At 39.5% G+C, this 117,678-nt stretch overlaps 1 protein-coding gene across 4 annotated transcripts; it reads left to right on the top strand.

Annotated features, from left to right (window-relative positions):
- The first annotated feature begins 47,339 nt into the window (after nt 1-47,339).
- On the top strand, nt 47,340-112,033 carry AFTPH (aftiphilin). Of its 4 annotated transcripts, none has more exons than XM_032873783.1 (10): nt 47,340-47,495; nt 74,015-75,978; nt 86,159-86,310; nt 88,590-88,716; nt 89,130-89,186; nt 92,409-92,531; nt 98,677-98,737; nt 100,281-100,364; nt 104,243-104,366; nt 110,900-112,033. In XM_032873783.1, exons 2-10 carry the CDS (start codon nt 74,047-74,049, stop codon nt 111,042-111,044), a joined length of 2,805 nt encoding a protein of 934 aa, XP_032729674.1. In that variant the 5' UTR covers nt 47,340-47,495; nt 74,015-74,046; the 3' UTR covers nt 111,045-112,033. The 4 variants fall into 4 exon arrangements, 3 of the variants coding, with proteins under 3 accessions (XP_032729674.1, XP_032729673.1, XP_032729675.1); XM_032873782.1 differs by lacking the exon at nt 47,340-47,495 and adding an exon at nt 47,650-47,903; XM_032873784.1 differs by lacking the exons at nt 47,340-47,495; nt 100,281-100,364 and adding an exon at nt 47,652-47,903.
- The last annotated feature ends 5,645 nt before the right edge of the window (nt 112,034-117,678 follow it).

The raw sequence follows: 117,678 nt of genomic DNA, 5'->3' as shown, positions 1-117,678 counted from the left end.
ACAGAATTGTTCCCTCACCCCCAAAAATGCCCTCGTGCTCTCCTTTTGTAGTTAAACTTAGCCCCTTCCTCACCCTAATCAGGCAACCATTGTTCCCTGCCACCTCCCTATAGTTTTGCCTTTTCCTGAGTGTCCCATAAAGAATATCTAGTCTTTTGAGGTTAGTGTTTTTCCATTTGCAAAGTGCATTTGAAATTCATGTGGTGTATGTATCAATAGTTTTTTTATTGCTGAGTAGTGTTCTATTGTATAGATGTACAAATTTCTTTATCCATCTACCTGCTAAGGATGCAGTGGTTTCTTAATAAATCATTAAATATAGTCTTAGCACGTTGTATATACAAAAGCAAGATTGCATTTCCCCCATCTTCTCTTTCCTGTGGTTTGAATGATTAGGAAGGAAACTTGATTTCTTGGCTCTTCTGCCTGCAAATAAAACCATGGCTTACAGAAGTTTGCCCCATCTTCACTTATGGGAGATGAGTAGAGAGGTATTTACTCACAGGCTGGGTCTGGTGTCCTACTTATGTCGTTTTTATTCCCCCTTTTTTCCCCATTTTTATTTTTTAAGGATGCAAAGCTATGAGGCTGGTCTCTGTCATGGCTTTTGCAGTTAAGTACAGGCAGAATGGCATCTACATGGGCACCCGTTAAAATAGGGACAATTTGCTGAGCTGTTAGAGATGGGAGAGCCTCCCCTGCCCCTCAGCCTCTCTAGGAGGATCCCTTGTGGAATATGACATTACACTCACTGTGCGACAGCAGTGTGGATTAGGCGGTGTGGAAGATAACCATAATTGGAGCCTCCAAGTGCCTCAAACGCTTGAGGGCCTCATTCATTCAACAGGTGTTTATGGAGCTGTGTTAATTGCTGTTCTAGGCACCAGGATACATCAATGAATAAAACTGACAGAGGTCTCTGGCGGCTTTAAACTTCAGTGTGCTTAAGAATCACCCAGAAATGGCTTAAGGTTAAGTGTCCAACTCTTTGATTTTGGCTCAGGTCATGATCTCAGGGTTGTGACATCAAGCGGTGTTGGTCTCTGCACTGGGCATGGAACCTACTTAGGACTGACTCTCCCTCTCCCTCTTCTCCCAAACCCCCACCTGGCTCGTGCACTCTCTCTCTCCTGGAAGATTGTTTTGATAGGTCTGCAGTTGGTCCCAGGACTTTGTATTTTTAAGAAATATCCTGATATTACTCAGCCGTCAAAAAGAATGAAATCTTATCATTTACATCGACGTGGAAGGAACTGGAGGGTATTATCCCAAGCAAAACAAGTCAATCAGAGAAAGACAATTGTCATCTGGTTTCACTCATATGGGGAACATAACAAATAGTGTGGAGGATCATAGGGAAAGGGAGGGAAAACTGAAAGGGAAGAAATCAGAGAGGAAGACAAGCCATGAGAGACTCTTAGCTGTAGGAAATAAACTGGGGGCTGCTGGAGGAGAGGTGGGTGGGGGGACAGGGTAGCTGGATACTGGACATTAAGGGGGGCACGTGATGTAACAAGCACTGGGTGTTATATACAGCTGATGAATAACTGAGCTCCACATCTGAAACTAATGAGGTACTATATGTTGGCTAATTGAATTTAAATTAAAAAAGAAAGAAAGAGAGAGAAAGAAAGAAAGAAAGAAAGAAAGAAAGAAAGAAAGAAAGAAAGAGAAAGGAAGGAAGAAAAAACCTCCTGGATGTCATCAGTGGTCCTGGATCCTAAATTAAGCAGCTCTCCCTTGGTGAATTCCATTCACCAAATCAAACTCTTGGATTGTATGGGGTTGTTATATTCCGATCTGTGGACCTCTTCCTGTGAAAACTGCATTTCAACACGAGGGGGTCCTGCCGCCCAAAATCATGCAACTGTCATTATAGCTCTACAGCTGTGTGTCATTATCCCCAGTTTAACCTCCTCCTCTCTTCATTCTGCCCCCACCTCCAATATAAGACCCTGTAGTAAAAGAAAGTGACTTTCAACCAAGTTTTATGAAAATCTCCCTCATTTGGGTTGTCTTAGGACCTCAGGAACACCCTGACACCTATTTTAAACAGTGCATGCTCTGAGAAAGATCCAGGTTCTGGAGGAAGCCTGCCTTCCTTACTGGTAAGCATTTCAATTAGTTATTCATTGGAGAAACGCCAGGGTGGTGCCTAATTGTTCTCTGAGGCAAATACACAAAGTGGCTTATAACTTGGAAAGAGGGCAGAGGGCAAGTGGTAATGGCCCCAATGAGCTGTTCATGGCATTTTGAAAATGAATTTAGAGTCTTCCTTTCACAAGAAAATGCTGGTGAGTTGGTACATGACCCTGCATGCTTGCCTTGCTTACTAATCACCATGTTCATTTCACAATGATTTTCCCCTTTAAAAAAAAAAAAAAAAAAAAAAAGTCTGCACAAGGCAAAGAACTGCCTTGCAAGACATATACTTAATAATTAACTAATATGGGTGTATACAAGATGCCAAAACAACACTCAACCAAGAGGGAAGGGGAGAAAAGAGGCACAGACTCTTTCTCTTGCTTTGATACACCCTTCCATCTCCCAGGGAAGATTGACTAGGTGAGCAAACACAGAAGGTTAGGAGACATCATTGTTTCATAAGGCAACATAGACAGTCCCTAAATAATAGGCCCTGGGAAGCAACAGGCCGGCCACAGGCCTCGGGGATGATGTCAGGTTTTGGGGGCCTTCCAAGCTTTCATGAGTAAGAATGATAACAAACATTTTCTAATGACCCCAGCACCTCCCTTTCTGGCAGTATTCTGTCATTAATTCTAAAGTGATAGATGCAAATAATCAAACTTGCTTAAACAGCTGGTCTGGGAACAGGAGGAAGAGAAGTGGTAAGGTCATGGTGAGACGTGGGAATAGGGCACCCTGGCCTCCTCAGGGATTCCTTCTGTAAGCCCAGGTGGGCATTCTTGTTAAAAGATAAAAATGTTTTGGTTGTTGAAATACATTGGTAAATTGAATAATCAACATTGCAATACTAAGTGGCTATACATGGTCATCACCAAATTAAGAACTTTCCAGGGGTGCCTCCTGCCCAACTCCTAGTTTGGCTTAGGTCAGATCTTAGAGTTGTGAGATTGAGCCCTCCCTCAGCACGGAGTCTGCTTGAGACTCTCTCTCCCTCTACCCTTCCTCCCCGAGTGCACGCACGCTCTCTCTCTCTTCCTCTCTCTCTCAAGTAATTAATTTTAAAAAAGAAGAACTTTCCGAATACCCCATAACCATCAATCACAAGTTTAGGTGAGCACTTAAAACTTCCAGCTTTACTTTGCCTCCCATGAGAAATGGAAATAAGGATACCTGTGTCACCATGTTTGTACAGCTAGAGTTAACAATAGTTTTTGTGGGAGTTAAACATTCATCACAACTGAAAAAAGCCAGAGTTAAAATAATTATAATGCCGGGGCGCCTGGGTGGCTCAGTCAGTTAAGCGATAGACTTGATTTTGGCTCAGGTCATGATCTCAGGGTCGTGAGACTGAGCCCTGCATCGGGCCCCACGCTGGGTGTGGAGACTGCTTGGGATTCTTTCTTCATCTCCCTCTGGCCTGCCCCCCCCCAAAAAAATAATAAGAAGAAGAATCATGATAATAATTTCTATAATAATCCTCCACAGCATTGTAAAACAGTATTAAAAGTGCTAGTCTTTGAGGCTATATCTAATCCCTTGGAATATGCTTTTAATATTGTTTCACTGAAGTCTATTTTATTTAAAATCTAGCCAAAATTAGCAGCGTATTAGGCAATATTTAGAATGATGTTTGTAAAATATAATTAGGGATATTTTTTTACCCTAAATTATTACAGCTCTTCCAAAATTAGAAACATGGGTTTCTTCTAATACAGTAAAAGTAATCTTCAGTTCAACATAAAATGATTTTTCATGTTACATTAAAAAGTGAACAAGAAAGATATAGGCACAAAATGATAAGGAACTACTGAAAACATTCTCTTTTAATGAGAATCTTCATGGAGTAATGTGGTCTGTTACTCTAAGATTCTAATTCTAATTCACATTCATTTACCCTACATTTTTTAAATCCTCAAAATAAAAACAAAACAAACAAACAAAAACCTCATATTCTAGAACATAAGACCAATCTCTTTATTTGAGGAGGTTGGAAAAAGACCTGCTTAAAAAAGACTCTGATTAAAGTTGAATATTGGGGTTACCTCACAGTTTGGGGCTTTTTTTTTTTTTTAAGGCAACTAACATTATCTCTGCTTTTGTAAGCAGTGAAAATTCCTGACTTGGGATTCCCCTTGTAGTCCTCAATAACTTTGAAATTACGTAAATGATTTTTAGAATTTCAGCTTGCCAAATTGAAAGGGCAAATACGTTTATACAGTGTGTGCTCTTAAAGCTTGTCTGCATAGCTATTCAGGTCCACAGCTCCTCTCTCCTGTCAGATAATCACTCATAACTGATGCTAATGAAGTGAAGCCAGATATTAATGGAGCACTTTTATACAAAAGCACCCTATTAGGCACTGTGGGTTACAGAGATAAAAGAAAAATGTCACTTTACCCTTGAAGAATTGATGATCTAACTGGAAAGACAGGTCATGTACTTATAAAGTATACATAAAGATGAATGTCAGTAAATAGGGCCAGACTGAGTGGGCAGAACATTGCATGTTCTAGAGGGCAGAGCTTGCTGGGGAGATGCAGGACAGTGTCTGGGTCCAGAAGACTTCAGCTGGGCTTCCAAGCACCTGAACGCCCTTGGCACCTCCGTGCTACCCCAAAACTCAGCAACCTCTGCACAGCTGCCCGCAGTACCACTGATGCCACCGACTCGAGTCAGGAGCACAGCTGTCCATTGCAGATGGCAGGGATGATCAGAAGCCTTCATTTATTTGTAGGACTAACACGATTGTGTTCATGTGTTTGTCTAACCCATACATGGCTGGTCTCCTGTGAAGAGTCTTGGGTTCACTTGAAGCCAGTCTTGGAGGAGGATGCAGCGCTTTTTCATAGCCTCAAAAAGCCAGACTACTCCAGAAAGTGTTAGGCAGCAAGAGATTTTATTGGCCATTTTGTGGGAAGAAGAGCATTTTATCACATACCACTCAATGAACAGAGGAATAAAAATCCTTACTAGACATTTCTTTCTTCCCAAGTCCCTCTTGAACTTCTAGCCCTCCCCAACCCTCTCCTAGGCAGCTTCTGCCTCTCCCCAATTCCCTTTATCATGCAGAGCTATTTGGCCTGTACCAGCTTTCCAAGAGTGCTTTTAAAAAGGCCATTTTCTCTATGGGGAAGATTCAGGCCCAAAGAAAACTAAGAATTCTCTATTATTTCATTTGCTAGTATCTTTAATACCTTGCCTCCTTTCCAAAACAACTCAAGGCAGCAAAGAAGGAGGACGTCAAGACAGATGGGGAGGAAAATGCCAGAACCTCCTGGTTCTTTCTATCCTCAAGACTCAGGTTTAATATTTCTCCTTCAACTTTCCCAGTAAGTTAATTTTAAAGAAGGTATTTCCTTCTTGGTGTTCTCTTATTTGCTTGTTTGTTTAATATCCCTCTCTCCCGAGAGATGATCATTTCCATCAGGACAGATACCATATTAGTCTTGTTCACTACTTCATTTCAATCATTTAGCAGGGTGCCGGTCACAATTAATAGTAAATAAATGTTTATTGGGTGAATCCATGGTAGCCAAGATGATGTATGTTATCTATTGCTTTGCAACAAATTATCCCAAAATTTAGAGGCTTAAAACGACAGTAAACATTTATTATCTCACACAGTTTTTATTGTTCAGGAATTTGGAACAGCTTAGCTGGGTAGTTCTGACTCAGAGTCTCTCATGATATTATCATTAAGGGGTCAACTAGGGCTACAGTCATCCGAAGGCTTGCCTAGGACTCTGTAATTGGGGTGCCTTCTTTGTATTTGACAAAATCTTGGAGAGGAATCACTTTCTCTCCACTTAGAAATACTGTGTAAAGCACATAGATCAATGGAATAGTATAGAAAGCCTAGAAATAAATGCACATTTACATGGCCTATTAATCTTTGACAAAGGAGGAAAGAACATGCAATAGGAAAAAAAAACAGTCTCCTCAACAAATGGTGTTGGGAAAATTGGACAGTTACATGAAAAACAATGAAACTGGACCACTTTCTTATACCATCCACAAAAATAAACTCAAAATGGATTAAAGACCTAAATGTGAGACCCGAAACTATATGAAAACTATAAAAAACTATATAAAAGTCCTAGAAGAGATCACAGGCAGTAATATCTCTGACATTGACCATAGCAACTTTTTTCTAAATATGTCTCCCGAGGCAAGGGAAACAGAAGCAAAAATAAACTATTGAGACTACATAAAAGTAAAAAAGCTTCTGCACAGGGAAGGAAACCATCAACAAAACTAAAACACAACCTACTGAATAGGGGAAGATACTTGCAAATGACATCCCCAATAAAGGATTAGTATCCAAAATATATAAAGAACTGGTATATAACTCAACACCAAAAAAACAAAGAATCCAATTATAGAATGGGCAGAAGACATGAGCAGACATTTCTCCAAAGAAGAAATACAGATGGACACATGAAAAGATGCTCAGCATCCCTCATCATCAGGGAAATGCAAATCAAAACTACAATGAGATACCACCTCACACCTGTCAGAATGGCTAAGATCAACCACACAAGAAATAAGTGTTGGTGAGGACGTGGAGTTATAGGAACCCTCGTGCACTGTTAGTGGGAATGCAAACTGGTACAGCTGCTGTGGAAAATGGCACAGAGTTTCTTCAAAAGTTAAAAATGGATGGGGCGCCTGGGTGGCTCAGTGGGTTAAAGCCTCTGCCTTCGGCTCAGGTCATGATCCCAGGGTCCTGGGATTGAGCCCCACATCCAGCTCTCTGCTCAGCAGGGAGCCTGCTTCCTCCTCTCTCTCTCTCTCTCTCTCTCTCTGTCTGCCTCTCTGCCTACTTGTTATCTTTATCTGTCAAATAAATAAATAAAATCTTAAAAAAAAAAAAGTTAAAAATGGAACTACCCTACAATCCAGTAATCACACCACTGGGCACTTGGCCCCAAAATACAAAAACACTGATTTGAAGGGATACATGCACCTCATGTCTATTGCTGCATTATTTACAATAAGCCAAATTATGGAAACGGCCTAAGTGTCCGTCAATACACACACACACACACACACACACAACGCACTCACACACACACAATGGGATATAAATCAGCCATAAAAAAAAGAATGAAATCCTGCCATTTGCAACAACATGGATGGATCTAGAAGGTGCAATGCTATGTGAAGTGAGCCAATCAGAGAAAAACAAATGCCATATGATTTCATTCATATGCAGAATTTAAGAAACAAAACAAATAGGGAAAGGATAAGACAGAGAAAAAGAGACAAACCAAGCAACACACTCTTCACTCTAGGGAACAAACTGATCATTACCATGGGGTAGGTGGGGGTTGCGGGGCAGGGTGAAATAGGTGAAGGAGATGAAGTATACCCTTGTCTTGATGAGCACTGAGTAAGGTATAGAATTGTTGAATCGCCATATTCGACATCTGATACCAATATAACACTGTGTGTTAACTACACTGGAATTTTTTTTTCAAGTTAATTAAAAAAAAGAAAGAAAGAAAGAAATACTGTGCAAAGGAAGAGCCTTAGGACAGAAAGATTGAGGTTCACATCTTGCTGCTTGCAGCTCCGTGATCTCCCTGTGTAAGTTTTGACCAATCTGAACCTCATTTTTCTCTTTTGTAATATGGAGCCGCAAAAATCTTCACACAATTCTTGTAAGGATTAAGGAAAAGAAGATCCCTAGGGCAGTTAGCATGGTGCCTGGCATGTAATGAGAGCTCAGCAAATGGTGGCTGTTAGAATACACCAGAAGGATGACTCCCTCACCTGATACTTAATATTCTAGACCTCAGCTTAGCATTTCTGAAGCTACCTAAATAGCAGAGCGTGCTAGGTTCTCAAATGGCAGGTGAGAAAAACCAAGTCCAAAGAACTCAAGTGACTTGTCCATGGTCACTTGGGAGGAGGAGTCCTGGGCAGGGCTTTCTGCGGAGACACGGTGAGAACCAGGTGAGGAAGGGTGATGAGTGGCCTGAGACAGCAGTGTCCTGCCCGGGCTCCTTGGGGTCATTCTGGGGTGAGTGGGACACTGGTTACTATCTTGGTTGATTCTTCAGGGGAGGCTTATGTCTCTGACCCAGCTCCCAGTGACAGTTTGAGGGGATTATTTAGTGGCTGGTAAAACAGCAGAGACAGGGCATCCTTATTCCAATAAGCCACCCGAGTGCATCCGGCAGCTAGAACCAGATGGAAAACAACCACTTAGGCCTTAACGAGCTTGCTCAACTGTAATTCTAGGGAGTCCTAAGAGCCTTACTAATTATCTCTTCTTGTTGTTGGTGTTGTTTGGTGTTTTGGGGTCTTGTTTTGCTTTTTATTTGTTATGGGGTTTGGGGGCTTTTGTTTTGTTTTGTTTTGTTTTAAAGTTCCCTCACTGGGAAGATTTCTGCTTTGATTAGTCATCCACACTTTCCTGGCAAATTTTAAGTCATTTGCAAATGTGAGCTTATGAGACTGTGTTTGTATTTGTCTGGGTCTCAGGCTCTCTTCAAGTCACCTGAATGGTTTCCCTCTTCACTCCAAAGACCACACACTTCTTCTTTTAATCCATTCTAGAGAACCACCACAACCTATCCAGGGCTCTAGAGCAGAAAAGGATCAGCTTTTCTCTTTTCCACAAAAAGTAACTCCCTTGTTAAGCGATGAAAAAAGCACCCAACCTTTTTAGGTCAGGAGGACGGGAGGTCATGCCCTGCACAGGCTTTTATGAAAAACTCTGTATATGAAGCATCACCATGAAAGTTAAATGGGAAGTCGATCCATGTTCTCACTACAGTAAATTAAAAGGAACCCCCTAGCCCACCCATGGCCTAGGAGAGAGAGAAAACTCCTACTTACGTGTGAAGTTTGCTACAAGTAAATTGTCTGGGCACAGAGTAAAGAACCCCTTAGACAGGCAAGTTCTGGGTGGCTGACCGTTTGCAATGAGTGGTAGACACCACAAAATCAGGCTCCGGAATTCCACTCACACACCTGATGCAGGCTGTGGCATTCCCACCAGCAGAGTCAAGCCCTGGAGATGAGGGCTGCCTCTAGAAGTCACCCGGGGAAGAATTCAAAGAAATGATCTGGAAAGACAGATATAAGACTTGGGACTTGGAGCACTGGGACTTGGAAGGCTGGGTCTCAATCAAGCGAGGGAACTGACAGAAGGCATAGAACTCATTTTTGAGGTGATCTAATATTGCCATTTTACAGATGTGAAAACTGAGGTCCAGGGAGATGACGTCAATGGCTTAAAACCGCAGTGTGTCAGAGGTAAATGTGGAGATGGAATGCAAATCTTCTTCTTCCTAGACCCAGAGTCTTTGCGGAGGCAAAGCCAGGGGCAGGAGGAGGGGGTGTGAAAAGTAGAGGTGAAATGGAGTTCTAGATCACTGGAGAGGCCCCGGGAAGACAAGGAGTTGGATACCCCAAATACATCACACGTTTTTCCAGGATTATCCCAGCTTAGAGAGTAATGAGGGTGGCCCTCCAAGAAATTGAGCTTTGCTACAAGGTTAAGGAAAACAGATACAGAAAGAGAGAAGGGCCTCATCCACTTACTCAGATGCCCTACAGAAAAGAAGGGCTGAGATGAAGCATTGTCAGGTGACCTTGGAAAGCTGTCTGCAAACACCATAGTCTGCTGGAAGCATTGTAGATGGTTCAGATCTACAGAGATGCTTCCAGCAGAAAGTCTGTTGAAAGAGAACAGAGATAAATTTATCATCTGTGGTACCCAAGAATAACATTGTTATCTAAAGACAGGTGCCAAGCGCCACTTTTGCCAGACATGCCCATTGCCCACACTCCGAACAGGCATTAGTTCACCAGGATGGCTCACTCATGGCTCCTGGGATTCTCCACTTTGTGGAGACCTGTTCATCCCTATAAAATGGGGAGGGCGAGGATTCCTGAGAAGCCCTCCAAACTGGAAATAAGAGTATGAGTGCCGAGAGGACATGACGTGGGGACAATAAGAAGGATGGCTAGACCTTAAGTTCCCTAAGTGTACTGAGGCCCCCACTCATATCCGTAAACAGAGTCCTGAGTAGTCCGTGTGGGTGAGGAACAGGGCATGCATTGGGCTCCCTGGTGGGCAGTTCTGTGGAAGACAGTGTAACCCAGAATGGAAGGGTGAGAATATTCATCACAGGAGAGAGGAAAGGCCAAACCATAAAGACCTGGGAAACTGAGTCTCAAATTTTAAACTGCCTGTTACTAGCTGTGGGACCTAGAGCAATTCATGTATGTTATGAACAGTTTCTGTGGCCTCGATGTTGGTCATTGTGATAAGGAAATTATCTTCATGTGAATATGCTTTACGATGTGGGTTTTATCATCATGCGTGATACATCTTGGTTCTCAGGGCATTGATAATGAGCCTAGCCATCTAGGGCTCTGGACCATCTCCATTTCCGCATGGGAAAGAGCCAAGCAGCAGCCTTGTGTGGTCCTCAGACTCACACTCCTCTTCGTAGACGTCACGTCCCCACAGCTTTCTTATCCTGTGGCCCCTGGTCTCAAAAGGGCTCTGTTTCTGGGGAATGCATCGTAGAAAGAAGTCTCTTCGCTTGTCATACAACACTTAATGGACTGCAGAGAGTGTGAGCAGAGTGTGTGAGACTTTCTTTTTTCTGCTCCTCATTTGAATTGCTAAGGGCAGCTTATGGGCCAAGAGGCCCATCTACCCCCACCCCCCGTGCAGCCAGCATGCCACCTCCCGGAGTACTAGAAGGCCTAGGCCCAATGTTTCCTGTCTCTCAGGAGTCTCACCTGGAAGTCTCACCAGGAAGAACCAACAGCCCTTCTAAAAACATTTGCTAAAGCCAAAGGAGGCTTTTTAAAAATCAGACCTTTGAAAATAGACACTCTCAAAACACAGGTAGAAGCACACATTGGAGCAGCCTGTTGGCCAACCAGTCAGCAAAAAGCATCCCAAGTGCGTCCACCATTCGAGCCAGGAATTCCACTTCTAGGAACATACCTCGTGGAAATAGTCTAAGATAGACCTGGAGATTGAGATGCCAGGGGATCCATTACAGCCTGCTGTGTGTAGGGAAAATCTGGAAACAACCTAAAAGGGAGAACATCTTCAACAAATAAATGGGATCATGGGATGAAATCCTAGACAGTCACTACAAATGAGGTTGCAAAATACTGTAAAGTGAAAAGAAGAAAAAAGAAAGGGTGAGAGGAAGAGAGGGAGGGAAGAAGAAGATAAAATAGTATGTAGAGTAAAATCCAATTTTTTTTTAAAGATTTTATTTATTTGACAGAGAGAGAGACAGTGAGAGAGGGAACACAAGCACGGGGAGTGAGAGAAGGAGAAGCAGGCCTCCCACCGAGCAGGGAGCCCAATGTGGGGCTCGATCCCAGAACCCTGAGATCATGACCTGAGCTGAAGGCAGTGGCTTAACACACTGAGCCACCCAGGCGCCCCTAAAATCCTATTTTTATAAAAATGTATGAAGGTCACATTTCAAGAGGTAGTGGTGGAATTCTGTGTGAATCTTATTTCTTCCTTAGGCTGCTCGGTATGTCCCAGCTTCTCTGCAGGCAACAAGGACGATCAGTCTTTCAACAAATATGTATTGAGCGCCTACCAGGTATCAAGGGCAGTGCTAGGTTGGTACTGAGTGATACGATTCCAATCCACCGGAATTTCTTGGTCAGATGCTACTTACACAATTACTGATTATGTGGGACACAGAGGGACACCTGTGGTAAGAGATGAGCGGCTGGAGGAAGAGCCGGGCTGGCTGTGGGAGCAGCCCTGCTGAAGCATCTAGGTGGCCTGCAGAAACTCATGAACCTCTGTGGGCCACACTTTTCCTTGTGGGAAAAATGAGAACAGTGACATCTGTTCTGCCTGTGTTGCCACCTGTACGAAATGAGGGAAAAAACACCAGCCCTACCTACCTACCTGCATGGGGAGGTTGGTTCAGTTCCCACTGACCCTCTGCAGAGCCAACCTCACCCCAGGCTGGGCCTCAGCAGCCCCTGGCCCGTGGCCACCGCTGACTGGCCTCATGCAGTGCCAACCAGACTCGCTGTCCTGCTATCTCAGAGTGGGTGCCAGAACTGAGACTCGGGTTCCATCTGGGCGGTGTTTTTTGAGAGGGAGAAATAAAAACCTCCGTTTCTGAGCTTGGCCACCCTTGATAGAGGAAGCTGGGTTACAGAAGAACCAGTAGCTGGCTGACAGTCCTGATGGATTTCCAGTTCTGGAACCCTGACCTGACCTCAGGCTGGCCTTTATGCCAATCCTTAAATCTGTGGAAATGCCCCAATAGGTTTATCTTAAATTCCCCAATTTTGCTTCAGCTAGCTTAAATGGTCTCTGTTTCTCATAACTAATGGGTTCTAACAAAGCCTCTGTTAGAATCAAACAGACTCACTTTAGGTGAAGGATTTGAAAACTCCTCTGAAAAGGCTGTCTACTGACTTTGCAGAGTTAAGGTGGGATCTCAGGGTCTGGGTGTTTTTTTAATCTGAAAATGCAAACAATTCTAATTCAAATCCCACCCTTACCCCACATTCAAAAGTATCTGTTGCTGGGCGCCTGGGTGGCTCAGTCAGTCAAGTGTCCGATTCTTGGTTTGGGCTCAGGTCATGATCTTGGGGTCGTGACATTGAACCCCCATTGGTACATTGTTTCCACATTTATCACAGAGTCTGCTTGAGATTCTCTCCCTCTCCTGCTGCCCCTCCACCCCTCTCTCACTGTCTTGCATACTGTCTCTCTGAAATAAATAAATAAAATCATAAAAAAAAAAAAAAGGTTATATTGCCTCCAATTCCTGGACTTTCTGGGCATCTGTGGCACAAAGTAACATGATTCTTGGGTTCTGCACTGGTTCAAAGAAGTAACCTTGGTTGCTATAACAAACCAACCCCCAATTCTCAGCCAATGAGCAAAATGAAAAGTCAATAGCCAAAAAAAAAAAAAAAAAAAGTCAATGGCTACTTCCTGTCTAAGTCTGACAAGTGTTGGCTGGGAAGCTCTGCCAAACCCTGCTATCTGGGAATGTAAGTTCCTTCAACCACATGACTGCAATTTCTGGGGCCTCAGATTTCTCCCCGGGCTCCTGCCATACCAGCCAGCAGATAAAGAAAGACCAACCAAGAACACAAAGGTCAGGTCTGAAAGAAGGCATGCCTTATTTCTGCCCATATTTTGCTCTTCAGACTCAGCCACATGGTCCCACCTAACTCTGAGGGGTGCTGGAAAAACACAAATTCATACGTCTATACAAAAATGGGGTTTGGTGAACACATAGCCATCCTTGACTCCATTTTCTAGCCCCATTTTCTCCCCCTTCTATTTGTACTTGTCTCCAGTCTGTTGTTATTTAACCAATAACAGAGGACTGGCCGAAAATGAATGGCCTGTGGCCCGTATCCAACCCATGGCTGTTTTTGTAAATAAAGTTTTATTGGGACACAGCCATACCAATTTGTTTACTTACCATCTACAGCTATTTTCATGCTATCACGAAAGGATTAAATAATTTTGACACAGACCACATAACCCCCAAAACCTAAACTGTTTGCTACCTGGACTTTTACAGAAAAAATTTTGACAACTCGTGCAAAAATACAGCAGCTTTCCAAACTCCAAGAGAGTGTTGACCTCTCTTGACTGTGTCTTTTCTTCTGCTTCTTTCTCCCTTGTGGGTCAGCATGGTGCACTGGAAAAACCACATGAAGACACAATCTCTAGAGAAGAGTTCTGATATGTTGGAGAAGAACGTGGTGCTTGTTTGCTTTCAGGCTTCAGTGGAGGCATTTTGGTCATTTTGTAACATAAATGAAGTTTTTTTTATATTGTTGAGGCTTAAGGAAATTCTTCCTGAACTTAATTTATTTCTCTTATGCACCCTCTAAAAGAAAGTTCCCATACCACCTGGAAGTTTTGTGTGTATTTTCAACTAATGGAACAGAAAGCAAACCATCTGAGTATGATCAACTAGAGGACCAAAAAAAAAAAAAAAAAAATGGGTTCTAGAAGAAATAAAAATTGGGAAGAGATGAGGGATGTTACAAGTATCACAGACCGCTACACCAACTCTACTCTTCTAGTATCTTCTTGCTGTTTCTGAGGAAGACCAAGTGCAGAATATGCTGTATGGTGTAAGTTGTGCTCTCTTTGTAAATTCAGAAATTATATGGCACTTCCATCATTTTAGTTAAGCAGGACCATATATTGCTTTGTTGTCCTTTATCATAGACTAAGTCATTAAACTGTGCTGTATGATCAAGGCTTCCTGGATCCTTTATTTAATAAAGATTCTGGTACTTCAAAAGAAGTTGCCTCTTGCTCAGATGGCCTCTTCTCGCCCGGATCTCCTGTGAGTCACAGCAGTGCCCTCCCACTCCCAGGGGCTCTGCCAAGCCCTTCTGCGGTGTTTCTAAGGACATAGGTTTGATTTCAGAAAGCACCGACACCTCCCTGCCTCTCCCAGCACTCAGAAAATAAGTTTCCAGCCTCCTGGTTTGCTGGCTTTGGCCAGAGCCCACGCCCTGTTCCCCTGTTTGCAGAAGGGAGCCTCGGCCCTCTGGCGGAGGCACTGTCCTCTCATCCCACGGAGTCGCTGGTGGGGAGGGGGTGTGGGTGCCGCCCTCCCAAGCTGCAGGGAGACTCTGGGTGGGGTTGGGACTGGAAGATTTGAAGGCTCTCTCTGGGCCCCACTCCCAAAGGGCTGTTGTTGCCTACAAATCATCTAAGGAACTTTGGCTTTCTGCCTCCTGGGCCTTTTTCACTAATCCCCCCTTTTTTGGGGTCACCGAGGCCATCTCAATGACCTGACATCTGCCCCCCCCCCCCCCTGCTGAAATCTCCTGTTCCTTCACTCCCTGGAGGGTCCTACTGGAATGTAAGCTCTGTAAACACAGCACTCTTTGTCTCTTCCCTAATGGATCCTGGAACAGCCCAGTACATGTTAGGTGCTCGGTAAATATTTGTTGAGTGAATGGTTCTCACATGATTTACCTATATGATACTTGGGAATGACTCTGGGTCTACTTACTAGTGTTCCTGTAGAACCAGGCCTTTTTTATTTCTTACACCAAAGAACTTTTATTTAGGTAAAGTTTACACACAGAGAAATGTCAAGTTTTCCATGCACAAGAGGTTTGAAAAATATATTCCTTGTGCAACCAAAACTACAACCAAGATTTATAATATTTCCATCACCCCATAAAAGAAATAATGCCTTTTAGTAATACACTTGGGGCCCTACCTCACTTTACATCCTCCCCTTTAGGGTTCTTTTTTCATTTTACACTTTAGAGGGGCTTGTGTCTGCCTTCACCTACCAAAGTATAACCTCAGTGAGGTTGGGGATACCATGACCCACTGTGGCCTCTCCAGAGCCAGGCAAGTGAACAAATGTTGGAGGGCCCTCCTGGATAAGCAAATGGCAAAACTTCCAGTACAGATGCCCAGATGTACGGCGCCTGGGTGGCTCAGTCGGTTAAGCCTCTGCCTTCGGCTCAGGTTATGATCCCAAGGTCCTGGGATCCAGCACCTCATTGGGCTCTTTGCTAAGCAGGGAGCCTGCTTCTCCCTCTGCCTGCCATTCCTCCTGCTTGTGCTCTCTCTTTCTATTAAATAAATAAAAGCTTAAAAAAAAAAAAAGATGCACGGATGTGCCTATGACCCTATTTCTGAGTACAATGCTGGGTGCAAAGATACAGAAAGGAGATCCTGCTGGATATGGAGAAGCTTCCGAAGTTGAAGAAAGAACAGAACAGGCTGGGCATCTGGGTGGCTCAGTGGGTTAAGCCTCTGCCTTCCGCTCAGGTCATGATCTCAGGGTCCTGGGATTGAGCCCCGCATGGGGCTCTCTGCTCAGCAGGGAGCCTGCTTCCCCCCGCCCCCCGCCTGCCTCTCTGCCTACTTGTGATCTCTCTCTGTCAAATAAATAAATAAAATCGTAAAAAAACAAAAACCAGAACAGGCTTCAAGAAGTGCCCCACGATGGGACACAGAAACCTGCCGGTTTTGCCTCAAGACGGATCCACTCTTCTTCCAAGCAGAAGGATTCCCTTTTCAATCATTCAGTGAAAGATTAGCATGGTTCATCTCTGCACCGAAACCTAGATCCTGGGTTTACAAGTTAGGGCTTTGCACCCAACAGATATTCAACACATGATTCTTGAATAAAATTTCATGAACACCTGTCTTGTCTCATGATAGAGCCGCACCTGGTCGGCCAACCACAAGGGCCTCAAGGACCCTGCAGGAAACCGGCTAAGATCTGGCTCCAGCCAGTAAGAGCGGTGAACAACACCAGCTCTGAGCCAGGCTGACCGAGTTCAAGCTCCGAGACCAACACTAGTCAGGTGACGCCGTGAGTGTCACTTAGCCTTTCTGTTAGTCGGTGTCCTCATTTGTAAAGCAGGATGATGAGGAGAACAAGCTTCTTGTGAGGATTAATGGGAACAACACACGTGAAGAGCTCAGCACGGGTCTTGCTTATACTAAGCGCTCAGCAAGGGTGTTCATTATTAACAATCCTCAGAGAAGGGCGAGCCTTCCAACAACAGCCCCCGGCTGCAGGAAGTAGGTAAAAAGTAGCCAGTCCATTCCACAGCCAGCCACAGCCTGGGGAAGACGTGGCCGCAGCAGGTAAGAGTCCGGGAGAGAGGGAGCCTCGGAGAATCTGAGAGGAGGGAGCAGAACAGCCAAAGGAGCGGGGAAGAAAAGCTTGGAATTGGGGGGTGGGCAGTGGGGATTGAAGACGAGGTACAGGGAAATCCTGACCAGAGGATGGAAACTGGAAATGAATGACTCGTCCCAGAAATGGGAGGAAGTCAGTTCAGCCTTCAAACCTCAGACATCCAATTCCTTCCCCATTTTTTAAATTGGGCTACGGGCCCACACCAGGTATGTGCTGAATATTGGCGTGTGTACAAATATAGCACAGGTCTGTCATGAAGAAATGATTGCGGCAATAAACATAGGCCCTTGAAAATATAAATGGGGGGGAAAGAAGATGTGACACATTTCTGTGGGAGCAGTCTCTGCTGGAATGTGATTGTCGGCTCTATAAATGAGCTAATACCACAACGCAACTGCACGTCAGTAAGGCCCGTGAGGGCTTTGCTCTGGAAAGCAGACCTGAGTTTCGCTCATCCCTCAATGAGAGCAATGCAGGGAGGGGGAGGCACGAATCAGATGCAGAACGGCTTCCCAGTGATGTTTTTCCTGTTCCAGGCTACTCTCCCAGTATCACAGTGATTAATTATCCATCTCTGTAGTCCCTATTAGAAACATCCTCCCAGGGAGAAAGCAACTAACCTTTAAAAAATGTAGCCCCTTCAGGGGCGCCCAGGTGTCTCAGTCAGTCAAGCAGCTACCTTAGGCTCAGGTCATGATCCCAGGGTCCTGGGATCAAGCCCTTCATGGGGCTTCTGGCTGAGCAAGGAGCCTGCTTCTCCCCTGCATCCTTTGAAGGTTTAGACCTATGACTGTCCCCTCGGTGATGTTCTAAAAATGCTTCCTTGGGCAGTTTGGCCATGACTCATCCGGCATAGAATAGCATTTCAGGGAAGTTATTTTCTGTCTCCGAAACCAGACTAATGGTCTAGTCGCTGTTGTAGGTTTCTCTTGCTGGGCTGATGGGACTTCATGTGGCCATCTTGGTGATGGAATCAGAGTTACGTCTGTGCACAGAACCTCTCCACTCTGTCGCCTGTCTCCATGTGGTGTGGCAGGAGAAGCTAAGGCAGAGGTTTCCCACTTGGTGCTGTGGAGGCCTGGGACATCCTCTCTGGGCCCTGAAATTTCTGGTTCCCTTTCCTGCTGGAATGGGCAGCTGTCCTCAATAAACAAGGGCTGTCGCTGGCACCTGTGGGAGCAGGTGGCCCTGCGTCCTCCCTGGCACGCTCAGTCTTTGATTGAACACAGAAACAATTTGACTTGGAACGTGAAGAAGGGATTCCTTCCCAGGGGATTTGTTCACCTGGCAGCAAGTCTGGTTAGAAATTTACCTGCTGGCACAGAAAGAAAAGGACAGAGGAATTCTGTGGAAGCCATACAGTCAAACTGGGCAGCCCTCTCTGAGTGAGGGCCTGATGTTGAAGTCCACGCCCCATGAGCAGGAACAAGTAGGCCTATTATTGGATAAAAACAATTACCTGCATGCCAGGAGGCAGCAGGCTGCTGGGGAATGGCCAGGGTTTTCTTGTGTCCCAGCCTTGTCCCTTCCCTGATAAGTGATCTTGAGCAAGTCACATCAACTCTCCAGGCTTCAGTTTTCTTACCTGTAGAAGAGAACTAATAAACACAAAAATAGTGTGTGGGGGAACGACTAAATTAGATCAGCCACGGAAAGTGCTCTGCAAAGTGTTTGACACATAGGAGGCTCCCTATTTTTGTGAGTTTCCTAAATCATTTCTCCTTTCCCTTTCCTGCTCGCTCTTAGAAAAGCACGGAGAATGGGAAAATAAATAAAAAGTATGAAGAAAAAAAGGATAATCCAGGCAGAAAGGAACACGGAACTGGAAGGAAAAGTCTCAAAAGGAAAGTTTAGGATGTTCAGAAACGAAAACAGTGGTGGTATTTTGTGTCCTAGTACGTTCTATGGTGGATAGCTATCTGTTTTTCCTATCTGCGCAGGGTCATTACTTCTTGTGTTGGTTTCCTATTGCTGTGTAACAAATTACCTCCAAACCCAGCAGCCTAAAGCAATGCATATTCATTATCTCTCAGTGTCTATGGGTGAGGAATGTGAGTGTGGGTGAGGAATGTGAGTGTGGCTTCGCTAGACCATCCAGCTCAAAATCTCTCACAACTACAATCAAGCAGTTGGCCTGGGCTGCCCTCTACTCCAGTCTCAGGTGGGAAAGCATCCAGTCCCAAGTCCACTTGGTGATTGCCAGCAGGACTCAGTCCCTTGTAGGCTCTTTGTCAGAGGGAACCCTCAGTTCCTTGCCACATGAGTCTTTCCACAGGGCAACTTACCTCATGGGAGCTGGCTACACCAGAGTGAGTAAGAAAAAAGGAAGGGGCAGGGGTCCCAGACTTTGGTTATGCAATATCAGAAGGGATAGCCCATCACTTTTGCCATATTCTGTTCATTCTAGGTCAAACTCACAGTCCAGGGAAGGGAAGGGGATTATAGGCCTGGATACAGGAGGTGGTAGGGATCATCTAGGACTGTCTTAGATGGCTTATTACCTCACTGCTCTTCTGATAACAGCAACCCTCCTTCCTCTATAATACCACAGATGATTCTGGTGGGGCTGTTCTCCATAATACCTGCCATCCCCTCCCCAACCCCACATGGGGATAGCATGAGACCCAGGTCTGGTCAGTCATCCTAACACATCCAGATGGCCACAGTGCTTGGGCCAAGAAGTATCCATGTGACCCAAGTTTGGCCAGTCTTTCTCTGGGATTGATGTACACTGAAACAAGGAGACAGAAGTTCTCTTTTATCTAAAAATCACTAGCATGAAATGATATAGCCTGGGGTTTCCTGTGGCCATATCTTCTACTAGCCATATAAAGGATTTCTAACTATAATAAGAACAACTGAAGCTAGGACATTTTGAAGTAGAGACAAAAGATTTGAGGTTAAAAAGAGAGCTCAAATCAACCAGTGACATTTAAAAAAAAAAAAAAAATCCCTGAAGCTAGCCCCACACCTGAAAGCTAATATAGTTCTCTTTTTTACTTGAGATAGCTTAAATTATGTTGTTTCATGAAGCAAAAAGAATCTTGGTTAACTCAACCCCAGTTTTTGCATCTGTAAATCAAGAAGCTAAACTAAATGATCTCCCCATTTTTTCTCCTGTATTTTGAGTTCTAAGATTCAAACTTAAATGACCTGATCCTTTACTAAGAAATAGATTGTTTGAAAGTGGATAGGGAGCAGGAGGAGCAGCCTGGAGTAAGAAGAGCACATAAGAGGGGACCAGGGACATTCCTGTGACCAATGGGAGCCACAGACCAAGTCTGCCTTCTTCACAATGTGGGCAAGGCTCCAAGTTTTAACGCAGAGCTTTAAGAATGCCACTGAAAAGGACTCATGCCTCTAGTGATCCAGGGTGAGACCCAGACATATGCCTCTTTCACATGCTTCTGGAGCCGTGATAACATGGTGTAAGGGGCATGGACTTTATTAACTAATTTACAGAGTGCTGACTATATAATGTCTCACATCCCAGCTCCTTGACTTACTAGGTTTGTAACCTTAGGCAAGTGACTTAACTTTCCATAACACTCTGTTTCCTCATCTGAAAAATGGGCATAATTTAAACAAGAAAGAAATTTAAACAATTTCTTTCTCACAGGGATGTTGTGAGCATTCCATATCCATCAATGCCAGTAAAGCACCAAGCACAGTATTTAGCATGGCTGTTCTTAAAAAACTTCTGCCTTGCCTTTTACATCCAGCTCAAATGTCAACTCTTCCACAAATCTTCCCCAACTGCCCTCCACCTCCTCAGTACTCCCACAGCACTTCACCACTCCCTGTCTTTCTAGCCCTAAACACCACATTACGTTTCCCTGCTCACACACTGATCACTCCTGGCACACCATACCTTAGTTATCTTTGGGTTCCTGAAGGCTAGATCAATGCCAAGCACATAGTGGGAACTCAACAAATCCAAGTGGGTTGATCAACATCCACTCAATCCAGGATTGAGTCTCTCAAGAAGAGGAACAGACAGGCTGATTAGTATATGACCACACCTTTTGGTTTCACCGCCTCATTGGGCATGAAGGGTTTTTGTCAAGCGAAACTCTGATGTGTGTTTGTAAAAGCGCTTCTCAAATGAAACCACCAATTGCTCAAGTTAAAAGTAACAATTCCTTACAACTAAGAGGCCAGCCCATCAGTCCCTGGTGTGGAGCCCAGTGTTAACGGGTGCGGTACTGCTGGTTTGGAAGCTGACCAAAGAGACAGTGAGTAAACACGACGGTTGCCTGGGTGCATAAGCAAAAAACCAGTGTCTCAGCGCCTCATCCCGGAGACACTCCAGCTACCGCATAGGTGACACCCACAAGTGGTTACTTGTCAGCTCCTGTCAAGTGCAGCAGCAAGGGCCAGCTATCCCCAAGATGCAGATATTAAGGACAAAACCAGAGTAACAGCAATTTTTATCGTGTGTGTGTTTGGGAGTGTTCAGAAAAAGAGATTTTTTTTTTTTTTTTAAGATTTTATTTATTTATTTGACAGAGACACCATGAGAGAGGGAACACAAGTGGGGGAGTGGGAGAGGGAGAAACAGGCTTCCCTCCAAACAGGGAGCCCAATGCGGTTCAAGACACTGGGATCGTGACCAGAGCTGAAGGCAGACACTTAACAACTGAGCCACACAGGCACCCCAGAAAATTATTTTTCGGAGAGTAGAGTAGAGGACAAGGGTCCGTGTTGAAGGAAGAAGGATTGCTCTACTTTTGACACTATATTCTTTTGTCCACCTAGAGGCTGGGGGGACTAGAAGGGACATTTTGTTGGAAGCACCCACCCACCCGAGCACAGAAAGGCCCTCTAGAGAACAGTCTGCTATGCTACATGGGCCTGACTGTGTGGCACCTGATTTCTCATTAGCACAAATACCAGGGAAGCAGTCCAAAGTACTTTTGGAACTATAAGGAAAGTAGGGGAGGAAATGAGAAACCTGCCTGGCTGGGGTGGTATAAATAATGGGATAAACCATTTTAAATACAATTTCTATTCCCCTATGTTGACTGGAATTCAATTTGAGGGCTTACAGGATTGTGGGGGAGGGGGTGGCGTGGGTCTCCTATCACAGGTCGGGAGTGCAGTAAAACTCATTCCCAATTCCTCTCCCCCATCTGTTTGTTTCTGTTCATTCCCTCATTCATCTATTCATACCCTGCCTGGTTCCTGAAAGCAAGGCAGTCTCACCCTCTATAAGCACTGAGGAGCTATCAGTGGTTTTTAAACAGGGGAACTCCATAATCACATATGACTTTTAGATCATCTGGAATCAGTGTTGAGAATGGAATTTGAAGAGACAGAGTCTAAGAGTCATCCACGTGAGTCTTCACTAGTAGCTGTGGAGGGGAGAGGACAGAGATTATTTAAGAGATAGAATCATCAGGATCCTTTGTTGGCCCAATATAGATGGCAGAGAGAGTAGAAAATAGAAAGTTTCTTGTTTAGATGACTTTGTGACCACCGACAGTAAAAAAGCAGATTGACAATACGGGAGGGGGACCAGCTTTGGAGATGGGGAGATAGAGAGCTCAAGGAACTGCCCTAGTGCCAAGTACCACCAAATGATGTGTCCATTACCAGTGTAGGGGACAGATAACTTCGTTCCTGAGGGCCAGTCATGACTCCGGCAGTCCGTTGATCATTTAGTATTGCTCTGTCCTCCATCCACAGCTTGTCTTACATGTTCTACTGGCATGGTCACTATGGGCACTAGAGAAACTTTGAGAGAGTGAAGGACTAGAAAAGTACTTCAAGCCTAGATCCACGTTCAAAGACCCAACCAGAAGGCCTCTCTTACTGAGAGTACGCCACATGGGGTACCACTTTCACATAGAAATATCTGGAGACTGGACAGAAATCAGCACATCGTGGAAAAGTGAGTACAGGAGGGTAGATAATGTGACTGTTGTGATTTTTCTCATAGTGCCTTCTTTAGTCTCTACCCAAATCTGACCTCCTAGACTGAAGGATGGACAGGAGAGAGAAGTCCTTTCAAATTAGCCTAGTTATCTCTCTTTTGCCCAAAACGCCCTCTTCCCATCTCAGAGCCTCTGCTGTTTCTTGCATGTCCCCATTTGTCCTTTCCACAATGGACAAATCTATAGGCTGGCCAGCTTCCTGAGCAGACGGATTGCTATCTCTTAGAGCAGTAATACCTCTGGATTTGGTAGGCTGGCTGTTTGTAGTACAAAAAGAATACTGTTGTTCAGGTTGGGAATTTTTTGTGTATTGCTTATTTATTCTCATCTTGTTTTTAAATACACCTTTAAGGCATTTTGCAGTATAACTCCCCCCGCCCCCAAATAAGTACAGAAGGACTGGGGGATGTTTCGCTTGGCCTAGAGAACCTACAGAGCAAATGTAGAGGCTCCCCCTGCTGGCTGGTTTTGCTCCTGCAGCCCTGTGTCCGCTAGCCTTGTAGAAGTCGTGTGTCTCTAGCCTTGGGGAAGTCCTGTGTCTCCTCAAATGGGAGAAGGAATCACCTAGCTTCAGAGGACACCCTTGTCTTCACAAACAAGGCTTGGTGTCCCTAGTAGACTGACTGTGTTTAAAAATCTTTCCATCCCGGGGTACATGGGTGGCTTAGTTGGTTGGATGTCGGCCTTCGGCTGGAGTTGTGGTCTCTGGGCCTCCTGGAATGGGACCCTGTGATGGGGATCCCTGCTTGCCCCTCTGCCCCTCCTCCCACTTGTGCACTCTCTTGTGCTCCCTCACTCTCTCTCAAATACATAAAAATAAAATTTTAAAAAATTCTTTCCATCCCTTTCTGCCCTTCTCTTTCACTGGCTCTTGCACAAATATTCAATCCAGGGTCTTATAGTTCCTTTGTGGAACATATATTGGGTCCTGAGTCTGAGCCAGCCCTTTGCTAGCAACGGGAACACTAAGGTGAATGCGACCCACTCCCTCCGTGCCTTTAGGAGTCCCCCATTAGCAGAACTGCCCTCTTTCCATACTAAAGACCCAGCCACCCCACGTTGGGAACACTCAGATGGAAGGGGCTCCCCACCCAAGGGCCCAGATAGATTACATCTGTCTAGGATGTTCAGGAAATAGGAGTATTTTATCAGCAGTTAACTTCGAGGTTATGGGGGGTAGGGGTGTGCTCTGCTTCACCCAGTGGGAACCTCTTCTTTGAGGGCTTCCCTGCCTGGGTGAAGGGGAGGGCTGGAGCAGTGGTCCTCAACCTGTGATTCCCACACTAGGGGCAGCAGCATCACCTGGGAACTTGTTAGAAATGTAAATTCTCAGGCCCCACCCCAGTCCTACTGAAAGGCAACTGGCAGAATGAGACCCGCAGTCCCATCCAGGAGATTCCATTGAGCCCTCAAGTTTGAGACTCTCAAGTTTGACATGGCCACATCTGGCAGCTCTGCCTGCTAGCTTGGCTTCATGAGATACGGCCCCCTCCTGCCTCCTCTCAGCCTCAGAACCACACTTCAGAGGTCCCTGCTGCATACCCTTTCCCTCACAAATGAGAACAGTGAGGCAGGCGGATGTGTGGTTTGCCAGAGGCCATCTTGTCAGGGAATCTTCCCCCAGGCCTCCCAAATTACCAGAAAGGAAAAGGGAGGCCAGCAAAAATGACTATCCGGTGTCCCTCAGACCCAGCTGCTCATGGTGGTCTTCCTCTCCCAGGCCTAGCCGGGTACCTAGGAGCCCTGGGCCCAGGCACAGGCTATGTGGCACCCCACCTTGTCCCCCTCTTCTCTCCTCTGGGGTGACATTGCAGTCAGCTTTTTCCTCTTTGATCACACTGGTCCTGCCTGCCACTCACTCAGAGATGAACACAAAGGGCCCAGCTGTGAGAAGATCACAACAGGATTTGGTTTTGTTTTTATCAATCCCCAGCAGCTAAAACCCCATGCCAATCATAGAGAGATGGGAAGTCACTAGAAAGACAGGAAATGTTTGAGGATGGAAACGCATCCCCCTTAGCCTGTTCATATGGCACAGATGTCTTTTCAGATAAGTGCCAGGGTCCTTTGGGCAGACTGGCATGAACAGACTGCTCTGCCCTCCTCGCCCCACAATAGTCACAGGTGTTGATTTTTCTAGAAGGGAAGTGGTCGGGGGGAGAGAAGAATGCATCTTTGTTAATATTAGTATCTTTGTTGGTATCGTCAGAAGCATAAGGTCACTAAGGGGAGGTTGAGCTTTTAAGACGCAACTTTCTCTCCAGGAACAGAAAGATTATCAGCCCCCTTTTCTGAGCACTGTCTGCGTGGGGCTGCGCTCAGCCCTAGACAGTCTTCCTGTTCCTCCCCACCTGTTATGGCCTCTGCAACAGGTCCCTTGTTCCTTTGTTTCAAAACAACACCACATACACACTTCCATCGCTTGACCGGTGGGCTGGGCAGGGAGTGGAAAGAACTGTAGACAAAGGAAAAGTTATTGTTTCTCACCAAGTGTGGAGAAGTCATTTTCACAGGGTGCTCTAATTGGACATTGCAGGATTGAGGAAGCGCTGGGGAAATCATCAGTTAATAGGACAACCCTTTCTCACACTTGCAATGGGAGCTCCTCTTCCTCCAGCCCTCTTGGTAGGTGGGCTTTACAGAAAACTCTGCTCTGTTCAGAGGGGTTTTGGAAGGTATTTGTAGCCTAGCTGGACTTTGGGACTAGAATTAAGAGGAATTTGTAGCTATATGGTAAGGGGAGCTCAGGGAATATAAGTCTTGTGAATCACACACACACACACACACACACACACACACACTTACACACCTACAGCTGATTCTGTTTTGTTTTCTGGATATCCCACTTCATTCCAAGATAGTGGCCCATCTTATTTCTTAACCTCGGGAGCACTTGCTAGGTGGAAAGCTGACGTTTCTAGAAGATGAACTCTTTCCCAGGCTTAAATGAAAGTTTATTCTCATTGAGGATATTATTCTGGAAGTGGGCAGTGTCTGGGCAAGGGACATGGGTTGAGCTGAAGGAGGAGGAAGATTCATGGGTTCATTCATGGATTGGGACCGACTGTCTGTGCCCTGTTCATGCCCCAGGGATACAGCAGAGCCTCTAGGAGGAATGAGCCATCCAGGGAGGCTAGAGCTAGGTCTGGGGACTACCCAGTCCACACAAAGAGAATGTCATGGTTAACAGAAATAAGATGGCCTGGATTTGAACCCAGGCTCTGCCACTTGCTGGACATGAGATGTGGGATAGCTACTTCCCTTTGTGTGTCTCAGTTTTCTCACCTGTAAAAAGCATTTATTGAGCTATATGCCATCTACTATCCTAGGGGCTTGAAAGACAGGAGTAAACAAAATAAAGAACCTTATGTATGGTGTAAGAGAAAGGTCAAGTTTCATTCTTCTATACATAGCTGTCCAATTTTCCCAGCACCATTTATTGAAGAGATTGTCTTTTTTCCACTGTACATTTTTTCCTGCTTTGTCAAAGATTAGTTGACCATAGAGTTGCAGGTCGATTTCTGGAGTCTCCATTCTGTTCCACTGGTCTATGTGTCTGTTTTTGTGCCAGTACCATGCTGTCTTGGTGATCACAGCTTTGTAGTAAGGCTTGAAATCAGGCAATGTGATGCCCCCAGTTTTGTTTTTCTTTTTCAACATTTCCTTAGCAATTTGGGGTCTCTCCTGGTCCACACAGATTTTAGGATTGTTTGTTCCAGCATTTTGAAAAATGCTGGTAGAGTTTTGATCAGGATTGCATTGAAAATATAGATTGCTCTAGGCAGTAGAGCATTTTACAATGTTTATTCTTCCATTCCATGAGCATGGACTACTTTTCCATCTGTGTCTTCTTCAATTTCTTTCATGAGTATTCTGTAGTTCTTCGAGTACAGATCCTTTACCTCTTTGGTTAGGTTTATTCCCAGCTATCTTATGGTTCTTGGTGCTATAGTAAATGGAATTGATTCTCTAATTTCCCTTTCTATATTTTCATTGTTAGTGTATAAGAAAGCAACTGATTTCTGCACATCGATTTTGTATCCTGCCACATCACTGAATTGCTGTATGAGTTCTAATAGTTTGGGGGTGGAGTTGTTTGGGTCTTCCATGTAAAGTTTCGTGTCATCTAGGAAGAGAGAGGGTTTGACTTCTTCATTGCCAATTTGAATATCTTTTATTTCTTTTTGTTGTCTGATTGCTGTTGCTAGGACTTCTAGTACTATGTTGAACAAGAGTGGTGAGAGTGGGCATCCTTGTTGTGCTCCTGATTTCAACGGGAAGGTTGTCAGCTTTTCCCCATTGAGGATGATATTCGCTGTGGGTTTTTCATAGATAGATTTTATGAAGTTCAGGAATATTCCTTCTATCCCTAGACTTTGAAGCGTTTTAATCAGGAACGGATGCTATATCTTGTCAAATGCTTTTTCTGCATCAATTGAGAGGACCATGTGGTTCTTCTCTCTTCTCTTATTGATTTGTGCTATCACACCGATTGATTTGCAAATGTTGAACCCATCCTTGTGGAGCTTACCTTCCGGTAGGGGAGGCAGACAGTATATATATTAATATATACATCATACAGCATAGTATATTAGAAGAAAGTGATCTGGGAACAAAAGTACCACAAAGGAACAAGATGGGTAGCTGTAGGGGGTGAAGCCCAGATACAGGCAGTCAGACTAGGCCTCACAGGGAAGGCAACAATTGAGCAAAGACTTGGAAGAGACAAGGGAGAACCGTGAGTCATCTGGGAAAAGAATATTCTAGACCGAAGAGTAGCTGCATATGAAATTATTCATGTGAAGCACTACTGAGTCCCTGGCACTTGAGTAACATTCCATAAACACGAGCTGTTACTATTATTTTGATGCCCAAGTGTGGCCCAGCAGCTCCCTGACACCAGGGCACCATGTGGGCGCGGAAAAGGAGCATCTCCACAGTTACCAGCACGCCCTGAACTGGGACAAGCAACGGCTGGGTCCAAAAGAACAAAATGTGCCAGCAAGGATCCTGCTGTATCCAGTGTCTGGAGATACTCGAAGTTGCATAGGTAGGAGGGGCTCTGCCAGCAGGGGCGGGGGGATAGCCTTAGGCAGAGGGGTCGGTGGTGTCGAGGTAAGGAACAAAGGCAAAAGATACAATTAAATTTCCTTCTAACCTGCAGCCCATGGACAAATACTGGAGGCAGGCAAAGTAGGCTATTCCTCCAGGAAACTCCTATCTGTCTTAATGTCAATGGTTTGCTAGGGGGGAAACTTAGCTTGGCAATAGCCAGGTCTCCAGGATCCTGTGAGTCTTAACCATATGCAAGCTCTTTTGGAAATGGCCCTTATCCTTACTTCCCTGAACTCCACAGTATATAATCGGTTGCTCCTCACAATCCAGGGGCAGCCTTTTCTGCCCAAGGGTCCTGTCCCTGTGCATTAACAAAACCACCTTTTTGCACTGAAGACGTCTCAAGAATTCTTTCTGGGGCTCCAAATCCCAACATTTCCTACATCAGTGACAAGGCAGAGCGGCATGTGACTCTGGGGAAACAAGTTCACCTACAGTCAAAAATGTTTGGGCTCCATAGACTGAGGGCCTTAATTGTGTTAGAATTCTATAAAGTGTTGAAATCCTGGAAAAGGCTTTAGTGCTTTTCTAACCTGACCCACTCCTTTTTTTTTTTTTTAAGATTTTATTTATTTATTTGACAGAGATCACACGTAGGCAGAGAGGCAGGCAGATAGAGAAAGAGAGAAGGAAGCAGGCTCCCTGCTGAGCAGAAAGCCCGATGTGGGGCTCGATCCCAGGACCCTGGGATCATGACGCGAGCCAAAGGCAGAGACTTTAACCCACTGAGCCATCCAGGTGCCCCCTGACCCACTCCTTTTAATAAGCAAAGGAACTGAGACTTGGAATCATGAAACAACTTACCCAAAGTTACATTCAACTTGTCAGGACTCTTTCATTCACAGTGACAGAAACCCAACTCAAACCCAACTCAAACCCAGCTCAAACCCAGCTCAAACCAAAAGGGAAGAAGACACTGACTCCTATAACTGGAAAGACCAGGACGGGTCCACACGCCAGAATCTAGACAGAGATTTAGGAATGAAATCCGGGATTTATAATAGAGACAAGATGAAAAGCAGACTGCTGTCCCAGTATTCAGGGAAGACAAAGGCACCCATGAGGCTCACTGAAATATACAAGACTTTTCTTAAAACGCATTGTGGTCTATTTCCCAGAACAAAATAAAACAAACATCTACTCTGGGAGGCAGAGGATTGCTTGCAACCCTAAATGGCACTTTTCTCCAAGGATAGCTCCATAAGAGTCTAAAAGGGAGGTTATGAATTTGTGGCCCTTGACAGGAATCAAATCTCCAGATGTGCTTGGTCTGATTCACATAGTTAGGATGTTTTGTTTTGTTTTTTTCCTTTTTTTTTTTTTTAATTTATTTTCAGCGTAGCAGTATTCATTGTTTTTGCACCACACCCAGTGCTCTATGCAATCCGTGCCCTCTCCAATACCCACCACCTGGTTCCCCCAACCTCCCACCCCCCCGCCCCTACAAAACCCTCAGATTGTTTTTCAGAGTGTTAGGGTGTTTTTTAAAAAACATTTACTTAACACATAACTTTGACCACTATTTGCCAGGTATTATTCTAGGCACTTGGCATACAAAAGCCAGCAAATTAAGGCAAACAATTCTTGCCCTCATATACCTTGAGTATGGTGGTAGGAAATGGGCAGAACAATCAGTAAGTTTTTTAAATTATTATTTATTTAGAAGGTGATAAATAGTATGGAGGAGGAGAAAAAAAAAAACAGGAAAAGGGGAGAGAGCACGAGTGTGAGGAAGAGGGTGTTGCAATTTTAAGGAGGGTAGTCAGAAAAGGCTTTGATAAGATGATGACATTTGGACAAAGACCTGAAGAGAAGAGGGACCCGGTCTTGCAGTTGTCTAAGAGGAAGATCATTCCAGAAGGACCAGCCATTGCAGAGAACTTGAGGCAGAGACATATCTATGACGTTTAGGAAATATCAAGGATGTCTGTTTTTGGTTTTGACTTCATTTTGTTTTGAATCCATATGAGCTGCCAACATTTAAATTTTGAGGGAGTTCACATTAATCCAGATTTCCAACTTCTCTCAAAAAAAGAAAAATTCAGTTAAGACCTAGCAATGCTGGTCCCAAAATATTTCCTAAGAGAACGAGCTAGATCTGAGCCCTGCTTTTCTATAACGGCATAAGCACCTCCAGTTCAACACAGTACCCCTCCCACTCCCAGGTCACGGACAGCTACTTTATTCATTTTAATTGTATGCTAGTCAGGCCCCTTGCAAGGATTTAAACCCCTGTAGTCTGCATATTAGGTTAGGCTAGGCTGTGATCATAAATAAACCCTGACTTCTCGGTGGCTTAATTTCACAGATTTGTTTGTTTGTTTGTTTGTTCAGACAAAATTCAGCAGGGTGGGGTTATTCTTCTAGGCTTCTGTCCTCCATGTACTGACTCCAGGATCCAGAACATTTCCATCTTGTGGCTCTACCATTTCAACGTATCAGTTTCCCAGTCACCACGGACAGGAAAGAGAGAGCATGGAGGGGACACACTTGCCCTTAAATACTTCCCACTGGAAATGAGACACATCACTCCTGCTCATACTTTATTGGCTAGAACTAGTCACATGGCCTTGCTACGAGCCAGGGAAGCTGAGAAGTGTAGCCTTCAGTGTCCAGGGAAGGCGAAAGAACTGGATAGAGGTAAGAAGTATCAGTCTCTTCCCTACCACTGTTTAAAACTGTCTAAAGGGGCGCCTGGGTGGCTCAATTGGTTAAGCGTCTGACTCTTGGTTTCAGCTCAGGTTGTGGCCACGGGGTCATGGGATCCCACCCTACATCAGGCTCTCTGTTGGTCAGAAAGTCTGCTTGAGATTCTCTTCCTCTGCCCTTCCCCCCACTCATACACACACATGCTCTATTTCTCTCTAAAAGAAATAGATAAATCTTAAAAAAAAAAAAAAAGAAGAAGAAAAGAAAAACACACTGTGTTTTAAAACTGAATATAGTCCCAGTCAAAACCACCTGGTTATATCTACATGATGTGATGTCACTGAGAATTTTCTGGAGAGCTGAGCTAGCCAGCCAGATGGCTGATTAATTTAAGTAATCTTTGGTAAATTATACATGACACAGAGGTGAAGTGCATGAGCTCTGGAATCAGAGAGCCTCTCGAAATTATGGCTCAAATATTTCCAACAGTGTGTCTTTTAACCTCGCTACACCTGTTTCCTCATCTTTAACTTGCAGATGGTCAGAGAACCTGCCACATAAGGTTAATGTGAAGATTAAAAGGTATTACACATACAAAGTGCTTTGAAGAGTATTTAGTAAGTATTCATCAAGTCTTCAATAAAAGTTGGTATTATTATTATGAGATTTTTGGAGATACTTTTCAATTTTATGTTGTGAAGTATTCGAGACTGGTAAGTTACAAAAGTAGTACAAAGAATTTCCATATACTTTTCTCAATTTCCCCAAGTGTTAATATATTATCACACTTTGTTGTTTTCAACCTCTCTCTACACACATGCAGTTCTTTCTGAAATATATGAGAGGATATCACAAACAGGATACCCAAAGATCTCTAAATATCTCATTGTGTATTTTCTAAAACAAAACAAGGAATTTTCATACATAACCATGGTGTAATTGCCAAAATCAAAAAAACTGGCATTGAAACAATAATATGTAATCTAGGAGCCTTATTCAGATTTTGCCAGTTGACCCACTAAAGCCCTTTCTCTGGTCCAGGATTAGACTCCCAACCATATGTCGTGTTTAGTTGTCATGTTTCTTTAATCACTTCTAATCTGAGACTGTTCTTTCATGACCTTGACATGTTTTAATAATACAGGCTAGCTCTTTTGCAGAATATGCCTCAGTTTGGGTTTGTCTAATGTTTCTTCATGATTAGATCTGAGGTTATGCATTTGTGTCGGGAATATTCCAGATGCCATGGAATAGTCTTCTCAGAGCCTCATGTCAAGAGGCACATGATGCCTTTTTGTCCCATTCATGATGGTGATTCCTTTGATCCCTTGGTTAAAGTGGTATCTGCCAGGTTTCTCCATTGTAAAATGACTAATTTTAGCTTTGTAGTAAGTATTTTATGGGGGGATACTTTGAGACTGTATTCATATCTTGTTTCTCATCCTACTTTTGCCCATTAATTCTTAGCTTTTCTTGGGGCACCTGGCTAGCTCGGTGGGAAAGAGCATTTGACTCTTGATCTCAGGGTTGTGAGTTTGAGCCCCACGTTGGGGGTAGAGATTACTAAACTAAATAAATAAACTTAAAACAAATTTTTTTAGCTGTCCTTGATGAATCTTGCCTGAAGCAGTTACTACTGTGATGGTGGGCAAATAGTAATTTTCTAATGCTGGCTTTCCTTCTACATTCCTCATATCATTATACATCAGTGCGTCTCAAGCCTCTCAAAGAACTGGGCCCTCTGGTATAAGACTACAAAATGAGCCATTAAATTAAAGATCGTGAACAATGAAGGAATGTGGCAATATCCAGGGAATTGTGGAACGTGCACTGTTGTTTCTATAGGAACTTGTAATCTCCAGTATGAATGACTGTGGCCACCATCACCACCAACAGACTTCCAAACTGGTGAATTAGGGTGGGGTAGCTTGGTGCATGTTTGCACATCTTTCAGATTATCCATGATAAACTGTGCCTCCTAGGACCTAGTATCCTCTTGGTCACATCAGAGGAGGAAGGTGCTTCACCAGGCTTTCGGAGAGCATGGGAATGAAAGAGAAATCAAGGGTGGATGTACTGAGAGAATCAGTATGAAGGGGAACTTGGGGTGTTTTGACTATTACAGGTCATGCGACAGATGAACCAGTAAGAGAGGAAGACCAGAGAGGGAGGAATAGCACGGTGTTATGGAAACCATGGTAAGAATCCAAAGAAAGAGAAAGTATCCAAGGTTGTCTTCCACTTCTGAGTATAGTGTTGGATTTGGAGTGACGTGGGTGCTTTTGATTAGAAACACTCGTGTTGAACATTGTCAATATGCCTGACTTCATAAAGTAAGAAAGATTGAAAGATTTAACATTTGATATTTATTATGTATTATATATTATTATATATTGTATATTATATATTCTATATTATTTATTATATATTATATAGATATTTGATGTGAGCCCTGGGGTGTCTGTCCAACTCCTTTCCCTAAAACAAAAGTCATATGGCCAGTCCTCTGTCCAAACAACCCCATGCCCAAGTCCACCAGGATGTACAGGGCCTGCCATTAGGGCTCTGACAACAGGGTCTGGGAGGCAACTCTGCTCCCTCCAGCCTCCATGAAAAGGAACCAAGCCCAAGGTCCTGGTATCTCTGACTCAGCTTTACCTCAGTAATGGCAGCTTGCAAAAACTGCACCTCCCCTCTGCAATCTCATTTACCTTCTTCTCCCTCTCTAACCCCCACTGCCTCCCTTTCCTACGCATGACCCACAGTCAGGAGTATCAAGGGTTACAGAAATCAGCAGCATGAGGTCATAGGGTGTGGTGTTTAAGCAGTACATTGATGACCTTTGAGAGACCAGTTTTAATAAAAATTACGATCATTCCAGATAAATCAGCTATAGCCTACACTTTCCAGAAAGACAGGTTAGCTAGCAATCTGACAGGAAAGCATAACTGTGGTGTAGGTTTTGCAGTCAAGACAACAGGACCTGCTTTGAGAAGCTAGAGGAGAACAAGAACTTGAAGATGCCAGCAAGAGGATGATAATGAACATTGGGGATTAAGTGAAGAATCACTGGTAAAAGACCCCCAGGAAAGTCTAGCTTTGGGGTGAAAAATAGGATGTGGCTTCTCTGGAAATAGAAAGAATGAAGGGTGTGAGACAAAGGATGGATGGTGATGCAGACAAAACTGAAAAGAGTACAGAGAAGAGCTGAGGCCTTGAACTTCTCAGTAAATTAGGGGTAGAGTTCATCTGTGGCAGTAGAGGGAGGTCAGAAGTTTTTTTAAGGAGAATGAGAAGAATATGGAACAGCTGCCTCGAAGAATACAATAGAAAGTTAAGAGGACTAAAAGCTGTTCTGACAACAAAATGACTCATGAATCTGAAAAACAAACATACCTGGATAATGCGTTGGGTAGAGATTGACTTTCTCCAGAAAAGTCTTTACAGGTCTCTGCTGATTGTAGTGCTTGTGGGATCATCTATCTGAATGTCTAAGTCTGATAGGAATCCCTGACAGACTAACCAGTGGCTGAAATAACTATTAGCATGTACTTCTCAATACTTAGAGAAATGAAATTTTCCACTCACTGTAAGCTCTTAAAATCCTAATTATCCTCTTGGAGGCTAGCCCTCTGAATTTCAGAAGCTAGCTCCTTTACAAAGGAAGGAAATCCCACATAAATGTGCGTGCGTGTGCACACGCACACGCACACACACACACACACACGAGTACCCATTCATATACACCATGAATAAAATAAATCGATCTTCATTTCCTCTTCCAGTAAGATACTCTAAGTCACTTCTTGACACATTGACTTTCTGGTAATCTCATCATTGATCATTCCAAACACAGTAAGCTTTCTACCCACTCCAGTGACAGCCAGCAGCTGGTTTTGGTTAGAAGATGCATTTATGTTAACTCTGGAGAACACTTACTCCTACTCCCACTGCATCCCATACCAAACAGTGGCCAATGATGGATGAAAGGCCAGTTTCTTTCCTCCTGAGCTTTTGTGGAGAGACTAAGAAAATCATTTCCTAGAGAAATGAAGGCTGAGAGCCCTGGCAGGGAAGGAGACAGCTCTCCAGAGAGGGATAGGGAAAGTTGGCAGGGAGAAAGATGTAAGAGACTGAAACAAGGTATTGAATGTTGACAGCACTTTCTTCCGAGCCCTAAAGGGGTTCTTTGTGGGCTCTAGCTTTCAGATAAAGGCAGCTTGCAGGAAGTGGTGAGAAGAGTTGTCCTCACTTGGTCCCGAGCAAAAAGAGTGAGTAATGCCACCTAGGAAACCCCAGGTCAAACAGAAGCCCCATGGCACTTTGCCCAAAGCAGAACCCAAGAACAGAGTGGACATAGGAGGAGGTTTGGGAAGCAGAGCCAAGCTTCAGCCAAAGGTGATCAGTGACAGAAGGAAAGAGAATAAGTCTCCTGTGCAGTTATGCCTGCAGAGAAAATTGAATTAAGAGTTAAAATAATAATAATAAATAGCATCAAGAGACTCAAATATACTCTACAAAATTGAGAATTTGCGACATTTTCTTACTTGAGGGCTTGTGTTAGATTGTAGTTAGATGAGTAGTTTAGCATATAGATCATATAATATATAGTTTAGCATATGCAGATCATATCATTTTATATATCACTATAATTATTGGAGTTCCTTTGCTCTTTGCAAAATATGCCTTCTAGGAAATTACCATCTCCCCAAATAAATGATGACTGAAAAAGTGATTGTGTTGCAAGGGAAAGTAACTGTAAAGTCAAATGCTTTAGAAAAGTCAGGCTTGGGTGAGGGGGTGGGCGAGTGTATTTACCTTTAGAAGTTATGCTAGAAAATGCTGCAAGTGTGCATTATGAACCAATGAGTAGTCAAAAAGAGAAGAAACCAACAGGGCTATGTGGATGAGGGACACCATAGGAACATAGTTCTATACAGTAAGAGAGTACAAATAATATGAAGTTAAAGGAGTAGAATGGAGTTATCCCTGGAGATAAAAGTAAACAATTGAGTTGAAAAACAACCAGACAGGTGATGTATTGTGTTCTTTCCCACAGATGGCTGTTCTTCAATTGTGCTGTTTATCTCCTAAGAACGCTTGAGTGGTCGCAAAGCAAACTTCTGAGTTGAGAACTGAGGTCTCAACTCAAGCACAATCCATTACCAGCTTCCCTACGGTGGTAACTCCTTGGTGCAGAATTTAAAACCCTCCATAAATTGGTCTCAGCCCATCTTCCCAAACTAAGATATAGAAGAGCCAGTCATTAGAACGTTAGGTTGAGAAGAGATGCATTAACACAGGGCTAACACCATGTTGGTAATTGAATGAACTCACTGTTTGCCTAAAAAGGACTGGGATACTAGGAAGAACAAGACCTGCTCACTGGTCCAGGCATTGTCCCAGCTCCTTGCCTCCCTCTCCAATTCCTCCTTCCTTCACTCTCACCCCATTTCCAAGGCATCCAGGTGCATTCTAGAGGTGACTTCAAACTTTCTGTAGCCATCATCCTATCCAAAACCAAATTTGCAGCCTGTCCTTTGACATGGTCCAAACTTACTTCCACTTTCTGCGTACTCCCTTGATGAAGAAATCATGGCATTATCTGTCACAGTAAAACACAGTAGAGAATGTGGAATTCATTTGTTTCTTGTTTGTTTTTTAATGCATAGTTGGCCACATTGTGGAGTACTATGCAGCCATTAAAAGGAGAGAAAAGTACTATATGAACTGATGGGGGAAATGTCCATAATATACCACTGAGTGTTTTTTTTTTAAGTAATTAGCCCAAAACTGTATTTGGAATCAGATGATTCCATCTTTGGAAAATAAATGAAACCAAACAAAACTACATTGATATCTTGAGATCCCCAGGGTAGGATTGAGGAACAACTGGTGATCTGCTTGGTTAAGGCCAAAGACTCTTGCCTTGCCAGGTTGGATTGAAGGTACACATACCAAGCACATCTAGAGGTGACGGTGGAGAACGAGAGCCAGTTCTCATACAGGGAAGCTGGGAGGCGGCAGCTTTGGGAGAAGCGTGGGCAGGAGAAAAGAAAAGAAAAGAAAGGGCGAGAGAGATCCCAGAGAAAGTGTAGACACTTTCTACCTAGAAAGTGTCCTGCCAGCTACTCTGCAAGTCACCTGGGGTTATTGTGTGATGGCCACTGCCAGAGCCAATTGCCTAGCTCAGAATTTTTTTTAAAGCATGCTGCAGAAGAAATAAAACTCTTCATTGAGTTTTAGGTTTATAAACTGTCAGAACTTTATTTTTAAACCACTGCAAAAGGAAGATAATGGAGCTGGTTCTTGCTGCCTCAAACACCAGAAATCACACTGTCTGGTCTTAAGAAAACCCAGAGACAAGTGAGAAAGGAGAAGGAAAAAAAAAATGCTTTGAGTTTAATGGGATTTCATATATGTATCTCCCTGTGATTAACACTAAGGTAATTTGTGAATGGTCATCATTTCCTATCATTGTTTTACTACCTTCCACAACTGTGTGATCCTTTATCACAAGCCTTCCTGTCCATTTAGATGTCCTAGGTTTATATTTGACATGGACAAGGCTCTGTAGAAAAACCATTTGACAATAATGGTGATTTTATCCTCCTATAATCAAGGACAACAGAGAAAGCTGTACTTTGAAGGATATCAGTGCACAAATTTATGCTAATCTGCGACCTTCATCACTATCCCAGGCGCCAGCTAACAAAGGCTTTTTGTTTAGTTCATTAGGTCCTGATTTCAGCTCCTTCATCAGCTGAATTTTCAACACAACATTGAATAAATGAAATATTTTAGATCCAAGTGATTTGTTTCATAGAGTCCATTGAATAAAACTTATTCTCTTCTCCTTTTTCTTTAAATTTCTTTATTTTAGAGAGAGTGAGCATGCATGTGCATGAGTAGGGGGAGGGGCAGAGGAAGAGAGAACCTCACACAGCCTCACCCAGCTGAGTTGAACTTGGAGCCCCACATGGGGTTTAATCTCACTACCCTGAGATCATGACCTGAGCCAAAATCAAGAGCTGGACTGAGCCACCCAGGCACCCCCAAACTGATTCTCTTCTTAAGGAAAACTATACTTCTGGTTTTTTTGTTTCAAATTTAAATACAGTCGTGGATGTTAACTAGACTTATTGTAGTGATCATTTCTCACTATACACAAATCATTTACATTCTATACCTGAAACTACTAGTATCATGTTATATTGTGTCAATTATATCTCAATTAAAAAGAAATTCTGGAGAAAAACTCGCTGCTTGGGATTTTGATTAGGATTGTGTTGAATCTATAGGTTACATTGAGAGAAAGTGCCACCTTAACAATGTCAAGTTTTCTGCTGAATGAACATTATATATTTCCATTCACTGAAGTCTTTGCTAAAGTTTCTTGCAATGCTTTATTGTTAGCAGAATAAATGTCTTGCAGATTTTTATCAAGTTCACTTCCAAATATTTTGGTTTTGAATGCTATTATAAGTGGTATTTTTTTTTAAAGATTTTATTTATTTGACAGAGATCACAAGTAGGCAGAGAAGCAGGCAGAGAGAGGAGGAAGCAGGCTCCCCGCTGAGCAGAGAGCCCGATGCGAGGCTTGATTCCAGGACCCTGGGATCATGACCTGAGCCGAAAGCAGAGGCTTTAACCCACTGAGCCACCCAGGCGCCCCTATAAGTGGTATTTTTAAAGACCACTTTTTTGATTGTTGATAGCATACATACAGAGTTGATTTTTTTTTTTAAGAATTTATTGATTTGACAGAGCGTAAGAGAAGGAGAGACAGCAAAAGCAGGGGGAGCAACAGAAGGAGAGGGGGAAGCAGGCTCCCCACTCAGCAGGGAACCGGATGTGGGACTCAATCCCAGGACCCTGAGATCATGACCTGAGCCAAAGGCAGAGGCTTAACCCACTGACCTACCTGGGTGACCCTGGAGTTGATTTTTGTATACCAGCCTTGTAATATGCTATGTTCTTAAATTGACTTTTCAGTTTTAGGATTTTTTTTTCATAGATTTTAAGAGTTTTCAATGTAAACAACCATGTTGTCTATAGTAACAGGAGTCTTGAGAAATACCCCACCAGAAAGTGGTTGCCATACATGGCCAAAAGATTTAGAATTTCCGTATTTACAGATCTAGATTGCTAATCTGTGATGAAGCTGGCAAGAGTGAACTTCAATAACATTCCTCCAGGTTGGGTATTACAAAAGATGGGTAACTTGGATTCTCTTGGCAGGAGCAGATCAATGCTCCAGGATTCAGGGTGGACACATTTCTAAAGAAGGTAACACAGACTTAACACTGATGCATTCTCAACATTTGTGCTCATTCATTCAATAAACATTTGAGTATCATATGTGCATAATACTGATAGAAGGATAAAAGCACCCTCATAAGCTCATAAAAGCTCCCAGGGGCTAGGAACCACCAACCATTCCCTTAGTGCAGGTTTCTTTTCAGTTCTCTTTTATCCCTTAGTACAACCCAAGATTCAGCCTTGCTTTTTCCCAGTCCAGGAACTGCTTTGAGAACATCATGGAAGGAATGGTCTTGGAACACTGATCCTGAAACACTGATCCACTTGAACCCATGTTCGGGAGTCCTCGGGGGTCTATCCACGCTCCAGGCACCTGATACAGTAGGAAGAGATCAGTTCTATCTCCCAGTTGGTAGGAATACAACACTCACGGAATAACCACATCAGTGATAGCTAATATTTGCTGGTACTTAGTATGTTCCAAGCCCTGTGTTCCGTGCCATATTTACAGCATCTCATCTAAACCTCGGATAGGTCCATGAGGTAGAAACTGTTAACGACTCTTTTACTGAAGTATGAAACATACAGAAAAGTGCACAAAACATGTAAAATTTTTGCATGTACCTGATGCCAGGCTGCAGATTGCTGAAGGCTAAGAAGTATCTTGTTCATATTTGTCTTCACAGCACCTGGGACAGTGCCTTAACACAGTGGTTAATGTTGTTACATGGTTAAATAATAAGCTCATGGCCGAAAGTAGATAAATAGTCCCTTGTCTTGGGGGCCCCTGGGTGGCTCAGTGGGTTAAAGCCTCTTCCTTCAGCTGAGGTCATGATCTCAGGTCCTGAGATCAAGTCCCACATCGGGTTCCCTGCTAAGCGGGAAGCCTGCTTCCTCCTCTCTCTCTGCCTGCCTCTCTGCCTACTGATGATCTCTGTCTGTCAAATAAATAAATAAAATCTTTAAAAAAAAATAGTGCCTTGTCTTGTTATCAACTTTTTGGCACATCATTATCATCTGTGGAAATTTAAAGATTTTTTTAAAATTTATTTATTTGACAAAGAGACAGTGAGAGAGGGAACACAAGCAGGGGGAATGGGAGAGGGAGAAGCAGACAGGGAGCCCAATGCAGGGCTTGATCCCAGGACCCTGGGATCATGACCTGAGCTGAAGGCAGACGCTTAACTGACTGAGCCACCCAGGCACCCCATCATCTGTGGAACTTTGAAAGACACGGCTGACTATGCTCCAAGCCTGGGGATCCTGATACAGTGGGAGACTTTTGATTCAGTAGCTGGATTTTTGGCCATATAAATATTTTCATTAACCTTTAACCTGATGCTGTTCTCAAATGAGAACACTTTGCTGTGACTCCACTAAATCACATGGCTAGAAGCTTCATAATATGTACCTGTCATCGCTTTACTTCTAAAATTACTTTTTTACACAACTCTATCTCAAGTGCCTAAATTAAAGTACTCTAGGGGATACCACTAAAAGGGTTTCTTAAACCCACACTTTCAACATTTTTACATCAAAAAAAGAATAGTAATCATTGGAATAACAATGAAAATGTCTCTGGCAGTGCACAAAAGGGAAATAGTTACTAGATTAAGAAGGAATCCATTAATATTATGGGTATCGGTAGTATTCAAAGAATTTACAGTGGTATTTTATAAAAGCAATACTACAAAATTTGCTCTATATTTCTTGTCAAAAGAACCTTATCGATGTTCTATTATGACAAGAATGTAAATGGTAAAAAAAAAAAAAACCTTAGAAATGGTAACAATTTATGTCCAGAGCTTTATAAACATACTAAATTTCATACCATCAATTTCATGCACTCAATTACTCATTCATCCAACAAATATTAGATAAACATCATACTAGGCACTAGAGATACAGAGATGAAGAACACAGTTCTTTCCTTTAAAGTTATGCGTTTAGTGAGAGAGACAGTTCAGGAAATTAGAAATTACAATGGATGTGATAAGAACAATATTATAGATACACACAAAGAATGACAAGGACTTAGAAGAGAAGAAACAAATTTGAGGGGGGCAGGGAGTACAGGGAAGAGGTCAGTGAAGGTTTCCAGAAGGAGTAATTCTTGTGGTTTGAATTTTATCTTAAGGAACAAATAGAAGCCACAGAGGTTAAAGGATTATCTGTCAGAGTTCTTAGTCTCCAGCAACATAAATGGACATTAACTGTTTAAAATATTAGGTAGCTCACAGAATTTCCTATATGATTCCAGAACCAGACTCAGAGTCCAAACAGCCAGAAACATCTCCCCCAAATCATGCCATAGATCTGGTCCAGTGAGGAGGCTGCAGAAACTGGTCTTGACCGCGCCACTGACCCTGGATATGAGGCAGTCCCCAGACCCTGCTGCCTCAGAAGCTCAGTGTCACCAAGAGAGCGGCCATCACCATCAGAGAAAGTTCTCTGTGGTTCTTGCTTCTATTTGTTAATTAGCTTCTAATTCCAAGTCTGGGGAGGGGCATCTGTTCAGCAAAGCCTGGGTCACATGCTCCACCTTTGCACCAGCAAAGGAAGCTGAGAAAGGAAGTTTCTTCCTGTTTTCATTGCCAGTTGCTGAGTAACAAACCACCACAGAACATAGTGGCTTAAAACAGCCGAGATGACCATTATATCTCAAGAGTCTATGGAATGACTGGACTCAGCTGTTTGTTCTTCGGCTCTAAGCTGTACCTGATGGGTCTAAAAATCATCTGAACGCTCGTCTGCCTGGAAGGTCCCAGACGGCTCACTTACATAGCTGGCTGGCTGTTGGCTAGGAGTTTAGCATAGGTCACTTCTCCCATCCTCATGGAGATTGGGCTTCTCACAGCATGCTGCAGTCAGGGGAGTTGTACGTTTTATGTGATGTCTCTCTTCCAGGATGGTCGTGCCAAGCAGCAAAGTGAGAAGCTTCAGCTCTCTTAATACTCAGCCTGAGAACTTACTCAGCAACCCGTCCATCCATTCTGTGGGTCAAATTAAGCCACAGGCTACCTACCACACATTCAAGAAGAGTGATAAACTCCATCACAGAATTGCAGAGTGGCAAAAATCTGCAGGGGTCCTTAATTCCCCACATTGGCCCTTTCAGCCTTTAAACTGGGAGAAAGGCATTGCCTCCCACCTGGACTCATATATTGGTAATTTTCCCAAACATAGGAAAGGGATTCAGATTCTGAGCTCTTCAAAAAGAGAAAGAAAAAAGAGATAATCGTCCACTGTAAGAATCAGGAAGAAAGGCATTTCAAGCAGAAGGAACAGTCTTGGAAAGTCAGAGAGGGCTCGGCAGAGACTGCCACTTAAATAGTACTCTACTCTTGATAATTCCTGCTGTGCCCTTGCTAACACTGCATTAGAACTGCTCCTTGTTGAGCAGAGCTGTAATTCTACTGTATTTGTGCGTATTAGAGGATTTAAACTAATTACAATTGATTTGGAAGTTGCAGTCCTTGCTTGTTTTCTCCTTTCTACATCTTTAAAACCCCTTACAAGACCACAGTTTACAAGGTCTGCTCCAGAACCAGAAATCTGTATTTGACAGTGATTGCCTAGGGAATGCAATCATTTGGAAATAAATGTAAGGGAAACCCAGACCTCATCGGTATACTTGGTATTGTTTAATAGCCTTTTCTTTTACTTCTTATCACGAAATACTCAAAATAGCAGAAAAGTAAAAAGAACAGCATAATAAACACTAGGACATCCACCACCTAGATTCAGTTTAATAATCTCTAGCATTTTGCCATATTTGTTTTATCTCTACATATTTGGGGTTTTTTTCCTGAATCATCTTGTTTTTATTTCTTTATTTATAAAGATTTATTTATTTATTTGAGAGAGACAGAGAGAGCAAGCAGGGGGAGGGGCAGAGGGAGAGGGAGACAAGAAGACTGACCTGAGTAGGGAGGTCAACAATGGGGCTAATCCCAGGACCCTGAGATCATGACCTGAGCCAAAACCAAGAGTCAGACGCTTAACAAACTGAGCCACCCAGACATCCCTTCCTGAACCATTTTAAAATAAATTATATATATACACACACACACACACACACACACACACACACACACACACATATATATATATATATCATTACATGTCAGGCATCTCCAAAAAGTAAGGACATTCTCATGCATATCCATAATTCCATTAATCTATCTTAAAAATTAATAATTACTTAGAACACTTAATGCCGGTACATACTCAGATTTCCTCTCTCCCCAAAATGTCTTTTATAACTGGTTTATTCAAATAACGATTCTATCAAGAATGACAAATTGCATTAGGTTGTAATTTCTCTTAAGTCTCTTTTAACTTAGACTATCCCTTTTGAAGAGAATGAGTTATTTGTTTGTAGAATAATCCATGTACTGGACTGGTACAGTTGTTTCTCAGCAGTCCTGCTTAACTCGTTCCTCCAGTATTTCCTATAAACTGGAAGGTCGTTTTAAAGGCTTAATGAGATTCAGATTAAATGTATTTGGCGAGAATACTATGTACTTCTGCCATCTCCATACTTCCTGTGATCTGTGTATTTTAGCTAAGATCTGCATCACATTGGGGGCTCATTGTGTCCGATTGCCTTTGTCTTTCAGTTGGGGGAGGGACAAACAGAAATAATGCACACAGGCTGGGTGAGACAAAATAGTCTAAGACAGGATTACAGCAGGACTAAAGGTGTGGAGAGAAGTGACAGCCAGCCCCATGGGCTTGCTCTCTGCTTCTGAGCTTTAGGCTGACTCCATTACCTGAGAGGAGAGACGCTCCTCTTGATGGTATTAATGACGGGAGGCAAAGATCCCGCCTGGAGTCTGAGAACAAGTCCTCCTCTACCCTAGAGAAGAGTTAAGTTCCCAGCATAGCCCCTGCTCAAGTGCCTCTTGCCTTGTTCTGGGAGATTCTGGCCTGATTTCCTGTTAGGAAAGTACTACACCAACATTTACCTCAGGGGTCCACAGTACTGTAAGAATTTAGGGTATGGCATACTTAATATGAAACCAGAGGTCAGAATTACTGTCTCTGTCAGTTCTAATATACCAGTAGAGGCCCAAAATGCCAGTAGGAAGCTCTCCAGAAAACCAGTGTGGCAGTTTGGCTCCTGGAATGATTTTTAAGTTTGGGGGAGCATAGCAGATGCTTGAGGGAGGGACCCTTAGAGGCTCTACAGGGACTGTGTGAGAATCAGGAGAGACAGTAGAGTGAAAAGCTTTGAAAAGTTGTACAAATCTCAGATACTAGCATTAGCACAATACATCAGGAACTCTCTAGAATGCTGTACACAATTCATGGTTTTAAACTAGCTCTGGAAAAGCTATTCATGTAAAAATGAATACAGAGCATGTCAGAGCATTATATAACACCCATCCATGTACCCTCCACCTAGAATTAAATGTATATGGCTTTTTCACAACATCAATTATACATCTTAAGTAAATACAATTTTTGTCAGTTAAAGCTAGAAAAAGAAACTGTAAATGGCTTGTCACATTTGCTTCAGATTTTCTTAAAGATATAAAACATTGCAATTACAGATAGTCTTCTTTAGTGTTCTCTGACCCATTCCATACTTGCTCCTAGTGAGTTTTGTGTATATCATTCCAGTCCATATTTTTATACTTTATTATATAAAATTTATATCCATAAAGTACTTGTTCCTTTTTAAAACTCACAGACACTATAAAATTCATATCACATTTTACCCATTCTGAAGCTTCATTCACTCTTGTTTTTATAATCTAACCATATTGATACCTATAGCCCTAGTTTATTTAAGTGCTGAAAAGTAATCCATCTATGAATGTATTATCATATATTTGTCCACTAAAAAGTATTACTTAGCCAGAAAGTGTTTACTGGATCATAAAATGAAATCCTAGGAAAATATGCAGATGCAAAGGACCTTGGAAGGCATCTGATGCAGGGTTTCTGAAGCTGAGGTTCACAGACCCTCTTCCGTGAATGAGCTTTAGGAGGTCTAAGAAATCTGAACCTCTGTGGGATGAGCATTTTCTGCAGAAAGGACTGAAGCTTTGACCATATCCTCAAAGAGATACATGTGCCATTTACTTGTCCTAAAGGTGTAGAGAGCCTGTGATCTAGTTTCACCCTCTCATTTGACATATAAGAAGACTGAAGTCCAGAGAGGTTAAGTAATTTATACAGAATCATAGTGATGATAGACCTATTTGTAAATCCAAGTCTATATTATTGCTTTTCCAGAATATCACAGTGCTGGGGTTTTGTGCTTGTTGATTTCTTATACAATATGAGTTAAGTTCCTTTCAACTTTTAGTCTATAAAGTAGAATTCCATCTTTTTTTTGTTTTAATTATTATCCACTACTGGTAAGAAGGTGGTAAAATTGGTACATTCCTATATTATTGGTGGTATTGTAAATTGGTATATTCCTTTGGAAAATAATATGAAAAAGTGCCAATAAAACATTAATAGCTTTTTGGCTTAATCATTTTTATATTGAGAAAAAAAGTCCTACAATTAGACAAAGCCGCATGCACACTATGTTCACTAGAGTATTATTTGTAATAATGGAAAATATCTACTAATAGGATAATAGATAAATCACAGTATGTCCACTCCATTGAATACCATGTAGACAATTAAAGTTAAGGTTTTATAAAATGTTAAGCAATAGAAGGAAACCCTTAGAGCATAATATTAAGAGGAAAGTTATGTTTACATAACTTTATTAAGTTATGATTACAACTTTGTAAAAATAATCTGCACAGGAGGAAAAACTAGAAGTAAATACAACACAACGATAAATAATCATTTACTTTTTCTTTTCTTGATGCAAATTCTTAGATAATGAAATTATGGTCATAATTTTAAAAAATAAACAAAAATAATACCATCATTAGATCCAAATGCAATTTTTTCAAATGCAATGAATTTTGATAATTGTTTCCTACAGGTTCATCATCTTAAAAACAGAAGCAAAAACTGTCATTTTGTACTACATTTTTGTAGACTTTGGAATGCTGTCATCAGAATCCTGTGTAAGATTACCAATTACAAGTTGGTTGATTGCACTCGTGTCATCTGACCAAATAGCTACTCAATTTCCATATTCAAAATTGGACACTGATTCTTAAATTATTGTCCTTAAGTGAATAGAATTGGCTTCTACATTTATCTGACAAAAATCATCACATTATAAATCGTGTTATGTATGGATCAGGGAGATATTTTTCCTAAAGTAGGGTTTTCTTTTTAACGTTTTGATGTTTAAATTCATTATTTCAATTTAAACATTTTCTTGGTGTAGGATCTGCTTTAGGATTTTATCATATGTTCTTCTTACTCCAGTATTTCTGTTTAGTAGAACTATCAAATTAAAACAAGCATGTGTTCACCTAAAGTCAATTCATTTCCAGTTCTCTACACATATATTTTTTCCCTTGGTCAATAAACATTTATAGTGACACACATACTTTGTTTCACCCTTGCACGCAAACTACACCAGCAGGGGGCGAAATACAATACGAATTTGACAAGCTATATAGATTTTTCTTTAGTGACTGAGCAATAACAAAAAAATCCAGTACCACCACAAAGCAATTGGTACTCCAACTTAAACTGATGCAGTCTCCGTATTTCTTGCAGCGATTAAGTTGTAAAAAGACAAATGCGGGTCTATTTTAGCGCTCCAAGTTAATTTGTCTAGAACATTGCAGAGGCGGGATAAACCGTGATGAACTGCTTTTGTCCTTATCGTTCCCCTGATTTGTATAATTTCTCCACTCAAGGGGGTGGACACTTCTCTGTGGCTGAGGGGGTGTTTTCCGTCCTTGTTTCTTTGCGTAGCTGTTGAGCTTTGCTGTCTTGGAACTATTTTAAATTATTCAAATTATTGGTGCAGGTTTGGCAAAAGTGAGCAGAATGAGCGCTCAGCAGGGCTCATCACCCCGAACGATATCAATAATCTCTGAAACCTTTGTAGATTGATTTTTACAGTGGTCGGTGTTCTAACACATATTTGATTTAAAAAAAAAAAAAGGGAAAGGTTATAAAAACCCAAATGATTAACTGCTCAAGATTGATGATAGAAAAAGAATCCTTTATGACCCCTGCTAGAGAAATGCATGTTGATTTAATATCTTTAGCTTCACTGGATATTCTCCCGCAGCATCTATGAAAAATTACCACCGTCTCCATGGGTTAGCAAAATTCCCAATTTTTTTTTTTTTCCCTGTTGGTCTCAAAGCCGATTTGTCAGTCTTCGGCGGGTGCTTTCCCTCTTAGGGTTGATTTATAACAATCTCTTTGTTATGTATCAACCACCAGCTTCCTCTTTTGTCAGTTTTAATTACAAAGAGGAAGGGACTCGGACTGAAGGAAAAGTCGTCTTTCGGGGCGAAAAGGGCAAGGTGATAAGGCTCTCCGGTAGGTTTTTGGTGGAGAAGATATGGTTCTCTATTTCAAAATCTTGGCAATTTTATTCGGAGAGAAAGAGACTTAACTAGGTCCTAACTGAACGATATCGTTAATTGGCTGAAAAGCACCTGTCCCTCGCCCGGAGCCAGCTTCAGCGGGAGGCGGAATGCGGAAAGACGTCTTTCCCCGCAACAGCTCGATGACTCGCAAGGAAGTAAAAGAAAAGGGCAACTTACCCACACCCAAAATGGCGACCGGCACGCTACACCACCGCGCCTGCGCAGGGGTAAGCGTTCTGTGACACTAATTCCCCTGGAGTGTCCTCCCCCCCACCCCCCTGCACCCACCAGCGCCCGGCCCCGACCTAGCCACCTGCGCCCGGAAGTGACGTGTCGGCGGCAGCGGTTCCCCCGCTGCATGATGGGAGAGTGTGTGGAGTGGGCGGGGGGTCTCGGCGGAGGAGGAGGTGGAGGCGGCGGCGGCGGAAGAGGGCGGAGGGTAATGGGATGGGGGTCCCGCGACAGCGCTGAAACTCCGGGTGGGCGTCCATGGCGCTGCTTCGCTGACAGGGCTGTGAGCAGCCTGCCTTCCGCTCTCACCAGCTCCGCGTCGGACTAGCTGGTTCTTCCCCGGGGAGCCAGTTACTCCCCGGGGCCCTGAGCCATGCCCATCGCGGCCGCCCCGAACGAGCCAGGTAAGCGCCACCGCTCCGCTTCCCCGGCCGTGCGGGGTAACAGGGTGCTGGGACCCGGCCCGGCCCACTGGCCGGACCCTTGCCCGGGCCGGGAGCACCTGCCTGCCGCGGAGCCTGGGACTGCGGAGACGGGAACGGTGCCGGCTCTGCTGGCCTGCGGGCTCCGGACTTGGGCTCTGCCCTCTTCCGCGGCGGGTGCGGGGACGCCGGCGGCAGCGGCCAAAGCGCACAGATCCCTCCCTGCCTTCCCGGGCACCGGCCGGGGAAGTGTAAACCGTTCCCACATCCCCGGGGCCGCCGTTGGCTCGCCCTGCCTCTCCGCTTCCACCTGCCAAAGCTCCGGGCCGCCGCTCCCTCCCGAGAGCTGTAGAGAAGTTTGGGGCTTTGCTCCGGCTTCCTCTTTTTTCCCTCCCCCATCCTCGTGACAGGTGTAAACATTCTGCTTTTCCCAGGCCTGAGGCCGGCTGCGACCGGAGTGTAGCTGCTTCCAAGGGTCTCTGAAGCAAGCAGATTTTGAGTCCTCCAACAGGCAGAGGAGAGCCCCAGAGCTCATGCATCCCTTCCTGAAAGGATCTTTTTTGCTCCTTTCTTGCACTCCTCAAGAAATAATCTGTCTCCTCCCCAGATTGCGTTCGCAAAGTTGGACCATTATTCTTTACTCTTCCAGTTTGTCAGGTGCAGTGTATCTTGCTTAGGCAAAGGACAAGAGTATAGGGTGAACAGTGGTGGGGGTCTTTTTTCTCCATTAGGAAAGTACTGAAAGTGGCTAGGTTTTTTCTCTTAGTGATTAATGCAAGTTTTAGCTTGGTTTCCCATTGAATCTTCTCTTTGGGGGCCGAGGAAAAGACTAACTCATACTTGTAAATACTGTAGTGGGGACGTGGGAAGGGGGCAAATTAAACAAAAGCAGTGGTTCCGTATCAGAGTTCTCACTTTAGGAGAAGAAAAGTAACACTTTACTTTTGAACTTTAATCTTCCCTCTTCACTGGCTTCCACGGAGTACATTCTCATACTCCGAATTGGGGTTTTTTGGTTTTTGTTTGTTTTTTCTTTTGATGGTGGGAGGGGTAGACTGTTAGAGCCTTGATGTTATATTTGTTACTCTCAGTTAACCTTTTAGGCATTGAAAAATATGCCAAACTCTCTAGGGAAACAAATGTTTCAGCATTACTCCATTGATATAATTTGCAGTTTATTTACATTTTTGTATGCTTTGCTGGCTTAAATGTTGGCTTTGGTAGTTAAGTCATTAAGTCATTTTTAACTCTTTGCGGGAGTGTGTTTCTATACAAGAGTACCTATGGTAGCCTTGTACATTTTGTCCATGAAGATATTGCACATAGATTTAAAGATCTTGTATAAAATATTTAGCTCTGTAAATGACACCTAGTATATGCTCATCAAACTGAATTCCTTTGTGTATCAATTAGATCTATTAATTGATCTTCAAAGTATAGATATATTTTAAAACCTTTAAAAAGCTCTTGTAAGAAATTCATTAGAATTCACATAAGATATAGGGCATTTGTTTTTCTGTTTTCTGATTTTTGACCTAGAGACTATTATAAAAATAATCCTGTATCAGATGTGGCCATAATTATTTATTGAGTCCATAATTGCATTAATAAATTTTGCAGAATCCAGTTGTCTTAATGAAAATTTTGTAATTTTCATGTAATAGGTAAATCCTATTAAAAAACATCGTTTAAAATTTTAATTTGTTTTACTTGCAGTTAAAACTTCAGAAAACAAGTGAAATTTGAGTACCAAATGTTTTATTTTTGTGTGAGACCTAAAGTACTTCCCTTAACAGTTTAAAAAGTCTTTGAATAGCTTCTCATTGAGGAATTACTCCTTCTCTCCTAACCCTATCCCCCAAAATTCATAAAAGGAGGCCATTAAGTATTTAGGTATTTTTAAACTGTCATAAATTATTTAAATAAATGTTTATATTGTAATTTAATGTTACCTAAAATTTGTAAGTTAAAAAATAAGGACTTTGTTCTCTCTTAGCAGTTTCAGTTCCTCTTTAATTAGGCTAGTGAATCTTTCCAGCCTGAACTTCATAAGTATTTATAGTTTTTACACACTTTGAAAAATGTCTGTCATTATATGGGTTATATGTATCTATCAATTCGATAATTAGTCTTTTCTCTGAGTGTGTGTATAATAAAGTCACAGGTGCTTTTACAACTTTATGATAATTAGTAACATTGATATACAGTACTTACTATGAGTGAGATACTTACCTAAGTGATTTATATAGGGTATGTTAACTCATTTACTCCTCATAACAACCCTATAAACTCATAGGTGGTATCCCATTTTTCAGAAAAGAAACTGAGGCAGAGATGTTGAGCAACTTGCCTAAGGTCAAACAGCTGGTAATAGAGCCAGGATATAATAGAAAGTTTTGCTTATCATATTTAAGTAGTTTTAATATAGTTTTTAAAACATGCAGAACTATACAATATATTTCCTGGGAATCATGGAATATGTAGCAAAAGTACAAAAGCATTCATGGGAATGATAAATACAAACTGAGAATAAAAATTACTTCTGAAAAACTGAAGAGGGATAAAGGATCTAGGAAGGACCTGTGTTTTTCAACCGTAGCTTTTCTCTTTAGTATACATTTGAAGCAATTTGGTAAAAGATTAAGATTTAATACAGCTACGTGGTGGGTACTCGATCATTCATTATATTTTTTTCTAAACTTGGGTGCTTGAAATCATAATAAAAGGTCAGGTTTTTCATTTTAAAGTAAAGTATCACTTTGTCTTTTAGTATTGTGTATTTAAAAAGAGGATAGGGAAGTAGTTAAGTGTTACTTTGTATTGACTTCCCTTTAAAATATAAGGAGGTTCTAACTTGAAAATATTTAAAGAATTGTTCCCCTTCCGAGGTTCCTCTGCCGGAATCTCCCTTGCCTTGGGCTCTCCTCTTATTTCTGTCAACCATCCATAGCCCTGTATCACACTCCTGGTTTCTATTTCTGGCCTTACCCTGGGGTTGGGACACATAGGTCTGGGTTAGACCTATTCCCTGGGAAAAGGAAAAAGTGAGAAACTATATGCTGGGGAGGAAGCAGAGAGGTAGGGAATCATTGCTCATTAGTTTGGGAGAAATGAAAAATGAAGGAAAATGGGTTCAATGCTCTCCCCTTTCTTCCTCAGTCACCACCATCCCTATTTCTAATAACTAAAGTAAACCTTGCAGAGATAAATTGCTAGTAAATTAAAGGTTGTCTGTATGCTCAAAGCTTAATTTATAAGCACTGTTTTGGTGAATAGTTCCCAGAGGAAAATAAAGTAGTAAATTAGAATATATTCACTGTAGGTTCTATTTATGTAAATACTTTAAAAATGCCATAAACCATTTCAACTAAATATCTAACACCATGGTATTCTCTTCCTTTCATTCTTGCTGCAATATATGAGGCCCTGTTGTAGATGCTGGGGGTACTGAAATGAACAAATAAGGAAAAAATTGCCCTTACTGAGCTTCATTTTCTTGCATTTGTGTGTGTGCATGTGTGTGTATGTGTATGGGGATTAAAAAAATAAAATATAGAGCTGGCAGATGATGTTAAGTATCACAGAGGAAAGCAGTCCCATTTGAAGGGGTATGGGATTACAAACTTTTTGTCTTAGAGACAGGAGTGGGAGGTGGTGGTTGTTGGGGCTTGCTGTTTTATGTATGATGGGCTCAGAGGAAGCCTAAGACCTGAAGTTGGTGAGGAGAATACGGGGGAAGAGTGGTAGAAGCAGAAGTATGCCTGGAATATTCAAAGAATTGCAAGGGGGCAAGTAGTATATGTGATCACAGAGTTAGAGGGTAAGAGGGCAGTGTTGCAGGGCTTTGTAGAAATTTTAATGACTTTGGCTTTTTACTGTGTGAAATGGGAGGCCATTGCAGGGCTTTTGAGTAGAGATGTGACATAATCTATGTTATAAAAGGATCTGGCTGGGGGAAAAAAAGGATCTGTCTGGCTGCTGTACAAAAAATAGACTACAGGAGTGCAGGAGTGGAAGCCGGAGGATTCTATTAGGAGGTGGTTCCAGTGATATGGACAGTTTCTTGAATTGGAACCTCTGGTAATTTCCTCATTGCTAAATTCAAAAAATTTACAGAGGTACTCCCTTCTGAAAATTCAAGGCCTTCACGGCCAGCTTTTCCAGCATACTGCCTACTTCCTTCATTTATCCTACATTCTGACCGAACTATTATGTGACTTATTGTTCTTTGACACTTGTCCCATAGTTTATTTTTAGTGCCTGCCATTATCTCTATCAGTTAAAATCCTTTTCATTTCAAATTCTGTCTCCACGAAACTTTCTCATTTTCACCATTCCTCCTCTTCCCAATCAAGTAAGATCTTTTTCTTAGAATCTTTGTAACTATATTTTCCTTCATTTGATATTTATATTCTGGCTTGTGTTAATTACTTTTTTATTTTTCTCTTATGTTGTTTCTCCTAACTAGTTGCAGTTTTCTTTAAGATTGTGACTTCTTTTATTCATTTCTACCTCTTATGGAACCTAGCAGTTTTGTATGTAATAGATGCTCAGAAATAATGGGTGTATATATATTTTAATTTTTTTAATTTTTTTATAAACATATAATGTATTTTTTGCCCCAGGGGTACAGGTCTGTGAATTGCCAGGTTTACACACTTCACAGCACTCATACATATTTTAATCTTTGAAAGTCTTTAATTACAAGGGCATTGTAGAAAATTTGCAAGCAAAAAAAAAAAAAGAAAAAATCACATTCCTGCTATTCAAAAAATGGCCTTGTTAACAGTTTAGCGTGTATCTTTCCCCACATTATTTGTGTGTGTGTGTGTGTGTGTGTGTGCATGCATCTGTGTGTGTGTATTGCCCTTTTAACAAACTGCAGTCTTTCCGTACAGACTGTTTTGTAGGTTGTTTTGTGTTAGTCAACTAAATTTCCCTTACCATTTCAGAAAATTTTCATCCAAACTAATATTCAAGGCTATATTCAAGTTTTTCCCCAGGTGGATGTCCCTTTACAGTTGATTTTCCCAAATCAGCATCCACTCCATATTATATTTTTCTGGTTATTAAAGTTACAAAAGGATAATATGTTTACTATAGAATATTTGGAAAATTTGGAAAAGTATCTAAAGAACACTGGTATGCCCTTGATGACAGGGACCCATCTGTTTTAATGCCTGGCACAGAGTAACACTCAATAAATATATATTGAAAGGAATAATACATGTTAAAAGGAATATTAGTAATCACACTACAAAGAGATAACTAAACATTTTGGATTGCATTCAGTTTTTCCCCCTGTGGGTATGAGTGTCATATACACGTGTATATATGAATAATACTGTATCTTGGTGAAAAAGTTTGTGATCTTTGACTTTGTTTTTGGTTATTTCCGTAGGACTGAGTCTTAGAAGTGGAGTTACTAAATCAAAGGGGAAACCAGTTGCTTTCCAAGAGGTTGTAATAAAATAATTTACCTACAAGCAGTGTTTGAGAGTACCCATCTTCCTTTAATTTCCCCAGGTGATCAGTAAAAATGCACTTTTTAAACTGTTTACCTGAATTTTTATTTTGGATTTAGGCTTTTCAGGAGTTTGGAATATTTGCATAATTTAAACATTTTTGAATGGTTTAAACAGGAGGTATGTCCTTATTTGATATGAAGTTAAAATTGCTTAATGCCATGTTCTTTTTAAAATAACTCTGATTATGTTAGCAAGCTATTTAAGTACAAGAAATACAATATTATCTTCTGGAGCTATGTTGTGCAGTATAATAACCACTAGCCACATGTCACACTTTTAATAAAGCCAGTCCAAAGTAGATGTGCTCTAAGTTAAAAAACACACCAGATTTCAAAAACTAATGTTAAGATGTCTATTTTAGGTTGATTATATATTAAAATAATATTTCAGATGCTTTGGATTAAGCAAAATATAATTTTATCTGCTTTTTTAATTGACTGTTGGAAGAGTTAAAATTGTATACATGGGTTGTGTCATATTTCAGTGGGACAGTGCTGCTCTGGAGCATGACATTGTCTTATTTTTATATATGGAATAGAAATAAGAGATTAATTCACTACTATGGAAAGCAGTAAAAAAGGTTTTTAAAAATCACTTCTTGTATTTCAGGTTGTCAGTATGTGTTTCATAGGATACACAATTTGCACAGTCAACTTTCAAATTATAAGTGTTTGATTACAGACTATAACTTACTGCAGTTCTTATGTTCTGAATGAAATATAGGACTTGGGAGAGGGTGTTAGAAAATTTACGTGAAAATTTGTTCCCTCATCTAATTGAAGGATGTGTGGGAGTGTTTTAGGCAGTGGGACTGTAGGTGCAAAGGCCCTGGGGCACAAAACAATGTTTGCCTTTCAATAAATGAAAGAGGGCCTAGTTTAGAGCATTGGAAAAAACGGGAAGGGAAGAGGAGGTGACTGGTGAGATGGGAATGGCTTATATAGACTTTATTAAAGATTTTTAAAAAATCTTTATCACAAGCAGGGAATCAGTGTGATCAGATTGGCTTTTTAGAAGATTACTCGGGCTGCATATGATTGAATACCAGTCAGGAAGAGGCTGTTTAAATGATAATGGCATCTTAGACCAGAACAAGTCATAGGAGGTGAAAGAAGGTACAGATATTCTAGAATTGAGAGATTTATGAGATAAAAATAATTCTATAGAAGATAAGTGAAGGTGAGGAGCTTTGTCAGGGCTGGCTCTCGTGTTTCTGACTTAGTAACTAGGTGGGTAGAGGGGCCATTCCCTGAGTTAGAGAGCCCTGGAAGAGGACCAGATTTGAGGAAGAAAAGCTTAAGTTCTGTTACTGTTAAGCTCAGTTTGAGTTGAGGAATTCAAGTGGAGAGAACTAGTAGAGAGTAGCCCTGGGAGGTCTGAAGCTCAGGTTTGAGAGTTGGGCTGTAGTGATAAATCTGGGAGTTCTAGAATGTAATAATTAAAGCCTAGATGGATGAGATTGTTTGTGGGGGAAGTTGAGTAAGAAAAGAGCCTGGATGAAACCTGGAAGAACTTACCCTACTAATTTGAATATGTTCATACTTAAGAAAATCTAAGTTTGTTTTGAGACCTGTTTGTAAAAGTGAAAGTAAGGAGTAAATTGGATCTAGTAACTTAAATATTTTTGTTTGACATGTGTGTAATCAAGCAAATAATCTAACAGAAGCTTATCTGATTATTTGGAAACATACCTTTTTCCTGCAGCAGAAAACAAACTGGACTTCCCTTATGAACACATTGAAAACAATTAAGAAGTATTGGGTTTTTAGTTACTTTAACAGATAGGCCTAAGGAAAAATTATGTAATTCCATAAATACTATAACTCCATAAATTTTGAAACTCATTTTTAATTTTTTTAAATGTATATGCCTCAAATCAAAAAATCAGTATCTTAATTTAGGGGGAATACTAATGCCTGCTATCACCACTACCATTAGATTTGGTATTGGAGGCATTAGCCAACACAATAAAGAAAAAGACAAGAATTGGAAAGGAAATGGTCAGACTATTCCAGTTTGCTTATGTTGTGATGGTAAATTTTACAAGTAACAGGAACTTTCAATTTTATAAATAGTACTCAGCAGTTAGAAAATAAGGTGGAAGTGGAGACCCCATTTTACATGAGCAGCAAAAAAAAAAATAGATAAATAAAATACCTAACAGAGGGGCGGCTGGTTGGCTCAGCGGGTTAAGGCCTGTGCCTTGGGCTCAGGTCATGATCTCAGGGTCCTGGGAACTAGCCCCGCATAGCATCGGGCTCTCTGCTCAGCAGGGAGCCTGCTTCCCCCTCTCTCTCTCTGCCTGCCTCTCTGCCTACTTGTGATCTCTTTCTGTCAAATAAATAAATAAAATCTTAAAAAAAAAAAAAGACTAACAGATTAACAACAAATGTAAAAATTCTGCATTACTAACATTGAATTTTTATGTTAAATTTAACAGTTCTTTGTTTAGGTAATAGAGGATATGATTCTTAATTCACATCTTCGTAGTCTTTAAATGTTAACTTTAAGTTTTTGGGTTGTTTTGTTTTGGCTTTTCTTTTCCTTTTTTTTTTTTTTTTTTTTTGACAGAGCAAAAGTAGGCAAAGCAGTAGGCAGTGGGAGAGGGTGATGCAGGCTCCCCGCGGAGCAGAGAGCCCAACATGGGACTTAGCCCAATCATGACCTGAGTCAAAGTTGGTGCTTACCTTACTGAGCCACTCACGTGCCCCTAAATGTTAACTTTAAATGATACTTTTCAAAGTGAGACTTCCCCAAATAGGATCTTTGATATTTGCATATATCTTAATGAGACCACGGTTATTTAAAGAGATAAAGTGAATAATGTTTCTGCCTCACATAATCTCCAAGGTGGGTGTTTTTGTTGTTTTCTTTTTAGTCATTGCTTATGTTTTGTAGTATTTTCTATTTTGCTGTGGTTAATCATCTCTCATCTTAATTGTTTATTATTTGGTTGTAGAAATGTTGACCTGGAGTATTTTCAGGTAAAATATTTCTGCTACAGTGACACTCAAAATCTGAGGCATTAATTTCTGTTCTTATGGCTTTTGTTTTTAGTAGCTATTTATAAAAAGTAATGACCTTACATTAAGAGATAAATTAACTCTTTGTACTGGATAGTTTTAATAGCATCTTTACTCCTTAAAAAAAGAAATACCAAGAGTTTCAGGTATCACATCCAAATTTTCTCTTTCCTGAAGCCCAAACTGGAATGTTTGAATATTCATTACTTTAAAAAAAAAAAAAAGAATATTCATTATTTTTTACCTATAGTCAGGTCACCATTTTTTCTTACTCCTTTCATATTGCAGATGCATTCCGCTATATCATAATGAGCCAGCAGATAACCGCTTTCCATCACATTAGGTTTCAGAAGTTTTTTCCTGAAACAGTGCAAGTGTTGCACCTAAATAAAAAGTATAGATTTTAATCAGATTACCAGTGATCTTGGTTTCTGGAAGTAGAGAAAAGTTTCTGTTGTTGCTGTTCACATTCATTTCTTAATATTCAGCTGCAAGTGAAACATTAATTTTTTAAAACATTTTTTCCAAGGGTTCTATAACATCTAAATTATATACATAATTGCATCTGTTTCAAGCATTATTGCAGTAATTTAAATTTGATCCTTTAAGGAAATTTTCCAAGTTTCATTTAAGAAAAATATCAAAAATTCTATATTGTGAACTCTTTTTTAAATCTTGAGTGTGAAATTTCTTTGTGATAGTCTCAGATAAATGTGTATGACAAAACTTTAAGAAACATTTATACATTTAAATCATTATAAGTAGAGGAAAACTTTTTATAAGAAAAATTACAGTTTCATTGATTTACCTGTATCCTTGAGTTCAGCAGTGAAGTTTATAGACATTTATGTCATCCCCAAGGTAAAAAGTCCGGTGATAGTCTTTTTTTTTTTTTTAAGATTTTATTTATTTATTTGACAGAGATCACAAGTAGGCAGAGAAGCAGGCAAAGAGAGAGGAAGGAAAGCAGGCTCCCCAGTGAGCAGGGAGCCCAATGTGGGGCTCGATCCCAGGACCCTGAGTTCATGACCTGAGCTGAAGGTAGAGGCTTTAATCCACTGAGCCACCCAGGTGCCCCTGGTGATAGTCTTATTGTCTGGAAATATACCTCAGTGGCTCTCAATTTTTGCTGACAATCAGCACCATCTTTCAAACTTTTTGAAAAATACCGATCTTTAGATCCACCTGTTCTATCAAAAAAGGAAAACAATACAGAGCTAAGATTGAGTAGTGTGGGTTTATAGGCTATTGGAAGAGAAAAACATAGAAACAAATTTGATTTACTTTGTCAGATGTAATAAAAGATGTAGATATAAAGAAGGATTAATTAATTCAGAAAGGCAACCTGACATAGTGAAAAGAATACCGGCTGTAATGTTAGAGCCCTACTTTCCATACTTAGTCTTTATGGGACCTTGAGCAGATTATTTGACCTCTCTGAGTCTGTTTTATTCCTCTATAACAATGGGTGGTTGAGATTAAATTGGATAATGTATGATTAGCACCAAGCATAGTACCTATGACATAACACCTTGATAAGTATTGGTGATCTCATTTCACAGAAAATTTCATGACTGAATAAGGTTTGAAGGTATAGTAAATGGGTTCTCCAAACAGGTAAGGACAGGAAGTTAGAAAAAATGACATGTAACAACCTAGAGGTAACCGTGGCAGTGGAGGAGCCAGGGGGTACTTTTGTCTGACTGGAGCAAAGAGAGAGTATCTTAGCCATGTTGGATAAGATAAGAGTTTCAAGTAGACTGTAGTAATTCATGGGATGGGGATGGCAAAGAGGGAGTGGTCAGGGATAACACTCAGATTTCTGGACTTAGAATTCAGAATGTTGTGTAGGAAGAAGTGGTTTCTGTTCTTTGAGTAGAGGTTGACTTCAGTTTTGGAATTGGAGAATATGAGCTATCTTTGGGACATCCAAGTAGAGATACTCAGAAAGGCATTTGGGTAGACAGATCTGGAGGTTGGGCAGCCTGTAGAGAGATGGGGGTTTCGGTATTATGAACATATAAAAACAAAAGGTGGATGAGATCTCTCCAGGATAAGAATATGGGGAGGCCGAGGCCTGAGAGACACTGAAATTTGAGAGGCAAGCCAAAGAAGCAGATCCATTGAAGGAGAAGGCTGTGGTAAGTAAGAGGAGAATCAAGAGAGAACGCCTTTCAGAAATTTTTTTTTCACTTAAAAATGTGTTATAGAAACATTTCCCAGTTAGTAATATAGTCTATATTTTTTATTTACCCTATTCCTATTGATAAATATTTGTTATTTTCAGTTGCTTTTTAAACTATGTAGGAGTTAACATTTTTGGGGAATGATCTTTATATACTTCTGTGAATACTGCTATAGGATACAATTTTGTGGATGAAATTGTTTAGTCCAAAAAATATGCATTAAAATTTTTGGTATATTGCAGAATTGCCTGTGGAGTATGAACCAACATTTACTCCCACCAATAGTGTCTTTAATTTTATTCTTAAAGTGGCTTGCTTCCTAGTTTGGGGGTAGTATGCATTTGAAAAACAAATAGTATTTTTTATTACCATGTGTAAAATTCTGTAAAGAGAAAATGAATACTTTCATTTTATCAAATTACTTAGTTCGTTCAAATAATGTAATTTAAGAATGCATTTTGTCATTGTAAGCATCAGATGAAGGAGGAGTTCTTTGTTTTGAAAGAAGCTCTGTTCCCTCCTCTTACATGCTGGAAGCAGTAATTGGATTTAGAGGAAGTGGATCAGAAGGAAAGAGAATGATGGTATTATTGTGAGGGGGATTAAATCTTGAACAAAATTGAAGCGTGCAAACAGTTCTTGTTATGATAGACATACATTATTAACACAAATTCTGTGCTAAGATTTTGCACAGAGATAATTTTGAGGGTTTTTTTCTTGTAGCAAGCTTTAAGCAATGCATACACACTATGAAATGAGCTTCCTATAAAACTGATCATAGGAGAATAGATGTTTTAGAAAATACAGTAAAAATACTGCAGAAGTTTTAAGTCCGCTTAAATCCTGCTGCTTAAATAGTTTAAAGGTAAAAAATATGGACAAATTTCCAGGGTTTTTTTTTTTTATTGATTACTTGACATTGTTCATAACATCTATATAGAGGGACCTGCGTTTCCCTAACCTTAGTGGTACTAATAGTATTTAGAGGAAATTGACTGTGAGTTTTGGTCATTTTTCTTAAATTCTTCAGTGTCCTTTTTGTATTTTTTTTTAACTTTGCATTATGACCTATTCCTGGTTTATAAATTTAAGTGTATAAAATCAGTTTATAACCTGTGCCAGTGGAGGAACCAGGGGGTACTTTTGTCTGCCAGCTTTTGTATAGAACTATCAAGAGTACTGAGAGAATAAGGGTAAGTACTGTTTGGTGAAATTCTTTTTACCCTTTAGCCTTTCTACCTCTCAGGAGAAAGTAAAACTTTAAACCAAGGAACAACACTATTGGAAAGGTCAACCACCTAGAATTTGTTTGCTAAGAGAATTCCTTCCATAGTTTCCATGAAGGTTATCAGTATAGGGGACCCTACTTGTGGCATTACCTGTGTATACCACACACACATACACTCCTGAGCACTGTTTTGGAGTGTGTTTATATTTGATTTTTCACATATACAAAACTTTTGTTTTATAATAACTCACCCCAAGAATGTCATTATTTGCTGCTATTTGTGGATGATTTATGGCTGTTTTTAAGTCTGGTTCATCATCTGGTTTCCTTCTCACATGTTTCTAGGTTATCTTTTTCTCAGTTGATGGGTGGTCAGGGAACAAATTAAAGTAACAAATAGCACTTAGCAAAGACAGTTTGTGAGGTAAATCTGCTGTTACATAGGTCATATTTTAAAGCCAAATTTGTGAGTTATAGGTTATGTGGGACACAGCACCCTTTCTCATTAGCTCAGATAATTGAATTCGAACTGCATTTGGTTGCAATTTTAGACCTATACTAGATGGTTTTTTCTCTAAAAGGTGAGCTGCTCTTATAGTAGGCATTTAGTAGAGAGTAGCACTATCAGGAAGGGCAGCTGCCAAAGACCTGCCAACATGTATGTATTTTAATTACAGACTAGAGGGGGGGTTTCTGTTTTGAAAGTCCACAAAGTAGGTTTTGTGTTTTTGGGGTTTTTTTTTGTTGTTGTTTTTGTTTTGTTTTGTTTTTTTCAGAATACCATGGGATCTTGAGGTTTAAACTCATCAGTCTCGGCCAGAATTTAAGTCTAAAGCTTTACAGCAAGAAATTTCTTTCAAAACATGTCAGCTATTCATGCCGGCTGATTGCAAATCTGTGGGAAATTTTGCATGGAGCATTAAAGTTGGTGGGAGCAGAGAACAAGAGCAGGGGAAATTAGCTGGGCCATCCAGAGTCGCATCACGCTCCAGAGACACCAGCTGACACCTCCACTTAGGGTGTGAAACTGCCTCAAATCAGAGAGTCCTACTAGTTGGTCTGTTCAAAACGCATGAACAAAAATTTGTCCTTCAGCTGATTTTTTTTTCTCCTAGCTTGCATATAAGTACTACCCCTCTCAACATTCTCTCTTTTCAAACAGGTGCAGCACAAATGATTGGGTTTGCTCTCTTTTACATGTGTTACATTTCAGACCAGCCTCTCTCAGATCACACTTACTTACCTTAACTGAACTTTGGTGTTTCCTAACTTGGTGGAGCACCAGAACTAGGGTTTAGAAACCTAGTGGGAGGTGGAGGAGGAGACAGTTCACAAGTGGTCATTGGAGTAAATGTCCCAGCAAGAACAATAATCGTGTGTTCAGTTCCTTCCGTGCACCAGGCCCTGAGGATGCAGTGGCCGACAACAGAGGCCTGCCTATTCCTGCACAACATTTCCAGTCTTTTGAGCTCAAGTAAAGTACCTCTTGCAAGAGCAGTTTCAGTGGAGTGGTAGGACAGAAGCCAGATTGTGCTGGGTTGAGGGAGTGAGTGGGAGGTTAGGAAGTAGAGATAGCAAAAAGAAGCTTGATATGATGAGGAGGAGAGGAGGTAGAAGGACACAGAAGGGAGGAGTTTGTTTTGTTTTGCTCTGATTTGTTTTGAGATTGGAAAACTCTTGAACCTTCACAAGCTTGATGAGAAAGCATCAGTAGTAATGGAGAAATTCAAAGGGTCCTCTGAGCAAGCAATTCAGAGAACAGAAGATCCAGGGGTTATCTGTAGACAGTATTGTAGATGTAAGCAAGATTTTAGTGAAAGGACATGAAACTGAAGTAGTTCCTGCTTTTAGATTCTGTTTTCGTTGTTGGAAAGGTTCGAGGTTATTAGAGGGAAAATTAGAGTGGCTAATTTATTCTGTAACTGTAGTAACAGCAGAGAGTACTGGGGGAAAAAATGTTTACCAGGGCTAATGCATCTATCCTCACTGCTGCTTCTGTTTCATTGTCTTTGTTATCAGCAGTTATCCAATATCATTTATTCATTTTCAAGTTGAAGTACCTTTTGGGGAATAATAGCTAGTAATCTCTCAAATATGGTCAGTTGATATAATGAATTAAAGGTAAAACAGTTTCAGATGTTTTTATTTATCTTGTTTAATTTTTACTGTGGAACCATACAAATAAAAAGCCATATGGATTTATGTAAAAAGTTAAATACACAGTAAAAAGAAACCTCTTTCTTAGAAATTTTTGAAAACTGCCTTTTGTAAAATGGTAACTCTTATTGCTATTAGCAACATTCATTGAAGAGTGAATGTGAGTTGCTGCTTATGTCCTCATTTACATTGTACATATGATATTTGTACTTTTGTGAATCATCCTTATTGACATCAAAATCGGGAAGACAAAATTTGGTTCTCCTTTTTGGCAGTCTGGCCTTTTGAGGGTAATCAGCTTAGTTATAAAGATATTTTGCTGCTTGTTTCATTCTTCACCACATTTTTACTACTGTGTACATTAATACTAAAAACACTCACCTCTTGGCATTTTTGTTGGTTATTAGTTTGTAAGCATCTTTTTTCTCCTTTCAAATTATTGTGGAAGTTTCAGAAACTTTTTTCTGAACAACTCGGAAACCTTTAAGGGATGATTCTTGTAATTCTAGTATTTGCTCTCAATTATTTCTGCAAAAAGACATTTTTCAATTATTTATTAGCTTGTGACTGATTCACCGCTTAGTAATTACACTACCATGAGGGATTATTTAGCCTTTGTAAGCTTTCATTTGTAAAATGAAGATAATAATCCCTACCTCATCGCATAGTATGAGGACTAAGTGAAATAATTCATGAATGCTTTTCACATAGTTTCAACACATAGCGTTGAATAAATGTTAACTTGATATTGGTGTAAGCAGAAAATGAAAGCACTTGGAATATACTATTTGTTGAATGAATGCTTTATTTATTTATTTAGATTTTATTTATTTTTTTGAGAGAGAGAGTGAGAGTGAGAAAGCACAAGCAGGGTGGAGAGGCCGAGGGAGAGGGAGAAACAGACTCCTTGCTAAGCAGGGAGTCCGCCCCACAAGGGGCTCAATCCCAAGACCCTGGGATCCTGACTTGAGCTGAAGGCAGACACTTAACCAACTAAGTCACCCAGACGCCCCTCAACAAATATTTTAAACAATACTGCGTGTTGGCAGTTGATGTCTATGATGTCTTGGATTTTTGTTTTTAAATTGGCAAGTTTATAAGGAATTACAAGATCTCTTTAAAATACTCAGCTTCAGAATTAGTGGAAATTTGATTAAATAGCCTTAAGTTTGCAGCTTATGTTAAACGGAGCCCTATAAAAAAAATAACAACAAAACTTTTCTCAATTCTTAGCTAAAAAGCATCTCTTTTTAGGGGCTTTCCTTGTTTTGTTAATGACTGTAGAGCTAATATAATATGCTGAGGACAAAACACTCAAAAAGGAAAAATGAGGATTATTATTGTAGATTTTCAGTTTTAGAAGCATGAAAACTTCTGTGACATCACGCATGGTCCAGTCATCTCTAGATGATCAAAAGCCAGAAAGTTAACTAAAATCCATATCTTCGTATCGCTCAGAAGAAGGGCTCTTTCTGAGACCAGCTAATGAGATGACTCTTAAGCAGAATGTAGGCTGGGCAGATTCATTGACAGTATATTTTGATAGTTTTCTTAAAACTCCTGTGAGTTTTCTTAAAACTCCTGTTATCTTAAAACTCCTGTGAGTTTTTTACTCCTGTAAAGATTTGAATAATTTGGACTACTGGAATAGCAGGCAACATTTGTAATGCAAATCAATGTTGTTAATTGCTTATTAACATTTTCATTCATTTTTCTAAAGAAAATACACATTTTTTCCCCATCACTCACCCAAATGATTTGACAAGTGACTCATTAAAAACCTTAGACATCATGGTAAGAAGATACCAGTTTTTTGTGTGTGTGTGATCTGTTAACTAAACTTTGGTGGTGTAGTTTGTACTACTTAAAGCTTGTAGCTCAACTTCAGACATGGTTGTGTGTCTTTTCTTTTTTCTTACCACCATCCTTCTGCTTATATGTGTTCTCCATTACCCCCACCCGCATTCCAGTCCAGTAAAACTAAGCTTGGAGTGTAAGGTCCTCAATAAAACTGGGGATGGTATAATCTGGGTGTGCTTATCTGGCCTTGAAAGTTGATGTACATATTGATGCAACTTGGCTGGTGCCCTGTAAAACATGGCAGTTTCTTTCCTGGTGAGTTTTTAGCTTGTCTGGAAGGTTCTCTCAGTGTTTGAATCTGGGAAATTCCTAAAGGGCCTCTCAGAGACCTTACCTCTACCACCAAATGTGAGTCCAAAGACCCTTAAGATCGTTAATACTCTATATGAATGATGGAGGATAAAGGGGTGGTCAAAGATGAACTCTATCTTAGAGGAATATATGGAATCCTTTCCATCCCAACAAGGTACCTTCTTAGAAGCCTTTATTCTTGTGGTCTTCTCTAAATGGATAGTATCTACAGCCAGTTTACTTCAGTTAATAGTGAGGACTTCTGGGTCGTATTGTCCTGTTCCTCATCAAAACCTTGATTCCTTTAATAGACTACTACTAGCCTCTGAACTACCAGTGGTTCAGAGACTGTGGTTTCAGTCCTTCAACCTTGAGCATTGTTTCATATTTTCCAGGGATGGGTTCTAGAAATTGGCAATATAGGCAATGTCCTGTATCTTTAGTGTGGTTAGTAATATTTTTCCTAAGTGACTTATTCTTTCATTGACCTTTTAAAGTATATGCAGAGTCATGTGAATGTTTTTGGCAACTAATAAGCAAACATTGGCTTAGATTTTTGTTAAGGGTAGATTATGGTTTGAACCACAAACTTGGTGTAAGTTAATGTTAACCATTAATGTTAACCATAAACTTGGTGTAATGTAATGATAGTTGATAATTTGCTGAGGTACAGAATGTGCCAGGTACTGAAGGTCTGTTATCTGTAATCCTCACAACAACATTGAAAGGGAGAAACTGCTAGCCCTTCTTTATAGATAGGAAACTAAAGCTCAAGGAAGGCAAACTCACATAATTAGTAAATGAGGAAACTGGAATCTGAACCTAGTATCTATCTGACTCCAAGTCCAAGATCTTTCTCCTATACCATGCTACCTTTTGAGACATACATATATCACCTTAAATCTCAGAGGTAGGCAAAGTATAAATAAGCAAAACTTTTTTTTAATAGCATGGTATGCTTATTATTATGGTCCCGTATGCGTTCACTTGTAATATAATTGTTGTTAATCTAAGTATATTGATTTTCTGAGAAACACTTTTTGTTTTTTATTGTAGCATGCATACAGCAAAGTGTACGAGTCTTAAATGTATAATGGGATGAATTTTTACAAATACATGTGCCTATGTAACTAGTACTAGGATCAAGAGATAACAACATTATTAGCACGCACCAGGTTCTTCTCTACCCCCTTCCAGTCAATATTGTACTTGCTATAGGTACCCCTATTCTGAATTATCACCGTAGTTTAGTTTTGCCATGCCCAGAAATGGAATCACACAATATATATTTTTTGTGTGTATATATCTGGTTTCTTTGATACATCATGTCTGTAATAGTCATCAATTTTTTAAAAAAAGATTTATTTATTTATTCACTTGACAGAGATCACAAGTAGGCAGAGAGAGAGAGAAAGGGAAGCAGGCTCCCCACTGAGCAGAAAGCCCGATGCGGGGCTTGATCCCAGGCCCCTGAGACCATGAACTGAGCCGAAGGCAAAGTCTTAACCCACTGCGCCACCCAGGCGCCCCAGTCATCCATGTTTTTATTTTTTTTTTTTTAAGAATTTATTTATTGGTCAGAGAGAGAGAACACAAGCAGGCATAGCGGCAAGCTGAGGCAGAGAGAGAAGCAGGCTCCCCGCTGAGCAAGGAGCCCGATGCGGGACTTGATCCCAGGACCTCTGGGCTTATGACCTGAGCCGAAGGCAGTGGCCCAACCAACTGAGCCAACCCAGGTGTCCCCATCCATGTTTTTAAATGTAATAATAATCCATAATGTATGCCATTGTATATATATATTATATGTATATAATATATATATATATGTGCCATGATTCATTTTAACCATTCTGCTGATGGACACTTGAGTTATTTTTAGCTAAGAATAAAGTCATGAACAGTCTTGTACATGCCTTCAGTGCCTATATGTACTCACTTTTGTGAAGTGCATACCTGATACAGTGTTAGTAAACACTGCCAGTTTTCCAAATGGGTATACCAGTTTACACTCCAGCCATTAAAGTATGAGAATACCAGTTCATATTATTGCCATTGGTAGCTATGATTAAAATTGTTTTAATTTTAGCTGTTCTTGTGGGTGTATAGTAGTGTCTTACTGTGGTTTTAGTGTGCATTTCCCTGATGACTTTTCATATGCTCCCTGGCTGTTTGGATAATCTCTTTTGTGATTTACCTGTTTTAGTATTTGGCCATTTTTCTGTTGGGCTGTCTCACATTGATTTGTGGGAATTCTGTATATATTCTGACTATGAGTTCTTTGACAGTTACGTGTACCACAGATACCTTCTCCCCGGCAGTGGCTTGCCTTTTCACACTCTTTTCTTTTTTTTTTTTTTTTTAAAGATTTTATTTATTTATTTGACAGAGAGGGAGATCACAAGTAGGCAGAGAGAGATGGGGAAACAGACTCCCTGTTGAGCAGAGAGCCTGGTGCTAGGCGCAGTCCCAGGACCCTGAGTTCATGACCTGAGCTGAAGACAGAGGCTTAATCCACTGAGCCACCCAGGTGCCCCTCTTAATATTGTTCTTCAGGTGAACAGAAGTTTTAAATCTTAATGAAGTCCAGTGTATCATTTTTTTCTTTTGTGATTATTGCTTTCTATGCCCTATTTAAAACAGCTTGCCTTCTCTAAGGTCATGAAAATAATCTCTTAAGTTCTCTTCTAGAACATTGATTGTTTTCACATCTTTCACATTTAGGCCTACAGTCTGTCTGGAGCTGATTTTTCTGTGAGTTATTATTTCGAATCAAAGATTTGTTCCCCCTGTATAGGTTTTCACTTGATCCAGCACAATTTGTTAAAAAAAAAAAAAAAAAAAAAAAGGCTTGTCCTTTCCCCCTCCACACTGCAGTGGCATCTTTGTTATCACATGACACGTAGCTTTAAACCAGGTCTTAATATATGGTAACTTAAGTGCTCCAACTTTGTTCCTTTTGGGAAACTATTTTTAAATTGCCAGGTAGTTTTAGAAGATAGTTAGCCCCATTCCTCCTTTAATTCCTCTGTGTTACCAAGCCTACCTTTCCACTTGACCCCAGGGTTTTCAACCTACAGACTTACCACCTCTTCTTTTCCATGACCATTTCAGACCTGAGGCTAGAACTCGTTGAGCAAGTACAACTTTTTTTCTTGTGAGAGATTAATATTGAATCACTTTCACCCATTGTATGCTTTGTTACCCTGGCTGCTAATCTGGCATAGGACTCAGGGTTCCACTGCTGATTGCTACTAGGATTGTGGATTATTCCCCTGGCCCCTCTGTATTGGACTCTTATAAGAATTACCAAACAGAAGATCCTTTGGTTTTCATGGTTTTTAACCCTGAAGATCATCTTTGGTTTGCATTTTTATTTACTGTTTTTCACTTATGTTGTCCCCTAGGCTCTGTATTAAGGATGTGATTTCTGATGGACAGATCTCCAAAGTATAGAAGGTCTGCCAAATTCTCTTTCTGCGTGCTCTAACTTCAGGATACCCCATTTATTACCCAAGCATGAAAGCCCCGTTCTACTTTTTGTGTATCCTATAGCTTGAATCTTTCCTAGATACCCCCATTACTTGTTTAAACGATTACTTGTTTAAGAGGTCTTGGAATAAGCAGGCATAAAAATGGGAAGTTGAACACAGCTTCCTTACACACACCCTCATGTGCATGTGTTTGTTAAGATTATAAAATTAGAGGGGCACCTGGGTGGCTCAGTGGGTTAAGCCTCTGCCTTCGGCTCAGGTCATGATCTCAGGGTCCTGGGATCGAGCCCCGCATCGGGTTCTCTGCTCGGCAGTGAGCCTGCTTCCCCCTCTCTCTGCCTGCCTCTCTGTCTACTTGTGCTCTCTCTCTCTCTCTGTCAAATAAATAAATAAATAAAATCTTTAAAAAAAAAAAAAAAGATTATAAAATTAGAGAATTTCTTGTGGTGTGAAGTAAGTAGTCCATTAAGAGGGATGAAGAAATATTTATTAAGGTTGCTATGTGCCAGGCACAGTATTAAGGTAGCTCATCTAGCTCTTTTTCCTGTTAAGGAATAGCCATTTAAAGTCCATATTTTCTGTGTTTAAAAAAGGAGAATTTGTCTTAAGTCAAACTTAATATGCTAATTCATCATACAACTACTTCAATTAACACATAATGCTTCAACTAACAAATTTTACTGCGTTGGAAAGTTTCAAGCCTCTTCCCCACTGGGTGGTTGGCATTCTTGACTGAACTTGAGAATAGCATTCTCTTAGATTTTTGAAGGGTGAATTGGACCAAAGCCAAGACCTGCTGAAGGGGAATGTGTAGCCCAAGTTCTTCCCATAGGTAAGTGACACCGTTTTGAAAAAGGAGGAAATGTTCATAGTCTGGGAGGCTGACAGAGCCTGTTGCATCTAGAAGAAGAAAGAAAGAGAGTACTTTTTCAGGATGTGAAAAGAAGTAGTATTTTCTGTGTTGTTGGTTTGATTACGAAGTTTCTGATTCAGATCTTGGTATTTCCTTAACATCCGAATTTGAAATAAGCTTGAGCTAAGTAAAATATTTCATTTTTCAAATAATGAAAAGTTTTAAGAAAAGTAGTAGGTTAACCATGAACAGATTGTACTAATAAGAAACATCACAGGTGGTTCTTTAAAAAGTAAAGTATTATGGGGGCACCTGGGTGGCTCAGTCAGTTAAGGGTCTGCCTTCAGCTCATGTCCTGGGATCAAGTCCCACATCCCGCATCAGGCTCCTTGCTCAGTGGGGAGCCTGCTGCTCTCCCTGCTTGTGTGCTCACACTCTCTGACAAATACATAAAGGCTTAAAAAAAAAAAAAAAGTATTATGAGTACTATGGAAGGTAAAATGGTACAGCACTCTGAAAAATAGTTTGGCAGGCTTTTACAAAACTAAACATGCACTTACCATAGAGTCCAATAATCACACTTTTGGGACTTGTCCCAGAAAATAAGAACTTAGGTTAACACAAAAACCTGTACATAAATGTTGTCATCATCTTTAATATGTGTACTATTTAAATATGCTACTGATACATATATTATTAATGTAGTTTATGTACTTTTTATAATATCAGAAATAACCCATATGTCATTCAGTTGATGAGTAGTTGAACAAACTGGTATATCTGTACCACAGAATACTACTTAGCAATAAAAATAATTGACCTACTGATACATGAAATAACCAGGATGGACCTTAAGGGCACTATACTTAGTGAAAAAAGTCACCTTCAAGAGGTTACATACTATATAATTTCATTTACATAACACTTTTGAAATGACAAAACTGTGGAGGCGGAAAACAGATCAGTGGTTGCCCAGGGATGGGGTGCAGGAGAGGGAGCAATTCTGTATCTTGGTAGTTGTGATAGTTACACCAATCTGTACATAGGATAAAATTGAACAGAACTACACACAAACACAAGTGGATGCAAGTTTTTGTTTTGTTTTATAAAGGTGAAGACTGAATAAGGTCTGTAGTCTAGTTAATAGTACTGTGCCAACATGGTCAATTTCCAGGTTTGCTATTGTACTAGAACTATATACGATTCACCATTAGGGAGAGCTAGGCAAAGGGTGTGCAGGTGTCTGCTATTTTCACCTCTCCCAAGTATGTTAGTGTGCATTTCTGACAACCAAAGACATTCTCTTGCATAACCACAATACTACCTTTAAAATCAAGAAATTAGCATCAACACATTGCTCTTGGCCTCTATTCAGGTTTCACAGTTGTCCCAATAATGACCTGTATAGAAAGGGAAGCCAGTTGAAAATCAGGTGTTGAATTTACTTGTCATGTCTCCTTAGTCATCTTCAATTTGGAAGAGTTCTTAAGGTTTTCCTTAATTTTCATGACATTGATACTTTTGAAGATCACAGGCCAGTTGTTTTGTAGACTGTCTTTCAATATGAATTTGTCTGAAGTTTCCTCTTGAATAGATTGAGGTTGTGTGTTTGGGGCAGCAATATGCCAGGAGTGGTCTGGTGTTCTTGTTGCATCTTGTCAGGTGATAAATACATGATTTCAGTATTTCCGTTACTAATGATGTTCACTTTGATCACTTGATGAAGTGTCACCCTCCACCACTGTAAAGTTACACTTTTTTCCTTTGTAATTGAGTATGTTTTGGGAAGATATTTTGAAGCTTCAGTTATCTTACGTATTTATATCTGGGAACTGAGAGTTGATTCTTTTATTCAGTAGATTATAATCCAATATTATCTTTATTTTGATGCTCAAGTTGTCACTGATTTTACCACTGAGAATCCCTTCAGGCTGGCTTTTGTGTCCTTTTGACATGTTGCCATCATTATGAATGCTTTTAAACTAAAAAAAAAAAAAAAAAAAAAAAGAATCATGATATTAATGGCTACATAGTATCCTACTGGAAGGACAAAGCATGATTTGCTTAAACAATCCCTTGGAGCATTTTGTTTTACTTTTAAGGGGAAAAAAAAAAAAACAGTTTGTATAGTATAGCCAGATTGCCTTCTGGAAGCCTTCTAACAGTTTACACACCCACCAGCAATATGTGTGTGCAAATGGCCTTTTCTCCACACACTCATTAATGATCAGAGAATTTTTAAAAATAGGAACTTCATAATCACAAGGAAACTGTTAGAGGTCAAATTACCCTGTATACCTAAATATGAGAAGGTGTTATCAGGACTCTGGACAAAGGAGGAAAGTGGGGTTTATATGTATCTTTTACTGTTATTTTCCTTTTTAAATCAGCAGAAAAGAAGGTATTTGAGAAGTAAAGCCATTATTTTTTTCTTTATGATGCTGGTTTTGTAAGGAAGGCAGTTTAAAATAGATATATTACAATGAAATCTTTTTCTTATGATTTGTTCAGTCTCTTTCAAATAACACTCAGTGACAGACCACTCATTGACCTCAAAGATTCTTCTCAAAATTCTGAAGCCATTCTCTACTAACCAGCTGTATGACCTTTGGGCAAGTTGCTTACCAATAGGCCTCATTTTCTTCATATCTAATTAAATTAAGTGGCTTCTAAGGTACCTTCTTCCTATAGCTAGAAAATCTTATGAAATTTTATTCTGAGAGTTGGAAGAAAGTGGTTGTTTTGTTTTGTTTTTTTTGAGTTTACAAAACTGGTTGAATTTTATAGTAAAATACTTTCTTCATGTATCTAATTTTGCAACTGTGAATTGCAGGGAATATTCCTTGGGCTTCAGTTCATTGGAAGTATCAATTTATGGGCTGGTTTTATTCTAGGACTTTTGTTGTTAATTCTGCCTTTGCTTTTAATGTAAATCTGTCTTGTGGCCCTTTTGACTTTTTATTACAAAGGAACAGGATAATCCAGATAGAGATTCCATTTGAGAGTTAAATGTCTATAGAAATAAGATATCATGAACTAATGAGTATAGGAAGGATTATTCAGTAAATGGGATTATGATAATTGCTTGGCTATTTAGAAAAAAAGTTACTTAGACCTTTGCCTTAGATCACATACCAAAATAAATTCTAGATGTATTAAAAACTAACTGCAGGGACACCTGGGTGGCTCAATGGATTAAGCCTCTGCTTTCAGCCCAGGTCATGGCCCAGGTCATGATCTCAGGGTCCTGGGATCGATCCCTTTATCAGGCTCTCTGCTCAGCAGGGAGCCTGCTTCCCCCTATCTCTCTGCCTGCCTCTCTGCCTACTTGTGATCTTTCTCTCTGTGTCAAATAAATAAATAAAATCTTCTAAAAAAAAAAAGAAAAAAGAAAAAAAAAATAACTGCAGCAACAGATGAATCATTGAACACTACATCAGAAACTAATGATGCACTATATGTTGGCTAATTGAATTTAAATTTTAAGAAAACCAACTAAAAGTAAAAAAAAAAAAAAAAGGAATATTAAATCTCAAGCTTATATGAAAGCAAAATAATGAAAATTATTAATGAAAAGTTGATCACTTTGTCCCCTGAAAAATTAAACTTCGGCAAACAGTTTGGCAGTTTCTCATAAAGTTAAACTTAGACTTACTGTAACCAAGCATTGGCACTCCTGAGAATTTATCTTAGAAAATTAAAAACTTGCACTCACATAACAGTCTGTACATAAATATTCATAGCAGCTGTATTTGTAATTATTTGTGATTAGAAATAATCCAAATGTCCTACATTGAGTGAATGGGGAAACAGACTGTGGTGCAGCTATACAATGGAGGACTATTTGGCATAAAAAAGAATGAACTCTTGACATGCAACAACACGGATGGATCTCAGGGGCATTAAGCCAAATGAAAAAAAAACTTCAAAGAATTACATATTATTTAATTCCATGTACATAATACTTGTGAAGTAGCAAAATTATAATGATGGAGGATAGATCAGCGGCTGGCATGAGCTAGGGCTTCGGGGAGGGTGTGAGTATTGAGAGGTAACTCAAGGGGAGTTACTTTATATTGATGAACATTATTGCACTATTTTGCAGCAGTTCTTAACCTAGTTACAGTGATGGTTATTTGAATCTCATCTGCACATGTGATAAAATTTCACAGACCCACGTATACAAAACTGGTGAAATCTAAATAAGGTCTGTAGCTGAGTTGATAGTGTTGTACTGATGTCAGTTTTCTGGTTTGGTCATGTACTATCATCATTTACCCTACTATCATTGTGGGAAATTAAGTGGGATATACATGAGAACTCGATTGTTTTTGCAACTTCCTTTAAGTCAGAAACGATTTCAGTATTGAAAGTTATTTTTTTTTAAATTTGACTTAAATAAACTGGGCTACATCTAGGCAATGGAATATTACTCAGCACTAAAAAGAAATGAGCTATCAACCATGAAAAGACATGGAGGAGGCTTAGATGCGTATTAGTAAGTGAAAGAACCAGTCATGTAGTATGTACAGGCTACATATGATGTGACATACTGTATGATTCCAACTATATGATATCCCAGAAAATACAAGACTGTGGAGACAGTAAAAAGATCAGTGGTTGCCAGGGGCAGGGGAAAAGGAAGGATGAATGGGTGGAACAGAGGATTTTTAAGGCATCGAAATTACTCTGTGTGATACTTTAATGGTGGATTCATATTTATGCATTTGTCCTAATCAAGAGTGAAGAGCACCAAGAGCAAACCCTAATATAAACTATGGACCTTGGGTGATAGTGATGTGGTATATGTCAGTGTAGGTTCATCAGTTGTAACAAATACACCACTCTGGTATAGGATGTTCATAACAGAGGAGGCTATGCATGAGTAGGGGTGGGGAATATATAGGAATTTACTGTACTTTCTGCTTAGTGTTGCAGTGAACCTAAAACTGCTCTTAAAAAAACTGCTCTTTTAGTCTATTTAAAAAGAAAATTAACTTGGGTCAGAAATAAACATTGAAAAGCAAAGTGAGGAATATATTGTAGCAATTATTAGAGATAAAATTTTCATGTCTTATTTATAAAGAAGTCATACAAATCCCATAAGGCAGGCCCTGAACCCCCAACAGACTGGAAAGAACTTAAGCAAACAAGCAAGTTCCCTGAGAGAGTATTTTGTAAATATACTTTTGTGTTTATTCCAGCTTTTTTGGAAACCTCAAGTTCAGTAATGTAATACCAGTGTTCTTGGAAACATACACTAGAGGAGAGATTTTTTTTTTTTTTTTTGCTATTATAGCTGTGTAAAGTAATCGCAACTAAGAGAAAAATAATTTGAAAGATACAAAACAGAGCACTGTAAATTTGCATTGTTTTGAAATAGCTCTGAGAGAATTTTGGAAGACCTTAATATATGTAACCTGTCCCCTCCAAAAAAAAAAAAAAACAACCCTGTTTTTTTTTTTTTTTTTTTCAGGTGTAAATTAATTATTTGAAAGCAATTGAGCAATGGAGCCAGACATCATTCGAATGTATTCTTCATCCCCACCACCACTAGACAATGGAGCCGAGGATGATGATGATGATGAATTTGGGGAATTTGGTGGGTTTTCAGAAGTTAGCCCTTCTGGTGTAGGGTTTGTTGATTTTGATGCACCAGATTATACTCGTCCCAAGGAAGAGTTTGTACCTTCAAACCATTTTATGCCAATTCATGATTTCTCAGAAAATGTAGATAGCCTTACTAGCTTTAAGTCCATTAAAAATGGTAATGATAAAGACATCACAGCTGAACTTTCTTCTCCTGTAAAAGGACAGTCTGATGTTTTACTTTCTACCACCAGCAAAGAAATAATTTCGTCTAAAACGTTAGATACTTCCATTGATGGCGTAGAAAGTCTGGGAGATTTAAATACTATAGTGAAGCAGAGACAGAATGTTGGAACACCTGAAGGTTTCTCTCCAGGAGATTTTAGAACTGGTATGAATGTTGTTCATCAAAACAAGCAGTTAGAGAGCTGCAATGGTGAAAAGCCTCCTTGTCTGGAGATTCTGACAAATGGATTTGCAGTACTGGAAACTGTAAATCCTCAGGGAACAGAAGATCTGGACACTGTAGCCAATTCAAAAGGAAGAAAGCCTCTTAGCACTCATAGTACTGAGTATAACTTAGACTGTGCACCTAGTCCTGCTGAGGAATTTGCAGATTTTGCCACATTTTCCAAAAAGGAAAGGATACAACTAGAAGAAATAGGATATGAAGTGTTAAATGATAGAGAAGCATTAACCATTCAGGAAAACAATAAAATTAACAGAGTCAGTGAACTGAATTCTGTAAAAGCAGTGTCTTTGGGTAGAAGTTTTGATGATAAAGGAGACATGGATGGAGAGGATCAGGTTTGTGTTTCAGAAATAAGCATAATGAGTACCAGAGTTTTCAGTACTGAAAAACAAGGCCTTCCAGCATTGCAACAGGATGAATTTTTAAAATCAAGTGTTCAGTCAAAGCCTTGGAATTTGGCAGACTCAGCTGATAATTCAGAATCCAGTATGAGAGAAGAGTGTAAAACTGAGGAAAAACTTGATTTGTTTACTCCTGAGTGTGCTGACCTATGTATGGATTCTGTTAAAGCTTCTGATGCTAATAATGAAGTTGGTTCTTCCAAAGAAGAAAATAGAAAGTTTACTTATTCCCAAAGCCCCAGCATTGATCCTACAGAAGAAAATGTTCTGGATGATTCTATAAGTGTAAAAAATGGTGATAGTAGTAATGACTTTGTGACTTGCAACGATACTAATGAGGATGAGTTTGGTGACTTCGGCACAGCCAGTGGCACAACTCCACCTTTTGTTACTGGTACTCAAGATTCAATGAGCGATATCACTTTTGAAGAGTCCTCAGAGCACTTTCCACATTTTAGTGAACCAGGTGATGACTTCGGAGAATTTGGGGATACAAATGCTGTTTCTTGCCAAGATGAAATTATATTTACAGAGTCCGACCTAAAACAGACTTCTGATAGTTTATCAGAGGACTGTAAGTTGAGAGGAAAGTCTACTGAGACAGGCACGGATCCTGTTTCAAAACTGGAAATTGGGCAAGAAGGTGAATTTGGAGATTTCGATTCTGTGCCAAATATTCAAGATGACTGCAGTGCTTTTCAAGACTCCGATGATTTTGCGGACTTCAGTTCAGCTGGGCCTAGCCAAGTTGTAGATTGGAATGCTTTTGAGGGTGGACAGAAAGATAGTTGCTCTTGGGCTGCTTTTGGAGACCAGCAGGCTACTGAATCTCACCATCGAAAGGAAACCTGGCAGTCACATAGGACAGATGAAAAGATTGCTACTCCAGGAACCCCCAAAATGCACAGTGTCCCTTCAGCAACCTCCAAAGGAGCAGTTGCTGGTGGCCATTTACAGGAAACAGCCACTTCAGTTCAGGTATTTACTGATTTTCTCTATTTTGTATGATAAATTAATTGCTGCGGAGGCTTTTCAGAAAGTATTTCTAGATTGGGTACCTGCTGAAGGAGTCTCTCATGATACATAATGCTTGCTTGATTTGTAGGTCAGTTACATTTTTCACAACCCTTTGGTAAACTTTAAATAGACAGTCCTGTAGTAAGTAATGTTTGGTAAGCTTTTTCTTTATCTCAGTGAGTTTAATATTTACAGAAATTCATCAGCTTGGTTTTTTGATTAACATAAATAACACCTAAATAAAAATGCATTGTTTAGCTAATTAACTATCCAGTGAATCCTTTCACTTTTACCTTTATGGTGATTATTCAGAAGAAGGTTAAGCTGAAATATAGATTTTTTTTTTAAGTTTCAGAAATAATGTCTCTTAATTTTGCCCACCAAAAGACCTAGGCAGTTGGAGTACAGTTTAAGATTTATTTACTTATTTATTTATTTGAGAGAGAACCAGATCATGTGCATGAGCTGGGGTAGGGGCAGAGGAAGAGGGAGAGAGAAAGAGAAAGAACCCTCAAACACACTCCCTGCAGAGCCCGATGGAGGAGGGGCTTGATCCCAGGTCCCTGAGATCACGACCTGGCCTGAAATCAAGAGCCAGCCGCTTAACCAGTTGAGCTATCCAAGTGCCCCCGAAGTACAGTTTTGAGTTCAGGAGAGAGCAAGCAGAATTTGAAACTTCAGCCTCTGCTGAAGGCTGTAGGGAATTGAAGGATAGAAAGAATTTGAACAAAGCGGATTTGGACTTTGTAATTTGACAGCGACTAAAGACCTGGGATGAGGGATGAGAAGAATTAAGGGTAGACCTAGAACAAAAAACAGTCATAGGTTGATTTACTGTGGCTGTATTTATTTACTTATAATTTCCTGCAAATGTCCATTTATGTTTACACTTTCTGGGGAGTAGGTGTGTCAGGGAGAATATTTTTACCCCCCCAGCACCTATACTTTATCCTTCTCTGTTCCAGACTCTTTCAGAGAAGAGCACTAAGATTTATTTTTACTTAAAGTAGCTTCTAAAGACACAGTTTGATATCCAGGTTGTTCCCCAATCCTGAGTTATACCCTGTGTTAAGCCTAACTTTTCCTCAACCCCAGAGGTGTCAAAAAGAGCACTCCCTAGAAAATCACTGCTTTGTAGTGGCAATTGATAAAAATAACACTCATCTCAATGAGCTTCTTTTAAAGACAAAGAACAAGATCAGAATCTGCCAGTTCTTCAGTTATTTTATGCTAAGCAAACCATCTTCAGTTAGAAGTATTTCCAAAGTCTGAGTGTTAATTGAAATGGTTATACATCATTGCTTTGATACATGAAGATATTATTATGGTATTACCAGGTGGTGGAAATAGCTAATCACTTTTGATTTGACTTTGAGTGTCTGAAGAGCTTAATTCCCTAATTCAGTTATTATATGATTTGGCTAGTGTGTATTATTCCTGTTGATGAATTTATTATTGAAGTAGAAGGTTTCCATTTTAAACAATGAGTAAACTAATTATACAAAGCCAAGACTGTTGACTTTGACCTAATCCTTCCCTATTTAGTTTCATCTTACTATAAGGTGACACTGGTATTAAATGATCTTTATAGCCCTAGAACTTGTAACATCATGAGATAATGAATTTTTAAAAGTATGACCACTTCAAAAGGAATTTTTTGTATTACACTAGTTGATTGAAGTTGTTTATAACTTGATAACTGGATATAAGAGGTAATAAAGTATATAAGCTTTATATAATCTTACAAATCTAAGTTTGAGTCTTGACTCAGCCTCTTACAAGCTTTCTGATTTTGGACAAGTTACTTCTGAGCTCAGTTGCTTGTTAAAAAGAGAGACAGATAAACCACTTCAGGGGATTTTTGTGAAGATAAAATGACAGTAAATTTTAAAGTGAATGAAAAAAATCCTCTGAAAAAAAATTTTGTAGTATGATTCTGTTTTGTAAAGATAAGCAAAAACTGTGTAGATGTGGCAAGATACATTTAAGACTTCCTGAGATTTGGTTGGCTCACTCATCAGACTTTTATTTTTGCTGATAGGTTTGGAAAATGAATAGAATTTAGAGATGGATTTTGGAAAGGAGAAATTGTTGGAAGGGGCTGGAAGATAAGTATAGAAGGAAGTTGAGGTAGGGAATTGGGTAAGCCCTGCTGAGTAAATGACTGAATTGGAAGTGATTTTCATTCTTACCCTGCTGTTGTGAAGGCAGCTTATGGCCTGCAGTTTCTTCCTCTCCCAGAATATGCTGAAAAAGTACATTAATGTGAGTAAGTCCCTTAGGAGAGGATTAGATTTACTGGTATTTTTCCTAAAATGTTTCTCCTACCTGCTACAGTGTTGGGGACAGCACAGGAATCCTCACTTATTAATGACAGTGAATGTCGGGTTCTTTTTTTTTTTTCCTTTTTTTTTTTTTTTTTAAGATTTATTTATTTTAGAGAGTATGCACAAGCGTGGGGAGGAGGAGAGGGAAAGGGGGAGAGAGAGAGAGAGAGAGAGAGAGAAGCAGACTCCCCACTGAATGCAGAGCCTGACGTGGCGCTTGATCTCAGGACTCTAAGATCGTGACCTGGGCTGAAATCAAGAGTTGGGCACTTAACTGACTGAGCTACCCAGGAGCCCCAAATGACAGTGAACATTAGGTTTTTAATGGTAAAATTTAGAATGACTTATTCCTCTTGAATTTTACCTGGATGCAGCAATTCTGTCCTGGATAGAGTAGAATGCCTTCAAGTCATTTTGTCCAAATTCTGCTTTGACAGAATGTTGTGAGTCTTTTAGAATTCATAGCTGTTAATTCAGTTAAACAAACATGAGGAGCAAGTCTTTGTTTTGAGAAATGATACAAAAATGGTGCAGTTGTCATTTCAAATTTCTATTTTCACTGTGACAGCGTCTGTGTCCCTATTTTTTAGTAATTTCCTTTTTTCAGGCTACCCATAAGATATCTTAGTATTTTAATAAAATATATCTTCCTTGGGTCAAGAGACTGTCAGTTGTTGCAGCTTTATTGTAATAATTTATTACTTAGGGAAGAGTCAACCAAGAAGACATCTTTGAAACTTATAAAATGGTTTTAGTCAAATTAATTCATAAATGTGGGTCTGGTGAGCCTTAGAGGTTCAAGCCTTGATGTAAAAGCCATACATGACCATTTATTGAGAAATATTCTTCCCTCTCACTGAATATTTTTTTCTGAGAACCCAGAGCTCAATATATTTCATATTCTTGTTAACATTCTTATAAATTGTAGAAAACAAGTAGTGGTATCTCTGTTGTACAAATTGAAAAAGAGGTCCAAACTGTTCTTTGGTTTTTGGGCTAAGATTCAAAGCAAAATGATGATAACAAAAAAAAATCCTCCTTACTTTCAAAGCAGTCCTTTTTTCCAGATTTTTTTCTTTCTTTCTTCCTTTCTCCCTTACTTTCTGTCTTCCTTTCTTTCTTTCTTTAACCTGTTAATATTCCAGAAAGGAAGTTTGATTGAAATAACCAAGATTACTTTTTCTTAGATTTATGGTAAAGGAGGTTAACATTGTAAGTACTGCATTTAACTCTGAACTTTTATAAAATTTTTTAAATATTGCTGTGGATGTTACTTGAAAATTTAAGTAATTGGTAAATAATCTCTTTATATTAATTGACTGTAGAAAAGGAAGCTATGAGCAATTTTTTCTTATTAGCCATCTACTTGATAATGCTCCTGGGAAAGTGTTACTAGATGAAGATTTGTTTTGAGAGCCTTAAAAATTAAGAGTATCACAAAAAGAAAAAGGAAGAAAATTATGAATAATTTTGCCTATTTTACTTTGAAAGTAAATTTTTCGTTTCTTACCAGAAAGCATTCTCAAACTGACTCTAACCCCACAAAAATGTGGGGTTAGTTTGTTTATTTAATCATCTGCGTAAGATTTGTGCACGTTTTCCTTTCTGTGGATGAACACCTGAACTTATTACTGAAAACATAAGCAACCAAATAAATTAAGTGGTCAGAAGATACAGACTTCCAGTTATAAAATAAATAAGTCCTGGAGATGTATAGCACGGTGACTGTAGTTAATAATACTGTATTGTATATTTAAAAATCTCTAAGAAAATAGCTCTTAAAAGCTCTCATCACAAGAAATAAAAAATTTGTAACTATGTGTGGTGATTGCTGTTAACTAGACTGACTTACTGTGATCATTTTGCAATATATACATATCAAATCATTATGCTATATTCCTGAAACTAATATAATGTATGTCGATTATATCTCAGTTTCGTTTTTTTTTTTTAAGAAATTGAGATTTTGGCCTTATAGCTCTTTGCTTACTTGAAGTATCTGGATAGCAATTTCTTTTGTTATTTTTCCCTCGGAAAATTCTTGTCTTTAATTCCAAAAATAGGTAGAAATATCTTATTAGATTTATCCACAAACTGTGCAGAAGGGCCAAACCATCTTTTTAGAGCATGGTGAATATTACAGTTGGTCACTTTTCTTACGTTATAGCTTGAAATTGGGAATCAGTAAAGTGTACGATTGTAGATTGTACTTGATATCTTACTTAATATTTAATGGTGGCAAGGCATAAGGTAACCTCTTAAATGGAAGATAAAATTACCCAGTGGATTTTATATTTCTTCCAAATTTCCACTTAAGAGTAAGATCTGTTGCTATCAATGTTAAAACTATTAATGTTAATCAACTTTTGTTCAGAAGAAAGAAAACTAACTAGAAATATGTTGAAGGAACCTTGGGAACTACCTTAAAAATACAAGATACTTTAAAGAAGACACACATTTGAGTGGCATAAGAACCAGAGTCTAGGATCCTAGGTGCTGGTCTTACACACCCCTTTGGAAAACTGAGATTTTCTTTTTTGTTGTTTGTTTTTTTGTTAAAGATTTTATTTATTGGGGCACCTGGGTGGCTCAGTGGGTTAAGCCTCTGCCTTCGGCTCAGGTCATGATCCCAGGGTCCTGGGATCGAGCCCCACATCGGGTTCTCTGCTCAGCAGGGAGCCTGCTTCCCTTCCTCTCCTTCTCTCTGCCTGCCTCTCTGCCTACTTGTGATCTCTGTCTGTCAAATAAATAAAATCTTAAAAAAAAAAAAAATTAACCATCAGAAGAGGGAGCATGTTTGTCCCTGTATAGCTTTCACTTATACTCATTCTGAGTTCTGTCATAGCTTCATGTTTAGGGTAGGAGGTATATAAGCAGCCATTTCATTTCACCCACTGATGCAAACAAGTCGTATTACTGAATGAAGAGTTTCCCAATTGGTAGGCCCCAGTCACAAACAGGTTACAAGTCTCCCCCAAATCCTGAATGCTGACTTTCTGGTAACCAAAAATTTACTCCCTGAGCTTTCATTTCATCCCTAATATTGGAAACAATAATACTTAGCTTTTGGGATTTTTTTTTAAAAGATACATAAAGTAATATATGTAAGTATTAAGCAATAGTACCGAGTATGTAAGGGATTCAGTTATTATTTATACTTGTTAAATTATATAAATGTATCCAACCTATGTACAAAAATGGTTTAGATGGCTTATAAAAAGATATACTTTCTTAAGTAGAACAAATATGCCCCCTGCAGTCTTAAATAAAAGTGAAGTGTATTTTGTTTTGTTTTGTGTTTTAAATCTAGTGCACACTGATCTCACTAACATTTCTGTATTGGCTGGTACAGAAACCTAAGTATTGGAGATTCAAAATGAGACACATTCCCTGCCCTCAAAGCTCCTATAATTTTTAGAGATTGAGTTTAAAACTGCTTTGATGGGGGCGCCTGGATGGCTCAGTGGGTTAAAGCCTCTGCCTTTGGCTCAGGTCATGATCCCAGGGTCCTGGGATTGAGCCCCACATCGGGCTCTCGGCTCAGCAGGGACCCTGCTTCCTCCTCTCTCTCTGCCTGCTTCTCTGCCTATTTGTGATCTCTGTCTGTCAAATAAATAAGTAAAATCTTTAATAAAATCTTAAAAAAAAAAACCAACTGCTTTAATGACAGCTTTAATATAGCGTGTAAGAACACAGACTCTGAAACTATACTCCCTAGATCAGGATTCAGAGTGTAATACTCATCTGTGGGCGAGTTAACCTCTTAGTGCTCCATTTTTCTCCTTTAGAACATGGGGATAGTAATAAGACTGTCACCTTCCTCCTGTGATTCCTCTGTGTTCTTCTGTGAGTTAATATTTGTAAAGCATTTAGAATAATGCCTGGCATGTGGTGAGCACTGTGTAAGCATTAAATAAAAAACATAATGAGCTATATCAGGCTGTTGCAGTTTCTAACTATGTTTCAGAGAACATCTTTTGATATTTTACTGAATTTAGGTGCTCACTTTCTTGAACTGTTTAGGGTTATACTGATATTGTTTGATTTATACATACTGCACTGTCTGCCTAGGGAAACTCATTTAGCCAGACTGACTTTACCTCTAATGCCAAATAATAAAATACAGTCTTTTAGAATTTTATATCTAATACAAGTCCACATGTATTGTAACGTTAATAAATATTACTGTTTAATTCACATCTTTTTCTGAGTTAATCAGCTACAAGGAGTTTAAAAGTATGTAGTGTCCCCATTTAATCAAAACCAGGAGTTGATTGCCTCTTATGGCTAGATATACTCTATACAGAAATAAGAATTCTTCTAACTGTACTTTTTTTTTTTTAAGATTTTATTTATTTATTTGTCAGAGAGAGAGAGTGCACAAGCAGGCGAAGTGGCAGGGAGAGGCAGAGAAGCAGGCTCCCCGCTGAGCAAGGAGCCCAATGTGGGACTCAATCCCAGGACACTGGGATCATGACCTGAGCCGAAGGCAGCGGCTTAACCCACTGAGCCGCCCAGGTACCCCAGAAATAAGAATTCTTATAAGCAGGGTAATATTAAGTTCCTTTTCACTTATACACAGTAGAGTAAGTCCAAGTTTAAATATTTCACTTTGTTGACCCTAGTGTTGATATAATATTAATTTTATTACTCATTTGGTTTAAGGCTATTGTAGGTATTAAACTGGGCACTGCTTAAGATTCTCCATTTCTCTCTGCTCTGCACCTCCCTCTTTTCTCTCTCTCAAAAAAAAAAAATTTTTTTAAGATTTTATTTGACAGAGAGAGAGATCACAAGTAGGCAAAGAGGCAGGCAGAGAGAGGGGGGAAGCAGGTTCCCTGCTGAGCAGAGAGCCTGATGTGGGGCTCGATCCCAGGACCCTGGGATCATGACCTGAGCCGAAGGCAGAGGCTTAACCCACTGAGCCACCCAGGCGCCCCCCCAAAAATTTTTTTTCATAAAAAATAAAATCCACAAGGAGTAACAGTAAGAGGTTCTATTTATATAAGTGGCTCTTAATGATAGACATTTTTAAATTGGTACTTATTTTCCAATTCAGTAAGAGGATCTTAAGGAGGGTGCAGAAATTTGGATTATTTAATTTCTTCTTATGGTAGAAATTGATAGATCGAAACAGGTATTTTCATAATGATTTAGAATGCTAAATAGTGGTAGAGAAACATCCCTAGTGAGATTTGAACCTAGTTTTGACATTTATCTTATTCCTTGGTAGGGTACTGTGTTTTGTGTACCATCTGTATAACAGTAGTAGTGATAAAAGTTACTTCTTAGGCACACACTGGTGCCAGACATTTAATCCTGTAATTCGTCACCCACCCTGTGAGAGTGCCCCTGCTATTTCCAGTTGATAAGTCCAGAAGCTGAGTCTCATCTCTAGGTCCACAGCCCTCGATTGAAGTATTATAGTTAATCAGCCATTTACTTCCTGGAATTAACTAGTAGCAAATGAAATTTGGCATGTATTATCATGAACAACATATTAGTAAGAAACTCTTTTTAGAGAGTTCCTTTTTACCATCAGACTTGTCTTGTGCATAGCTGTGAATTGTATTTTTAAAGGAAAATGTCAGGAAATTTAATTTTCATCACAATCTTTGTTAATTCTGTTAGCTGCTTTCTTTTTGAATTGTTAGAGTTCTCCTTGTGGTGTGGGTGGTGCTGTTAGTGGTGCAGTTAGAGGATTCTGATATTTGAATCTTTGTTATTTATTGCTCTACCTCAGGGGTCAGCAAACTGTGGTCTATGAGACAAATCTATCCTGCTCCCTGTTTTAGTAAATAAAGTTTCATTGGAACACACCTCACTTAATTTGTTTATAGATGGCACAAAGCTGAAAATACTTACTATCTGGCCCTATATTGAAAAGAATAGCTAAAAGAAAAGAAAGAATTGCTGACCCCTGCTCTACTTCATTCAACAAAATATTTGAAGCAATTGGGTGTAATATCTAACCACAAAGATAAATGGAACTTTCTTTTAAGTTTTTCATGTAATTTACATTCTGTATGAGAAAAGGTGAGGTGAATGTGATGTTCTGTTTGTTCATGTACATTCCACTGATTTGACAGTTTGCTCACGGGTGTACATAAGACTGATAGGTAGGTATAATATTGCCCAATTAACTGAGTATGTTTTGGGGTTATTTCTTCCTTCCTTTGATAAATATTTTTTCTTTCCCATTAAAAGGATAACAAAGAGGATATGAGAGAGATTCAGTTTTAATTTACAGAGAAGTAAAATTTAGTCATATGTGGGTTTTTGTTTACCTTCCCTGCCCAGAAGGAGCCAGGGCTTATCATGTTTCCAATTAGATGGTTATCTGATCCCTTTAAAAGTAGTGTCTGTCCATTCCCTCTGCTGAAGCAAGTAAGTGCAGGTCCCCTTGACACACTCAGGTTTCACAAGCCTGGGGATCTTGAGTCTACTCTTAACTGTAGGTTTCATAATTGATACTGAGAAGCTTTTCCCATATCACACACATGAATATAATGAAGGTGTTCGAGTAACTTTTGTAGAGATAGCAGAAGAGTACCCTGAGACTAATTATTCAGTGTTAAGTTTTTTGCTCTGATACTGCTTCCAGAAGAGAGATTTTGGTTTGGAAAATATGTTTGTGAAGATTTTTCCTTTTGTTTTTCATTTTCCTGTTTGCTGACTATGCTAAACAACGGAAATCAAGCGTTAACTTGTTTTTGTTAAAGCGTTAACTTGGCAGGAAATACCACCATGATGTGGCGTTTTCTTGTACACTCGGTATCATTTCAGGAGTACACTAACAACAATCTTTAACTTAATAGTTTGTATTCCTGTTTGATATTTAAGTAGTAAATTGAGCTAAGTTGAAAATATTTTACATGTATCTGACATACAGTTGGGAAAGTGGGAATAAATGTTATCATAGGCTACACGTGTAGAACAACCTAGTAGTACCCCCAAAAATGTAAGTTAATCTCAATTTATTAAGTTTTAATTAATGAACATACTCCAAAATGCCAATGTTTTCAGTGAAAATACTCTAAGGAATATTCCGTCTTCAATTGGAGGAAAGGCAGCATTCTATTCAAAAATACATTCAATGAACACACCATAGATAGAAGAGTAGAGAAATGGAATTTTTAAAAGATAACATAGATCATCAAAATGCTAAATGAGCTATTGAATTTCTTAGTAAAGATTGAGGCATTCTTTCCTATTTTGGTTTCTATTAGCAGCAGAGATATTTCTAAAAGGCTTTTAGAATTCAGATGTTTATATTCAAGAAAAAAGTTCTGTTCAACTATAATAGCATAATGCTTTTCATAAACATTCATGTTAATCATTCTTAAATCTAATGTACATGAGTGGTAGTTGGAACATCTAGTGATAGAAGGAATATGAATGCTGCTTGTTTGTTTTTCTGAATGTGTCTCTTTGTTTTTATTTTTGCTTTGGGTAGATTATGCACACTTTGAGGTTGCTTTCTCACTGTACAATTGAGTAATAATTTCTTCTTTGTGAATTCTGTAATAGATTAAATAAGGTAATGTTTGTAAAGTACCAGATATGTTGCTTGGCATTTAACTACATTAGTCACCACTATATCATTATGGTTACTTAGTGTAATCATTTAGAACAGTTGTTCTGTGAGTAGTTTTGCTCCTTTCATTTAGTGTTTCCTGTACCTGAGTGGTAGTTAACCTCTCATAGTAGTGGAGAGGGTGTGAGGTTAGAGGTATATGTGTGTGTTGATGATAAAACTGACATCATTGAAATTAGAGAAATGAAAATAAACTTTTTGGGGTGTTTTGATGCAGACAGCTTTACTAAACCGCCTGGAGCGAATTTTCGAAGCATGTTTTCCTTCAATATTTATCCCTGGTACTGAAGAGGAAGTTACTTCCCTGAAGCACTTGCTGGAAACAAGCACCTTCCCAGTAAAATCGAGAGAGGCCTTAGCTGAAAGTGGGTAAGTAGTAGACAGTTTTTAGACAGCATGCCTATTTGTTAGTTTCAACTGTTTTAACTTAGAAGCTTATCTTAAAGCATCAAGGTTCTGAAATGTTCTTATAACACTGTGAATTTTTAAAAGGCAGATTGTGCTATTAAAATTCAAAAAACTCCCTGCTCCATTTTTGAATGCTTTTTGAAGTATTTCTAGATCAATATTCTCATTAATTTTATGTATTATCTTTTGACTTCTGGTATGATAGATGAGAATTTAGACTTTACATCTGCTCCCTTCATGGTCCCTATATATTTTTTTTTATTTTTTAAATTCAGTTACCCAACACATAGTACGTCATTATATTTATATCATAGTTTTTCAGTCACCTGGTATTTGGTATTTTCATTATTATAATCATGTAAATAGTGTTTATTGTCCACTATTAGAGCTTCTTCCTGGATATATAATGACCTCTCTTTTTCATTTACTAAGTCTTTTCCTACCCTCCAGCAGCCTGTTAATACGTGATCAAACCTGTCAGGCTAGCCATTCCATTTTTTTCCTGAGTCCTCCATCCTCCTATTCCAATCTGGAATGGATTCAATCTAGGCTTCTTTTTTTTTTTTTTTTTTTAAGATTTTATTTATTTGACAGAGAGAGATCACAAGTAGAGAGAGAGAGGAGGAAGCAGGCTCCCTGCCTAGCAGAGAGCCTGATGTGGGACTCGATCCCAGGACCCTGAGATCATGACCTGAGCTGAAGGCAGAGGCTTAACCCACTGACCCACCCAGGCAGCCCCAATCTAAGCTTCTTAAACACATGTTGTCTTGGGACTTCCCTTCACTTATGGCCCATTTTGGTGGAACACATCCTCTAATAGCCTCCTGAGAAATGAAGTACAGGGGTGGTAAATTTTTACTTTATTCTGCCCTCACATTAAATTTATAATTTAGGATTTTTTGTTATTGGTATTCTGAAAATTTCACAGTGAAGTGTCTTGATGAGACTTTTCATTCATTGGACTGAGCACAGGTGTACAGTCTTTCAGTGTGGAGACTGCTGTTCTTCAGTATTGGGCAATTCTCTTGTATTGACAGGAACCTTCCCTCCATTGTTTTCTTTCTGGAACTTCTTATTATTAGATGTTAGAGGGTCTAGATTGATTTTCTGATTTTAATTTCAGAATTATTCTTATTCTTGTACTCTTCTCTTGCATTTCATTACTCTCCACCTTTGGACGCATTCTCTCCCTCTGTGCAAGTCTCTCCTTCATCTCTTTTTGTAACCTCAGTGCTTGTGGTTCAGGGTTTTAAGTACCTCTTAATTTCTTTAAAGATGAAGATTATTATTTGCTTCTTGGTGTTTTGGAGGGTGATTTCTGAGAAGAAAAGGGGACAAAAAGGTTTATGCTTTACCATCTTAAAATCATTTAGATGTGTTATTTAAAAATACGCTAGTTGGGGCGCCTGGGTGGCTCAATGGGTTAAGCCTCTGCCTTCGGCTCAGGTCATGATCTCAGGGTCCTGGGATCGAGTTCCGCATCGGGCTCTCTGCTCAGCAGGGAGCCTGCTTCCTCCTCTCTCTCTGCCTGCCTCTCTGCCTACTTGTGATCTCTCTCTCTGTCAAATAAATAAATAAAATCTTTAAAAAATAAAATAAAATAAAAATATGCTAGTTGTTCAGATAGACCCAGGAATCTCTCCAGGAGATTCATTTTTGGGATATAACACAACTCTACAACAAAACACACCATAAAATACAGGAAGATATTTTTGCCTAAACTAACAATAGGAGCTGAACAGTAAAAACAACTTACTTAAACTATATGGTTTTGTGGCCAAATAAATAATGATACATTCTGTCTAGTAGAACACTATACCGCTATTGAAAAAGTTATACATGTAGATGAAGAAATGCTTAAAATCTGAAAAAGATTACAAAATTCTCTATATATTATAATTGCAGCTGTGTTTGTGGGTCAGGATTCAAAGAGAAAAAAAGCACCAATATTAAATGGCTCTAGTAATTTGGTGGAAGGTTGAGTGATTTCTTCTTTTAAATGTTTTTGCTTTACAGTTAAAAAAAAAAAAAGGCTAAATCTTGGTTGTTTATTGGCATATTGTTCCAAATGAGTTTAACTTAGCTACTTTAATGACTAAGTGGTGGTTGTTGATTTTATTCAAATGGTAGTTGTATACTCATGTTAAATGCAAGATTGATTAGAATGTGTAACATTTCACCATCACATTAAAACTAGAATCCATGATGAATTCATGGTGGCTTTGTCATGACCTTTGCAGGGAACTTCTGGATGTGTGGACCGAGCTCCAGGATATCAATGATGCACATGGCTTGAGATATCAGTGGGGCGGCTCCCATAGCAACAAGAAGCTTCTGTGCTCCTTGGGAATAGATACTCGAAACATTGTGAGTTTTGTTAATACCTTGGAAATCCTTTAGTGGGCCTGTGAGTGTTTTTAAATTGTTACAGCTTCTGATCAAGTTGCAATAAGCTAGTTGCTCAGAAAAATTAATTATTAGTTGTCTTAAATGCTCATGTATTTTTAATACGGCAGCCTCTAAACATAAGTCTAAATTTTTCTCCGGTCAGTATTTCTTATTTTAAGAAAAGGTCGTTTTAGTGTTTTTCTGTTATTTATAAAATGAAAGGATTGGACTAAGAGATCAAAAATATAATCCCATATGGGCAATTTAATAATTTATTGTATTTTTTTTTCACAGTGTATATAATAAAGCATTCCAAGCATATTTTAACTGTTTCATTGTATGCCATAGCATTCTCTAACTATGTGTTCTTTTTCTCTAACACATGTATGTAGCTCTTCACGGGTAATAAGAAGCAGCCTGTTATAGTGCCCATGTATGCAGCAGGATTGGTAAGTACAAAAAATGTCTCCGCAAATTTATCATTGCTACATTCTGTAAAATTACCTTACATGGCATAACATGGAAAGTGTATTTTAAGGGGCACTTGGTGTGAGAACATTAAATGATTAACTATTAATTTCCTTTTTGATGTCATAAATCCCTTCAAGTCTTGATTTAAGGACATTTTTCCATATTCTATTAATTAAAGATTCTGTTTTGTTTTAGTTTGAAGATTATTTTTATCCTAGTAATAATGGTGCTCATAACTGTAAATGTACCTTTGGAGGTCTTGCTCTTTCTTCCCTTTTTTTTTTTTTTTCTTTCTAAATTTGCTTTTAAAAAAGTGGAAGCTGAAGTACCTGAGGGCTTAGATATCGTGTGTTTGAATCCAGTTGTGATAAATTTTAAATGATGCATTAGTGAAGCTATGGATGTATATGAAAGTTTAGGAATACCATATGATAGTAATTGATAAGGAGCCAGGACCCATAATTGGTTCTTAGTTTTGCCCTTAATTTTTTAAATGTGTTCAGTTTTGTTTTTTCAGGTAGGCCAGGTAGTCCAGGATAACTAAGGAATTTTGTTTCTGTACCTTATCAAGACTCACACTTTAGATGTGTTTGTGTTTTTGGCATGTCTTTGAGTTATTGGTGAAAAAAATGTTCTGTCTATTAAACAAGATTTTTTTTTTTTTACCAATAACTTGAAAATAAGGTAAAAATACAGTGTTTAAGAAAAAATAACTAATTTGGTATGGGATTTAAATTATACAAGCCTTTATGTGCATGCAAAAATGAATTTGCTGTGAAACTTGACCTTCTTTAATGTACAGACTTTTCCCCTGAATAAGTTCTAATTATAGATAATGAACTGTAATGTTTTACTTTGTTTCCCTTTTCGTAGTTTTCTTTTATGGAATTAGACAAAAACTTTTTTTTTTTTAAGATCTTATTTATTTGACAGAGAGATAGAGACCACAAGTAGGCAGTGGTAGGCAGAGGGAGAGGGAAAACAGGCTCTCCACTGAACAGAGAGCCTGATGTGAAGCTCCATCCCAGGACCCTGGGATTGTGACCTGAGCCAAAGGCAGAGGCTCAACCGACAGAGCCACCCTGGTGCCCAAGACAAAAACTTTTCTGTGCTTCAGCCTTTTAATCAGTTTCTGCTCCTTTATAAATATAAATGTAGCTTATCTGATATTTTCAAAACACCGTAATTATCCTTATACTTACTTCTGTTGTGGTAAATATAATGGAGAACATTCTTCAACTTTTTGGTTATTTGTATCTCTTTTTCCCTCAAGTAGCAGCATTCTAGAGATTGTTGGTGTTACTGTCACTTCTGAGTAGAAACTATGAATTCAGTTTGTATGAGTTTTCATTCAGCACATTGGGAGCAGTAACCTACTTAATCCTTATGTGTAGGCTCAGCACATTAGCCAGTCCTTTGAATTTTGTGAGGAGTTAGAGACTAATATTTTTGCTTTATTTTCCTACTTTAATTACAATCTTTATTAGTAATAATTTTTATGAGCTTTTAATACCAAAGTTTATTTAGTAAATACACCTCTTCTACTCCATCTTTATGATAACTTACACTTAGAAACTTACTCTTTTTCATATCTGGTTTCAAATTTTAATTGTAACGGAATTTTTTCCATGGTGCTTCACACAGATGAAGTGTTCAGTGTCTTTTGGTCTCATCTGGAGGAATAAGACCTGAAATGATGGTTTAAGTCACTCGTTCTCAGACCTTAATATGCATCATAATTGCTTGGAAGACGTGTTAAAACAGAATGCTGGGCACCACCCCGCCCAAGTTTCTTATTCAGTAGGGGTGAGGCTGCACAACTGAAAAGTTCCCAGGTGGTTCAAAAACTACTGATTGGGGACTACTTTGAGAACCACTGATATAAGAGATAGTTCATGTTAGAAAAGTCGGCTAAGGCTGGGAATTGCATCGTCTTTATATAAGGATGCACTAGATAGAAAGCCTGTATGATGTATAAGCTCTTGAGTTAGTGAATTTATTTTCATTCAAGCTGCTGGAGTAAAACCTTTCACAAATGCCATTGTTAAGAATTGAATCTGTAAACTGCTTTAGTTAGCGTTTGTCCTATTTTTTGAGAAGAATGGGGATTGTTCTGAAAACTTGTCTTTAGAAATTTACAGTTCTGACCTCACTGTCGTAACTGCTTTGATATTTTTCCCCCAGTAAAGGAAGACTTTTGTGTAGTTTGGTTGATAAATATTCAAGAGTTTATCGAGTATTATTTTTTAAGATTTTATTTATTTATTTGACAGAGACTACAAGTAGGCAGAGTGGCAGGCAGAGGGAGAAGCAGGCTCTCTGCTGAGCAGAGAGCCCGATGTGGGGCTTGATCTCAGGACCTTGGGATCATGACCTGAGCCAAAGGCAGACGCTTAACCAACTGAGCCACCCAAACGCTCCTTGAGTATTATTTTAAAATGTATTAAAGCTTAGCTTTTTTTCAGGCCATTAACTGATGATTACCCATTATTATTAGTGTTTGGTAAAGTATTGATACAGAATGTTGGGGTGGGTTTTTTTTCCCTTCTTTATTTCTACCTCCACCTTCCTGAATGCCTTCCTTTCTTACTCAGAGAGTGTGTTAGATTTGTAACACATCTAGAGGAACATGTAACATGTTTTCTCCTCTGAAATGGCTGTGTCTCTGCTTGGCTAATCCCAGAAACTAAGTATTAAGGCTCCCATCCTTTAGTGTAGGTAGGATCAAATACTAAATTTACATTGAAGCATGTAGTCATCATCACATTAGATGGCATGTTTTAGAATTCTTGCTTCTCCAAGCACCATCATGGTATAAAGGGTACAAAGGGTGTCCTCTTCTGCAGTTTCAGTGTCTGAAACATCATAATATTGCTGGAGTCTTAGGGCCTTGATATAATCTGTGGTGCTTGCCCTCCCCTCCCCCCGCCATCCCAAATTGCTTAGGCTTTTGTGTAGCAGAGAGAACTAGATACTTTAAGACCAAACAAATACAGTTTGGATTCCAAAAGTTCTATTGTAAAACATTTTCCATTACAGTACTAGAAGATCATCTTTAAACAAAATTTAAGAATAGTTCCTTTTTGTCTTTAGTACTTTCCAAATGACTTGGTTTTTTACTTTCTGCTAGACTGACTTTCTCATAAAGTTTGAGTTGATTTCTCTCCGTCTTCCACTAATGGCTAATATGCCTTTTTCAGGGTATGTTAGAGCCCACCAAGGAACCACTGAAACCACTCTCTGCTGCAGAAAAAATTGCTTCCATTGGTCAGACAAACACCATGTCACCAGAAATGAACACATGTACATCTGACCAATTCCAGGTAAAAATATCTGTACGTGTATTGATACATTTATGCATGTATCCACACACATATGTCCAGAAAGACACAGTGTTTCCCATAATATATAACTTTTAGTTTAAAATATTTTAAAAATTGATTTAGAGATGGACATGATTTTGATTACTTATTAACATCCCTTGCAATACAATAAACAAGCTATCTTTAATTTTCAAAAAAGGCACAATTTGAGAACTGGCTGGTTTTGGGTAAGTTCTTTAAACCTTTCTAGGCCCTAATTTCCTTACCTGTAAAATGAAGAGTTTGAAGCAGGCGTCTCTAAAAATCCCTTACAGCCTGAACACTGTATGATCATAATTACTGACACACCAATCTGGTAAGTACTGATTTTCAAAATAATTGGGAAACACTGCATTTACACCAGCTCTTCAAATCTGCTAATGTATGTTTTTCTGGAAGCCTGGAAATTTTGTAAAGTAATAAAATTAGGTGTGTTTATTACATCAAAAACTGTTGTTTTGAGAGTTTGAATAAAAATATTACTTAAGGTAAAAATGATGTGGCCTTTACAAAACATTATTTGAATTAAGAAAAAAATCTGTCTTACCTTTCTTATCTTTTACCACCTTGGCACCATTAAGCACAATTTTTTTTCCAGTCTAATATGTTTATTATCAAAGCCACCCCCCTCACTTTTTTATCTGGGGAAAATTTTGCTTACTCTTCCCACATCAAATTAGAAAACTCAGCTTTTTAGAAGATTAATATTTTATATTAATACGTTAATATTAATCACTAATATCATATTAATATTTATTAATAATAAAGGTTAAAATATTAATACGTGAACATTGCCATGTTTGTCACTCCTTACCTTCAATATCATCTTCAGTTTTATCTAACACAAAAATGTGTATTTGGACAGCCATTCCCAAAATGTGTGTCCATTGAACGCTAATCCCCAGAGAAGCTCCACTAAAGGAGGGTTCCAAGGGGAAGTAAGTTTGGAAAATTTTTCATATCATATCCTTTAACCACCCTTGGAGATTCTCAGCACACAATTAAGGACTCTGGAGAATCCTGCAGTGAATAACCTTATTTAATTTTAATTATTTCTTAAATTTACTTGGCCACACAACCCATCTCTGCAGGGACCAGAGGAAAAGAGTCATGACACCCATAGAACTAGTATTTTAAAGAATATGCTTTAGAAAATAATGATACAAAGCAAAGTCCTACCCTTTCACATGTGTTTCAAGGAACATCTAATATTACTGCTATGCGCCACTGTGGTTTATACTTGAGCATAGCTTAAACATCCCTTTGAAGTCGATTTATTACTAGCCCTGAAACAGTGGGCAGGGAGGCCTGAGGCATAAAATGCCTGGCCTTGTGTTGATGGTTGGGCAACAGACAAGGAGGTTTGGGCACATTTGTCTCAGCAGGTAGACTCTGTCCTTAGTTATCTTTCTTTAATTGCCCGTATATTGTTCTCTATCAGCTTCCCTCCCAGGCATGCCCTGCATAAGCAGATTCCAGAATTACTTCTCCCACAGCACCTTCCCACTTTGGCCTTAAGCAAGGTTTTTCTTCCATCCGCCCTGGGTGTTAGGATAAGAATTTGAACTACCTGGTTTAAACTGCCTGCTATGTTTACTGAAAATGAAGCCACTTGTTGCTAGTTTTGCTTGCTGACGCCACCTCCTCCTCCTCTTCTCCCCCATCCAAGCACTTCTCTGTGTTACAGCCCCATAAACTTGCTTATTTTATCAGAGTTAGCTCTCACCTGTCATTGTTGCCCCTAGTTAGCTTAATCAATCTCATATATTTCATTTTAGTCACACCTCATATTTATTACCTTTCTTACAGAATTTAATTATAAATGACTAGAAGTCTAGATGATTTAATTTGAAAAGTATGTTAATTTAATGGAACTTTTAATGGAAATTAATGTGTATTAATTTAATGAAGGTCAGTCATAGCTCCATGGTAGGTGTTTAGCTGCTGCTATCTTTTTACATGTACACACCCACCTCTACATTTGTAATCAAAGGACTATTGTCCCCCTAGTCATAGGCAAGTATAGAAGTTTTCAGCAGCATTTAAGCATATCTTACGTTTTTGCTGGAACATGGAACTTTGGTCTCTCGCTAATTATATTTTTAAAAAAACCTCTTAATCACATCCTTTTATTCCATTTAGTGAACACATCTCTCTTGTTAATCCAGTACTTAGGTGTAATTTTTAAAAAGTTTATTCTGTACTTTTTTGTGGTAGTTCGTGATCCTCATTAGCTTTCACTTTTGGGCTTTTTTGGGAGCCAATGAAAATAATATTTCCCAGTGGAAGTTGTTGTTCAAACTTAGTTCTGAATCAACTTGAGCTTCTCTCAGTCTTCATTCTAACATACAGTTAAACTGAACACTTTAGTATTTATGTCAGAATTGTGTGCTGAGATGCCTCACCTTCTTCACTAAATTATATGATCTTTGCTTGGCTCCTTACCCCTGAGTCAAGTTAAATTATTTTTAAAACATCTCACATGAATTGTAAGATTCCCTTTATATAAAGCAGTATTTCTTACCACTATTCTTTGGCAGTCAGTGTGTATATCATTTTTACTTTACATTTTGGCCATGCAGTAATACTCTTAAGTCTTCCCACTAGTCATAATATCTCAAGGAAATGGCCATAGACTTTAGTGCTGAACTTCAGCAAAATGTATCAGGAAAGATCTGGTTTCTTTTGTTGTCTTGTTTTGTCAACCATACACTAAACCCTGCTTTTATGTTTTTATATTGGCACCACTAACAGTGACTTTCAAACTTAGCATCATTGTTTAATTCTCATTATGACTGCCTGTTTTCTAATCTGTCTGTTCTGTCTCAGTTTTGGTACCCACTGGATTTTTCTTATTTCTTCTAAATTAGTTTATACTCATTACTCTAATAACCAGTACATCTTGTATGTAGGAGCTGGATGACTTACTAACCACTGCTCCTGGTGTTTTTTCCAGGATACTTTCACCTGAAAAGAGAGCTTATGGGCAAAAAGCAGTAGTGATACTTCTGTTGTTTTGTTTTTCAGAAAGCTTTATTCGCTGAATTTCAGGGTCACATCACTCATAGTGCCATTACTGACCTCCCTGGTAAGATCAGTGTGCTAGCCACACTCCAGCCACTGCTGAGTAGTCAGCTCTCTGGCTAGCAGTTACCCAGCTAGTCACTACTTAGCAAATTTCCTCTTAGACCACTTGATGTGGCTCTTTCATTTGTGAATCAGAATTTTAAAGTTAGAAGAAAGAAAAAAATGATTATGTGGCATTGTGCTCTTTTTTACATTAAGAGAACATATTTGGAGAGGCTAAATGGTACACCTAAAATCATTCATCAGTAGTACAGCTAGGACTAGAACCCAAGTCTGTGATCTCTAGTCCCGGGGGGGGGGGGGGGGGTTTTTTTTTTTTTTTTAATAAGCATTCTTTGTCTTTATTCACAAATGATATGATCATCTACACAGAAAATTCCAATGAATTTACAAGAAAAAATGACAGTAATGCCAGTTAGTGAATTTAGCGAAATTTCAGGGTCTCAGATCAATATTAAAAAATGAACCTATATTTCTATATATATTAAAAACAAGGATTGGAAATTGAAATAAAAAGCACGTTATTTACCAAAGCAACAAAACCATGAAATACTTAGGAATAAATCTAAATGTACTTAATTTTCCTCATTTCATTCTTTTTTATTTCAAGTTTTTATTTATTTTTATTTAAACTCCAGTTAGTTAACATAAAGTGTTTTTGCTCTTTTTTATTAAGACCTTTTCTTCCTTTAGTGCTTTAAGTTGCTGTAGTAATCATTCATACCACATTGCTTGAAGTTGTTTTAAAGATTTTACTTATTTATTTGAGAGAGAGAGAGACAGAGTGAGAGAGCATGAGAGGGGAGGTCAGAGGGAGAAGCAGACTCCCCATGGAGTTGGGAGCCTGATGTGGGGCTCGATCCCAGGACTCCGGGATCATGACCTGAGCCCGAAGGCAGTCACTTAACCAACTGAGCCACCCAGGCGCCCTAAAGTTGTTTTAAAATGCTTCATTCAGTGCTTTCTCTTTAAGTAGTCTTCCTCACCAGTGCCATTTGTTAGCTTATAATTGTTCAGGTTTTCTGTTTTACTTCTGTCTTATTTCCATTGAATGTTGATTCGTGTTTTAGCACCTCATTATTATAATATTGGCTGTGTCTTCAAAATGCCATACACCTGTATAAGAATCTGAACTTTCAGCAAATCATGAAATGTTTCTAAGCAACCAGCTACTTGACATCGTTTAGGTAAAACATGTTAATGAAAGAGATTTGCTCCATTTAGCCAGAAATTTTGCTATTGCGTAAACCTGGGTGTTATCCATCCAGTCAGTAGGACTGAAGGTTTCACTAATCTCTAAGGAGAATAATAGGAGTTGAATCTGTGGGAATACTTAAGAGGTTTTTGTTTGTTTTTGAGATCAGCTAAAGAAGATCTTTTCTAAATGTTTATTAGTCTTGTAGGTAGGTTATAAACTAGATTTTCACCAGCATTATTTCTAATTTTATTTGAAATAATTATAGAGTCACAGGAACTTGCAAAGATAGTACAGAGGAGATGCTTTGTAGCCTTCACTAGTTTCTCCCCTTAATTGCATCTTAAATTAATTATGGCATAATATCAAAACAAGGGATATGACTTGATTACAATGTGTGTATAGTTCTGTGTCATTTTATCATGTGGACAGATTTGTGTAACCACCACCACAATCAAGGTACATGACTCTTCACCACCATAAAGAACTGTCTTAACAGCTGTCCCCACCCCCAACTATCCCTAATGCCCTGGGAACCACTAATGTGAGGACTTTGCTTTGTTTATACCTTCCTCTTCAACCTCTAGGCCTGACCTGATTTAGGAAAGACTGAATGCGTAATAGTAACATGCCTGTCACTGGTATCCCAGTTATCAAGACAATTGTATTATAATATCATGGGATTAGACTTCAAAAAATAACCAATTCATGCTCCTTTCCTACAGGGAACAAGTCTTTATTTATACACCAAAAAAATGAATGTAAAGTTTTAATAGTACCTACCTTAAAATAAAGCATAGTGGTAAGCGATACCAGAAAAAAAAAGAAGACAGCAGCAACATGTTGGTATTGAGAGTCTGTCAGAACACAGGCTATTTCAGTGCCCTAAAATAAAAGAAGAAAGAAAATCAGGAATTCCAATTTTTTCTTATTAAGATTGTTCTTAAAGCAATGGTCATTTTTTAAGTGTTTTGTATTTTCCATCTTACATGTATCGTTTGCTCAATTTATCCTTATGTGTCAACAAAATTTAAAATTTAAAAACAGAATATTCAAATGAGCTCTGAGTATACTTTTCAGTACATTATTTTAAAAATTAAGTTCTGATACTGATTATAAGTAATTGCTAAAGAAGTTGATTTAATTTTTTTTTTTTAATTTTAAATTTAGTTCCTGTTTACTGGCCCATAATTTTCTTTGTAATTTGGGAAATTGTAAAGAACCAGAGACCTTGGTCTTTAAACCTTCTCGTTTTATTTATAAAGAGACCAACTAAGTTAAGCTACACATGGTCATGCAACTAGTTATTTAGTAGTTACTTGGTCCTGAATAACTCAAATCTTATTTTCAGTGTGGTACCTTATCTATTCCATTAGACTGTCCACGGAGAAATTTTAAGTGGCTAGTCATTTAATATAGAGTAGATCACTCTTTAGTGATAAAAGTCTGATTTTTTTTAAATATTTGAATTATAATCTAGCCAATAGTTTAAATCATAACTTGAGAATAGATTGAAATCTTGATACAGATTCAGTCCATAAAAATCTGAAAATGTAAAGTGAATTCCATTTCTCAAAGATAGTTTTTTGATATCAATAAGCTATATTGTTTGTCAGTTTTTCAGTTTCAGTTTGTGTTCATATTTTTCGGTAACCTTCTGAAATTGTAAATTACCCAATTTTGTCTTTAGGTACTTTATTGCCTAAATGATCTTGCTATAATAGTTTTTGGGGGTTTTTTTGGTTTTTTGTTTTTTTTTTAAGAATTCTTTATGTTGCTACAGCCTGTACTGATTAATTTTGATTTTTTGGTTTCCAACTCTAGGAGTCTCTACCACCCGTCCAGTTTGACTGGAGTAGCAGTGGCCTTACTAACCCTTTAGATGGTACGTCTCTCCGTAGAGCCTCTAGCACCAGAGCTAGAGTTAAGAAAGCTACAAAGTTCAGACAAACTTCTCTCTGCTGATTTCCTTTTTTGTTTGAACATAACTTCTTATTCTTATCTTTGGAAATTCAGGCTTTCTTTCTGAATAGTAATTGCTCAAAAAAACAGCTGTTACTATTATTAACAGTAATAATGTCCATAAGTAGGTAGCAGTAGCTAGGTAAAATTTTAATTTATCTTAAGTAAAAAAAAAAGCGTCTTTTTTTTTACAAGTATCTAAGTAGTTGAAATGATATTTTAGGTAGGACCAGTTTACTTGAAATTTGTTTCTGTAGTTTTAATTTATGGAATTTTCTTGGATGCAAAGTCTTGTGGCTAGAGGCTGCTTAAAAAAAAGCACAAAGCACAATTATATAACCAAAAACAATGTGCAAATAGATCCATATTTACTGACTAAAAGTAGTTTTCAGATTTAATAATATTTTATAGTGCACTTATTATGCAAATGGAAAATGAATGATTTTCATGATCCTTTTCTAAATCTTATCTCAAAATACTAGTAGGTAGTTCCAGAAATAATTGTTTTCTCTCATGGCTTTAAGAGAAAATCCTGAAAAAGGAATAACATCCTAGTAATGTGGGTCTTTAAAATAAATGACACAAAATGGTACTTTTCCAGTGCGTTGACACCACAAATTTTAATTGGACCCTAAAATACAATTATTCTTACTCCTTATACTTCATAAGTTATTTGAGCCATTGTCTAAAACACCTGTCATTCTATCAGCTTTGCCTTAGATGAGGGGTCCTAGGACTTCTGAAAAGCATCCAATTGAATAACAGTGCTGAAGGAAAGCCTGGATGCACCTTTTGCTGTTGTCTGGTGTCTCGAATATTCAGTCAAATCATCATGCTTTTTATTAACAAACAACTTCTTTAAAACTGTATACTATTTCTGATTACTGTTTCAGAGTTAAAGGGGAACAGTACAGCTCGAGGTTGCACATCAGGGTAGGGCAGTTATGACAGTCCTTACGAATGTTACTTTAATTTAAACGAAGTTAATGTATTGGTGCGTGTCCTGAAACTGACAACTTTGTCACTTTTTAAAAATCATTAATTCAAAACCAACATTACTAACATGGAAGACTGACTTGGGCATGTACAGTAATTTACTGTTGGGCTGAGATTAAAGTATTGTTTCCCTTTAACGGGTACACTTTCCCCTTGGTCTTTCTGGTATGGCTTTGAGTTTTGATTGAAAGAACTGAACTCCTAACTAAAACCTTACTAAGTGTTAAATTTTTTACTTTGTACATGAGAAAATGTACATTGAATTATTAAATTGTTACTTTAGAAATGTCCTTAGTAATGAAAAACTAATACTGTACACATTGTTTTAATGTTGATTTTAAAATATGTAATGACTACTAATTATAACCTGCATGTTCAAGTGTGTGTCTTACCCCTTTTTACACATAACCCCTCCTCCCTTGGCTTACCTTCTGTGTGGCTGCCTACCAACACGGTCACTGAATTTCAAGCTAGTGGAGGTTCCACTCTTCTGAACCTTGATTTCTTTGGGCCCGTGGATGACAGTAGCTCTAGCAGCAGCACCACAATCCCAGGTCAGCAGAGTGTTAAAACCACAATTCTGGTTTAATTACTAAAAGCATGACCACATCACTTGACTTTCCTATAAACAAGGAAACAAGTAGTTGTATTCTCTATATCTTTCTAATACTTTTCCTTTATCTATCTATTGTTATTTTCTAGTATCTGACTATAACAAATGACTTCTGTGAAATGTGTTTTAAGGAAAGCTTTCTCAGTGTACCAGTCAGAGCTGAAAGTAGTTTCTAGGAATAAAGTAGCCCTAATGTCCTTAGACAGTTAAAGGCAGGGTTTTGTTTGGGGGTAAGGGGGTTCCTGTAAATGGAAAACATGTATTTTATATGCTTATTTTTAAAAGCATATTCGATAAAGCCATTTGAAAAAAATACAGGTTTAGAGATACAAGAATATTTTAGTATACAAAGATGACTTTACATTGTAGTGCCTGTGGTAACAGAACCTCTAAAATTCTAGCATTCAGTTAGTTGTTTATTAATGCTAAGTGTATAATTAGGTTCCAAAATGTTAAGAGTCTAGCACTTAGTTCTATATAGATCCCACATAGAACTTGTGTAGTTTTTATGTAACTCTTAAATAGAAAGTATTGTTAGTTTTCCATGGAGAAAAAAGAAATGTTACAGAAGTTAATAGAAAATAATTGCTATGAGATATTAAAAGCTAGAAATTAAAACTTACTGGAGTGCCTGTTAATGTTCAGCCCTGCGAAATTCAGTTTATTGACCAAAGGACTAATGTACTTTGTCATTTTTTTAACTGAATAAAAGATTAAAAGATAATGGCATTTTTATGTTTACATTTTATTTGATATGATTTTAATGAATCCCTGTCATCCCTCCTTGTGATCTGGTAATCATGCCCATTGATCACCAGACAGCTGTTGGGGTGCTATATAGATACTGATACCCAGAATGAGTAGCAAGGATCCGTTTAGCCCCACTAGCAGCCAGTTACACAGCCAGCCTCATTCCGGAGAATTTGCTGGTTTTGTCTATTCCGCTTGATACCCTGCCACTCACTTCCAGCAGTTCAGGAGCCATGGTGGGAAATGGGGAAGACCAAGAGAGTCAGATAAGGGTGAGCCTGGAACCCTGAACATCCTTCTCTAAAATCTGGTCATGGAAATCTGTTCTTACTCTAAGGAAGTTCCAAGGCCTTTAGGGAGAATGACTGGATTTCTCAAATCTAAGCCCCTGAATCATTTTCATTACTTCCAGGATTTTGCAAGCATATGAAAAAAACAAACTTATGTCTGGTTTTGACTTCAAAATGATATTTTACTATTTACTCAAATTACCTTTAAATACATTTGAGCTATGGAATGATCAGTGTGAGCCTAATTAGCTGCTTTTAATTCTTAACTGGGGGGAAAAGACAACAAAGGTTTATGTATCATTTTCCTTATTACCTTATTCCCAAGAATGAATTACCAAACTCCATTTTTAATTTGCTCTCAGATTTGTTTTATCATGAAGTGTATTATAATTTACATGAGTTCACTGCTTTTGGACACCTAAAACCTGGTTTAAGTTTAATTCTTGATTACATTTCAAAGTCAGTTAAGAACATAAAGAAGTACAGAAATTACATGATAACTAGGCTCAGTATACACAGCTTCAAGAAGAGCAAGTGGTTTCAGAAACTTAGAGCTGTAATAGAAGTGAAATTAGCATGCTGAAATGCAGTCCTCATTACTTTGAAATTTTTAAGTATTTTTGTTCCATATTTTCATTAATACGCTCTAGCTGCTGTATAAACTTGATTACTATAAATTTGCTTTGGCTTCTTTTTATTGCTATTGGGTTTTGTTAAAACTTACCATCAACCTACAGGTATCAACACCTTTCTCAGAATTCCCTTTTACCACTTGCTTGCACTTTTTCCGACTTGTTTCTGGGAAAGTCATTTTGTCTTAGCTTGCGGTTATTTAATTATTTTGTGTGTGAGACTTAGGAGGTTGGCATAGAACTTGGTTGGCTAGCTTTAGTTATGTAACTAAACTATGCCTCGTTAAGGTTCTGTAAAAAACAAAAACAAGCAGACTCTTCCATTAAAAAAAAATTACTCTCCAATTATTAGTGTAGACTAAGTAGTTACCCCTTTTTGAAAAATATAAAATATAGTCATGGCACTTTCCTGGGTTTTTTGTTTTGGTTTGGTTTGACTTGGTTTTTTTGTGATGGTGGTGGTTTTGTTTTGGGCAAGGGGGGATTGGGTTTTTTGTTGTCTTTTTTCTCTTTTTATTTTTCCTAATCTCCCACTTTATTCTTTGACAGCCAAGTGGCCAGTATTTTACAAACCCGACCAAATTTTTACTACCACTTTTCTATTGGCAGTCAGAATACAGTTGTTTATTCTGCACTATATATTAGACATCAGTTTCAATTTTGTGGTTACTTGGAATCTAACCTTTCGCAGTGGAGGAAAGAGGTACTTTGGGTTCATTTGGTCCCCTACAGGTATCTACAATCTTTTTAGGATTTAATTGAAACTTACATCCTTACAGAGATACAAAGAAAGGGCCTCATTAAGTATTTTTTGAAACTGTACCTTAATGAAATATTAAGAACTTGGGAGAGTCAACAAACATTTTCTATAGCCTTCCTCCCTTGTTGGACATGATAACTGTGGAAGCTGCTTTTGCTTGTTTGATTTCTGTAAACATCTGAGATCTGTGTTTACATCTGCCACTCATCTGCAAAGCTGGTTAATAGAAGGCAGTTTGTGATTTTTTTTTCTTAACCTTAAAATATCTTAAAAAGAGGAAAATTAATAACAATAGTATTTACATTTATATATAATTTTCTCTGCCGATTTTCAGAACTTTTTTAGAAATAAGGAAAAATTGATGAAATTAATAAAACATTCTTCTCTTATAATCTGCATTTCTGCTATAATCTGAAACTACTAAACTTTTTACCTCAGGTAATTTGCTGGTACCATAGAGAGTAGGGGATTTTTTTTTTTTTTTAATCTGAGTCTCTATTATCCAAAGTTGAGCTTGAGTTGAAAATATTTATTGTTCTTTTCATTGTTTTTGTAGTCAGTTATTTAATATAAATCTATATTCTTTGGAAATATAAAACTGTATATTTTAGTGAAGTCAAATCTAAGAGACTCAACTTCATTTTGAATTCCTTAAAACCAGGTCGATATGAAACCAAAGAAATATAATTAGCCCTTGAGACAGTTTTCATTTTATCTAAAAGTAGTGCTTTTATTAGTTTTTCTGGGAATATTTTACCCTCCCTACTTCTGACCTGAAGAAAGAACAATGTGGTACATAATTTATCTTTAGTAATAATTTGACACTTTGAGTAATATTTTATGTCCTCGGGTGGTAAGAATATATTTAACCAAGTCATTTACTGTATTTGAGACTTTAGACTAGCTCTTAAATCTTTCAGTATGGAAAAAAGTATAATGGAGGTAAAATTGTTAGAGAGGTGTAGAGGGGGAGAAAATTCCAAAAATGAAGTTAATCAGTCCATTTAAACTTTGAGGTACCTGTAACAAATCATGTGCGCTTTCTATAAAACATTGATAACTTTCATATCGCTAACAATCCAAAATTGAGTTTTCTACAGCAGATAGAAATTGTAGAAGTATTTGCATATCTACTACATAAATATTAGATGAATTAAGGCTGTATTTAATACCTAAGTGAGATTTTAAAAGTATTTTCCTACTTTATAAAAATTCTGAAAGTTGGAATCTATAAGTTAAAAAATAAATGCAACATTAGTCTAAAGACATGTTGTGCTTATAAAAGACTCAGATGTTTACAGAATGAGTGCCTTTTGCATCTTGGATCGTGGCTGACTGAGTAACGCACTGCAGCTTGCCCTCACTGACTGTCGTTTTATACTATAAGGTGTGGATCCAGAGTTGTATGAGTTAACAACTTCTAAGCTGGAAATCTCCACCTCAAGCCTCAAAGTGACTGATGCATTTGCAAGACTCATGTCCACAGTAGAGAAGACAAGCACATCTACCAGGTAAACAGCTAGTGTTCATTATACCCTAAATTTTGAATTTAGGAAAGCAAGTAAGTTGACGGTATTTCAATATATTGTATTAAAATGCACTTTCTATTTATCAGTGGATGATGCCTAATTCCAAAAAACAGTTATCAAATTATGTTTAATTATGGACTTTATTAGAGCAGAGCTATTTCGTAAGAAGCTGGAAAGGGCTGCAGATGTGGTTTTTTTCTTTTTACCCCCCTCCCTCGGCCAAACTTTGTTGAGAATTCTGATTAAGTATTGAGATCATAAGCCATTTTAGAAACTGTCCCCCTTTCCCTTCATAACCACTGAGATGATGATCACTTTCACACTCCCAGTCACTTAGGCTAAACTTTCTACCCCTCACCTAAGCTGGAGTAGGTGAGGCAATGGCTACTCTTATTTTCTGCATTTTTGCTGATGTGCAGCACCTCTGATGTGGGATGTGAAGCCTTGCTTAGCCAAGCTTTCTGGGAGGCCCCTCAGGGACATGGCCTCTAGAAAAGCAGTGTTGGAACCAAACGGAAGGAATGTCACTTGGGCCCTGTTCTCAGGATTCAGGAAACCTTTAGTTTTACATAATTTAGCACCGAACAGTAAGCCATTGCTTAGACATGTTAGCCATAAGAATAGGCCAGTTCCTCAGAAGAGGTAGTCATTGTGAACCTGGAGACCACAACTGTTGGAGCAAATACTGGTTGATGGGAGCACCAGCTTCGCTGTTCCAAATGCGGTGTTCATCAGCATTTTCAAGTGGAAATATTTACCTGCTAGTGGCCCACTTTGGCAGAAGTATTATAGCCCTTACTCCTCAACAAATAAACTGTTTCCATGTAAGATTCAGATTTATCTTTTGAAGCAGTTCTTCTGTAGAAAAACCACCATTAAAAAAAAAAAAAAAAAAAAAAACCTCTTTTCCTTATAAATAATAAATGCTTACCAGGCTTAAAACTGTAGTTTGAATTATCCCATTGCCTTTCAAACTGTGTTGTGTGCTTAAATATCCATTCATTCAACAGATATATATTATTAATATTTATAATTATAAAAGAGGCATTGTTATGTATTTTGTAATTGTGGATACTCTTAACTTCTCCCTAGAATAATTTACAGAGTGCACACACACCATAGATTCTCTTATTCTCATTGTTCCCATGTCTTTGGGGTAAAGCCTCCTCTTAAGTGAACCTATTTGTAAATGAATCCTCTGTGGATTCTTTTTGCTCACTTTATAATTTTTTTCTCTCCCCCCCCAAATCATATTTTCAAATTGAAATTCTCAAATTTCTCGTCCATTTTTTCTATATGTTAGCTAAAAGCTACTGCACATTTGACTTTTAAAAAAAAATAGTGATGCTTTTATTGTTTGGGCTTTTTTCCCCTGTCATTTTTAGGGCAGCCTTCTCTAAGGACAGTACTACTGTTTCATTACCCTTGTCCTGCAGTGTCACTGAATGAATGAACTATGGTAGAGTTTCCAAAGTCCCATGATGAGAATTCAGTCTTTGTGCCATTAGGAGGAGCTCTATACCGTATTGTTGGCTTGCTTGCTCTCCTAACTGTAACTCATCCTTGAAACATCCCATGTACACCAGGGAACTTGAACAGCTCCTATCACTTTAAGAAATTATTTTCATTGTTTCCCTTATTCTGTACTACTACAGAATGAACTAGAACCATTGTGTGTATCCTAAGGTGAGTGTTATAACTGCACCAAATTGCTCTCTAGTATCTGTCCAGCTTCGTGTTTAAAACATAACAAATGGGGGCACCTGGGTGGCTCAGTGGGTTAAAGCCTCTGCCTTCAGCTCAGGTCATGATCTCAGGGTCCTGGGATCGAGCCCCGCATTGGGCTCTCTGCTCATTGGAGAGCCTGCTTCCTCCTCTCTCTCTCTCTCTGCCTGCCTCTCTGCCTACTTGTGATCTCTGTCAAATAAATAAATAAAATCTTTTTTAAAAAAATAAATAAAACATAACAAATGGGGGGGCGAAATGAGTTGCCAACTCATTTCAATTATTTGAAAATGGTAAGAAATGCAAATTTTCACAAGCCTTTACAATTACTGTAAAATGAACCCATGAATGATTCTCAGTTGCACAGGTAAGAGAAAGGCAGATGGCAGGCATCATTTCAGAAAATGTCAGTGACTTTGTTTTTTTTAGATCGTTCTGTTTTGGGGTTTGAATGGAATAAACTATAGAAAGTAAAGCTCAGCAAAATCTTCTTGACTACTGACAAAACACAGAAGGTAGAGTGATGTAGGATACTACAAGGTTAAGAAACCAAGGTGTAAGTAGAGGAAGTTGACAGGTAACAGCATATTCTTTTCCAAGTGCCTTTGCTGCATATGTAGGAAGACGTGCGTGAGCTCATCTCTTCCCGTACACAGCCTGTTAAAAGTAACTTCTCACTTTTTAAAGAAATGCCCGTTCTTAGTTTTAAAATAGTTCTTTCTTCTTGCTTTACCTTTTCTAGTATAGAGAAAAATAACTTCCTTAATCAGTGGGGACCACCTAGTTAGTAGTGGTAGATCTCTAACTCAAGTTTATACAAGCCTAAGGACTACTTGCCAAAAGAGATACGTATGGTTGTCTTTTTTTTTTTAACCTTTTAATTTTGACCTTTGACCTTTTAATTGGCTAACATACATAGTCCACATAATGTAAAATCCACCCTTCTCAAGTGCACACTTCAGTAATTTTTAGTACATTCATAGCATTGCACAACCATTACCACTAATTCCGGAACATTTTTATCACCCTCAATGGAAACTCCATACTCATTAATTAGCAGTTACTCCCTTTTCTGTCAGTTTTCCCAGGCATCCTGACATCTACTAATCTGCCTTCTGTCTCTAGGAATTTGTCTGTTTTGGCTATTTCCTGTAAATGGAATCATATATGTGACCTTTTGTCCTTGGCTTCTTTCTCTTAGTGTGTTTTCAAGTTTGGCCATGATATTGTGTTTATTGGTATTTTTCATTCCTTTTTACAACTGTATAATATTCCTTTGATTATACCACGTATTACTTATCCATTAATCAGTTGATGGATACTTGGGTTGTATTCACTTTTTGACTATTATTACTAATACTGCTATGAGCATTCATGTACAGGTTCGTGTGTGGACAAATGCTTTCCATTTTCTCGGGAGTGAAACTACCAGGTCCTATGGTAACAATGTTGAACTTTTTGAGCAACTGCTGAACTGTTTTTCAAAGTAGTGCCACCATTTTACATTCTTTACATTATTTACATTACACTATTTACATTTACATTATTATATATTATTTATATTTATATTATTTACATTACACCTTTTTACATTCATACATATTCATTATATATTCTTACATATGTCAAGGATTCTTATTTCTCCACATTCTCACTCAAGTGTACACTTGAGGCTTGTTTTTGTCTGACTTTTTGGTTACAGCCATCCCAGAAACCATTGCCTACTTCATGGTCAGGAAGATTTGCACCTAGGTTTTTTTCTCGATAGTTCTATAGCTTCAACTCTTACATTTAGGTCTTTGATCCATTGATTTAATATTTGAATGTGTTCTGAGATAGGGGTCCAGCTTCATTCTTTTACATGTCAATATCCCACACTATTTGAAAGACTTTTTTCCCCATCAGTGGTCGTGGCACCCTTACTGAAATCAACTTTCCATTAATATATGGGTTTGTTTCTGGACTCTCAGTTGTATTCCGCTGACAAAAAGGATAAATCTTGGCTAACAAGAATATAAATCAGCCTGAGATCACTGCTTTTGGATTTGAGAAAAGTTCACGATACAACTTTTTATTTTCAAATCCTCCTCTAGAACACATCAATGCACAGTGACTATAGATAAATACTGTAAACTATTGGCTCTGTAAACTATTATTTCAATTTACTATTGCCTCTAAGTAGTGCCTCTGAAACAAGACCATTAAGTAGAAAGTCTAGAGTAATCTTTACCAACCATTTCTTGGGTAAAAGTTTCTACCTTGCTCTCCTTCCCCATATTCCAACTGCATTTCACAAATGAGAAAGTTCCTTTAAGTGCAGTTTTTATTTTTTACTGTTTTGGTTTTTTTTTTTTTTTAAGATTTATTAGAGTTCAAGTCGGTGGGGAGGGACAGACGCTCTGCTGAGCAGGGAGCCTGACACAGGGCTCCATCCTAGGACCCCAGGATCATGAACCTGAGCCAAAGGCAGATGCTTAACTGAGCCACACAGGTGCCCCTATTTGTTACTGTTTTTTTCTTTTTAATTCAATAACCAACATACAGTATATTAGTTTTTGATATAATGTTCGATGATTCATTAGTTGCATATAATATCCAGTGCTCATCACATCACGTTCCCTCCTTAGTGCCCATCACTCAGTTACCCCATCCCCCTACCCGCCGCCCCTTCCACAGCCCTCAGTGTGTTTCCGGGACTCAGGAGTCTCTATCTTTGTTACTGTTTTTAATTAACTTTCTGTCATTACAGAAGCAGTAAGATATATTATAGAAAGTTAGAAAATACAAAAATTAAAACTTAGTTTTACATTCTTACCTCTCACATCAGTATAACTCCTTTCAGATCATTTTCCATGCAAATACATACATATGTGTGTTGTTTTAACCAAAAATGAGATTTTATAGTCCATACAAAATTCAGCTTACCTCTGCAGCCTGTGATCTCCATCTGTCAACTTCAGTGCATTTTTAGTCCATCTAATACCAAAGCTGTATTCAGATGTCCCCTCAACTCAATATTGGTTTCAACAAAGCAGAGAACTGCTGTACCTGGCTGTTACGGCTCTTTAACTTCCTTTAACCTAGCTTATCCACTTCCAACCCTTGTGTTTGTTTTCAGTTTTAGCAGTAGCATATTAAAAAGATGAGCCCAGATGTCCTGCAGAATGTCCCAACTTCAGGATTTATCTGTTGGCTTCCTCAAGTAGTATTTAATGTTTCTCATTTCCCTTTACTTCCTGTAAGCTAGAAATTATATCCATGAGTTTAATGAGCTTGGGTGAAACATTGTGGCTGGACGACAGCACAGGTGTTGTACTGTGTCAGAAGTTGCATAATAACCTGGTTGACTCCATTGGTAGTGATGCTAAGATGGACCATGGTGAGAGGCTGGCCTTTTTCATTATGCAGACACTTCCAGTCTTTCACTTTACTCTCTGGTTTTTCTTCATCAAACATCCACCTAGTAATTTTGCCACCATTTAAATGCAATGAAAATTATAGATTTTAAGTAGAAAATACTGGATTGCTATTCAATTCTTCTGAGAAACCATAGAACTGAGTATTGGTTGATCTGATGGTTTTGGTGTGCTTAAAGCCCACCCCTTTTTGAAGAACTCTGGTCCTAAAATTCTGATGTTTGATTTTTCCGTCATTCTAATAAATCATTTTCATTTCAGCCTGAATTCGAAAGTGATTAACAGCAAAGTCTAGGTATGAAGTAAAGACCTGTATCTATCTTTCCCTTCTCGCCTTATCTCCTGATGCTCCGTTCCCCATCCCAACAACAAAGAAAATAATTAGGTGGAAGAAATAACTTGGACCACACCTAATATAGTACCAGCTATTTTACCATAAAAGAGAATTGAGCTTTTTAGAATGAACAGTTTTAAATGAACTTTAGTCTAAAATTAGTATCTGTATGACCTCAACTATTCTTTGAATATTTTTAACATTCTGGAAAAAATCAAGGTTGGCTTACAGTCATGTGCTCAATTTGAGCCACGTTTGAGGCTCTTTTGACATTTCTGCAGCTCACCATCTGGGAAGCCCTGGATGAAAAGGAGTTTTTCCTATCTATGTTAGGCACTAACATGCTCACCTTTAATACCAGGGGCAGTGAGAGAAATGTACTTTGACTCCAGAACCTCTAGGATTTCAAGATTTCCCCTCTCCCTGAGCACTTCCTGCCCATGTCCATTCTCAGCATCTGCAACCCAACTCCCGCACTGCTCCTGTTGGACCTGCTGTCTGTGTCCCAGCAGGGTCAAGCCTAGATGTTTCTGAGCCAAGGGCTTTCTCCTGGAATTCCCCATAGGAGATTGAGAGAGCCTGAGGTTAAAATGACTTACAGGGTCTTGTGCCAGATATACTTTGTTTTATGTTGAAGTAATTTCACAGGGGTCAGAGGGAAATCCTGTTGGGTGAAGTTTTATTAGGGCTCCAGCATTCTGTTTCTGCTTAGAACATTTTAAAAGTGGGCCCAGGTAGATGCTTCGAGCCTTCAGCAAATCTGTGAGCTGTCCATAGGTACATGGGAATGTCTGTAGGTCTCTGCCCAGCTATAACAAACACACATAACATGGGCATGCAGCTCAGTAAGGGATTCGGCCTCTGGCACTGGAAGCACGCGCGCACGCGCGTGCACACACACACACACACACACACACACGTTACAAGGTTCAGGACCCGGCAGAGAAGCTCCACAGATAGCTGTCTACCCTGAGAAAGGATTTTCTCCCATTTGTCCTACAGCAAAGTCTCATTAACAGGTTTCTTTCATTTGTCAATAGGAAACCAAAAAGAGAAGAGCACCTGAGTGAAGAAGCCATCAAGGTGATCGCGAGCCTTCCGGACTTAACATTCATGCATGCCAAGGTGTTGATGTTCCCAGCCACGTTAACACCTTCCACAAGGTCCCAAGAGAAAGCAGACTGATAACTGACGTGAACTGGACAATTTCAATCGCTTTTCCTTCCCTCCCGCCCATCCCTCCCTCCCATCAAAAGCATACCTGCTCTAATTAAAAAAATTAAAAAAAAAAGTTCAGCTGATTTGTTGGTAAGCCGCACTAGAAAGGTATACATAGTAATGTATATTTATTTACATACTGAAGTCCTAAATTTATATTAGAAAAAAATGTAAATAATTGGGGGTGAACATTTTTGAAGATTTATTCTTTTTGTGTTGCTGGGGTGTATACATTTATGTCTTTGTGAAATACACTGGTGGTGTCCTTCTTACAAAACTTTTGAAATAAAAAAAAGAAAATTAAAAATTCAAATCTCCACTGTCTGTGAAATCCCCCTGTCTTTCCAGATTGCATTGAATGTTCTATTAATTTTTCATATCATATGTTGAATTACTTTTGCAATCATAAATAAGCTCCAAAGTCCCCATTTTTTTGTTTTTTTTTCAATTTCATGTGTGGTGGGTTTGTTTCAGATCCAGCTTTTGTTAACATTTTTGCGCTCTTTTTAATCTTTCCAATCTGGCATATTGCTGTTTGACCTTTTGCAAGGTACTTTATTGATTGCTCTTTTGTCACAGGGTGTGGATCATTGTCAGAACTTGATTGGAGGGGTTTAAAGAGGTTGTGTCTGTTTTCAATCAGTTTGGTTTGGAGAAGGACCAAATTACATGTCTTACAATGAAATTTACTTAATGATTTTTTGTTTTATCATACCACTATATTTTGAGGATTTTGCACAGTGTAAAATGACATAATCATAGATTGCTATGGTTTAGGCTGTATATACAGTAAAAACTATGGGTTTTAAATGTTTGGGGAAATTCCTATGGAAAAAAGAAAGACATGTAGAAGAACCTCTGACAGGGTTAATGTGCATGCCCAAGGTCTTTTGAGATTTCAGTGTGTAAATTTCCTTTTAGCTTACACAAAAATAAAATAATTTAAAAGAAATTCAGCCTGGCCGTTTTGTACTTTGGTATCTGAGGGAAAATATGGTGAGTTTGGATGCAAAGGTTTATTCTATCTTAATGTATTTCAATCCAGAGGAAATCATTTGGTAGGTCGGGCTTCCACTTTTTTGAAAGCAGACTGGTTTAGGCTGAGGCCACATAGGAACTGGATCAGTACTAAGGCAGAGCCGTTTTTATGTAGAACATGAAATCATAAAAAATTCCCATGATTCACTATATCTTCATCAGAACTGGCAAGGTTAAATAAGCATTTCTAGGGAATTTTTTCTTTTCCAGTAAACACATGCATGATAGTAAGGTGAGCGGGAAATTTCTCCAAGGTAATTTTTAAGTATTATTAGTAGCTATTGCATCAGCAGAGTCACATGACATATTTCATTAGGAATAGGCAGTCGGCCCGACAGTAGTCCACCTTCTGCCAGGGGAACCTGTGCTGCTCCCTCACCGACAGATTCCTGCGCTGCAGGTTATCACACGGGCTGTGGGAACCTCCGGTGAGTGTACTAGGAGTCTGGCCTGGAGTAACGGTGCCTGTCTGGTCCATTCCTGCCACTTACCTAATGTTTTCGTTGTCATCGTCATTGTCATTTCAGAGACGAGTCTCTTTCAGAATAGTCCCAAGTCCTCAGTGTCCAGTGACCCTTCTGAATGGAAGGATAAAAGTATTCCTTAGCAGAATTTTACACATTTCAGTAACTGAAGCTGAAAGTGCTGCTTCTCAGTACAACTGCACTATAATGGTGGCCTTGACCAACGTTAAGTCCAGAGCCCATTTATTAGTTGCGTTACTGTGAGAAAGTTAATTAACTTCTCAGAGCCTTAATTTGAAAATGGGAATGATCCTGCCTTTCTGTAGGGTTGATGTATTAAATAATAAATGTAAAACACTTGCCACGGGAGGAAAGAGTCAATAAATGGTAGCCAGAATGTAGAGTCAACAAAACCTGTGATAGCCCCCGGAGTCCCAGTAGATTCAAGAAGCAATCCCTGGAGAAAGGATCCTGTAAAGTAACAAGTGATTGCAGTATTATTTAGACAAGGTCAAGTGGGTCTTCCTCATGAATGTGACCCTGCTTTAATGATACACACAGAATGGATATTTCATCTTAGAGCCACATTCAGATAAGCAAGATTGCCCTTTTGTCCTATTGGCCTTTGATGTTTTAATCACAACAGGCACATCAGTACTGGATCATCACAGGTTAAAGTCAGGACTCACCTTGAGGACTGGAAGTGCTCGCCCCAAACCAGGGCTCAGGCTGCGCCAAAAAGCAGTAGCAGTGGCTGCTGAGGGAGAAGCCTCTCCGCTAACCAAGCCCGTTGGCAGCACACAGCTGCTGGCCATTGGTCCTTTCTCAAAGTCAACCAGGTGGACACTGCAGAGTCAGGGAGAAGGCTCTAAAGAGGCAGAGACCCTAAAAGCCAATCACACACAGTGGAGACTGCTTTAGCAATCAGTTTTGTGTCCTCGACACCTTAAAGACAGCTCAACTCACAGCCAAATCCAAGTAGCCGTACCTAAGACTCCATTTATTCCAAGCCAGACTGGGAAGTAAAGGAGAAATGTCCCTAAATTGAGTCATGTGTCACTACTATTTTTGTGAGTCATTCTTTTATATAGAAACTTGTTCCTCCCTCTACATGATAATCATGTTCTTTATTTAGAACTTGCCACTTTTTGTTCCCTCATGTTTCTTGAATCAGGATTAGGTTTGGCTGTGAGTAACAAAAACCCAAAATACTGCATTCCATGTAATAAGACTCATACTTCTGTCACATCTGAACTTCTGAGACTGGAATGTGCCCTACAATCAGAGAGGCATCCCATTTCACTGGCAGTGGTTTTCCTGTTAGTGATGTACAAAGTAATGCTGTCTTAGAGCTGATGGCCAGAGTTGCTGAACTGTGGTAATGGTGCCTTAAACCATAGAAGTTCATTTCTCTCTCAGTCTAGGGCTGGCAAGGGGGCTTCAGAAGATCATCAGTGACTGAAGCTCTTGACTATCCTGTTGTTCCACTAAGACCCACAACCCACATACGGTGTCTTGCTTCATGGTCCAAGGTGGCTGCTGACAGATCAGCCACTGTGCCTATGTTCCAGCCATCAGTGAAGGAAGAGCGAAGAAGAGCATTCTCCAACACTTTCCGTGGGGCACCTGGGTGGCTCAGTCGTTGGGCATCTGCTTTCAGCTCGGGTCGTGATTCCGGGATCCTGGGATCGAGCCCCACATCGGGCTCTCTGCTCGGCCGGAAGCCTGCTTTCTCCCTCTTCCATTCCCCCCTGCTTGTGTTCCCTCTCTTACTGTGTTTCTCTCTGTCAAGTAAATAAAATCTTAAAAACAACAACAACAACACTTTCCATAAGGTATACAAAATATTTCTAATTATTAATTCATGGCCAGAACTTCGTTGCAGCGCCCTATCTGGTTACAAAAGAGGGAAGTTCCTGTGTTCCAGGCAGCCATCTGAACAGTGCGCTCGTGGCAAAAAGGGGAGGATACTGTAGGACCACTGCAAAGCTGGGCCTCATTTTTCACTTCACATTTCATACACACACTATTTCACTGAGCTCAAGTCATACCTAGAGAAATGAATTCCAGAATCGTCTCAGAGCTGGATCTGTTGGCTCTCTGGTGTTTTCTCGTCAGAGGGGAAGGAATCTATAGAGGGCAACACAGGTTTCCTGGGCCCTGGGAGGAACTCATGCTAAGATAAATCGCTGCTGGTGGTAAGGAGCAGCTTGGGGAGGTAGAAGGGACCCCGGATTAGGCTGGGAGTTGTGTCCTCTAAATATAGATCTCCACTAATCAGCTGGAAGATGCCGAATAAATCCCTTTTCTAAGTCTCTGGTACTTCAGCGTCTACAGAATTGAAAACTAAGGTAGGAAGAAATCTTAGAGAATCACAGAATTCTAGGGCTGGAAGATGAGCCAGTTGGGCGCCTGGAAACCACCCCTGGGGAGCCCTGCAGTGCTGCCCCGCAGTGACCAGGGCGGGGGAGAGGGGGATGCAGGCTACTAACTCTCTGGGACGCTCTGATGGGGGACAGGCGTAGAGCAGATTCCAAATCTGAAAAAGCCAAGGCTATTCCCTTCTGCAAGCTGCAGCGATGGGAAGTCTACACAGAAAACTGACTTGCACAGCCTTATGCATCTATAACCAGAGAGGCATGACCTGAACCCGGTTTTCCTGACTCTCCTGCATCTCCCCTTTGAAGGGGTGGCCAGGCCCGCCCGTGAACACTCGCAGGGACCTCGAATGAGCTCCGAATCTCACAAGGCAGCTGCCAGCACCTACTGGTAGAGCAGACACCCAGGGTCCCCACAGCCTCCTGCAGTTGTGTCCTGGTTGAGTCCTGACAGGTAAGTCAGCCTGAATCCACAGCCTTCCGTGTCAGTTAGCCATTGTTGTAGCTGGTCCTTTGGGCCTGGCCTATCAAGGAGAAGAGCATTTCCAATCACTTGGCACAATATGTGTGAGGTCCTGAGATTTTCGTCCTCTCTGCCCCCGCCTGGGCTCCTGGAGACTGATCCTGGCTAGCGCCTCTTCAGGGAACGCCCTTCCTCACCAGCCGGCCAGCACCCCTCCCTCTGGGAGCCTTTCTGGGCGTCTCCCACCCCGGGTCCCACCTCACCCCACACAGCCGCTCTCCAGTCTCCCAGAGTGCTCAGCAAGCCTCTCTGATAACGTAACACTCGTAATAAACCCAGTATACACTCATTACGAGGATTCCTGAGTGCCAGACACTGGGGCCTCACACACATTCTCTCCCCGAATCCTCCCACGACCCTAAGAGGCACCTGACCTTTACCTAGCTCCAGTTTACTGGTGAGGAAACCAAGACTAGGGACAGGATGTCACGTCCCCAAGGTCACTCAGCCAGGAAGAGGAAGTCTAGAACCCAAGTCTGTCTGATCCCAAAGGCTGAATGCTTCCCCGCAGGGTATCAGCCTCTTGGCATGATGAGGGCCCCTACAGCACCCGTCACCTTGCTTTACAATGACCGATTTGCTCTTCTTTCTCCTCTAGGCTGTGAGGTCCTTGAGGGCAGGGTCACTGTCTGGCCCAGGTATGTCCCCCTGGCCCCTGGCACAGTGCCAGACACGTAGGCGAACTCTCACCTGGCTTGCTTCCTAAACCAGTTTATGCATGAGCCTCCCAGTGAAATGGATGGGGATCCTTCCAGAATCTGCTTCGCCTTTGCCTGCAAATATTCTAAACCCCACCTCAAGCCCCATCTGAACTTTTTCCAAAACATACCCTATTCTATTGATCACTGACTCAACCCTTCAAGCTCTGAAGCAACCCCCAACACCACCCCAACCCCCTGGGCCTCCATTTTGCCAAAAGCTATTTGTTTGGGTTTGGTTTTGCCTCAATCCCTGCCTTGGGCGAGCAGCAAGTGGGGGCTGAACACAGGAATCTGGGCCACTCCTGGGCACAACTCTGCAGCCTACATACACCCCCAGCAGCCCCTGACTGAGAAGTACATGGCTCTCTAGGAGACTCCCAAACCTAGAATGATCCTGACCATTTCCCAGAGGGTTCCCTGAGCAGATGGTTATCTGGGAAATGGGAAATCAGTAAAGATGCCTCAGTCTCGAGCAAGGCCCGACGTGACTCAGAGGGGCTCACATGACCATGCCATTGGGTCCTCAGACAAAGCTGGATAGCCCTGAAAGCGGATGTTACGCTGATCGTCATTACCTTCTCCGGGACACAATGAGGATGCCTGAAGGCATGCTCCAAGATGAAAACTGCCTCTCGGGCCTTGGCTTTCCCACTTACTCAACCCCTTTTCTTCTGTTCTCCAAAGCAGGGCTTCCATTCCAGAGCTGGTGGTGGTGCAGGCCTGCCTGGTGGGGAACACTGCTTCTGACTGTGTGGTTCTTGGCCCAGGTTCCCACCGTGGCCGCAGGACCCCAAATCCAGCAGGACTGCCGCCAGAGCAAGCTACCCCAGTGGCTCGCCTTCCGATAAGAACTCAAGCCTCCATGGAATGCAGACATTTTACTGAAATCAGTATTTTTTTCTCTGTGGGAGAAGTGTGGCCCAAGGACTATCCAACTCCCCCCGCCCCCTTCAAGCTCTGCTCAGGGAAGCATCCAGTCTGAGGAGCTTACAATTTGTTTCACTTATTTTTGCTGAGTTGCCTTGGGAGCCTGAACTTTGATCTGGGTGGGAGTCACTAAGTCATTGGCTCAAGAGAACGACCAGAACACTGTTCTACCACTTGTCAGAAGAAAACGGCCCTCCCAGGCTCAGAGAGGAGCCCAGAGCTCTCTCCGAAGCCACCTCCTACCTGTGGCAGGCCCTCCTGGACTCCAATCCCTGTTCCTGGGCCTGGCGCAACACCTTCCCTGGTGGCCCGTGCCCGCAGTGCAGCCACAGCTCAGACCCAGAGAACAGGGAGGCGTTGTTTCCCTGCAGCTACTATCTTGTAACTCCCTCTTAATTTACAGTCTGTTTGCTGTTTCAGATGTTTGGAAAGAAAACTCCTTACTCAGCAGCTCTGCAAAGCTTCATTTGCAGTGAAATCTGGACTCTTCTTTCCACCCCAGATTTTTTCTTTTTTTTTTTTTCTTTTCTTTTTTTTTTTTTTTTTGGTTTTGTGGCTAGAACCTAACAT

The sequence above is a fragment of the Lontra canadensis genome, unplaced genomic scaffold (genome assembly GCF_010015895.1).
Source record: "Lontra canadensis isolate GAN:19392208 unplaced genomic scaffold, GSC_riverotter_1.0 scaffold50, whole genome shotgun sequence".
Lineage (NCBI taxonomy): Eukaryota > Metazoa > Chordata > Mammalia > Carnivora > Mustelidae > Lontra > Lontra canadensis.
This window is presented reverse-complemented; position numbering and strand designations above follow the sequence as displayed.

What these genes read in the sequence shown, in the direction of transcription:
- AFTPH (XM_032873783.1), top strand. Translation starts at nt 74,047, where the DNA reads ATGGAGCCAGACATCATTCGAATGTATTCTTCATCCCCACCACCACTA. An exon ending in GAATAGATACTCGAAACATT is followed by an intron (nt 88,717 to 89,129) that starts GTGAGTTTTGTT and finishes ACATGTATGTAG; the next exon opens with CTCTTCACGGGTAATAAGAA. An exon ending in CCTTACTAACCCTTTAGATG is followed by an intron (nt 98,738 to 100,280) that starts GTACGTCTCTCC and finishes CTGAATTTCAAG; the next exon opens with CTAGTGGAGGTTCCACTCTT.